Source organism: Medicago truncatula, chromosome 4 (assembly GCF_003473485.1).
Source record: "Medicago truncatula cultivar Jemalong A17 chromosome 4, MtrunA17r5.0-ANR, whole genome shotgun sequence".
Classification (NCBI taxonomy): Eukaryota; Viridiplantae; Streptophyta; class Magnoliopsida; order Fabales; family Fabaceae; genus Medicago; species Medicago truncatula.
In genome coordinates this window covers 63,194,928-63,337,714 of record NC_053045.1, presented here as the reverse complement: position 1 = coordinate 63,337,714, position 142,787 = coordinate 63,194,928, and the positions used below count along the sequence as shown (strand labels likewise).

Here is a 142,787-nt window from a genome sequence, read left to right as displayed (position 1 = left end):
GGTTCTTAATATTTAAGGTCCACCCATGGGTTTGAAAAAGGTGAAAGAAAAAGATGAGAAAATTAAAAGAGAGAAACAAAAATGAGTGTGGCCTGTTTTAGAGGAAAAGTATTTTCGGTGAAAATTAGACTTACTGATTATCCACATAACCCTATACCAACGGCAAAAAATTTGGTACATGTATGCTACCTATACCAACGGTTTTGTTGATAGTTACTACTAGTGTCCGTTGGTATAAGACAAACTTCTTGTAGTTGTATATTCAAACGTTTCCATAATTGATGGGTCAAGATCCTCTCCATTTATAATCTTTTCCATTTGTTGCAATTTGGAGAGAGATAGACACATAGAAAATAATGATGGTGGGATCCACTTAGTGATAGGACCCACCACTTATTTTTTTGTGTCTATCTCTTTCCAAATTGCAACAAATGGAAAAAGTTATAGGGTTATGTGGATAATCAGTAAGTCTAATTTTCACAGAGTTAAGTCTACATGGAAAATTAGACTTTCCCATGTATCCAATGATGCAGAGTTAAAGTGCGTTTTCACATTAGCCTTTAATGTACTCAATAATTCCAATGTGGTTCTAGCTAGCATAGGCAAGGTTTCTCTAACTTGTTAAATATTCATTCAACATCATCCTTAATACCAAAAATATTCGTAGTATCCCCATCAGGTGGCATTTAATTTGGGAAAGGAGACTTTTTCTCACCATGGGAAAGTCTTTTCTAATCATTGGATCATATAAAGAACACACTATTACAATAGTCTCTCAACACTAGATTTTTATCTTACTATCTTCCCCAACCACTTTCTCTCACATGCCTCTCTCACCCACTATTCATCTTCCATATCTTTACACATTTCAGTGAATTTTTCTTCTCGGCACCCATGACTCTTCTCTTGTTCTTTTTTCTTCTTCTTCTTTTATTTGTCAACTAAATTAATGAATTTATTTTGCTCAATTTTGCTAGTTATGATTATAAAGTTACACATATAAATCAAAGGATAACCATTAGTTTACAATCTTTTCTCATATGATTAAAACAAAATCTCACTATAAACATAAGATACTACAATCAAATGATTTAACATAACAATTACCCAATAAAATGCTTATCAAAATAAATCCTAACTCCCCAAATTTTGGTTTTTTGGTCTGACCCCAATTTATTTCTTTCAGAACCAAAATCAAATTAATTATCCTATACAATTTTGTTTCTCTTATCTTCTTGTTTGTTGTATTGGCCGATGCAAATTTCAGAAGATAAAATGAAGCTTGTTGTGGTGATTTTTCAGATCTGAATCTGTTGTTGTGATGTTCCAAATCTGAGTTTCAGATATGAACTTTTATGAAGATGAATTATTTGTTTGAAGAACCCATAAATGAAGATGAATAATTGGGTTATAGTCTTCTTGGTGAATGAATGAATGAAGATTAGATTCCATAGGTGACGATAATAAACTTAATTGTTAAGGTTAGAGATGATGTGAAGAAATTATAGTGTGGATAGACTATAATAATAATGGTGGTACTACTCAATCTAATGGTAAAAAAAAGACTTTCCCATGGTAGGAAAGAAGTCTCCTTTCCCAAATTAAATACCACCTCCTCATCAACATACATTGTTGGTATGATTTTTCTTTTCACAAAGTGTGTCTATTTAAATTGTAAATAACATAAATTATAGTCATCCTTGTAACTTAACATGGAAATAAATCATATTCTAAGCAATAACATCAAAATACAACTTCATATTAATATTAATCCAATGATTAGAAATTCACCTCTTAAGGGATGTTCGGGGTTCGAACTTCAACTCCTACATATATTATTATGCAATGTCTATACTAACTTAGCTAGGCTGACGCGGACTATCAACCTTCTAACTACTTTTTTTTACGGAACCTTCTAACTACTTATTAAGAACCAATTTTTTTTTTTTTTTTTTTGACAAATTAAGAGCCAGATATATCATGACCAGTATTAATCTCATGACATGGTCTTCATATTGTCAAGTATATCATGACCATTAACCTCCATTTTTAACATCAACAGTTTCAATATGTCAACATCAGCAATTTCAACATTAATATTATAGATGTTTCTCAAGGACTTAAAGCCACGATCTACCCTGATAATGTTGAAATTCTTACATATCTCGCCTCCATTTACTATGATCTTGTTCGGTGTTTTTATCAGTTTGTGCAAAGCAGGAAACAACTATCTTGTTTTCAAAATGAGAAGGAACCATCCAAAGGAATCAACTTGAATGAAATTCTCTCAAATGGGATTGAATATATTGAAATTCTCCCAAAAGGGATTGAATAAATTGAAATTATAGCGAAAGGGATCAAATATAATCAAAATTCTCTTGGGCCCCGCAAATGGGTGGTGGGATTGGTCCCCTCGGATTAGTCGATTTTTGGATCGGAAACCGAGTTTTTAAAAAAAAAAATCAAAATTCTCCCCAAAGGGATTGGATATATGTGAAACTCTCCCGAAAGGGATTAAGTATATGTGAAAGGCATAGCAAATACAAATGCAAATACAAATCGAGGATTCTCATACAAGTTCAAAATGAGTTAATGAAGTCGGATTAGGAAAATCTCATAAAAAAGACTCAAATTTGTTGAAGTTGTGGTGGCTCAAGTACAAAAATTCGTAAGAAAGATGGATTCATATATTTATTGTGATAACTTTCTTTACACTTCAAGTCTAATCATCTCAAAGGCGAGACACTTTGATAACTTTCTTTACACTTCAAGTCTAATAATTTGTCTTTCAATAAAGCTCAAATCAAGCTGAGCTAAGACTTTATAATGCTACTCGCACTACAGACCAAAATCACATCAGTACAACAATGAAAATGTCGAATCAAATCCAGAATCAGATAATGATATTATGAATAAAATTTCAGAATGGTGCATAAGTATCTCCAAGATGAAGAACCAAGCATTATTAGTAATAGAATTCATTTCGTGAGTGTTTCATTATGCTATAGTGTGTATTTATACAATGATATCGTCTTGGGCCTCAAGTATCTCTAACTTGGGCATCAAGTATCTTGGGCATCAAGTATATCTAACTTGTGCCTCAATTATCTATTACTAATATACAATATATTAACAATTTATACAATGAATATTTTATATTCTAATACGCCCCCGTAGTCGAAACAGGAGGTTGACGGATGTTGAGACTATCTCTGAAATCATCAAATAATTGCAGCGGAAGACCCTTGGTAAAAATGTCAGCTATTTGAAGCGAGATGAGACATGTAGAACACGTACTTGACCTTTAGCAACCTTTTCACGCACAAAATGGATATCCATTTCAATATGTTTTGTGCGTTGATGTTGGATAGGATTACCTGACAAGTAAACAACACTAACATTGTCACAGTAGACAAGAGTGACTTTGATGATCGGACACTAGAGTTCGAATAATAAGTTTCGAAGCCAACAAGATTCAGCAACAACATTAGCAACACCAAGATACTCTGCTTCAGCACTAGAGCGGGATAAAGTTGATTGTCGTTTTGCAGACCAAGAGATCAAATTATTCCCAAGGTAGACACAATATCCAGATGTAGATCTTCGCGTATTTGGGCACCCTCCCCAATCAACATCTGTATAAGTGATGAGGGTATAAATTGGTGAAGGAGAGAGGTGTAGTCCATGGTGAATGGTACCCTTAATGTACCTAATAATTCGCTTCAAGGCAGTCATATGTTGTGTGTGAGGATCATGCATAAATAGACACACTTGTTGGACGACATATGCGATATCAGGTCGTGTGAAAGTTAAATATTGCAATGCACCTGTAAGACTTCGATATTCAGATGGATTTTGATAGGGGTTACCTGAGAGGCCACTGAGTTTTGCTTTATATAGCGTCTACGGGGGTAGAGACTGGTTTGCAAGATGACATGGAAGCTCTCTCAATTATCTCTTCGGCATATTTATGTTGAGAGAGAAAGAGACCACTTGAATGTCTAGTAACGGAGATACCCAAAAAATAACTAATAGGGCCTAAATCTTTCATAGCAAATTCACAACTAAGGTGAGACATGATGTACTCACGAAGAGTATCAGATGATATTGTTAATAGTACGAATTTTTCTTTCGGCTTTTCCATTTTGAGGTGAGGTGTGAGGACAAGAAAACCAGAAGCTCATTCCATTTTGTTTACAGAAATTATAGAAAGAAGTATTGTCATATTCTTTTCCGTTATCACATTGAAAACATTTTATATCTCTTTCAAATTGTGTTTTAATGTGATTGCGAAAATGAAGAAAAATGGAATAAACTTGGAATTTGTGTGCAATAGGAAAAGTCCATAAAAAATTTGTGAAATCATCTAGAAATAAAATATAGTAACGATGACCACCAGAACTAAGAGTTGGTGATGTCCAAAGATCACTATGTACAATATCAAACGGTAATAAAGTGTGAGACAAAGATTCATAAAATGACATTTTTATTTGTTTTCCAAATTGACAAGACTGACAAACTGAATTGTGCTGAGACTTCTTACAAAAAATAAAATTATTTCTATAAAGAGAATTTAAAATAGATGCTTCTGGATGTCCTAAACGATTATGCCATAAATTATTGGATAAAGCAATGAAAGAAGAGGGTGTTGAGAGTTGAGTCGGTGGTCTGGTAGTAAGGGGATATAGGTCACCCGAGCTATCACATCTCATTAGGGGCATTCCTATCTGAAAATCCTTCACAAAAAAACCAAATGGATCAAATTCAACAGAAACATCATTGTCAATGGTAAATTTTCGCACAGAAATAAGGTTTTTGATTAACTTAGGTGCATGTAGGACATGATTCAAAGTTAAGGGAGTTTGGGAGTTAGGTAATAATGCATTGCCATGACCAATAACTTGAATATTATGACCACTACCAACAATAACATGATTACTTATATTGGAATAAGACGTAAGATTACCTCAGTTTGCCGTCATATGAGATGTGGCTCCTGTGTCCATGTACCACTGCTCGTTAGGAGGAGCCATATATAAAGTCTGCATTGCAGCTTGAATGTCTGTTGGTGTGTATGACGGTTGTGTTGAAGCCATGTGTGCCTGTTGTGGTCTCTGTCTAAGAATGCCTGGTTGGCGGTTTGGAGCGACTGATTGCTGCCAATTTCCAATGGTATGATAAGGGCAAGGAGGAGTGGCCCATGGCTGCCACTGTGAAACCCAAGGAGGATATGCCCACGACTGATTCCATGTCCTGTTTTGATGATAATGTGATCGTCCGCCTCGACCACGACCGCGAGTTCGTCCACCACGATAGTTGCTTGAGCTACTGCGTCCGCCGCGACTGCTAGTGGTGATTTGTTGGTTTCGGCTGGCTCGAGCAAGAGGAGAGTTGAGAGAATTTTTCTCCTGAGAAGAAATAAACGCAGAATTATCAATGTTGTTCTGCGTGCGTTTGGCCATGGCCGTTTCTTCCAAGACAACCATAGATCGAGCCTTGTAGAAAGGAGGCAGAATTTCAGAATGACGAATTTGAGAGCCAACTGTAGCATAAGCATCAGAGAGGCCATAAATGAGTTGAAGAACCATACGTTCGTTGGAAACAGGTGCACCAACATTAGACAATTGATCAGAAAGAGACTTAATGTGTTGGCAGTATGATGAGGCATCTGAGAATTGCTCCATGGTGACACGAGAATTCTTGCTCTAGATAGAGTGCACGAGAATTTTTGTTGTCAAAGAAGATGTTGAAGAGACGGTCCCATGCTGTTTGTGCGGTAGAGTCACGCTCAATAATGGTATGGAGAAGGTCAATGGATATGGTACCATAAATCCACTGCAGAACTATGGCATCAAGGCGTTTCCATAGGGCTGGGTCAGTTTCTTTGAGAGAGACAGAGGAAGAGGTAGGTTCGGTGGTGGGTGTAGGGATGATGTGGTCAAGAACCTCGTAAGCTTGAGCGTGGATTTTAAATAACTCAGACCATGTATTGTATTGACTCTTTTCAATATCTAGAGTAATTTTGATGAAATTTGTGATATTGTTGACGGTTAAGGTAGGATGAATGGAGTGATTGGTGGTGGTGATGGTGGTTTCGGGTGGTGTAACTTCAGACATGATGATTCAAAATTGTTTGGAGAGAGAAACAATAAGGGGATAATATATAAATAACAAGGGGAATTATGTTTCAATATTGTTTCAAAACAAGAAGGCAAGGGGATAATATATAAATAACAAGCCACAAGTGGACAAAGCAAGGCAAGGGAAGGAAGAAATCACAAGTTTAAGAAAAAGAATTGCAACCGCAAATCGTAAACAAAGAAAGAAATAGAAGGGTTATGAGAAAAGAGGTTTGATTGAGAAATTAGGATTATAGATCCGGAACAATTTTAACGTATGAAGCTTAGAATAGCAATTTCACCCGACACTAGTTTTGTTCTTTTAGTTAATTACAAAAAGATGGCCAATCCTTTCAAAACTTAATCATATTTTCTTTCATGTCATTAAAATCAACAAGGCACCAAGTTAATGTAGTTCATCATCAGTTCAAAGAAAACAGACGTATTGGTTGCTGAGTAATCACATCACAGTACAATTAAAGATTGATAGTATTCAATAAGTATATAAATTTTAATATATTCAAATATTATTAGTAGTGATCCAAATGGAGACCATAATATATCCATGTTAGATTCCTCCTATGATTATTCTTTCCTCTACCATAAATGAAAGTAAAAAAAACTCTGATATCATAAGTCAGCTTTTTAACATCAAAATTCAGGTACAAAGAAATGCATACCGATACTTCAATCAATATATTTTTAGTAGAATTAAAATAGCGGTCCCTGATGTGGCATTCCACTTCTCATCATTGCACAGAATTCATCATAGTTTATTTTCCCATCCTGTTAGTTTAAGAATCATCAGCGATAAAATTTATAACCTGTAATAGATTTTCCTGATTAATATAGGAGAGTAACTTACATTATCTGTATACACCTCAGTAACTATTTCCTTTATTTTTGCTTCGTCACTTATTCCATGCTTTGTCAAGGCAGTCTCCAATTCCTCTCTAGTAATATGCCTGTCCGTTAAATCAGAGAAGCAAATGGTCTTCCTCAGTCATAATTTAATAATTTTAACAAGTTAAGCCACTGTTTAACTCTGTAAATCATATGAGTGTCCCCCTGAGGTTAGACATTTATAAACTAAACTCTTTTATTATGGTGTATATGTAAAGTAAACTAATCCAGTTTAGTACATAAATGTTATTCATATCATATACTCTCCTTAGAGAAGGGAAAAGAAAATAAAAGAAAACAAAGAGGTTTTGTTATGGATTTGTCAAGATACAAATGGTTTGGATTTTTTTCCGACTATATAGTACCACTGATATCATATGTAGTACTATCTAGTAGTTCAAACACAAATGGTTTGGATCTTTTTCCGACAATACAGTACCAATCATGCAATACTCACCCACTACTGTCTTTATCAAAATACTGAAATGCCTTGTGAATATTTTCATCTCGCTCAAGCCTGTACCTATGCATTGTAGCCGATATGAATTCAAGATAGTCAATCGACCCTTTTCCATCAACGTCAGCCTGAGAAACATTATACATGATAACACAATTCCTGTTAAGTTTATGATAAGAGTCATGCATTCAACTAGTCATGCTTTTGTTATGGATTTATAACTACTTACGGCTTTCATAAGTCCAATTTGAGCCAATCCTGTCTTCAATTCTTCATAGGTGATGGTGCCACTACTATCAGTATCCATATTTTCAAACGTTTCCTTGAGACCTTTAACCTCTTCCGCTAGATTTTCAGCCATAACCTAGAGAAATTTCCACTAAGTTGGTAATGGAGAAAAATATCCAAAAAAGATAAGCCGGTATATGTAACTCATAAAATGTTCAGAGTATTCATGCACGTGATGGAAACCAAAACACTCTACTACCATCTAAGCATTCAATGTGTTACCATGTTTTATGCCATACCTTCAACCCAAGTTTCGTGAACGTATTTATTGCCCTGAACTGTTTCATTCTAGATAGAACTGAAATATCAATCGGTTTATCAGAGGCCTCCCCACCGTCTCTCATCCACGTGTGTTCTTGCCAAACAAATTATTAACCATAGTCAGGCCATGTGTAATAGAAAAGTTATTCGAGGATTGAGCCAAATTAGAAACAGTAATCTAGTACCAAGGACTTGTTTAGAAGTAATTCTCTTTTTTGGATCTGGTGTTAGCATCTTCTTGACTAGATCTTTAGCACTGTCTGATATTGATGGCCATGGCTCACTCAATAAGTCAAGTTCACCCTCCAATACGGCATTCAATAGTCCCTTATCAGTTCCTGCAAAGAAAAGTAACCCTATCATAAAAGTGTTAATTTTTCAATCAGAAACATAACTAGAAACTAAAATCATATACCACATTTTGAAATTACAAGTTGATCTCACCAGGTGAAAAAGGCGGTCCACCACTAAGTAGAATATACAATATGATGCCTGCACTCCAAATGTCTATTTCTTTTCCATAACTGCGAAGCAGTACCTCAGGAGCAACGTAGCAACCACTGCCTACCATATCATTATAAATCTTTCCTGAAAAATTTATAGAAAACACTGTGTATGAATGATCAACCTTGAAAGCATCCTCAATATATAAAATAAGAAAGTTTTGAGAACAATCAATTACCACATAATTGAATATTATTAGGAATAGTAAAAAAGATTAGTCGAAAACAAAACTAAATATATACTGATAAAATTGCACATATACAAATACAAGCAATGCAACCAAAACTGCACCTTCTTCAATGAAGACAGAGAATCTAAAATCAACAGCCTTGAGTGTTAGAGCTTTATCCTTAGTAGAGAACAAGAAATTCTCCGGATTTAAGTCGCGGTGCATAACACCCATGCAATGACAAGTGTGCACAACATTAACAATACACCTGCATAAGGATGCAACAACTCTCTCTGAATAACCGTGAGGATGAGCATTGATTGTATCAAATAGTTCCCCGTAAGCACAATGTTCTAGCACAAGGTGAATAGATAAGCTATCCTCATAAGCACCTTTGAATTTCACAATATTTGGTTGACCAGAAAAATGCTGCAGAATCTGAATCTCTCTTTTAATATCTTCTTTATCCGCTTTCGACACAAGCTTCCTCTTTAATATAGACCTACATGCATAATTTTGGCCAGTGGAATTCTCAGTGCAGAAATAAGTAATCCCAAATTTCCCTCTACTCAATTCTTTACCAAAAGTGTACAACTTCTTTATATCTTCGTAGGGTTTTTCTAATATGGTTTTTTGAGTTTTCTGGACAGTTTTCACATTTTGGGCTGTGGGAGAGGGTTTTGGATTTGGTGGTGCTGTCACTGGTGAAGCAAGTGAGTCCAGTTTTGGAGGTGTTGTAGTGATCTGAATCTGATTGGAATATGCTGAAACAGTAACGTACCGATAAGTAGTATCATCATCGGCAGTGATGGCGGCATATCCACGATGGGGAGCAAACTTGTCCACCTCTGGCTTGCTAGTGTAACAACCCATGTTTGTGATTATTATTACAAGATGGTAAAAAAAAAAAACAGGAATTGATATGAAGAACTATATATGGTGTGAATATTGAATTTGAGAGAATGCTGTTTGTGAAAACTGAAATGAGTTGAACGATATATGCTAAGAAAAGACGACAGAACAGGTTAAATAGAGGGTAATGCATAATTTCCATTACAAATCATTGCACTGATTATGTGGCGCAAGCATGTAAAAATAAATGTACCAATATTTATTTCAAAAATTAAAAATAATAATAGCACCACCAATATATAAGGACCCTTAAAAAAAGCACTGATATGATATATAAGGTGAACAAATTTTTGGAAGTTTTTTCACATAATCCTTTAATATTAATATTGGATCTATATTTGAATCTTAATTGCTTTCTATAGGATCCTTTAATATTGGATCGTATATTTGAATCTTAATTGGTTTCTATAAACGTGTTTAATTGGCTCAATTTTTTATTTTTTTTTGAGAAAATATGTGGCTCAATTTGGAAATATTTTGGAATGCAATCTCAAGTGAGCTACTCAGGCGGAATAAGAAGCCTCCTTAGCCATAAAGTCAGCACAAATGTTCTGCTCCCTCAAAATATGAACTAAATTTATAATGATGTAAGGCATCTGAGATTTCTAGTAACACAAATGCATACACATGCAAACTTGCATTTTTCATATTGTGAATAAGATTCACCGCTTCTAAACAATCACTCTCACAAATGATGCTTGTATATCCAAGATCATAACAAGTAGCAATCCCAAGTTGAATAGCGCAAAGTTCCGTCGTGAGTGCATCACCGCCATTTTCAAAGTAACTATGCTTAGCTATGATTATTTTCAAAGTAATATGTTAATTACTTGTTCTCAGAGTTTCACACAGTTGTGAATTTTCTCAATATATAGAGAGCACAATACATAGTTCATTCAACACACCGAAAAGTATTATGAAACTTTGAATCCTATTCTACTCTCTCCGTCTTTGACTTGTGTTGATGAGTTTATCTTCTCTTCATCTCCTTTTTTTGTCCCTTCGAAATTAAGAGTGTTCTTAATATCATAGTCCCTTTTTGGTATAATGTCCCTTCATGATTAAGAATGGACAATCTTAAGAGCATAGTCCCTCGATAATCTATGTCCCTTCGGAATAAAGAATATTTTTAAGATTATGGTCCCTTTTCAAAAATAATGTTCTTTCGGAATTAAGAATCATCTTAAAAGTATAGTCCCTTTTGATATATTTTTTTTCCATTGGACAAGTTATATTTTAGGATAGTGATAAGAGCATATTTGAGTAGTTGAAATACCATATTTGAAGATGTTAAACGTTACAATGGTGGTAACATATCATATTTGAGTAGTCACAATACCATAGTAGAATGGTCTCAGTACCATATTGAAGGTGTAATTCTCTATTGATTTTCTAGGGTGCTAGTGACCGTCTGCAACTACTTCTTATGCCTTTACTTGGGGGAGCACCCATCCAAAAAGCAATGTGGTTGATAGTATGCATTGAGAAACTTTGGGCAGTGGCACAAAACATTTTAAGAGAGTGAACTGGTCGTGACTCAACCTAGTGACAATTTCAATAGATGAAAAATCTTTTTCAATATAAACAGTTTGGAAATCCAAATGCAATAAAACAGAACAATTACAAAACCAACACCTACCAATATAGTAATGTGAGAAATCAAGCTCTACCATGTTAAAAATTACATGATCAAAGAAATGAAGATGAATCTCATATAAGAAATAAGTTTGAGAGGTTTGATATAAAAAAAATTCTTAAATTTCATATTAAATTAGACCGGAAAGGATGGTAAATGAGTACATATTCTCTATATATGTAGAATATCTCTGAGGATTAACAAACTAACTATAAGTAACCAACTCTATTTCTAATAATATATATAAGCTTGTGATAAAAATAAAAATAAAAACTCTTTGTTTGCCACCGCGCGTTCTTCAGCGATCATTCTCTCTTGCACGATTATCAGAGGCCTCTCCACCTTTTCTCATCCACGGGTGTTCTTACCAAACAAATCAATAACCATAGTAAGACCAAGTGAAATATAAAGTTAGACAACAAAGTGACAATGCAAATGAATGATGAGAATTTAGCAAACAGTTAAGTTCAGTTCGGTTCAGTTTTCATCCCAAACTGAAACATTTGAAACAAAAACTCAAAGGAGGGAAATTAAGGTGCTAAACTAATGCTGGCAAAATAAACAAATAAATAAATGTTTGATTAATCTTTAGGTCCCTAAACCATTTATTAAAAGAAGAACTACTGTGATTGAAGCTATTTGAGGAATGAGAAGAGACAAACTAGAAAGAGTAGTCTATTACCAAGAATTTGGGTAGAAGTAATCATCTTCTTTGGATCACGTGTTAGCATCTTTTTGTTGGACATGACAGTGTCCATCAAAAACATAATGTTAGTCTTAATGTTTCTGAAATAGAAACCAACTTATCTGATTTAAAATTTGCATAACAGTGTTCTGATGAATTATAACGAAAACTTGATGTTAGCCTTAAGGATTCACCACCAATGGAAATAAAGAGACATGAAAATGTAGTATCACAAAGGATAGCTCACTGCATCCCAATATCTAAAACTAGAAATTATCAGGGAAGGTAAACATTAGTGGCAAGCAAAATATACGAATACAAGCAAGGAAACAAAAGCCACTCCTTCTTCAATGAAAATGAATTAGAATCAACTTATTACTTATCTGATTTAAAATTTGCTCAAAACGAAACAATATAGAACCTTCATTATAGGAAGTTATAAGTATCACATTTTTCAATTGACAAATCAGATATCTACAACAAAAATCAATCTCGCAACAAGTTGCAAGCATAGAATTGTTTGCTCCATATCCAATAGTTTTTTTTTTAAGGTTCATATCCAATATTCATTGCAAGTTAGTATGGATAATAAAAACTAGCAAATCCCTGTGAAAACTTGGCCTAGTCTAATTAATAATGTGGCAATGAGTTATATCTCAAACTTAATGTCACCATCACCATTCTAAGGACTCACCACCTTATAGAAATAACCTAAAAAATATTCTTTTGATAAGTAACAAATAAAATTACCTAAACAGTATAATAACAAAATTTCTGCACAATTAAATTTTAATTGCTCACTGCAGCCTCAATATCTAAACTTAGAAATCGGAGGGGTGGCAGTCCAAGGCACCTTTTCTTTAGGGGCACCAAAATTATTATTTTTACTTAATAGTCACTACAACATAGATATATTTCTTTTTAATTTGTTTTGATTAATTCTATTTTTTTTAACAAGTCAAAATGCAATATATTATATCACCAAGAGTGTTTCATCTCGCACAAGGTGTGCAAAAGAGAAACACACAAAAAATTGTACAATATAATCACAAATATCTCATACTGGAGCTACTCGAAATTCCAAGTTTTGATTAATTTTATTGAAAATGTCTTTTTAGAGAACTTTGATTATAAATGAATCTTGTACAACAAAAAATAGAATATGAAAAATATTAGAATAATTAAAAGAGCACAATTTTTTTCTTTTGCCCCAGACACAATTTTTTATAGAACCGGTCCTAATTGTAAAGCAACCAAGAATCACATAATAGATCATTAGCAAGGAAACTAAACAACAATGACAACAAAATTCTGATATAATTGCAAAAATACAAGAAATGCAAAAAAAAGAGAAACTTTGAGCGAAATCACTTTATTTTAAATGATGTCTGCGAAAGGTGAATGGGCATGCTGCTCTTCGTAAGTCAATAGATTATAGACTCCTTTTGATGAATAATTATGTTCTAGATCATGTTTCGAAAGTCAAGTGTCCGCTACAACTAATTCTCCTTCCGTTCTTTTTTAAGTGTCTTTTTTGGAGAAATTTTTTGTTTTCATTTAACTGTCACTTTCAAAGTTCAATGCAACATTAAATGTTGTTTTACCAATATTATCCTTACTTATTTATTGCGGAGAGAGAAATATATGAAATGAGATGTTAAATGAATAAGGTCATTACAGTAAAAGTATAGCTTATTGCATCAAAAGTAATAACAATTATTAATTGTCTTGGTTTATGTAAAATGTAAAAAAAATGACAATTAAAAAAGAACGGAGGTAGTATACAACACTTAAGTACTAAATGATCCTTCTCCCAAGCAAAGGGTACCTTCTCCATCACCATCTGTGCACCTCTACCCCCAACTAATCTCCTCATCTCAGCCACTTCATAATAGACTATGTAATAAATAGACTAGTAATATATTTTTGGCTTAAATATACTTTTGACTCCCTTATTTTAAAAAATTTGAAGTTTTGGTCTCCCTGTTTTAAAAAACAGTTTTTTACTCCCCCCAATTTTTGTTTTTCTTGAATTTTAGTCCCCCACTCCATTTTGAAGTTAATTTTGTAGATGTAATCTTGTCATGGCAGCGCTTGTGTGGACAATTATAGCATACATGTCATTACCAATTTGTTTAATTAAATGATAGAATTTTTTAGACAAATAAGCTATTTGTAAAAACTCTTCATCCATTTCGTTTCGGTCTTGTCTAGATAAATTTTATTGCTTGAAATATTTTCTCTATAGTTGTTTTAGAGATTGAAAGTGCTAAAATAAAATGAATAATCGAGTGCTAATTTTTTTTACCTGTCTTTGTTTCTATTAATCTTTTACAAATAGATTTGTTTGGGGTAGCTAATCATATTAATTATTCGGGCACGTAGTAATCATTCAAATTAAATAACAATTTGATCAAGGTAGCCAATGTTATCCCATTCCTTCAAAAGGCTATGCCCCTGCGTCAAACACATATTAAAGAAGCAAAATTTTAAAATATAAACCGGACTGAGAATATGACTTTGAAAAGATTAGTGAGTTGCATCTTGCATTATGGATGGCGTAGTATGTGTTGACACTTCAACGCTCAAGTCAATACGAAATTATAGAGTTTTATGTTTTAGTTCTACTTATAGGTCAATGGTATAAGCTCTTTGAGGAGTGTTGTCTTTATGGAGGAGAACGTAACGGTTGAAAACAGAAAGTGTGTAATCACCTTTTTTTACTAACGTGTAATAAAAAATTTAAAAATTATGTTTTTAATGCATAAATTTTATTTTATACTTCTTTATTTATATTAATATGACATTTGTTAGCATGTCCATTTTTAAAATATAGAAACTAAAATAGCTCGGTAAACTAGTGGATCAAAATAACTCTTAGCTCACATCAACTAAAGGAGCAAAAATAGCTCATATTAACTAAAGCACCAAACCTTTCTACTTAACTATAAATTTAAAGAAAATGCTATAGAGTTCTTTTAGAGTTTGTTAAAGAAACCTATTTAGAATCTTTTCCTTAATAAAAGGCTAAATTTGATTATTTTCAAATGCAAAATTTTCATTTTTCTTTCTTTAACTAATGTCCTTAATACATTTGTTAATATGATCTAAGTAACCTGTACCAACTAATCACATGCATGGGTGGATGCAATAGGTCATTGTTTGGATGCATAATAAACCGTTGGTTGAAAGCAGGTCCCACTTCATAAAGAAAAAGAAGGCATTGAGTGCCAATCTTTTGTTCCATTCATCAAAACTTCTTGAGTGCTTATTGATTAGGATGACCCATGGTTGTGACATAGATTTTTATATTTGACACAAATTATATCTACCAATATCTGGCTTAAAGCAAAAAAAAATATTGTTTTTCCTTTTAGTTATCATTTGTGGTGACGATAATCTTTTGTTTGTTTGTGCATCGATTGACTCTCTTTTTTGTAAATATTTAGAATACTTGGTGTTTCTTGTTCTAACCTTCTAAACACATCTTGTGCTAGAAGGTAGAACCTTTTCTTCGTGGTAATATATCTCATTTTGCTTGTTAAAAAAAAAACTTTGGTGCAAATCTATGGTCATAAACACTCATGAATTGTGAGATAGTTACGTCATTTTCATGCATAAAAATAAAGGGGTTAACCATTGGCTTGTCAATTGTTATTCGTCCAGTCTCATAATAAGTCCTAATGCTGCTCATTGGACCTTACTGAACCTGTAGCAATCCCACGGCAACATCCATCACTTTTCCATTTAAAGCATTTGGTGTCCCATTTGGTGACTCTCAGAATATTTTTGTCCACAAATATATTTGTATTATGACATTAAAATATTTTGGATTCCATGTTTATGGGTACCTTCCTCGATTTGGCATGTTGTTAAATTTTTAATATTTACTATAAGATAAGATTATTATAGAAAGAGGTTTAGGCTTTATGCGGAGGGAAAACGATAATCTAAAAAGAATATCAAATATATGTTTTAAATCTTCACCCTTAACCAATTTATATTCTTTTAAACCCCTTCTATATAAACACATTTCATTTAAACTATTATATTTACAATTTAATATTTACTTTTTGTTCTAGTAAACCAAAAAAATTCACATTAAACACTTACCCTCTTCTATCTACCGAAATGCCTTTTACAAATGACACAATATTCACAAGGTTTTACACAAGACTTCAAAGTGGATAATACTTAAAAAAAAATGTGGTTTGAGATCGGAACAATACATTTGAAATTCAACAAAACTATATAACATTGAGTGACCCTTATTTTCATTTTTTTATTTATTTAATTTGCAGGTTAACTAATACCACTCACAACTTATTAATAATAACTTGGTAAAAAAGAGCTTATTAATAATAACAAATAACAAAAGGAAAATTTGTCAAAAAAATTAACAAAAGGAAAAATTAGGTCATTGTTTCAAAAAGGCAGTAATATAGGAATATATGTGATTCTCATTTATTTGCATAAGAGCCAACCAACTGAAGGACACTTTTGTTTCTCAAGTCAAACGATATTTCTTGCTTCACGGTTGTTTGGTTCCCATCCAGCTTCGAATATCATTTGAGAGTCATAAAACCACCAATTAAATCAAAGATACCTTTTGTCAAAAATTATATTCAAAGATACCTGACAAGTTACAGCACATGTATTGATCCAAATAGAGATAACTCAAATCCCTCAATATTGAATGCAATATATAATTTTGTAAAAACATGGGTACCCCTAAAAATTGAAGGGTACTTTACAATCTAACTGAAATACAAATTTATACAAATGTAGGTGTTGGGAGGTAGAATTTGAAATCGTGCTTCACATATGATTAAGGAACAATGTTAAAGAAAGTTAAAAAGTAATTCACATTTGAGCAGCAAGAGAGCCAGCCAAACAGTTAGGGATATCGGTAATGGTAAATTTTGATTTGAAATATAGGTCGATACTTCATAGTAACATCACAAGAGTATTCCTGAAGATGATATTTGAGATGAGTCTACACCTATGAATGGAAGTAATGGTCGACGTGTCATCAAGTAAACACATCAATATTATTAAAAATGAAGATAGTCGACATCAAATAAGTATAGCTGACTATTAAAACTCGATAATTAAATCGTGCAAGTAAAATCAACAAGCCAACACTAACAATTGCTAAAGTGTTACTAAATGAAGTGTCACGTAATCTTCCCTTTCATTCCTTTCATTTTGACTCTTTCTTTCTCTACAAACTCTGATACATTCTATGAAATATATGATGTTGATTTGTTTTTTGATATATAAATAAGATTATCACATAATTTATTGGACTCAAACGTATCACATGATAAAACATTTATTTATAATCTTTATAACAAAATTTAGTTTCGGATAATTTTGCTTTAACTCTTGATTCTTTCGTTTGCCAAAAAAATATAATCTTGATTCTTTCTTTCACATCATGTTCCACAACTCCAACACATATTATATCAAACCATATAACGTTGAATATGTTTGTCGATTCTTAATAAGATTACCACATAATTTGTAAAGCTTAATAGTGGACTGATTAAACATTCTTGTATAGTTAATTTGGAAACAGATTTTTCTAAAAACAGGATTACATTGTTCTTCCTCCAAGACAACTTGATCCAAATTCTAATTTCTAACTGAACTCTTGCAACCCGAGTCCACCCAAACCAATCATTGCTCCAAAAAACCCACCCATCCAATTTTAACAACTCAAAATATTGAATTAAAACTTTTTTCTTTTTCCTTTTTTCTCTCAAAATTTATAAATTTACAACCACTCTTAAATATAATTGACACTAGTTGATAGCAACAAGAATTAATACGGGTGAATTAAATTGAATTATATAGAAACCGGTCCACCTCAACCATCGAACCCGGTTTGGTTCCAAACAGCATCACGAACCCGTCTCAAATCACGGCCTTTTAAGGTCCGACCCACCCCTTCGAAAACTGAATTTGCCGCCATTTTCCGGCCACGCGCCAAATACTCATGCGGCGGAACCATCTCCGATTCGTTATCATCATCCATATCATGCAACGATTCCACTGATTCAACTCGGAGTATCTTACTCCAATCCGGCACGTTTACCGGCGCTGACGTAGCAACGTTCCGGTACTGGTGGTGCACGTTTCTTGACGACGTCGTCGCAACATTACTCACCGGATTCTCAAACGGCAGTGACAAACCGCCGTGGTTGAAACGCCGTGAAGGTGCGCGTGAATCCCAATCGCCGGGAGTGAAATTGACGTTGTGGTCACGATCTTCAACTATGGACCACACATCTTCTTCCCTGAAATCGGTTACTTCATGAGTGGTGTTGGAGCTTTGAATATAGTTTGTTCCTAACAACCGTTCGTTTCGGTTGGTGGTGAATTTGCGACCCTTCGCCATGGTACTTAGCGACGGTGGTAGCAAAGTGTATTAACTATAATAATAATAATAATAATAATAATAATAATAATAGGATTAAGTACAAATCCATAATAATATTGTGTTTTTGCACTTAACCTCTTAGAGGATAGAACCTGGATTGGGTTTGGCATAAGCTGTGTGTATGTTGCTAGATGTGTATTTATAGCCTTTTGTTTCAAGGGGTATGCTAATTTCATCTTCAATTTCATTTCAATTTGAGTTCCACTTCATTTTGTCTTCTTTATATTATATCTTGTTAAAATAATAACTACATTACAAAAAAGAAATACAAAAAACTACCACCATTCTTTACTATCTTCTTGAATATCAATTTTTTTATATTCAAAATATTTAGGTGAATTAAGTTCAGAAGATTATGCAAAGTTCAAAGCTTAACTAACATTTAGTAAAATATTTAAAAATTATCCTTCAAATATATTATTATATCAACAATAAGAGTTGAACTCACGATCTTACAAGAAAATAAACATTCTCTATTTTTTTATGTAAAGGTTTTATTTTTACTCAAAAAAATCTATTGATTTATTTGAAAAAAAAATAAAATAAAATAGCACAATTTTTATTAATTAAAAATTATTTTCTTGAAATAGCAACCGATCGACTTGATGGCGTGTGGGTCCACTTTTAACGAATTCCATTAGATGGACCATCATGGAGAAGGAGATAGAATAGACGGGAACGCAATAATACCAATTCTCTCTAACTCATATTTGCTTCTTTTCTATTCTCTTTTTCGTATTTACAATAAATAAATATTCTATTTTCTTTGTTGCTCTCTATAAGTGGCAAAAAGACAAAGGATAATTTATGCCTTATGGCTTGTGTGCATATATTAAGTTATTTAAAATTTAAACATTTATGCTGAAAGATTTTTTTTTTTTAAGATTATTCATATAATTATGAAGGACATATGGTGATAATTAGTTCATTAACTTAAACTTACGCCCTTCGGGTACATATCAGTATTTTCTTAGAGAAGATAAATTTATTTTCGACATATGGAAACTGTGATGCTTTTACTTATTTTTATTTTTACTTTAATGATATATACTAACACTAGTTAGGGATAGAAATAATTCAAACCGACTTATAGGGGTAATAGTCTAGTCTACATCAACCTTAGAGCATCTTTTTTCAAAAAACCTTAGAGCATCTCTAACAAGAGTTTTATCATAGAATTTTAAGTAATATTATATAGTCGTAGAGTTTTATCACCATATGAGTTGCTTAAACATACACAATTGAAGTATAACAAATCCATACATACATGCATACATACATCGTAGAGTAGAGAAAATACATCCATATTCAAGTCAGTTTTTCTTACTAAGCATGCAATTATAAAATAGGGATAGTGTCGTATATGTGACTATGTCATTCAAATGCATCTAATAGATATCCCACGGTCCACGTGCGTCAGTGGCATGCTAACACGTGTAAGATTCTTGTAAAACGTGGGCCTATTGATGTTCCAGTGCCACGTGAGCACACAATGACAGGTTGTAATTTTTTGCGAAAATAAGGTTGTATTGTAGTTGTAGATATATATGTGGGAAAATGGTTGAAAGATAATGAAGACAAAGACACTGAATTGAACTAACAATGTGGACATATAATTGATGGTTTTGGGAAGGTTTCAGTGATGATTATAGCTAAACTAATCCCACTTCATTTAGCAAAAAGCATCTTTAAAATCAAAATCCTCACATTAGAGAGAAGGGCACCTTGAGCGGTTCAGAATTACTTACGTTTAGGTCTGTGTGGGTGGGACCCACATAAGTGAGCACTGTCCTTTTTCTCAAATTAAAAAATATCAAAATATTACGATGAAAAAAAAATGCAAAATTACACAATTAATCCTTTAACTTTATTTTAAGTAATACTTTCGTCCTTTATTTATTTTTGTTACGGTTTAGTCCTTTATGCTATAAAATAACAACATAGTTATCCTTTTTTTTGAAAAAAAAAATCAAAAACTCCAAAAAAAAAAATCATCAAACTCATAGGCAAACGCAAATCTTCATTATACAAGCCTAGAAAATCAAATTTCTTTGAAAAAATCTCATAAAAAATGATAAGATATTGTCATTTTATAAAATAAAGGACTAAATCGTGACAAAAAAAGATAAAGGACGAAAGTGTTACCTAAAATAAAGTTAAGGGATTAATCGTGTAATTTTGCCAAAAAAGAATTATGACTATTTTTCATAAAGAAGAGTGGAAGACATTCGATAAAGGCTACTACAAATTAGCCAAAGATCGTTGCTTTTTTGCACTCACGAATATATAAAGAGTAAATTACACTCTCCTCCCCTCAAAATGTTTGAATTACACTCATATCTCCTCTTATGTTAAAATATGCACTGTCCTTCCTTGAAAAATAAAATTTATACTCTCCTACCTTATAAGATTCTTGAATTACAACTCCCTCCCTTAATAATTTAATATGCACTACACTTTAATCTATTTTAAGATAAATAAATATTTTTATGATATATATTAATTTTGAATCATCATTTAAGAAAAATTAATTCACTTCTTTATAATTGAAATGTCAATGATAATTAAATTTAAATATTTTTCTATTGATTTGATAATTTAGAGTATAAAATTAACTTTTAAATAATCATGATTTATTGTCTTTAGTAATTTTTCACATATTTTAATTTTATTTTGGGTTATAATAGGGTTAAAAAAGTACATGTTAATGAAATTGTGAATTAAAAATAGCGAAAAAAATGTATTCAATTTTTTATTATATTAAAATAGACATGCAATACTATTTTTTTCCGAAGTGTGTTAGACTATTATTATTTTTCTAGCTTATTAGAAATAAAAAGTAAATATCGAGGGAGTAAAGTGTAGATTTTAACATAAGGGGGAGGGGAATGTAATTCAAGCTTCTCTTAGGGGATGGGAGTGAAAAAATTTCTGATATATTTTGAATAAGAGGGAAATGGAGTGTATATTTTAACATAAGAGGAGAGAGGAGTGTAATTTACTCATATATAAATTATTTGGAAGATAACTTCTAAACAACATTTTATGTTTTGAGAAATGCAAATATAAGAGCACTTGTTAGAAAGATTATATAAAATAAACATATTTTACATAAAATTTATAAAAAAAATAAAATTTAATCTTTAACAAATGTGTTAAGGACACTTGGTTAAGTACCTTAAGGATATTTATTAGTATAGTCTTATGTTTTTAAATACTTGCAAATTTGTTTATTTCAATCTAGGTTTAACGCTTGCTAACCTACACTTCCGTGCTGCGTCAGTTATTTTTCAATATAAACAGCAATTAGGAAACCAAGAGATCAACATCTTACAGATTACCTAAATGACAAACTCTGCCTAATAGTTACGGTTCGAATTAGGGTATGTGTTGAGAGTTTGGTGTAATTGGATCATTTGGCATATGGAATGGTCCACTCTGGGAAAATAATCCCACATATTAGCTGATCATCCACATTGTTTAGCCAAACAACACACGACAAATTTTACAAGTGCAATGATTTAAACAAAAATATGACTCACTACTATGTCGACTTTTAAGAACAAATCAAACACAACCTAGAAACTGCCAAAATCCGTGTTTAGCCTAAATCATAAAACTTCTGTTATGAAAATTCATATTGCTATAATATTATATATAAGCTTAATTGCATATTTAGTTTAAAGTTGGTATCCTATATTTAAAAAAGTTTTAAATTGATCTCTTGTGTTATTAAAGTTACAATAAATTAGTCTTTTTAGTTAAAATTATGTTTAAAATGTCCGTGGCTCAGAGAAGCGTACACATGAATAATTTTGAGGATGTTATGCTGACATGAATGATGTAAAGGATCAAATCGAAACTTATTAAACCTAAGAGATCAAATGAAAATCTAAACTAAAAGTAAGGAACCAAATATATTTGCAATTAATTAAACCTGTTATGAAAATATAATATGATTGGGGGCATTTAACTAATTGAGTGTTATATTAGAATCAAACTCTCATCACAAATTGCATAAGCAGCCTCTTTAAAATTTGAGTTAACTTATACCTCTAGCCAAACTTGATTATTATTAATGAGGGAAGTAAAGAGTGTAATAATGTATGGAAACACATAAATTTGTGGATGGCTTAATCGAAACTAATCCTTGAGAAGAAAATACGTCATACTTCGTATGTTAATCCGAAGTGTATTTATATAAATTCTGAGTGTATTTGTAATATGGATAGTCAGTTTAAAGACTATATTAATCTTCCTAAATTTTATCTTTCTGTTTAAGGTTATTGTTTGTTGTTCTCAGTCAAAAATTCGGTTTTCGTGCTATTTGATCATATTGATCCGAAACTTTCCCAGAAGAATAAAAAAATCAAGGATTGAGACTCCGCCCCTTAAAATCCAAAATTTCGTCATTTAGACCAATTTTCCATTTTTTTTATTTTTCATATTCTCATAAAAATTGAATTAGCTTTATTTAATTTTTAGAATTTTTTGGTGGTACTTTTATATTTTATTTGACATGTTTTATCAGTTTTTACTTTGTTTTTAAAAGCAAAATTCGCAACTGTTGAAATAAGAGAGATTCAGGTTGTTTCTAATATATAAGCATATTTCAGATTATATAATTTGAAACCCGTAATCATGATATTTTTAGACTATTACTTTTTCAATTTTACCCCTGGTCCGGATTTCGTTTTCCGGATTGCATTGTTAGAATTTTGCAGATGTTTTCGGATTTGAAAATCCGGAATAATGTTTTACCAGAACTTTTGCAATTTTAATCTTCAAAATTCATAAAATAAAATGCAAATGAAATAAAAAACAGCAATAAAAAGACACAAACATAAAAACAACTCATTTTATTAATATATGAACAATACATTACAATAATTTTCAAGCTTACTACATAAAATCCTAAATCTATTTCTAATCTCCTATGAGCCTAATTCTAATCTCGTAAGAGCCTAACCACTGGTATGTGATGGGACATACCAATAGTTTGCCTATTGGAGGAAAACCGGAGGAGGATGGAAGAAGAGAACAATGCCCCTGAGGGAGGTGGGGGTGCACAAATTTACGCCCAGGCAGGCCAAGCTAAGAACCACACTGACCCACATGTCCCTCAGATGAACCGCGCTTCGTTGCAGCGCGGTTCCATCCTCATTGACCGTTCATACAAACCCTGAAAGTTTTCAATGAGGCCCTTATCTATGAAAGGCCAACGATGGAAAACCATGGTTGTAGAAGGAAGAAGAGGAGGAGAGGGTGGGAGAGGATGATGTGAGAAATGGTGCAGTTTGGAAAGCTATTTATAGGGAGGGGTGAGAACGGTTGGGAGGCCATAAATGCAGTCAAAAAACGCGTTTTACCAGTTTTTTGACTTGACCACCAACAAAAACGTGTGATGCAGACCACCGGCCATGACTGATGCATTCCGGAATATAAAATCTGAAATGCACATCTATTTCCGGAATATATTTTCCGGATTAATGTGATAATGGTGGTGAAAGAGGGAAAAGTTGACACTTCCTGCAGGGCTAAGGGCGTTCCGGAATGTAAAATTCGAAAAGATTCAAATCCATTAATGTGGGTTTGGACGGTTACAACAACCACTAACACGTTATCATTGATTGTATTAATGACCTATGACTTGTTTTAGGCTATAAATAGGCTTTCATCTTCAACAAATACCTTCATTCTTCACTTCACCTCTTTTCTTACATTTTCGTCAAATGTTTTTTAGTTTTTTAGGGGTGTCGATGGTGTCATGGTCATTATTGACCGTTCATAGGAACCCTGCAATTGCAATGCATTGCAGCTTGTGTGGGGCTATATAACAGTCAACAAAGACCCTTGACATCAAAGGAAGACACATCAAATTACATAACATTTTGTCCGGATTTCTGTTTCCGAAAATCACTAACAATCTGATCCGGATTATGTAATCCGAATCAGGGGTATTTTAGTAAATTTTGCAGGGTGCGAAAGGAGGCAGCAGGGTGGAAAAAGTAATAGTCATATTTTTATTCAGGGTGGGCCGTAGCCCACTTTGCCCCTAGTCCCTAGAGAAGCACAGCCTCTTTGGCCTATTTTATTAAATGTGTTTTTTATTTAAGAAAATGCGAGGAGGTGATAGGCATACTTCCCATTCATGTATGAGGATGTAAGTATATTGATGCTCAAAAATAAAATGTTAAGATCACCCAAAATGGTGGTACCTAAATCCATAATCATCGATATCTATTAGGTACCGTTATTAGTGAGGAAAATTTTGAGTCATTAATGTGTAGAGGGTCTCAAATAAGCATTCTCTTAACTCGCGGATTCAACATCTTTTTAATATTAATAACTCTATCACTAATCATCTATATCAATAACTCTATCCACTAAAAAACATAGTGATAGAGTTATTGATATACATGATTAACGGATCATATTTAAGAAATTTGTTTAAAGTGATGTGTTGAAGAGATTAAGTTTTTATTAGTTACTATTATTAAAAATTATAAATAAATAATGTGTACATAAGATTTATTTAAATATTAAAAATAAATTTCTCCCCTCTGGAGGCTCTAAGAGATTATTTTCAAGAATGTAGAAACTCCCGAGTCCCTTTTTCTCTGTTTGTATGATGAATGGACCTTAAGAAGCGTAGAATATCCTAAACCATACAAGCTCTAAAAACACCCTCTTCATATTGTGCAGAATTATATGGTTAATAGAAAAAGACAAATCTCTTTATGGACCAATACATATATGGGTGCATGCTATTGCTAAACGGCACCTTAAATCAAACTAAAAAAAAAAAAAAAAAGACAAATCTCAAAGATTTATATTAAAAACATGAGAAAAACGTGCTGAATTTGGTTATACTTTGATAAACTCTATTTTATATTCTTCATATTGTGTAATTGGACTAATTCTACCTAATATTGCGCTGATCATTGATGACCACTGCATGAAAGGAAAATAATACTATAAAAATGGAATAGAAATTTGGAAAATACTTCATCAAAGACGAATAATTATACCTATGTTTCGACAAACAAGCATAATCACAAAAAAAAAAAAAAAAAAAAAAAAAAAATCTACCGTTTCAATTTGGATAAGAAGATTGATAGAGGCACCTGGCGAATAGCGTTTTGACTAGAATGGTAAAGAAAAGAATGTATCTGGTCTCTGACTTTGGTTTGAGGCAGGGTTTACCTTTTCTTGTTTTAGATTTTCTCTGCATTTGACTACTATATATATACTTATTTGTCTTGTAGCAGATATATACTTGTCTTGTAGCAGACTTTGATATTAAAAAACTAAAATCATCGATGAAATTTAGTGATTTTATTTTATAATGACAAAGAAAATAAATCACTAATGTTTTGTTTGGGAGTTTGGTGAAAAGAGAGGGGAGAGTTTTGGAGGATGAGATTATAGGAAAAAATAGAAAAAAAAATCAAATTTTTTGAGAGTCTATTTTTCTATTGAATGGTAAAAGAATATACTTTTTTAATTTTGTGAGTAGTATTATAACAATACATATTGTATTTAAAATTTTTACCTTTTGTCAAATTTTTTTTACCTAAATCCTCCAAAACCATTCTTTAATACAATTTTTAAGCTTTCTCAATTAAAGGAATTTTGTATTACGAAAAAAATTAAACCCTCGAAACCATCATCACCCTTCCGGAGCTCCCCATTCTTTGCATTTCTCCTTTTTTTTTTTTTTTTTTCTTTTCAAGCTCTTCCTTTTTCTCTCCTCCAAACTCTCAAACAAAACCTAAAAAAAAAGTGCAAGCCTAAAACATAAAAGCTCAACACAGTCTTCAACTTCAATGGAGGAATTAGACAAAAGACTATTACCAGAGCCGTCCCTATGAAATATGAGGCTCGGCTCTCTATTTAAAATAGGTCCCCAATAAAATAAAAACACAATTTTTTTGTGTAGCTAAGCTTTATTAAAAAATCAGGATCAAAAGAGCTTCTAAACATGAAACGAAATACAAAAAAATTAAGTGAAAGAGAGGTAGAATTTACTAACAGTGTCATTTGGATTTATTACTTATCCGTTGCGGGAAAAGGGAAAACGAATGATTTATGTAAAAAAAGAAATGATTGTTGTGATTCTTTCTATGAAATAGCTTTTCAAATTGACTGATTAAGTCATTATACCAATTGGTAGTGGTTTGATAGTACCAAATTTATGTCCAGATAAGAGAACTAAAGTCTACAAAAAACTCAAACGTGTAAAGAAGTAATATATATATTTTTTATTTAAGTGGGGGTGGGTATTAGAGTAAATTTTTTCGAAGACACATAGCTTTTGAAGGCCCGGCTTGTTTGAGCACCTTGCACCCCCTCAAACTTGATTAAGCGTAAGCGTGTTTAAACTTGACTAAAACGGGACAATTCTTCTCTCTTTAAACCAAAAAAGATATATTATTGAGTTGAACAATATGAGAGTTTTTTAAACTACTTTTACCTTCCAAATCAAGCAGTGTAAGATTTTTTGTATGTATACCAGAGCAATTTACAAAAAAAAAAATACTCGTAACAAAATCATTCTATGAAGTACGTTAATGTATGCCACTGTGAATTCAAACTATACAGAAACTTTAATTTCATCACGATAATAATATAATTTACATATAAATCGACATGTTGCACCGACTTATATTCGAATAGAGCGCTAGCTGCTAATAACAGAACGCACCATATATTTATCAGTGTTGTACTAATTAACCTCACTCATCTTTATTTAGCTGTTGTCGTTGTCTTAACTTTTCCTTCTTCATTCATTTGCATTTGCATAAAATATGATCAATGACAAAGCAAAAGGCATTTCATCTTTTGTACTATTTTTTTCATGCATGGAATCACACGCGATTCACATTATTCACGTAAATCTATACGATATGTTAAGATCGTTAATTATTTAGTAATTTTATAGATTGCTAAAGATCTCATGGTACTTTATTGGTCAAAAAAGAAAAACTAAGTTTACATCTGTCGTAAACTTCACAGATACTATTCATTTGTTTTTATTTTTTAGCAGGATAGGTTGTTAGGGGTGACGCAAGGGTATGATTGTGCTTTGTTATAGGTATATGCCTGTGTCATCACTCGTTTTGGGTTGTTCCAATTGTTTAAGGATGGTTTTTAAAGGGTTTTTGTTCGAGCTGATGTTTGTGTGGCAATCAATTTCCCTTGTTTGTTTTCTTTTCATCCGAGTTTATTAGTGCTTCTTGCACGGGCTTGGTTAATAATATTTTGTCGTTTCAAAAAAAAATTGTAGCAGCACATCATTAAATATATATGTATAACTTTTGTATATTAATCATGTATACAAATGACACTCATAAAGAAAATATTAAAAAGAACAAAATATGATATATCTAACAAATTTTCAATAAAATCATATTAAAAGTAGTCATTGATAGTATAATTTAGTTGGTAGAGACAATATAGTATATAAGAGCGGAATCGAAATGTCAAATTTTCAACTTATTTTCTTATGGTGGTAATTCTTCACTTATTTAAATTAACGTACAAATCTCTAACTATTAAACTATTTAACAAAGAAAACAACATTCTCATGATTTTTTTTAGAGTAGTAATGGCATGCATGTCGAGGACCATGAAATCAAATGCAAGAAAACTATCATTAGTACTGTACACACATGAGGAGATTGACAAGCCAAAATCTCATGTACAATATTCTCCCGTGTCTGTTAATTAAAGGATAATAGTCATTTTGATCTCTGAATGTGTAAGGAGCAGTCAAAATAGTTTTTCAATGTATCAAAATTTTAAAATTGTTTTTGATTCGGCACTTTGTTAATCAAAACAATCTCTGACGTTAAAATAATCTCTCAATACTCATAATAATTCTTTTCATACAAGGACTGAAATCAAAATAAGTAAGTACTTTTATTAAATGACTAATATGACAATAAATAATTACATTAAAGGATTAATATGGCAATATTAACGAAGTATTTTAATGTAAATGACCATTTTGACTAACGAAGTGCATAATCAGCACTACAAGAAATCTGGTAGTTAGTCAGGGGCAGAAGCACTGACAAAATGCAAAAAGCTTTGTCAATTGGACGTTTGCCAGGAGCAAAATTCCCAGCAATTCAGGTCATCGCAAATAACCATGCCAGGGCTTTAGCTCCTGGCAAATTGCGTGGGGCACATTCCTTGTACAACCCCTGACAACTTTTTTGACGCGTTCAGACTGTCCTATTTGAGAGACTATTGTATAAACTCATTGTGACCAAAATAATTATATTACCCCCATTAATTATTACCATGAATATCATTACAGGACTATTCCCTTAAAAAAAAAAAACATTGGGACGACTTGGCAACCATAATAAATTAGCTAATAACTTTAAAAAATAATTTTTTTTATAAAAAAAACTTTCAAAAATAAATAAATAAATTAGCTTATACACCTTTAGATACTTTCAAAAAAAAAATCCCATTCAGGAAAACATATAAATTAGTTATAAGTTTATATGATTATCCCTAAAAAAATCATTAATTATTTTGTTATCATATAAAAATGTCAAATACTTCGATTTTAAATGTATTGATTACTCATATTTTTTTTTTAAAGTTATTATTAAAGGTCTTAAAAAGTGTCTCGTGAACACTCATTAGCTAGTTATTGTTTATTTTAGTAAATTAATTCAAATACTCCATCCGTTGTTAATTATAAGCAAATTTAACTTTTTAGGTTCATTCAATTAATTATGTATGTGCTCCATAATATAAACAACATACATCATTAATTGAATGAACCTAAAAAGTCAAATTTGTTTATAATTAAAAACAAAGGGAGTAGCTTATAGTTTAAAGTTTGTAGTTCATTAATTTCTCTCTCAATTTTATCCTTATTATCTTATTTGAAAAATATTAATGATGTCCAATTAGGGCCTATATGTGTGCATTCGCATTCACACTCACAAATTAGTAGCAGTACATTAGGCAACTGATTACCTCTCTGGTCTCTCTTGATTTCACACATTGCCTGGCAAGTGGCGACCAAGATTCATAGTACACAGCCAAGTAATATTACTAATTTATTTATTATATTATATGGTCAACAAATTACACACACTTTACGGCTGCCATGCACACGAATGAATGAACATCAGATGATATGAGATGAGACCCAATCTATTTGCCGTCACAAGAGAGCGAGGAATATTAATTTAATTAATTAACTAATCATTTATTAATTAATCCAATCGCTATTAATCAAACTCATGTCAAATTTTCCCTTCATATCCATTTCTCTCACATCACCCCCTATATATACATATATATCAAATTAAACATCCTCACAACTTTAACAAATTTTTTTATCATTCTTCATATCCAGTTCTAAGAGACATCATAGAAAAATAATCTACTGCTTAATTATTGTTGTGTGTAATCAAGAAAATGGGAAACTGTTGCAAACCATCATCTTCAATGGAGTGGGTTGGGGAGGACTGGGAATCTTTGAGGTCTAAACCTGAATCAAGGAAGACAAAGCCATATCCATCATCAAGCAAGGTGTTTGATGAAGCTAGTCTTGATCATCACCAGAAGGAGAATGATGTATTAGGAAAGCTTAGAGCTTCTTGTGATGCAAGTGGGAAGGTGACGTTGAAGATTTCAAAGAGCGAACTCGCTGAATTATTGGGAGCGATACAACAGAATAATATTAATAGTAGTAATCAACAGCCAAAGCAGCAGATGAAGAAGAAAAAGGAATTAGCTTCTGCAGAAGAAGTTCTATTTAGGCTAATGAAAGCCAAAGACCATGAGCATCACTGGAAACCAGTTCTAGAGACTATTCCTGAATGAATGTTAATTAACTTTTAAGGTTATATTATTAGTTTAGTTGTTAATTAAGTGTGTTTCTGGTGAGAATTAAAACGTACGACCATGCACATTTTGTTAATAGTTTCAAGTTGTACTTAGTATAATTTCAACTCAATGGATAAAATTATTCTTATCCGAGCTATATATGTGACCAAAAAAAAGTGGAACGTTAACCTACCTCCGCTAACCCTAAAGATAAAAAAATATGCGGTGAAATATGTGAAGGGTTTGAAAACACACGAGATGTTAATAATTTTAAGATCCTTACTTGGATCAATAATTATGTTAGGAATGCAACTTGAAAAATATAATAATATTACTAAATATGTTTGGGATAATTTGACACGTTTATACGTTCTTACTAATTTTGCAAAACACTATAAGATGCAGATTGATATTCCCTCTCCTAAGCATAATAATAATTATTTTCTATCATTGGCAACTATAATAATTAAATTTTATTCACCAAAAGCTTCGACGAAATAAAATTTAATTTTTACGAATTTTTATTACTCATAACAATGAATATTGATTATTTTGTATGACAAAATGTAAATTTTTTAATATGATCTTTATAAACAATGAAATCATGTTTTTTCTTATGAAATAATTTTTCTAAAATATAAATATGGACAAATAGCTTTTTATTTCATATAAATGATCATTAATTTATAAATTTTGTGGAACAAAAGTACCGGTACACTAAAATATGTGAGTGTATCGTAGAAGTTGTCTAATAATAATAATATGATCATTCAACAATTTTGTGGAAATCAACTGGCACTACTTAATCTGCTGAATTAGCAAGCCCTCAAATAGGTTTAAAAGTTTTTATGATTTTTCATAGACTTGGTTTACTTGACAAAAACTTTCAATTCAATTCAATTCGCTTCCTACAAAGAATTATAGAATGTGTAAATATGTTATGTTATATTTAACACCAATTGTGAATGGATTGAGACTCATCCGTGAACGTTATTTTATCCTTTTTATATTGTGTTATCGTACTGATTATACTAGTCTTGCGCTCATCATTGTCATTGATGACCAAACGCAAAGGGAACTAATATTGTATAAAAATTAGAAGCGAATATTTGGAAAATACTTGTAGTCACCACTCACCTAGGACAAATAGATACCTATCGTTTGACATTAAATATTACCAAGAAAAATAAAGAAACTACTTCAAAAGTATGCTTTTGATTGGTTAAGAAGATTGATGGAGGCACATTTATATATAATTGAATAGCGTTTTGTCTAGAGTGGTAGACAAAATGAAGAAGAATGTGTATACTCTGGTTTTACTGTGGAAGAGATGATAATGGATTTTTTTAAGTTTAATCAAAGATTATCATGAGTTCAAATTAAATTATGGAAATGCAACAATATTAAATTTCTTGAAAAATATATTTGTTATTAATTACGGTTTTATTCAACTTGAAATAATTAATCTATGCAATTATGCAAGTGAATATTTTATTTATATCAACAAAGACTTTGGTATTGTTGTAGATTTTGTGCATATAAATATTATAACTATATATGCATTATTTAAAGACAATTTCTACGATAAATTTGAAATTTTGAGAGTAGCAGTACTCAATCTTTCAATTAATAGTTAAGCGAGTTGTTATTTGAAGAAAAAAAAAATATTATTTGGTTTCATACATGTAGCTCCGTTGGTAGCTACCACCGCAACTGAGATTCGTACCTCAAATTTCTCACTTCTTCATATTTAAAATGTATGAATTTAGCAACAAAACTACTTGATCGAAAAAACACGATATTTGAACCAACAATGAATTAGTTTAATTGTTAAAAGACTCGAACAACTATTTATAGATATATAAAAGAAATTATTGTTGACAATATCACAAAAGAAAAAGGAAATAGAAAGGCTTTGAATAAAACAGGATGTAGGACGCAAGTGTAGAACGCTATTAAATTTTTGACTAATTAAGTAAGTGGTTCCTCTAGATATTTATAATTTTGTTTTTAGTCCCTATAAAATAAAAAAATATTTTTTAAGTCCTTGTGATATTTTTTTTAGCATTTTAGGGAGCAAAAATGTTGACAAATTATTTTTATAGGAACTAAAAGTGTTGAAGGAAAATTTTACAGGGACTAAAAATTTTGACGAAATTTTTTAAAGAAATTCAAAGGTGTGATTTTATTTTGTATGGACTAAAAATAAAATTCTAAATATTTAGGGACTATTTACGTAATTAACCCTTTATTTTTCTTTTAATACATAGGAAACCAAAATATATATTACATGGTTGTGATGCTTGGGATCGACTATGTGGGATAACAAAATGCAATATAGTTGGTAAGACGCACAAGTTGGTTCAAGAGATGGAAGGAGTACATAGAAAACACTGTTGATTCCTTTAAAAAAAAAACACTGTTGATCCCTTTATAAAATGAGGCAAAGAAAGAAGTATATGTTTCAATTTAATAAGATTTATTGCATCATCACATATTTGAGGAACATGAAGTTGTTTCAAACCGCCGTGAATTGTGTTCATCAAAAAATATTGTTCATACAAGAAATCAATACAGTACTGCGAATTAAACTATCCAGATACTTTAATTCCATTCATGAGCACGTAGATATTCATATTAATCCACGTTTTATACAAGGAAGGACTTAACTACAATTTGTTGCTTTGAGAAAAGAGAATCACATCATGTGGGAAACATCTTCATGGATCAATTCTTAAACAACAAAAAAGCGTTCAAAGAATGAAACTATGTTTCTTTAGTTGTTTGTCGTTATCTTAACTTTCCATTCTTCATTGCTTTGCTAATTTGCTTTTGCTCCGACAGAAACATAATTTATGACAGAAAAAGGTGGTTCGTCTTTGTCCTTTTTTCTTGGAAATCGCGTCTGATTTACATACATTATTAAACGATATGTGATGAACCTCAATTATTATTTTGTAATTCTTATAGAAAACTTGCTAAAGATTTTTTTGTTTTTATGTTCATACAAACGATCATTGATTAATATATACCATGTTAGTTGAGCTGGATAATGAGTCCTCGTTAGGAATCATGGCAAATCTCAATCAATACTCAGGGGCCAATGCGAAAATTAATCCAAATCCCACTCTTATATGGTTTGCTCTTATATGATTCTACTATCAACATGTGTACAATTAATCTTGTAATTAATTAGCTAATGACGTACTGCATGATACAATTTTTCAATATACAAGATTTAAAACGTCCTTATCAACTACTAATACTATATCATGTAATTCAAGAGAGAACAAGAAAAAGAACACCAATGTGATTAAAACTAAAATACACTTACAAATATTGTGTTGGTTTGGATGGAATTAAACTCGGATCCTATCAAAACAAGGTTTTGTTTCGAACTAACATAGTTGGAATAAACACCTCACCAAAAGTGATAAGTCAGGTTTTTCGATGGACATTAATCATCGTCGATAAAAACTTTGCACCAATATGGTTGTAAAGAAAGAAAGAAAGAAATTAACATTTGTAGAGGTGATAATTCTAAGGCAAAGGACAAGCCATGTACCCCCATTATAATATTCTTTTAATTAATTAATGAAAAATGTTAACTAGTGTCTCAGAGCAATGGTTAAGTATCTAAAATAAATAAGTTTTTATGAAAAAGTTGTGTAATCATTATTTTATCAAAAAGTAACATTTTATATTTTCAAAACAAAAAATTTATTTGTAGATTCCTTTAATCATTACCTTGAGGGTACTGGTTAGCAAGATCCTTAATTAATACTCCATCCGTTTTAAAATGAATGTCGTTTTAGCCAATTGCACATTGATTAAGGAATGAAATAAAGTAGTCAAATGTCATAGCAATTTTACTAAAATAACCTTACTTTATAAGAATAAGACAAACTTAAAGTTGCAAGGAAAATTGTGTAGGAGAGAAAAGTTAGAGTATTTTTTTAGGGTAGAGTTAGAAGAGAAAAATTAAAGTTGTATTGAAAATTTAAAATGACATTCATTTTAAAACGGAAAGAGAATATGATTGTGTGGCGTTCATATTCACATGAGTGTGGGGACTAGGACTTAGCAGCACTTGGTAGTATTAGACAGTCCTAAAGGTGGTACTAATCAGTAGTTACCCCTCTCTCTCTTGCTTCATTTCACACATTTATTACACGGCTAAGCTAATGTACTATATGGTCAACAAATTAATGTCACCCCACACACACACCCTTTACGGCTAAGCTAACCATATCTTAAATTTTCCCTTCATCTCTATAAATACATATATCGAATTAAATCTCCACCACTTCAAACTTTGATCATATATTCTAATAATACTACATAACATCTAAGACTAAGAGAGTACACTAAGTATTTTCAAACTAATTAATTCTTCAGTGTAATCAAGAAAATGGGAAACTGTTGCAGGGCAGCACCTTCAATGGAGTTTGGTGGAGAAGACTGGGGATCTTTGAAGTCGTCTAAGCCAAAGGCATGTCGTTCATCATCAAGTAAGGTGTTTGATGAAGCTCATCTTGATCATCCTCAGAAAGAGAATGATCTATTAGAAAGGCTTAGAGCTTCTGGAGATGCAAGTGGGAAGGTAACATTAAAGATTTCAAAGTCAGAGCTGGCTGAATTATTGGGAGCTATTCAAAATAGTAGTAATAATCAAGAACCACAGAAGCAGATGAAGAAGAAGACGACGAATGAATTAGGTTCTGCAGAACAAGTTCTTTATCGGTTAATAAAAGCCAGAGACCATGAAATTGCAAACAAGCATGATCACTGGAAACCGGTGTTAGAGACTATTCCTGAATGTTGTTAATTACTGAGTCAGAGGTTAAGTAGTTCTTTAGTTGATGAGAACATACTACACAGTACTGAAATGGTGCTAGCTAGCTGAGGGGTCGATTGAGCATTTGTTATTTTCTCATATATAATATATGGAGAGGTTGGTTGGTTAGGTGATCGTGTAATGTGTATGATATTTTTCGTTTGTAAAATCCATTGATTCGGTACGTAGTTTTAGTTAAGACCCAAACCAGATTAGATTGATGATCGAAAAAAAAAAGGACCAAAACAAAGGTGTTTCGTGTAGTACTCTACATCTATTCGTGAATCACGACCAAAAATATTTATATATATTTATATCATATAAATCATATCTTGAGTAGACAATGTTTTTTATTTTTATTTTTTCAGTTGCCACGTACATTCATTAGTGTGAAAGTGGTCATGAAGAATACGCAAGATTGAGAGGTAAGCTTGTATTAAAAACTGATTATATATATATATATTCTTTTCGTCTTAAATTCTCTAATACTAATTCAATTTTTCCTAGTATATATAGAGTCTGTTTAACAAGATTCATTTTTTAGTTTCTAGCTTATGTCTTAAAAACTTATTTGACTAAAACTTGATAACTGTTACTATCTTATGAGCATCAATATTAATTAAAAAAAAAGTAAATATTAATTAAATATATCATTTCATATTTATATCCTAGTTCAATCGTTAAATTTACCAGTCATTGCAGTCTATTCCTTTTAAAAAAAATGATGCATACCAGTCAACTTAATGATGCCATACCTTTAAAAAAAAATGTCTATTCCCATTCTAATTTCAGACTCACACCTTAGATAGGTCGAATCAGTCTTGCTCTATTGATTGCAACAAGATCAATCCGTAACAAACTAAACTTTCTTCATAAATCATAGCAACAGGCTTAATTTAAAACAGGGGATAATGTTGCCTAGTCACTTTCCGAACTTATGGCAAATTGTATTATCATCTCTTGACATTTGTAATTAACAAAATAAAAAACAGTATGCGCATTTTATTAATATTATATTATCTGTCTCAGGTAATAATTATACGGCATACATTTATAAAGCCATGTTATTTCAATTGACTACAAAACTAGTTTTTTTTGGACATGGATTTTATGCAGTCACTATAGTCGTCAAAATTGAAGTGATAGATAAAGATCGGATCAGATTCCAAGTCCGTAGTAAGGTTTAAATGGAAATTGTCCGATCTTCATCCAACGACTCTAAATTTTCAGGTGCCTGCTCCAATTTGGTTTTCAGAAGACAGTGTGCAACTATATCAGGTAAGATTTTACTCGCACCTTAGAAAGCTCGGATCGATCTTGATCTATAACAAGCAACAAACGAGATCAAGCAGCAACAAATTTTACTTGTAAATATATCAAGAGCTGTGTAACAGGCATAAATTAATACATGCAGATAGTGATGCCTAGTCTCTGTCCATCTGTCCAAACTTATGGCAGATTGTATTACAATATCTAATCTATTGACATTCATATTTGACAAAGTAATGAATAGCATGCACATTTGTATTAGTATATATATATTTTATATCTCAGTCAATAATTCAAATAGTATGTTTTCCCACCAATAGCAAGTATTCTGACATCATGGGTAACTGGGTAAGATGGATTACAGTCAGGGCCAACACAGATGAAAGCGACAACAATCAGGTAACATCAACAATATCGAATAATGACAATAATGTTGCTTAGTGCCAATAATAATTCAAAATATTCCTAATTGTATTTTTATCAAAAAAATATTCTTAGTTGCAGCAGTAACTCCCTCTACATATAACCTATGAAAGGAGTTAAATCGATTATGGTTAGATTTCGCCATGCAATGTGCAGAGAGATGTATATGCTAAGCATAATATGCTGAATAATAGTGTTTATCCTACTAATATTGAAGAGAAAACTCCTTTAATTCAATAACTCAAACGACAAAATGTAGAGCAAACTACCATGTTATTAAAAGAGAAAATTTAGAAAACCGGAAACTATAACTACTAATGTCAACTCAATTCTAATAACCATTCCAAAAAGAAAAATACTCAATTCCAATAACATGTCAAGTCTAACGACTACTAGACTACCAACATTAAATTCGTTTTGGTGGAACTGGACTCGGATCCTTTAAGCAAAATCTCATTTTCGAGACGTGGTGGTTGGAAGGGGAGACCTCACTTAAGGTGGACATCCAGGCCTTTCGGAGGAGATTAGTAATTTGCAAAGCAGGTGTATACTTTGCACCGATAATATGGTCACCAAACAAAAATACCCTCTATACTTGTTTATTTTGGAAATGGATTTGCTACAGTAAAATAAGTGCAGTCACTATAGTCTGTAAAATTGGAGCCAACATATAAAGTTCGGATCAGATTCCAACTCCGTGATGAGGTTGAAATGTAAATTGTTTGATCTTCATCCTACAACTCCAATTTGTTGCAATCAAAATTATAAGGTGCCTGCTCCAATCTGGTTGTCAGAAGGCCCAGCATCAACTAAAGATTCAGTCGGATGATTGAAATCCACCCTATTAACATCACCAAGAGAGCTACAGTTTTGAGGATCAATCTTGTCCATGAACTTGCATCCTTCAGATGAAAGCTTGTTACCATAAGGATCAGACTGACCAACCTGTTCAGATTGCATGGATTCAGGTTGTTTAGTCTCAACTGCTTGATTCGGTACCATTTCCAGAATATTAGCAATGCCAGTACTTGGATTTCCATTTGAGTTTGGGGTATTATAAACATTGCTCAAAGTATCAATAGAAACAAGAGTTGTATTTGAATCTTCTTGTACATTTGTTTCTGCTAAGTTCTGCTTCTCCACAAAGTTTTCAACAGGTTTACTAATCTGTTCAGATGGCATAGATTCAGGTTCAGCAGATACAATAACCAAGTTGAGTTCAATATTTGAATTATTTGGATCATCATGAACCAACTCATTCAGCTGATTCACAGAAGGAAATACTTGTTCATTTCTGAGCTGCTTATCAGTGTTTTCAATTGTTGGAAACAGGTTCATGGTTTCAGATGCAGGCCTTGACTCTTTTGCTGCACCAGATTCTTCTACCTGAGTGGAAGCATCGAGTTCGTGCAATTTATCACTTTGTTCAGCAGTTTTATCACAGTCCATCTTTGAATTGAGACAGGAAGACTGATTCACATGCTCAGCATCTGATATCCCTGGTGGAACTGAGATACTGGAGTGAACCTCTGTCGGTAGCACGTTCTCTCCAGGCAAAGGCACCGGTATTTGTGGCTTGATTGATTGTAATGGGGGAAGAGAACCATGTACCTCATTGGTTTGAAAGTTTGGCTTTGGAATTGCAAACATCTGCTTGATCATTTGGCTGAAATGGGGAACCACATCATTTTCTTCGGTATCTGGCATAACTTGTACCGCATTGGTTTGAGAGTTTGGCATTGGAATTGGAAACTCTTTCGTGTTGATCACTTGGTTGACATGGGGAGCCACATCATTTTCTGCAGTAACTGGCATAACTTGAACCACATGGGTTTGAGAGTTTGGCTTTGGAATTGCAAACATCTGCTTGATCATTTGGCTGACATGCGGAACCACAACATTTTCTTCAGTATCAGGCATAACTTGTACCTCATTTGTTTGAGAGTTTGGCATTGGAATCGGAAACTCTGTCCTGTTGATCATTTGGACATGGGGAGCCACATCATTTTCTGCAGTAACTGGCATAACTTGTCCGGGAAGAAACACGACGCCTCTCAAAAAAGAATCAGAATCTGTCGCCTTAACATTAACAAGGTATCCATCATTGAAAGTTGCTTCAATGACACCGGTGACCGTCTTCCCTAACATACCACTATCGGAATTATTAGTTGTTCCAGCGGTTTGATTGAAGTTCAATACATTCTCAGGTTTTTGCACTCCATGAACTACATTATCTTCTTTTCGTGGCCGGCCACGTTTTCTTTTCATTGGAACACTTGATTGAACGCCCAATCCTTGATTGTGTTGGTTCATTTTTCAAAAGATACCGGAAGGTCTCAAACAAATATATCTCTGAAAAAAATCACAACTAGAAATCATGGCATTTGTTTGAACAGAAAATGAAAGTAAAAAAAAAATAAAAATTAAAGGGTTGTGACAACACCTAGACTCAAAATGAGCAGCAAACTCAGGTGATAAAGTTCTAAACATGACATGCATTATAGTGTTCTCTGCTTTATTAGTTGACTGCAAACAGAATATCAATTGGTTCAAAACAACTGCTACATCATGTAAAAATGAAAACACAGTGGCAGCTATGGTGGTCCCAATAACAAAAGGGATTGATTATTGTATCCCTTTTACAGATAACCATTCATAATGATTAAAATTGGTAAGTCCTATCAAATATAAACAACTTATTTTCCTTAAATTCTCTTCTATGAACTCTGTTAAAATTGTTGGTTAAAGAGAAGGAAAATCCCTATCAAATAACAAGTACTAGAAAATTACTGAAATAATCTTTTTTCACAAACATTATCAAGAATTTTGAAATTCACAATTTACAAATTAATCTTTTTTCATTAATGAAAAATGATTTTGTATTATTCAATTATAATGTTACCGAAAAAGATCAATCTTAACAAGCTTTTTTTGTAATAGATAGATGCACAAACTAGTTTAAGAACAGAAAAAGGAAAATTGCATATATAGATAGATTGGTTACGTAAGCGAAGCGTAAATAAATGAAAACTCACAAATGGAATGCAGAAATTCAAAGACGTTGATGAAGACGAAATGTAGCGGTTCTGTTATGGTGAATAAATAAATCTAACACGATCAATTTTGTTTCCTTCGTTGCTATTTAATCGAAACCGATGAAACATTGTTAAATTTACTAATAACAACATTATGTTGGGCTTTTATTCAGAACAAAATTAATTAATTTTTTTTGAAAGAAAAACAAAATTAATGTTGGGCAATACTACAATTGATGAATCAGTCGGTCTCTTCAGATTTCAAAGTCGATAAAACTAAAAAATTATCAATCTTTGAACAAACTCGTAAGATTTAAATTTATAGCAAAAAACGGCAACATGTCTACAAATATGACTAAATAAAAATGTTCTTAATACACATGTTTTCGAATATGTGACGTTAAAGATGTCAAAATTATTGATTAAATTTGTATAGACACCAAACAAAAGAATTATGTTAATCTAAACCGAATAAATGTTGCAACAAGACGGAAAAAATCAAACAACAAACTGAACAACATTGTCACACTTAGAAATTAAATCTTTAATTTTCGAGCATAGCCTAATATTTGATTAAATCTTTCCACCATTGTTCTCCAAAACTCAACTCTCGAGTATAGCCTAAAACTTTATTTTACAAAGTCAATTTTCGAGCTTATAGCACTAATTTATTTGACTGACACAAATAACTTTGTGGTGATAATTTTTCTTACAAGCATATAAATTTTTTGGGAAATGTTAAAGAATGTTCTTAAGGTATTGGTTAAGATGATAAAAATTAAAATATTGTATTGAAAAATAGTGAAAAATGAAGAATTTGACTTTTTAAAAGTCAAAACATTGTTGAATTCAACATAAATATACTATTTTGATTTTCTTAACCATTGCTCTGAGGGCACTGGTCAGCAAGACCCAAATTTTTTAACCGTTAATTTTACCACACATTATAAATTTCATTCGTCAGCTTAAATACTAACACTTGACATCTATCTTATTCCCAAAAAAACACACCATAAAAAGTATAAGATTTCTCTATATTTTTCTCTCAATCCCTCCTATCCAAACTTCAACCAAACATACGGTGTCTGGCATGTGGCCTGTGACTCAAAAAAATTTGCTTACATGGATGACTTCTTCTTCAAAATTATTAGGGTTTATTCTAGATAAAATAAATAACGAAGAAAATATATTTTAGTAAAAAAAAATGCTAATAAAGAGTTTAGATGGTTTTTTTTTTTTTTTACAAAAGTCTAGGTGGATTGACCTCTTTGGACTCATCAATGTTAGGGCAAACATCAAGGTAAAGTGAACGTCTAATATATATTTACAAATCATCCATAAAAAGGTCCTAACGCAAGCAACGAGAATTGAATCAACGGCTTGATAAGTCAACTCTTTATCAACCAAGCAATTGAGTTGAAGTGGTTAATGAGTTTCACCAAGGATGAATTATTCGGAGGAACCCAGGGTTCGATTTGGATGGTATAATTTTTGTTCAGATTATCCTTACCTCACAGCCAAACTCCGGATTGTTATGCCCTTTTCCCCTAATATGGGAGGATTAACACCAAAAAGATCGACTCTTTGCCAAATAATCAAACTTATTGGCTATTTTAATCAATTTTATAAACTGAGTTGTGTGAGCCATCAATTAAACTTTATATATAACTCAAAGATATCGTTCTATAGCAATATAATACTAACACGATAAATAAGAATAGTTTATGCTAATCGTAAATTTGATAAAGAAATTCAGTAATCTTAGAGTAGAAAATTAAGTAAAGGTCTAACAAACCAGAAGAGACACACAAGTCAACCCAAATAATCCGAAAGATAAAGAAAACAAAAAAACAAATAGCCTTATATCTTCTTAACACAAAACAAAAAAAACATCAAAGAAACAAAAAGAATAAGAAACACAAACAATGTGTCTCTCCTACGAGCTTCCACTATAGCCGGACAAGTAAGATCCAGCAATTCTTTGATGTTCAAGTAAATTGCAGCTAGAAGGAGATCGTTAAGGGTATCCTGATCAACCTGCTTCATGAATTCAGCGTCCCAAGCCTTGAGATCATCGACACGCTTCTTAACCTTACGATCAACCTTAACGAATTCAGCTTCCCAACGAGCCTCCACATGCTTCCTCCACATGCTTCTTACAGTATTCAATAACCTTCGTCAAGATCTTGCCCTTAACGTTCAGAATAACGATTTCATTGTCGCTGCCACTATTCTTCTTGATCATGTGCTTGATTGTCTGTGATTCCAGTGCCACATCCTCATAAACCTCAAAAGTTTTGCCGTCTGAACTTTTCAGAGTGATCTTATTGGTTGAAGACATGGTGTGAAATCGTTGGCCCTAACAAAAAATATATTGCTGCATAAAAAACTGTGAGATTGATTGCACGTTTCTCATATTTATAAGCTATTTTGTATACATATTTTTTAACGAAATATATCTTAGATTCGCTCAGAAAATACAAGATATAACATACTCAACCCGAACAAAAAAAAAATTGCTGCATAAAATTTAGATTTAAAATTAGAGTGAAAAATAGAATAGATTTAAGATATATATATATATATTTCCGATATAAAAATTTCATTGATTTCAAATATATTTAAAAATAACGATGTGGTACAATTTATGATTAGATGAATGGGTAATCTTATTTCTTTTGGTACTAGTGAGACACATGTTGCTTAAAATCTATTTAAAAACAACTAATAATGTAATATAATATAAATTTTCTTAATAAATATAATAAAAATATGAATAAATATATACTACATATAAAAAAAACAGCTCTTTTCAGCTCTTTTACGATGACTTTTTCTCTTTCTAAAAATACATTCAATTTTCAATATTAATAATACATGTAACAAATAGATAAAAATAAATTTAAATATTAAAAAATGTAACAAACACGATATGAATATATATATATTTTAATTATCCCAAATATACTCTTAAACAACTTATTCTAAAATAAAGATTGTTGTTGGTACGTCATTAAAAAAATATTATATTATATTTTTTTGTTATGTTGTTGTTGTCATTGAAATAGATAATCATAATTAGCTCGGTTTGTTATAACTTCAAAGCAACAAATATTTATATTTTTAGTTTTAATCAAAATCAAAATTTCATTAAAAAAAAAACATCATTCATAATTTTCAAATATTTGCACAATAAAAAAAGCGAAAAAACGGACACGTGAGTGTCCATCTGTTCGCTAGTATAATATAATTGTTAGTTGATTGTTTCCTCCGAATAATTTCATACATTTTGATGGATTTGGTATGTTTTGGCATGCTTTGATGGAAGTAGTATTGATTATTATTATTGAAGCTGGACAGGAATGATGATTCCTTGGGATCGGATAAATTGTTGTTTGAGTGCAATTGCTCTACAATAAGTAATTTATGTAACGGGACTTAAGTATTAGATTATTAGTTTCCTTAATTATCACTTCCTTTCTAACTCTTTCTAGGACTTCTAACAAAAAAACTTATTAGTTTCCTTTAAACAAAGTCATGTACCTCGTTTCAGAATCAATCAACATTTCAGCAATCTTCTCTCTAAAACATTCATTCTCCCGGTGCACTACTATACTATTCAAAATCATTAGAATTCCGACTCCACAACTTTTCGATTTGGCGCGCTCATGAAGGCTGCTGCTAAACACATTCCCAACTTTTTCGGAAAGGTGTCAAGCGCTCATTCTTAATGTTAAAGATCTTACAAATCTCCTCTAGTGTAAAAATCTTTGAATTATCAAAAGATTTCCAAAGTGATCAAAACTAAATAAAGTGCCTTCCTTCAATAGCAGCAATAACCTAAATAAAGTGCCTTCCTTCTATAGCAATAACATTGAGTCACTTGGCTTTTTCCTATATAGACAGAGTCAGTAAAATTGTACATGAAGATGGAAATCAAAGAGGATGTGGAGGATGGTTTACATCACCACATTCAATTCTCTGAAGAATTTTGCATTTTGCGACAGTTGTGATGAGCCCTTTTTATCCTTTAAAAGGTCGAATAGTTTGTTCATCTGTAGGTGTGAGGTAAGGGATGCACATGTCTTCATCATATCAAGTGAAGTGAAGCCCTTGTTAATTTATCTATTTGTAATAAATCATCAGAATTTGCCAAAACTGCCAAAATTAAGCTATCTGCTCCAAGTCTTTGTACTTTTACTTATACCAGTAATCATGAGGTCTTTATTTTGTTGCTATAGCCACTCTTCCGGTTTCTTGTCATGTTTTCACGCATTAATTTCCCTTTCTTCTTAAGATTCTTTATTTTATTCCTAAATCCTGTTTAAAATCAATTGACTTGCATAGTTGATCCTATTCACCCTCATTCCTCATTGTGTAGATCTGTCATCACTTCCTGTTTTATTAGAGGTTAAGTGTCCTTCTTTGTGTAATTTGAAGGTTATCAAAGCAGGTTATCAACCACCTTCCATACCTAACATGATTGTGTATTTCTTGCTTCAAAACTAACACTCTAAAAAAGTTGATATCACAGCAATTTATTAGTGCTCGTTGAAGAGTCTATCAAATGGTTTATTTGTTTTTGAGGGCCAAGCCTATTAAGTGATTGAAATTGATGAAGAAGAGTAATGATATATTTGGATTTGCATTTTTCTTCTAGTGCCGCACTTTTAAGAGTCATTTACCGTGAAAGTAAAGAGGTTGCTTTTTGGATTAATTTTTGTAGCTTCTATGTAGGCGCACATTTACTTTGTCTCCACCACCAAAACATTAGACACAAAGATAGGTCATAGTCGAAGAGAAAGTTTTTAATGTTAATGTTGAATGCATTAAATTAGTTTATACTCTCGTTATTTGTATTCGTTGTTGTCATATCAGGAAATGTTTTTGTTATGTATGAAATTCCTAATCAATTTATTAACTTTTCATGCACGAGAAGATGAGATAGAAAAGGGTGCATTAGAATACTTGTACACCAGCATCCAACCATTTGATATCTTCGAGGCCGAGATAATCTCTTCCATTGACAAAGATAAGAAGTCACACCGTAGAAACATTTCTCCAAGTTTGGGGAGTCAGGTTCAGGTGTCCATCAAGTAAGAAGTATGTTTGCTTTGCTAAGTATACCTAGCGAAGGAACAACTTACAGTAACATTATTTGGATTCTTAGAAGTTAGAACTATAAATCAATTTTAAGGTTTAAAAGACTTGCTCTCCTGTTTAGGACAACTTATGAGTTTAGTAGACTTACTCTCCTGTTTGTGAATAAAACAGGAAATAAAAGCATATCCCTTTCGGGCTCGTTACTTTAAAAATCCAATTACAAATAAATTAAACACAGGATATTGAAAATGCGGCAATTCATAAAATATAGATAGCAAGCAAATATTTTAAGGATACATAAGGTCCGCATAGAATATAAATGTTTTTAGCGAACACAGGAGACAAGTTAAATAAACAACGGAGCAAAATGGGTTTCAAGTTCCCCTCAAAATAAAGTTTCACAAGACACAAAAAGAAAGGCAACCAAAATTAAGTCTCAGAAGTACAGAATAGAAAATGTGGGGCTGAACTTTTTAACTATATCCTAATTGCTGTTGCTGCTGAGGAGGTTGGTAACTTGCATACCCCGCCGGATAACTGCCATACATATTTGGGTCTTGTCCAGCAGGAGGGGCATAAGCATAATTTTCATAACCTTGGGCATAACCGCCGAAGTAACTGCTACTACCATTCCACTGGTTTGGATCTTGTTGAGTCTGAAAATCAGAAGGAAATCCGTTACAGTTTATCAAAATAAGTCAAAAGTTTGCATCAAATGCAGTTTATAACAATCTCAAAACTATTACCTGCTTGTTTGCCGGGCTTCGGCCCCATGAAAGCCGGACATTTTGACCACCTAGAAGTGTACCATTTAAAACCCGTAGTGCCTCCTCAGCAGAACTCCTGATATATGAAATATAGTGGCACAATCAGAGTACTGAATAGAATGGGAAGTAATACTGTCATAAGGTAAATATCAAATATCTAAATGATTAATTTACCTGTCTGCAAATTGGACAAACCCACATCTCTTGCCTGATGGAATCTTAACATGAACCAGTTCACCATACTGGGTAAAAACTTGTTTCAAATGTTCATCTGTGACATTAGGATCCAAATTGCCAACAAAAATCTGCAATGAAGAGAAATCAGGTAGGTTACAAACAAGTATAAAAGAGAACAATTTCTATGTTATAAAGAAATACGCACGGTTGTATTATTTGGATCATTCTCGTTCTGTGCCCCTCCTTGTGGATTCTGATAAGAAGCTGCATTTTCAAAGTAAAATAAAATAAAAAGATAAATGACATATGACATGGAAGGAAGCAGTTCATAGAAAAAAGACAGAAAATAAACCAATACCATATATATAATAAAATGCACAGCTTGTATTTCTGTGACATAATTTTCAAGCAAAATTTGTTCATATTTTCAGTCAAAACAGCTATTCAGATGCTTCGAATATTCATTTACAGATGAAGATAATTCATTCCGAAAGCAAGTACACGAGGGATTTCAAAAGCAACAAATAACTATAAACATTCAACAAATAGAAATGAAGTCAGTATAAAATAAACACATTCATTTTACTTAACATGTGCAATGAAAGGATGCACCCAAGGTTGAGGAGCAATAAAAAGGTCGGTGCCTTACACACACCATCCATGTTGAAATAAGAGAGAAGATAACTATTCATCTATACAATAAATCATGGACAAAAATGAACCAAGGATTCAGACAATTACGTGAATATTCAATAAAAATAGTTTAAGTGTTGAGCAATGCAAGGACTGCGCCTGTGTGTGTGTGTGTGTGTAAATTTATTTACATATGCATCAAAGCATATAGAAATGGCATCGATCTTCCTTGTGTCCTATATTATAATCAAAGTTAACATAGAGATTGAAATAAAGAACAGCGCAAGAAACTGTCAAATGCTTGTGCAGAAAAAACTTCACAATGCATCAACTTCTAAAAGATTACACTACCCATTAGACTGAGTAATATATGATAAATTATAACTTTAGTATGCCAAACAGTGCAGAAACTAACAAAGAAAGAGAAAGGGCCATAACATCGTGAAAATAAAAAGTAAAGAACGTGACAACGAACAACCAATCTTCATAGTACAGATTTTACACAACGAAAGCACTAAAGACCAAGACTGAATAGTACAGATTCTACAAAACGAAAGCACTAAAGACCAGGACTCCACGTTTTACCCATGTGGATTTGAGATTGGTAACTTAAATCATTAAAGCATCAGACAGATGAACCAAAAATTATTAAAAGTAAACAAGATTTGCTGTAGCAGAACAAGATAAATCTTGCAAATAAAATTGAAAGATGTAGTTCTAATGCAAGAACTAAGATTATTTGGATATAATTTAAAATACCAAATGAAGTAAAGCTCGAAAGAATAAAAATTAAGAGCTGAAACAAAGAAAGGTGGGCTGAAAAAAATTAAAAACTATGAATAGCTGCGGTATGTAATTTGGCTTAAAAGAAAGCGAACAAAACGAATGGAAAAGAGAAGTAAACAGAATAGGTGCGGAATAAAGGCGGGAAAGAAAATGCCACCAAAAAATTAATGGGCGAGACATAAACGGATTACTGACCTACGGAAGGCCATGCACTAAAATGGTAACCATTTCAGCTGAAATCAGTTCCAGGCTCGAGATGACAGAGCCTCTTGAAACCCTGCTTTGAGACAACACGAGTTCTATAAGATTTTATTATTCTACATGATTTACTTAGCCCAAATTTTGAAACGAAATTACGAACAAGCATTGAGTTTAGACAGCATATCTTCAAGAGCCTGACTGAAACTTATCATATACTAAAGGATAACATTTAGGGATTCACACAATAAATATAACAGGGAGACATCAAACATTATATCCAAACAGTATCATTATTCATCAATAGGTTAAACACTGGCATCTGAAGGAAAACAGCTCAAGTTTATCTTTATGTTGGCCAACGTATATCAACCATTAAAAAAACAAACCTTTTGAAGTCTGTGTGCCAAGGTTTTTGTTAGAGGCTGGTCCAATACGCATGGGTCTTGTGGAACAAAGAACCCCTTGCATTTCAGTCATAGCCCTCATTTGTTCACTCTCATCAGCAAACCTAACAAAACCATAACCTTTTGTCCTACCAGTGGTCCTGTCGATTACAACTTTGGCACCCTTAACTGAATTATACCGAGTTCTAAACACTTCCGTCAAATGATGATCAGAAACATCAGCAGCCAAGTCACCAACAAATATGGTGTAGTCCGGAGAATCATCATGACGCTTCTCACCAGAACTAAAAGTTGCCCAGTTCAATCTGAAATTCTGGCCACCATTTGGCATAATGGTGCCATTAAATGTTTGAAGTACTCTCTCAGCACCAGCACGGCTAATAAACTCAAGAAACCCATAACCTTCAGATTGATTAGTCTGCTTATTACGAATAACTTTAACAGATCCAACCTACAAAGGAACAGCACAATTCCTTAAATAATAAACAAAAAGCCTTCAAAGTTGACTTATTAGTTATGAACATAGTAAAAATCATACTATAACAATCACCTTGAACAATAAACAGTTCAAGCAAAGAGAATAAATAATAAATAAAGCTGACATATTAGTTTCACCATAGTGCCAAATATATAGCTTGGTTTCTAAAATATCTACATAAATATCTATTGTCGTGATTTGTTAGTCGTGATTTGTTAGGATGCATATGTAAAAAAGCTGTACACTGTCTGTGTATGCAAATTAAATCCAATAAATAAACCATATATACACAAGATTACCCAATTTCACCAAACAAAATACATTGATTACATAACAAACTGGTCTTTTCTAAAAGAACCACATATCATGATTTGATAGGATGCATGCATACAAAAGTTTTACACCGTCAATGTAAACAAATTAAATACAATGAATAAACCATACACAAACAAGATTATCCAATTTCTCAAAACAGAAAACAACGTTTTCATAACAAACTGATCTTTTGAAAAGAACCTCGTATTCAAATTAAAAATAAACATAACAAATTTGTTTTTGTTCAGATAAACATAAACTTCATGCTTCAACTAACCCTAACAATTTTCTAAAAAAAAAAAAAAAAAAAATAGTTTAACCCTAACAAGAGAGATTTAAAATCTATAGATCTAAAAACATATAATAATAAAAGCGGTTATTATACCTCGCCGGTGTGAGAGAAACAGTTATAAAGATAATTCTCGTCCATCCAATATTGCAAATCACCGATCCAGAGAGTTTTGACTTCATCGGCGCTGGAAGGAGGAGGAACCGCCGATTGTTGAGGAGGCTGGGCGTTAGGGGCCCACATCTGAGGAGGTTGAGTTTGTGGTTGAGGTTGAGGCTGAGGAGGATGCATCATCATGTAGGGTGGTTGTTGTTGATGTTGCTGTTGTACTTGTTGATGAAATTGTTGAGCCAAGTTGGGTGGTGGCATACCTGGTCCTCCTGGTTGCATCATCTTCTTCGATTGATTGAATTGAATCGCACAAATTCTAGAGAGAGAAAGAGAGAAAACGAATGAAGGAAGTGGTGTGTGTGTGCGCTTTTAAAGAGTGGTTCTGACTCTAACCCTAACCCGATTACGTGTCACTCTTTTCTTTCCATCTCGCTTGATTTTTTATTTTTATCTTTTTGTTACAAAGATTTGTTTTATTTTTTTGGTCACACAAGAGTTTTTTCTTTTCTAAAGGAGATTTATTCTATTTTTATTTTTCATGGAAAGATTTTAGAGTTAAATAACTTTTTTCTTGTAAATATCTTAAAACTTATATGTAACCAAAAAAAAATATATCTTAAAACTTATTATTAATTCTTTCAAAACAAATTAGTAGTCTATCACTTCTAACATAACTGATAAAAATATCAAATTTATTGATTTGAGTGTTGTGATCGAGGTTTAAGGGAAGTCATTTGAATGGTTACTTGAGAAGTTACCTCATTTCTTTTAAACAAGGTCTTCTTAACTTTGAAATCGCGTTTGACATGTTTGGTAATGTTTTTACATGTCCACTCACGTGATGTATAGTAGTCTTAAATTGTGTCTTCCTTTGCGTATTTTTACCTCGTGCAATATGATAATAATTTTGAATTTTATGTGTTAGTTCAAAGTGTATCAATATCACAATATTTAGAAAAATACTTGAAAAGAAATTGGTTCAATTGAAGTTGGAGAAGGAAATTAGAGACAGAAAAAGGAGACATAAACCATCGTACGTGTCTGTTAGATATTAAAGATGGAAATTAGAGATGGGAAATGGAGACGGAAATTGTTAGGCTTTCTTATCTAATATTTCTTTGCAATACAATGTGGAGGTCGATGTATGGATTTGGGACATTAATCTAGATGGTATAATTTCATACAAAGAAGCTTATGCGTTGATCTCTAATTTTGAAGCAGTAGTAGATTCTTCTTTGTATAACGTCACTTAAAACAAGCAGGTTCCATCGAAGTAATCGTTCATTTGGAGATTATTAAATGAACAACTTTTAACTAAACTTAATTTCATTTAAAGAGGGATACATTTTAGCATCATCTTTGTGTGTGAAAGGATATGATTCAAAGTTAATTTAATTTGTACACTCTCAAATATAAAATAATGCAGTTTTTTCAAATTCATTCAATAATTAATGAATCGGGATATCTAGTTTATAATATAAACCAAATAGATTTGTTATTCGACGACTTAAAAAAAATGATCTACAAAGTACTACTGTATAGTAAACTAGTGTGTATGCATGTTCGTTTTCTTTTTCTTTTTCGCTGAGGTGTGTAACTTATGAATAGTATTTTTTATGTGATTTTAATTAAAATTATAGGCATTCAAATTATAATAAATCACGTTTATATTTTTATAGGTATAGATTTTTGACACTTTTAAATTATAACAAATCATGTTTTTCTTTTTTAATGACATCAATAATATAATAAATATAATATAAATTCTTATTATTTTTAGTAACACCAACAAAATAACATTCTTATAATCAAATTTATTTAAGAGTATAATTAAAAGTGAAAAAGTTTTTTTTAAAGAACCCAAAATGAAATATTATAACCACCAAGAGCAACTCAACTCGCACAAGGCGTGCAAAGAGAGATGCTCCTCAAAATAATACAAAGTCTAGGAATTTGTTGTCAAACAATACAAACAAAAAGATGAAAAAAAGAACCATTACTCCATAACACCCATGCAAATTAAAGAACGCCGCCACTAGTCATTATAACTGAAAGCAGAAGTTTTGCTTTTAGCCTTTAACCAAGAAAAAGACACAAACTTTACTTTATCAGATAATTGATCCAAGTCTTCTATTTTGTCTTTGAAGATCCTGTTGTTTCTTTCCTTTCAAACGATCCAAACGCAAGCATGCCAGATCACTTTGAAAAAAGAATGGGTAAAACGCGGTAACCCCGCCATGTGACCAAACTGATGAAGATGATCACGGATGGAGTCTCGAGAGATGAATGAAATACCTAGCCACTGATAAATCATGTGCCATACACTGCAAAAAATGTCGCAGCGAAATAGGAGGTGACATGATGTCTTCGGGGAGCCACAACCACCTATGCAATAAATGTCATCATGATGAATAGATCTCCTACGAAAAGATTCTCTTTGGTGGAAAGACTATTGCGAAGAAGCCGAAAAAGTGAAAAAGTTACTTCAATAATATATCACATTATATGTGGTATAGTACTTTTTTTTTTATCTTCTTAAAACACGTACAAGCTCATATCTTCCATTGCGATGATGTCTTCAAACCAATTCAACAATCTAATAGTGGCAGCAACCAAAAGACTATCTGCAATTCAAACAATGACAACTAGATATCTGAGTCCCCACTCTTCCACTCAATGATGGTATAGTAACCGTACTTAACCTTGTTTTATCTTTTTATTTTTATTTTTATTTTTTAAGGAAACCTTGTTTTATCTAAGTAGGTTCAAAAGGATGAAGTAGGTCATATTAACTTGAAAAATATTCGACTGAGGAGGTTTAGAGCTCCATCTTTAATATTGAAACAATTTCGTTATAGGAGCCAATTATTCCTCCATATGTTGATAGAATCCCCATTGATCCAAAAGGCTCAAAGCATGCTCCTCTATGAATAGCTCGACATTGACCATTGTTTAGCATAAAGAAAGCACCTAGGGGAGTATTTTTTTTTTTTGGTGCCCGGGGTCCGAACCTCGGGCCTTGCATATATTACCAACTGAGTTAAGCTCAAGAGGATAGTTAGGGTAGTATTTAGAAGGAAAAGTGTTTGGAATTCAAAATTATTAGAACGATATTGTTTACATGCCTGTGGAATATTTAAAAGGTTAGAAACGCAACAAAAAAAAAAGACAAAGTGGTATCTAATATGAAGCATAAACCGCGACACGGACATCTGACATAACACAGACACGTCAACATTGTTCGTTTAAAAGACATAGGACATTGACATTGAGAAATGTATTTCATTTTAAAAAAATTATAAAACAAGATACAATAGTAATTGACTTTTTATTTGTTCATATACTATCAAAAAGCTGAAAATATCAAGCTTAATGCCTTTGACCCCTGATTGAACAGTATTTTTAGACACATTTTAATTCTTGTAGACTTGTTTGAGACATGTTTAAGAAGCCTCAAAGCAACGGAAAAAAAATCATTTTTTTGGGACACTTGTCAGAGTTGTCTGATCTTGTCGTATAAGTGCCATGTGAGTGTCTAACGAAGATCTATGAAATGATGAAGCAAATAAAATAGAAAAATGGACACTTGTATGAGGTTTCTGCTAGTATTGAACAAGTGACATACGAGTGTCGGACACCAACACCCGTCAGATACCGCGACACATCTACTCCTAGATGTGTCCCTGCTTCATAGGTTATCTTTTAAACTGGGTGTCTTTATAATCAACAAGGTTTAAATATTCAATTTTACAGTGGTCGATTAATCGGATGGCTTGTCTAGGTGTAAGTAGTCTTACAATCAACAATGTTATGTATTTTTTTAAAGTCAATGTTAATTGTTAATATGTTCTCGTGAGGTGGTATTTTTTGTGGGGTTGGAATTTGTTTCGAGTCAGTGTTGCTAATGCGGATGCGGTGTCTCAGGAATTCAAGATAGTGCTCATGTGAGTGGGGTGTAACACTTCAGTTTGGATCAACTTTCAATAAAAAAAGGAGAAAACTTAGGTACAATTCCTTAGGTGCTTTTTGTATGGTTCTTTACTAAATTTACCATGATTTCCTCAAATGCATAATTTTCTCAAAGTTTGTTATATCCAAATAATATGTATTTTTAGTTAAGAACCATATGAAAAGCACATAAGGAATTGTACCTAAGTTTTCTCCATAAAAAAATATGTTCAAACTAACTGATGATATATTCATTAGTTTAGTACGGTTTTAAATGCTTTTTAAAAATGAAACCGAACCAAACTAATCAGTTTGCTTCGGTTGATCGGTTTATTCAAAAACACAATTAAAAAAAAATCGATATTCATATGGAGATACATGAGTTAATCGATATTCAGTTTATTTTTTTGAAACACACAAATGATCAAATTTTTTTCTTCAATACACATAATACATACAATCTTAATACAAGTGAGAATAGTTAAAGTTTGAGAAGACTATTAGAAAAATGTTTCAATTGATCAACGTTGAAGGATTTCCCCACACAATTTGAAATTAAATAATATTTTTCATAGAATATAAACGACAAATATGAGGATGTTTTTTTATGATAGATGACAAACACAAACTGAACCAAACTAAAACAATATTTTTCAAGGCAGGAAACGAACATTAAATTAATGCATGCAACGATTATAAATCAAGGCATAATACCGTATCTTTCTTTAAAGTTTCAAGGCATAACATGAAAAAATTAACCAAGAGATATAGACAATCTCAACAACAGTGAGAAACAATGGGTTGGGGGTAGGCGGCTATGGTTTCTCTTTTTTTAGTAGAAATGATACTAAGGAGTGATGAGATGATGATGGAAGAAAGTAAATGTACTTCATGTTAATCATAAAATTACTTCAGTGAGAAGGGATCATATTAGTAAAATGAAGAATGAGGTAAGCATGAGTTCGGTTCATTGATTTTTTAGATATCAAAGATAAAAAAACCAAACTAAATTAGATAAGTTTAGGTTGGTTCGATTCGGTTTTAAACCAAACCTAACAAAATCAGATACTTTTTTAGTTTGTTTCGGTTTGAATTTTTGGTTTTATCTGTTTTGTTCAAACCGCTAACACCCCTACTTGTGAGTGTGTTATTTGTTTAGAGTTATTACATTTGTGTAGGGGTGAGTAGTTCTTGGTAGCTGCATATTTGGAGTTAGTGATAAGGTGAAGCATCGTCTGAAGTGATTACTCTGACAATGCTCAATGAAGGGGCGATTTTGGAGCTACTGGAAAAATTGTTTTGGTTGTTCAAATGTGATCAACTCTGTGCATGTATGGTATATATGTGTATTTTTTTTTTCTTCTTTTGACTGGCTATATAGTATATTCTTGTGCAGGTGCCAATTTGCTTGTATGTGTATTCTTGTGCTTTTCCTTTTCACGCAACATGTTTTTCTAACGAAATTCACATTTTTAAAAAATTTGATTAGGTAAAGAATGATAAAAGTTTCAATAAAAGAGTTTAAATAAATAAAAAAAACCATGAGCAAAAGCTAGAAAAATTCACCAAAGAGTTCTCCTGGCCACTACTATTAAAATGAAAAATATACTTAAACTTAGAAATAAAATATATCAAATAAAGATAACATGAACTATTATGATAGATAAAAACTATATCATGGATCATATAGCTTCTTGTTACAAGTGCATTTCCATGCCTGTGGATAAGGCTCTGGAAGCTCTTCATACTCTTGCTTTCGAGAACAAGGATGGGTGTGCAAGGGGTACATTTCTTGCACTTTGTTCTAAAAAATGGTGGATGTGATCCAGGGCCAACAAGCATCCTTCTTGTAATTAATGGAAGGACTTCTGATTTTTCTTGGGTCACCATCCCTTGTTCAATTGCATCTGTAGAACTCTGAAAGAAAGATGGAAAAAAAGAGCAATAAAGAAAGATGGATCATATGATTGAGCTATATCATAGAATTATAGTCTCAGGCAATTTCGTACTATCGACAAATTAAAAAGAATTGTACTAAAAAAGTATAATTAGAAAACATGTAATGGACAAGATAGGATCTATACCTGAAAATCTTCATGACTTAAAGGCACACGACATCCAACATCTGGGATGAAAAAGTTTAGAAGATGTTATTATTATGAAAATGAAGCAATCAATATATTTTTCAAATTGGAAGTCGAATAAAACATTAATCTTTCCTTTGAACAATTTTTTTGATTAAAACATAACATTTGTATTAAATCATCCGTTAATATTTTTCATATATAGAATTCTTATGCAATCACTTTACTCTTATACTTTAGTTATTAGAATATATCTTTAGGGTAAAACTCACCTCATATATATAATACTTTATAAATCTTTCAAAAAAAATATATATAATACTTTATAATATTTTTCTAGTAATAAGCTGATCAAGCTACCTATAATAATATGCATAAATTCAATTATCGGTTTTGGCAAAGTGGATGATTACTATTAAGTATTCTCATTCATTTAACACTCTCTCTCAACCATTGGTCCACATCATCAATCTTGTAAAACCAATTTACCTCAGCTGTGTATGAAAGGTGACTCAATTTCAATCAAAATCTCCGAGAATAAATACACCGAGGGAGTTGAAGAATGCAAAGTATCCTCTATGGGAGGTTGATTTTGAAGAAAGGAAAGAAAGCTCCAACAACAAAACAACTTCATGAAACCTTCGTTCCTCTCTGGAAAATCAATAATTGGAAGATTGCTCCCATGGGCAAAGGTTTCTTCGAATTCAAATTCTCAACTATTGAGGAAATGCGATCTATTTGGTGGACGGGTTCCTGAAATCTCAAATTTGGAATTCTTCGCTTGTCGCAATGGGTTCCTGACTTCTTCCCCGACGCTTAGAAACAAACTAATGCCCAGGTTTGGATTCGTTTCTCTGATCTCCCTCGTGAGTATTGGAGAGAGAAAACTTTAATTGAAATTGCTTGTGCGGTTGGTATGCCTATAATTTTAGATGAACCTACTAGACATAAAGTATTTGGTCACTATGCAAGGCTGCTTGTTGATGTTGATTTATCAAAACCTCTTCATAACAATATTTTAGTCGAGAGGGAAGGGTTTGCATTTCATGTTGGTGTTGTCTATGAAAAACATCATGAATTTTGTAACAACTGTCAGACTTTAGGTCATCACATATCTCAATGTAACAAGTAGAAGCATGGAAAAATGGTTGCAAGTAATAAGCAGGATAAACCTAAAGCACAAGAAGTTGTGATAACAAAAAAATTCACTAATCAGGGTGAGAAAAACCTTAAAATTGTTGCATCCCCTTTGCCTTCTTTAGTAGCAAATGCAGAAATTTTAGATGCAAACATCGATAGTCTTGCCACTAAAAATCATGATGTTGATCTCATTCCCATTGTGGAGTTAGATGACAACATTGTTCGACCAGATTCCCCATCAGATCAAAGCAAGATTGATAACATTCGTGAAGAAGCATCTGATGCAAATCTCTGTCGTGTAGAGTTAAACAAGGATGTGGTAACGATAGATAATGCTCAGGAAGATCTAGATAGGGCCATAGTGGCAACAGACTCTAACTTGTCACACTTTAGTGAAAATGTTATTCATGACATGCAAGTTTTAGGGCTGGTTCCTACTGTGGCTCAACAAACTATGGATTTTCTGAGTGATTCATGGGTCATAAGGAAGATTTTGTTAATTCAGACTCAAATCAACAATTTCAGTTGGTGGTTCCAAAGAAAAAGAAATTAAAGCAACACTTTGAGACTAGCAAAGGGTTTAAGGTTGGGGCTTCCAGTCGTTCGGCTCGCTAGCATTATGGTTTAATGTTGCTTCACTAGCTCCTGGTTGGTTTATCTGTTTTGCTTTGTTTTTTTTTCCTTTTTTTTTTTTTCCTTTCTTTTATCCTTGAGGGTTTTGGTTTTTGTCCCCCCTCTCTTTTGTACTTTTTTTCTATCTATATACTTCAAGGTGCTGCACTTGGAGATCCCTCTGCACCCTTTCTTTTGCTTAAAAAAAAATATTAAATGAAATTATCATCAAGAAATCCTTTCATATTAATCTATTAAAATTACCTAAAGTATTAGTGCAATATATATTTTTTGTCATGCAGAACAATACAAAAGTATTTTATCAAATTATTAAATGAAATACTACCAAGAAATTCGTTCATATTAATCTGTTCATATTACCTAAAGTATTAGTGCAATATTTTTTTTTGTCAAGCAGTTTAGTGATCGAGAATTCACCTTCATTAGATGAATAAGTGAGGTGTCTAGTGTTCAAATTTCAACTCCAACATATATTATGCAATTTCCCTACCAACTTAGCTTAAACTCATTTTAAGTTTTTTGGTACAGTCACTATTCATTATATTCATCAAAATAATAGCTCTTTAAATACAATATTTTATCATAAATATACATTCATAAAAAATAAGTGAAATAAGTCCCCTTAAAATAAAAAATTAAGTGAAATAAATATTGAATAAAATGAAATGCATCAATTTATTTCAAAGAAATTTTTCTATAGAATTAGAAGTGTTACATAATTTAAAATAGAGAAATGTTACATTTGCCCTCACTAACATATGTCTTTAGCTCACATGTTAAAAGATTACAAATAATCTGACCAGATAGTTTAGCATGACCCTTCAAAGAATCTCTTCCATTTCTATGAAGGGACATTTTGGAAAATTCAATGACCTGTGAGCAAGTGAAGGAGCCTACAAATTTAGTTTCTCTCATCTTATAAGTGACAAATTACAAACTCACCTACCAATGATGAGCACATAGTATAATTTCATATTAAATTGAACGATAAACTCACCTACAAATGTTTAATTACCAACTATGACAATAAGCAGTTATACAAACGTTTAATCACCAATGACAATAAGCAGTTCTACAAACTTTTAATCACCAACTATGACGAAGAGCTTCCACTAAGAACTTGGATTAGGGTGTTACTATACAGAAAATATGTAATACACATGGTTTAAACCCAGAATGTTAAGCAATTTCACTCCAAAATCCACGAGATGAGGAAAGGATGCATGCAATGATTTGCACATAGCATTACTTGACAGAAAAAACTTCAAGGGTGTGCTAGTAGCTTCAGAATCTCAGTAACCTCCTTCAATCTTCTATCTGTGTTTTCTCTAACAATAACAATTGAACTAGGAGTAGGACCCCGAACATTTCTGCATTTTGGCAAAGCAATTAATTGAAAACAACCGTTAGATTTCTCTCTTCATTCAATCAAATTTCATCTTAGAAAAAATAAACACGTTTTCCCAAGAGCCGAAGTGTGTGACCTTTTCTGGTAAGTGGCCTTCCTAGTAAGCTCCTCAACAAGACTGTGCAGTCTCTTTAGAAAGGCAGGAGATTTGAGTATGGTCTCAACGCCTTTTTGAGTTGAGCATATCTTCTTCAAAAGCTCAGAAGCAATGAAGAAGCCCTCCTCCTTATTCCTGAAACAAGTTTTAAAAGTTAAATATTATAAGAAAGTACAAGAATCCTATATCAACTTTCAATGGCTAACCACTACAAAATATTGAAACCTCAGTAACTCCAAGACGATTGTCTGTATAGAACCCTGTCTTTGTATCAGCACTTCTAGCAGATGAGGATAGCGAGCAAGATTTCGGAGAGTTGACAAAACATGCTTTAAAACCTCTTGATCAGGGATACTCCTGCTGATTAATCGAATAAGCCGCAGCAAGGTGTCAATGGCCCCAGCAGCCACAAGTTCTTCACAACATCTCTGAGAATGCCATGTTGCCAAATCTGCAAAAAAAGAACAATGTAGCTGGTCAGAATTTGTTGAATGTAAATAATATAGGATTTTTTATGTCTCGTGTCACCTAAATACATTCTAAATACCCACTTTTATATGCCTTGCAACATAGAATCCGAGCACAAATTTAAAGAAACTAAACTGCATGCTTCAGAAGCCATCTACTTAGTTAAAAAACTTAAAAGATATAGTTCTCACCCAACGTTGAACAAGTATGAAGAATGTCACTAAGACTCTTCATACTAAGCAGCTCTGAAAGCGCTGCCAGGAGTCTGTTAATGAGACGCTTGCTGTCATCTACATTTTTGGAAGACTCTTGAAGTCTTGAGCGCAAATCCATTAATTGTTTTGTTGACTGCTGACGTGCAACGTAACCTTTCCAGTGGGACTACAAAATTTATAATTTATAATAAAAAAAGATAAGGCAGATTAGCAAATAGGAAAAAACTGAACAGACTAAAATTCAGGCTCCAATAATAATCAGAACCAGCGGAATCATAATAAATATGCACTTGTAACTTGTAAGACACTTTAGGATAAACTAAAAATCAAGTGGAGGGAAAAAGAAGTGCAAACTTTTGACGTAGTTAGTTCAACCCCATTACCCAATTTTCATGTTACCCACACAAAAAGAGCAACCTGGTGCAATAAAACCAGTGGAAAAGTCTAGGAAAAGAAAATCAATCACATGACAATAACTCAAACCATTGCTACTTCGTTCACTTATTTAAGGGAGAAAGGGAACATCTGTTTTAGGGAAGCTATATAAAATTTCCGTGAAAGTACGATGTAAATCAATATAACTGATTCAGAAATCAGCAGTCAAACAAAATACACGAGAACCACAGTGGGGTATATGATGATAAGATGATAACTATTAATATACAATACCTGTATGACAACGATATGATGCCTATAAACAACCGCCTTTCGCCTAGCTGCCCACCCACGAATGTGGGACTGTATAATGATTGCAGACTTTGTCATCAATTTATGTAACAAGAGATGCTTCCACCATCGTTGCAATTTCACTACTTGAAACAAGAATAGTTCCAACTGAAAACTACAAAAGCCAGTTCGTTTTGAAATGCATCCAGCAGCAACTGCACGTAGCTTAGAAGCACTGCCTACATCATAAGACAAAACAAAAGTATACACTATGCTGAGTAAATTTGAAAAAAATAATTAAATCACCCAATTACAAGCTCAATGAAATAAAATATAAAACAATGAAAGTATGGAAACAGAATACCTAATATCAAATTTCGAGTTAAATGCCCCCTAATATAGCGCTGGAGCTCCAATGCGGCATACTCCTGGCAGTTACGAACCTTCATTATTAAATATGAACAAACAAATAAAAGGCAAATAAAACTCTAATCGAAAAGCAAATATACATCACAAATCATTTGGAGCTTTAAGGAAACCCTACCCAAATTGGTTGTAGCTCAAGTAACTAGATAGTTTGAAATAATTAGGCTGTGTTAGTTAGAGAGTTAGGATGTGAATCGTGATAAACCATTACAAATTTCGACCTCTAGACATCAATTTTCTCCCTATCACATTTAGTATTTCTTAGAATTTGTGGTTGGGCCTAACACAACTTCACAAAACCCTTGTACGGTGATGAGTGCTCTTCCTATCTATCCAATGTGGGACTTGTGGTTGGGCCAGCACTATTGGGCTTGGTGTGTGGATAGTTAGGTAGCCCGAATCGATAGGCTTTGACACCATGTTGAAATTTGGGCCTATTGGTCTTGTAAGGTGAGGAGTGCTCTTATCAAGAGTCATATCTATCTAATGTGGGACTTGGATTTTTCCCAATAGTGATAAACCATAGCATATCATATACAAAAGTCATATCTGCTCCAGTTATTACTACATCTATAAATCGTTACAAGTGTATTACCTCACTCAAAATTACCATGAGCTAATAAACAGACAAACAAAAGAACGGAAGAGAATTATATCATGATTTTTTTGGACAGAAAGTAGCATATAATGATAACAAATAGAATATCATACTTCCATGACATTAATATTCTGTGTCTCAACTATGGCCTTCCGTCTGGCTATCCACCCACGAGTACAAGATTGAATTATGATGGCCGATCTAGTCATTAATTTAAGCAACAAGAGACCCCTCCACCACCGTTGCAATTTCACTACTGCGAACATGAATGCTTCAAGTTGAAAACTACATAAGCCAGCTGGTCTTGAAATGCAACTACCAGTATCAGCTGAAAGTAACCTTAAAGCACTACCTATACCACAACATGAGATAATAATGTAGGCAAGATATTATGAAACCACAATTAAAGAGAAATTAGATTTGCAAATACTAAACTATCAAATAATAACCTAATAGCCGATTTCGGGTTAAATGTCCCCTGATGAAGCGCTGGATCTCCAGTGCAGCATCTTTCTGACAATTGAGTGTCTTCTGGCATTTCAAACTTCGACTGACACTCTGGATCTTTACTATAGCATCTCTTTGAAACAAGAAATTCCGTTTCACAAGCCAACCACGGCAATGCCTCTGGAATCATTCAAATTGCAAACAACATATTATTCTAAAAGTAAAACCTCAGAAAATGCAAGGCATTTCTCTAAAATTTTGAAAACCTGACTAGAATGATAACTGAATTAGTAATTTCACAGAATAAACATAAATGGGGAAAGTCCAACAAAGAGCTGATTTGGGACTCCGTGTTGACAAGTATTCATTCTAACATATGTATAACTAACATTCAGTGGCTAAAAATTCTAATAAATGTAACACCACAATAACTCATTAATATTTTCGTGCTTTACCAGAAAGTCGTACAAAGTATATGCAAAAAGAAACAAGATTATGAACAAAAGAACACAAGCAAATGTCTTACTTGAATCTCAACAATTTGATTCTTACGAGCACAAGCATTCTTCCGAGCAATCCATCCACGGAAAAAAGATTGAATGACAATAGCAGCCTTAGACATGGTTTTGAAGTTCTGAATAGCAATCACACATCTCCACATTCGAAAATATGATTGAATCTTTATGACAGCTTGAATCTGATTTATAAATCGTTTTCTCAATAACCACCTACGGAAATTACATTGAATTTTAGTTGCAAACAAGTGCTCCTTCCTAGTAGACTTGCAACGTATGTAGTTTTTCCAAGCAACCTGAATGCCAATGGCTGCCTTTGTTTTAAGATCAAAGATAAGTTTCTGTTCGGCTAAATGTAGAGTTTTCTCTTTTTGATCTAGCAGATAAATATATCTAGATCGTGCCATCCAACCACGAAGGAATTTCTGAATAGAAGTGGCAGCATTCACAGTGTCTGCAGTCAAGAGGTCAGGACTTCTACATCCTTGTCGAGCCCTCCAATAGAACCAACTCCTCACTGCTTGCTGGATAAGCTGCGCTGATCTTTTCAACCTCAAAAAAGAATGCCTTTGGTAGAAAAGCATGACATACTTCTCGTATACTTCGGATTTCTTCAATATTTCTGTGTGAAATAACACGTGCCAATAAGTAATGAAACATAATACCAATAAATTCATGAGGTTAAATAATAAACTACATACCACATGAGAAATCATAGATTGGACCGGTAGTGAATATAATGCAGACCGACTCCTGCCTCACTTTCAGCCAAGCTCTGAAAACGGTCTGCAAAAGGGTAACACTATTTACCATCTTGTGAAACTTGCGGTGTACAACCAGTCCTCGGATACGTGATTGTATTGTTCTTGCAGCATTTTCTGAAAAACAAATTTACCATTGTCAACAAGAAAACAAATTTTAATTACAAAAAAAGTATAGCTTGGAGTTACAATGGGTCAATAAGCTGTACCATAGTGAAAAACAATCATACTGGTGTTGTCAATCACAGATCAAGCAAAATAGTGGTTTGTTCAAAGTATGCTATGCTACAATGCTATAGCACCACTATTTGACACCAACTTTTGTACTAAATTGCAGAACAGTAGCAGTTTGCCTAAATTTTGTTATGCTATAAGTTTCTAGCGCCAATATTTGACAAAACAAAAATACCAACCGTTTTTATTAAGCAATGGTCAGGATAAAGAAAAATAAATGCAAGTATGCAAAAACCCATTCAGATCCATCATAAATAAATGCAAATTAGGAATTAATGAGAAAAAAAACTAGGGATGGTTTTATTTCAACTTGTTAGTAATTTCCGGCATACATATCTAGAATTTAAAAATCCACTATATATAGTATTTTTTCTTTTTTTTCTTTCCATTTCATTGCTGTGGTAAATGTTTGTATGGTGACATAGTAGCAAAACGAGCAAGAAAGCCACAATAGGTTTACCTCTTCTAACAGAAGTGTTGCATTCTGTGGTCATAGATGTCTGCAAAATAGAGATAGTTGGCTGCATAATACAGTTTCGATCAGCCATATCTTGCCACCAAGTCTGAATGGCCTTGAATTTTCTTGCCGTATCTATCTTAATAAATCACAAGACTTTGATTAAAAATATATACAAAATGAATCAAGAAAATCAAATACTTTTCTTGAATAAGATCGTAATGTTCTTATAATTAATTTAAGATGTTTTGCACTGGGACACAAACGCAGCCAATAAGAGAATATTGCCTAACACACAAAAATGAAGGACAGTACACTGTTGCCTATCACAAAATGCATGAAATGCAAGTAGTCTAGCAACAGTTCCAAGATAAAAATATATATAGAGATCAAATATTTCAAAGATAAAGCCCAATTTCAAGTTCAACCAGTCTGTTACTTTTTTAAAAAATAAACAGAAATAATTATTCTTTTTCACTTCTATTCTTGAGTCTAGTCATATAAATCCAACTGATACAACTACCATCACAATAAAGCCTTCATAAGTATTCAGAAGTTGGTGACAGTGGCAGAACCATTTAATAAAGGGATTTAGTTTCATAAATGCAAAATTTATTGCATGCGTCAAAATCATATTCATATATTTATAATACAAGAAATTCAAACAAATGACATGCATATGCATAATAAATAATTAAAGTTCACACCACCAAAGAGTCGACAACAAACCTTCATTGTCACCCACATCTGAATCATAAGGTTTTTGTGCTGATTCAGAACGGGAATGGCACTGTACAGTCCTCAAGTTCCTGCGATTTGTGTTTTGGCAGTCATAACCTAATAGCTTATGAAAATTTAAGTTGTCCTGGAACAAAGAAAGTGAAATTTTAACATAATTTCTAGAATATGACAGTATCATGACAATAATTTTGGTTCTGCTTACCACTTTTTCCTTGACAAATAACTGGCTTGCCAGGAAAACAACCAATATCACCACACTTCGATCGCTGCAAGCACCATTATATTGAAGTAGCTCACTAATCTGAAGTACCTATAGAATAATAGACCGAAATTCCATCATCCTACTAATAGTTGAGGACTGATAGTAACATAACTTCAAATTTACTGAACTTTTTTTTTCTTTTCAAGGGATTCAAATTTACTGCTTGCATTGTATTATTTTTGTAAGGTGCATTCTTGGTGAATTATGAACTTTCAAGTGTAAGGGGGGTGCAGTTTGGCACATAAAATAGGTTATAAGTTATATCAAATGACAAAGTACATACACAATTCTTCTTTACTATAGGTTATATACTACCATAGTGATTACATATTTTGATGCAATTTCAAAATGCCTGTCAATTTTATTTCACTAATCTAGTTCTATTTCAACCTTGAAAAGGATTCAACGCTGAATATATGTGATTCTCATGCATAAATAATAAATAAATAAATAAGTACAGAATGTTTTGGAGTTGTTTAGAATAGATTTAGAACTAGACATGACAAAAGTTGAATCTGCTTGGGCAGAAGTGGTTAGATCAAAACCATACATTATAGCTTATTTCAACATGCCTGGTGACCTAAGAATTCAAGCAAGCATTTGGTAAATGTTCCAAAAATAGCTTAGGACCAACGAGCTTATTTCAATAATCTTCTTAGATAACCTTATAGTTAATAATAAATTCAGGTTTTCACTATAAGATTGTGTGTGTTTAATAAACGCCTGATCTAATTGTATAAATCAGTCATCGGATGAATCAGTTGGGGCAACTTGAGAATCGTTTACTAGATTGTTGATTAACCTAGCTGGGACACTATTTATTTTATAGGCTATTATGGGGACCTTGTGAGAGTAACAAAAAAAAAAACTTATGCACATATCACAATTTATTTTCATAAACTCTTCCAAATATTTACGCAAATGCTCATGTCATAAGATACGCCCAAATAAACTCACCACATCCACTTAATTATGTTGGTAATCTCCCATCCCACAACCTACGACACAACTACGGAAATGACCACTCCTTAATCAGCCCAAAGTTTGATAATTCAAAACCAATACTTGTAGTCAGACTTTATTTTATTTATAGCAGATATTTTTTAAAACTTGTGATTTTGTCAAAGTTCAATCCCAAATCCCAATAAATGGTCTATACGAGTGTGTTAGATATAAAAAATTCAATTTGTATCCCTCGAGAACAGGGGCATTTTGTGGTTCTACCTTGATGGGTTTGAAACAGGACTAGTATTTAATACTAGATTACATCGGTTAGACACTACATCAATAACAACATGTTGCTATCAGTACTACCAATATATGAGATATGAATCATGCGATCATGTCTTGACAATAATTCCATCATATGCATGCAAGTTAGCACAAATTAGGGTATTTACCTCAGGAAAATTCCCCAGTAATGTGGTCAATTTCTGGGACAATATGAAATTGTACAGTGCATCTGAATACTCATTCACTGACATAATTGATGTCTTGCCACTTTTTTCATAAAATTCCTGTAAAAGAATTGAAAATTAAAGCTAACAAACAAGAAATAATTATCAGCACTGAGAAGGGATCTAAAGAATTTGAAGACCTTCAACGAACAAACATTGTGAAGTTCCTTCTGGAAGTAATGATCAAGTAAGCACCAGATTGCTTTGCCATCAACAAGGGAGTGAAAATTGTCAACTGGGCAGTTATAATGGTCACAAACAGCCTGCAAAAAATAAGCGGCTAATATTAATTGCAGAAAAGATCAAGAAATAATTTTTGCAACCAAAGTTAAAAGAAAGTGTACCACACTAATAAAAAAAGTAAATAAGTGGCTAACATTAATTGCAGAAAAGATCAAGAAATAATTTTTGCAACCAAAGTTGAAAGAAAGTGTAACACACTATTAAAAAAAGTGTCACAGAACAAAAGGAAGTCAGTAACAGTTTAGAACAAGAAAGACAATCTATGCAACCGTTAAGATAAAACTACAAGAAATATCATGTTCAAAAAAAATTATGGCATAAAGAATATTACTAATGATCCTCTTGTAAAAAACATCTAGTAAAATTACTATTACTATGCATTCTATAATCGCGCTTTACTAATTCTCATATCATACCATAAGCTGTCGGGCAGTAGAGTGAATTGTGTGTGGGTATTGGGAAGCTTAGAAAGCATACATTTATATAAATTGAATTAATGATTCACAGCATTGTCTATTTCTGAAGGAAATCTACAGGGTAGATGTAAAGTTACTTGGTTGTACCTGAATCCATTTCAAAAGCAATTCCAGAGAACTAGAATTTGCACCGGTCATGAGTTCCTGTAAGGTAGTAAAGAAAATCAAAACTCAAGTATTAAAAGAAGTTACGAGCTTTGAGAAAACAAGAAGAGCATAGATTCTGCTATAACAATTAAATCAAAACACAACATACCGTGCCAAGTCCGCGAATTTTTGAAATTTCCCCAACTAAACTTGTTTTATCAACCAACAAAGGTAGCTGCGATTCCGATGAAACGGGAAATTGTGTTACTAACCAGGTTACGAGTTAAAGATAATCAAGTCCAAAGGTAATTATATTACAGAAACTAAAAAATAAGGTAATATAGAGCTCAAACCTGCAAGTGAATGAACATATTCCAGAGTAAAGAAATTGTGAGTTCTCTGTCTCCATTAACAATATCATCTGCTACAATCATTGTGCCGTCTTCATCAAGTAGTGAGACCCCGGCTAGTCTAAGATATTGTAGGGCAACACCACTGTTTACCATATTTTTCTTACGGGTGTCAGAAGGAACTGCAATTTTCTGTCCATACAATGACACTGAATCAAAATTCTAAAATAATTGGACTATCCAGAAAAATATTAAAATTGGGGTTGGATATAATACCTTGAGTATAGAAGAATCATTTTGCAAGAGATGAATAGCTCTACACAATTTTAGCCCATCTTGGAGATCTATAAATAAATCCTTGACTCGGAAATCATACTCAACAAGAGGTCCCTACAAAGTCATAAAACAATCAGATTAAAATTTATGTACAACATATCTAGAACTTGATAAGATGCCCTTCTTCACAAACGACAGCATAAACATTAAAGTGGATCATCTACTATTGTCATAATAGACCAAGACCTCCTCAACAAAAGATGTTGCAGATGCTAGCTTATTTGTTCTCATACTAATATACAACCTAACACAAGTAAATGAGCACAACACATAGAAGATATACGAACCTGTTGGTGAGTTAGTTTGTAACCTAAAATAACCAGATGTGTTAGAAGATTGCCTTCTCCGCGCATTACATCAGATGACAGAAATTCTAATTTTGCAATCAAAAAGAGAGAAAGTCATCCTTAAACTGTAGAAACAGCTGTCACAAAAATATTAACCACACCTAAACCATTAACAAATACTTACCCTGGATCACTTGACTACTTGCTTTAACCCAAGATTCTGCTTTGAATAATAAAGGGGAACCACTGTCCAGTCCGTCAATACCATACTCAATCGGGAGGCAACTTTGACACTTAGCTTTATCAAGTATAAGCACAAGCAACAGTATTCTCTTCAAAATCACATTCCCCAAATTTTCATAGTAACCAGACCTATAAACTCCTTCAACCATCTTGTTATATGCATATGATTTTGCGAAACCTTCGTGTGTAAAAAACAGTTTATCAATGACCATTTTTAAAAATGTAACATCTTTGTCAGAATCACCATCCCCATTTGACACTAAAGAGTCCCCACCGAAAATTATATATAAACCAATTCGCAGCCAACTTGGATTATAACACATAAGGACTTTTATGGCCTTATCCTTCAACCCTAAATCCGTCACGATCGGGCAATGTGCCTTCATATTTAGCCTTCCTTCATCAATTGTCTGATAAACAAAACAACATAAATAAAAATGTGTGTCAGATTCAACAAGTACTCCATCTGTTTCAAAATAAGTGTCACTTCAACAAAAAAGTTGTTTCAAAATGAATGTCATTTTCGATTTTCAATGCAATACTAATTGTATTTCTTTCCAATTGTACCTTCCATCCATGTACACTATCTATAAGCATCACTTCTACTTGGCATTTATGATAGCAGAAAAGCCACCTATAATTAATAAGGATAATTTGGTAAAATAATCATTATCTATTTGTTCATCATTGCATTTCTTAATATGTCTCTAGAAACCTGAACAACATTCATTTTGAAACAGATAGAGTACACGATAATTCAAATTTCAAGCAAAGCATGTGGAAGAGAGAAAACAAACCTTAGTGACTTGATTCATGACATGGAAAATATCTTCACAAGTTCCGAGACTCAAATAAACACTCATCCGCTGCTTAAAATCATCGAAGCTACATACATCCTTCAAAGAATCCTTCAAACGCGAAAACGATGAATTCTGCATATCCACAGCAGACACATTCTCCTTACCAAAACGCGACGAAGAAGTTGTCATCGTCGTCTTCCTCTGTCGTTTCGGAGTTCTCCAAGTAGAATCAACTCCAAATGAATTTCCCGGAACATTATCACGTTTCCCCTTACTCGTCACCGGAGAAGCATCTGCGATCTGACTTCCACCGGCGATTGAAACATCGCAACCGCAAGAAGCAGGTGATTCGAGAAGGAAATTAAGCCAAACAGTGAGTGATTTGGCTAACGATTTAAGCGATTGTTGTTGTTTGATTTGTTCGATTCTGGAGGAGTGAGATTGTTCGAGTTGAAAAGCTTTGAGTTTCTTTGAAGCAGTTGAAATGGTATGATTTTCTTTGAGTCTCGGCCTCCTCGGGAGTGTTGTGGTGTGTTTGGATTTGGAAGCGGTGAAAAATTGAGTTTGAGGAGTATGTTGTTGAGAGAGAAAAGAAGAAGAAGAAGAAGCGCGTTTGGGGGTTTTGAAGTTAGAAATGTCTTTGAAAAGTGAAGAAGAGCGAAAAGGTGAAGGTGATGGACATGGAAGCTCGTTGTTGTTGTTACCTTCTTCCATTGATTTTTCGAATCTGGAAGAAGAAGAAGAAGAAGATTCAAGATTGGGTATTGTTCAGTTCAGAGGTGTTTTGAATTTCGAATTTCAAATGGTTGTGTGGAGGATAGCGGGTAGATGCAATACCAGCCCAAACCCCAACGTTAACATTTTCTTTTTCTTACAAAAAAAAAAAAAAAAAATATTTTTAAGTTTTACAATATATTACTTTCATCATATTTTTTAATTAATATATAAATACAAATGTTAGTATGTAAGATGTTGTTTGATTTGTCTCGATAAATATTTTCAAAATATCAATTTTTTTATAGATATTAATTATCAAAGTTGTGTATTGACATGTGTGTTGTGGTTAACTGTGACATGTATTTTAAAACCGAAGAAATATGTTTATATTAAGACTAATGCAAGTAACGTGCTTAGGTTACAATTTCCTTAAATTTTTGCACATGCTAATTCGCACCACATTTTTTCCGCGGCACATAACATTGCTCCTTTCTTATATGCAAAAAGTTAAAATAGGTTAGACTGACCTACAGTCTAACCTACGATAAGTCAGGTCAAACGCTTTTTTCTAAATAAAAAAAGCCTAATTTTTTTAATAGAAGTCTATTTAACTTAAAAAAAAAATCAAGTCACAAGCCATTAAAAAAGTCTTTTAGTCTAGTACGGAGATCTACTTAAGTAAATATGAGGGCATTGGTTAAGGAAACTATAAATGAAAAATTTGTCTTGAAAATATAAGTTTTGACTTTTGATTAAGTTATAATTACACAACTTTTTATAAAAAGTTACTTGTTTTAGTTGCTTAACCAATATCCTAAGACACTGTTTAACATTCTCCTATTTATTATTATAATATACTTCATCCGTTTCTAAATATATGCAAATTTCACTTTATACTTTGTATACAATCTTAAATTTGTTAAACTTTTTAGTAATTTAAGTTAATTCGTACACATTAGCTTTTTGCATACTTAAATGTCTCTATTATAAATTATAATTAAAACATGATATAATATATAATCAAGTTCTCTAAAAATTCATCGATATATTAGTATCATAAGAAATAGATTTTAATTTCATCAGTCTATTAGTATCATAAGAAATAGATTTTTAAACAGGTCAACAGACTATGACAGGCTTTTAGAAACCCATATTCGAGCCTAAAAAGTAAGCATATGACATGTCGTAGGTCAAAATTATGCCTTAAATTTTTTGACAATTAAGACTTAGACCTTTCAAATCCTAACTCATCCTATATTTCCACCTCTATTTATGTATGACTCATAAAAATTAAGCCATCTAACAGTTTGATGATAAACACAGATAAAATCAATTGAATTATTAGATGTAGTATGGTCATGTATCTGCTCATCGAAGTAATCGTGTAACGACTAGCCTCAGATAGATGATGGTAAATATAACTCAATGTCATCACCCAATGACCACTAATGAAGGGATATCACTTGGGTGACATAGAGTTGAGTGACATTGGTCAATCACAATGTCACAATGCTTGTGTCTCTCTCTCTTTCACAAGCATTGTGACATTGTGATTGACCAATGTCACTCAACTCTATGTCACCTAAATGCTACCCCTAATGAAGAGTGTCAAGATCCCGCAACGCCTCAAGAAATATCACATCAATTTGCTTTTTGTCATTGTCGGTGAATATTATACATCCAACCATATAGAGCAAGAATGCCTTCAAATCATATATATTTTATGTTTGTGTCTAATACTATTAATTACGATTTGTAAGTTATATCTTTGTGAGATGCCAACATCTATGTGAAATATTAACTGATAATGTATATGTCTATAGTAATTAAAAAGAGCTTAAATAATAATAATAATAATAATAATGGCAAACCGAATGAAATGGATGCATCACTGCAAGTCTGTACCTCAAACTAACATTCAGCCTGTATAAACAAATTTGTATTTTCCCTGAGATAAGGGTTAATGGAAAATTTGTATTTTCCCTGAGTAAAATTTGTATTTGAAATGGATGCCGTGAGTCCATATTGAGATGAGATGCTTTTTCTTTATCTGTTTCTCTAATTGAACTTCAAAGTATTGAACCAAGAACCATAAAAAACCATTACCAATCAGCAAATTAAGAACACGCAGCTAGTGAATAGCGTGATATTGTGCTGATATCCTCCTCGGAGGCAATTTGCGCAGGATGTAGAGCACTAAAGCTGAAGGCAGGACCTCAACCAGCTGTATTTTGAAACTTGAAAAGTCAATGCCAGATTCCAAGAAAGTGAGAAACTCAAAATTATAGTGACTATCAACAAAAAGGAATACTCGCAATTTACCATGTAGTAAACCAAGTCTAAAATAGGATGATCCAAAACATCAAGAGATGTGTCTGAATCAAATGCCGACAAAAAACCCTGCACGTACATCAAAAGTATGATTAAGAAAGAAAATATTTCGTTTGAATAATAATAATAGTAATAATACCGTACAAACTGTTATTCTGTTTTAACGGTAAAACTTTAGTTCATGTGTCGTGACAAAGGCTTAAAGCCTCTGCCTACCCATTTCCCTAAAAATCATTTATACAAAGTAGTACTTATTTTACATTTGATCACTCTTACCATGCTGACCACCTAAGTTCTTCTATTGTGCTCCCTCTAGCTACTTTTCAAACTAATTGCTTATAACCACATTTGACAGTGCTGCATTTCAAACCCATATTATATGATTTTCACATCTAAATTGTCACCTTTAGATTCATAGGGAACAAATATATTGATGCATTTACAGTCTTCTATAATGACTTAAATTGGATTAGTTTCTAACTTATCGGAGCTTCTCAATTAAAATAAGATATCGTTTTTTTTTACTTATACGTACCCCACTTAGTGGAAAAAGGATTGGTTGTTGTTGTTGTTATTTTTTACTTGTGACAAATTCCTTGTAGGCTTACAAGTAATTATAGCAAGGTTAAATGGGAGAGTTTCTGAAAAATTGGGATAAAGAAGCTAATTTTATGTTCTATCAGAAATTATTGTTTAAAAAAAGTTTATCCAAACTGGCTCTATTTGTACAAGTCAATTATTAGTGTCAAAAGAAAAAACTAATTTTTCATTAACCAGATAGCAAATTTTTTACAACTACTAAGAATATATGAAATCAATATTGCTGCAACCAGAGGGGAGAAGACCACCATGTTAATGGCATAACATAATAACAACAGGGTATGATATGTCTGTGACAAGCAGACAAGAATTATAGTTATACTCGGTGACATATTTACAGTTTACACATACAAGCTTAAGAAAATGTTTGATGAAATATTAAAAAGATAGTTATAATAACAAAGGCAATCTCTCAAAAAAAAAAGAAAATAACAAAGGCAAAGAAGTTACCATAACACATCGTATTAGAAAACAGGTGAAACAGATAGCTGTAATAGATCCGACCTGTAATACACATCCCGTGTTACATGAATACAAGTAATATTGAGATAGCAGTTCATTTTGTTATATGTTTGGAACAGAACAGAAGATAAAAAACAAAAAGGATAATTTAGATAATGGTCTTCTCAATCATGGCCAAAACAGACAGTTGACATCTAACCATTTACAGAACATTTAAATAGTACACCCTCCGGTCACTAATATAAGCAAAAATCTAATTTTTAGATACATTCAATTAATGATGTATGCGGTCTTTATTATATTAGTGACCGGAGGGTGTAGTTATCATTCATATTGAATTCACATGATGCCATTTTGGACTTATTGCAAATGCGAAAAATTCAATCCTTTCCTACTTTAAGAGCAATGATTAATCCAGAAAAATACTCTTCCACGCCATTTGCCAAAACTTATTTTGTGTGTGTTTTTGGAAGATCCATTTAGTAAAATAATAGAAATGAAGACATATGAAAAGTGAACAATCATTTTCGATTGAAACATTCATACATGCCAAATTGGAAACGTACGGAAAAGTGCTAAAATATCATGGGGAACAAAAATTTAATAAGAAAAGTACGTATTACAGAAGAAGGGGGTTGGGGGTAATAAAGTGAGACTCAAATGAGCTTCTCAGTATTGCAGCGGAACATGATTGCACGGTAGCATAATATCAAATAGGCACACTGAGAAGAAAGTGCTTATACCTCATGAAGTTTCTTCCTTCTCCCTTTAGATTCAATTGGGAAATGCCTCAGCATGCAAAATAATCTAGAAACATTTAATATGTAATAGGTGTTAATAAGAGAGACGGTCCATGTCAACCATGAATTAGTAGAGAATATATGAGACAGACACTGCAGAGATATTTCAATATTTCATAGACCATTGCAAGTGAGACAAGATGCAGAAGCCTCACCTTCCTCCATATAGTAAAAAGCCTAGTGCAGCCACAAATGACACACCTGAAGAAGGAAAAGAAAATTTCATTTTTAAAAAATCTATGCATACACAACAATGTATAATTTTAAGGTGGAAAACTTCGCACCTAAGCAGTAAGCTCTCAGGTGTATGAAATGTAAAACGTTAAACAGTGTTTGATTATAAAGCTAACCTCCGATAAATATCTTTCCAAAGAACTCCACAACGCTGTTGTCGTCTGTCCAGAGGTATATCCAAATACAAATCTAAACCCAAAACCACACTTTAGTATTATGAATTTATGATCATTGATATCAACTATCAAAGCAAGTGTTCCTTTTTGCTTTGAATCAATGAAAGGTCTATGCCTAGATTGATATGCATCTTGAAGAAATTGAGTATAAGTAAATTGAAATTACAGTGTAAAAGGGAAATTGAATTGCCTGCTTTTAAAACCAATAATTTTCAAATCAAATACGTCATGGTTGAACATTCAGTAGTCGTGACTAGATATGATACTTCTAGAGAAATTCAAATCAACATACACAAGTTTCTGAGAAATTCACAAGCCATGATACTTCTAGAGACCAGAAGATCTTGACTTGAAAGTTAAAACTGCCTTATTTTCATGTACATACTAGTCACGACTACTTATCCATTCCAGAAAAAGTGGTTGATGAGTGGAGACAGACACCCAGATGTTGATGATATGATAGGTTGTAAAATGAAAAGCTGCCACATGAAGCCATCTGGCAAATATCATGGGATATCAAAAACCAAATTAAGAGCAATTGTGCATGAAAAAAAAAGGAATGTGTAGGAAAATACAATACAATATTTCAAAGTTCAGAGAGATTTCGGGATGAACAGTTATGGTGCAAGTGGAACCATATTGCAGTTAGAGAGACATCATTATGTACTGTAGGAACACATTGGGATGAAAAATAAAACTAGGAAGTACAACATGCCAAAATAGTTTGTTGAGAAGTGATTCAAAAATGAACTTGTGTGAAAGTTCCAAATCGTGACACGATTTGTGAACCGTGACAAAATTTAGCAGGGCCATGAGCATGTTTCTTCTGAAGCCAAATCATGACACGATTTGGGAAAACGTGGCACGATTTTGGGCATGCTTGGCACGCTTTCAGGATAAAGGTTGGTCGTACGCATCAACCGTGTCACGATTTTGCCCGAATCTGAACTCTATAAAGCATTCTTTGACCCATTTGTTGGGTAAGCTTGGTGAATCTCAATGAAACCAAAGGAGGGAACTTTTAGGGTTTTAGATACTAAAGGTTGAGGGTCTTTGGGTGAGGTTAAAAGCTTTCAAGATGTAAATCTTGGAGAACCAAAAGAGGGGGCTCTTGGGGAAAGGGTTGGTGCCTTTTGGGGAAGATTCATGGGGTTGGGAAACACATGAGTGGAGAGTCATTTGTGAGCAACTTGTGTGAGTCTTGTGAAACCAAAAGAGAAGATCCTTAGTGAAATCAAAGGCTAAGGGTTGATTCTCCTTTGGGGGTTAGATTCTAGAGTTCGGAAACAATTGTAAACACCTTGGGTGAGTGAAAATCATTGACTGTCTTGTTCATTGGTGAGATTGGAAAATAGGTAGAAATTAAGGTTGTTCTTTGTGAGCTTGTTGAAGCTAATTTCTTGTAAACCATTTGTATCTCTTTGTATCTCTTGGTGTTGTTATCTTTTCTTTACTCTCTTTATCTTGTTTATTCCTTGGTTGGATTGTGGTTTTGCTATGCACTTGGTTTCTAAATTAGATCTAGATTGTTGTTATTGCTTGTAGTTAATTTGATTGTTGGTTGTCATTGATACTTGCTCCATGAATCTAAATTTCATTGATGTGAAGTTTGGAATTGACCAAATTCACAACATAGTCCATTAAAAAAAAAACACGCCAAAATAGCAGCTGGTGTATGTTTGGTTCCACTTTTGGAGGAGAAAAAAATTGATTCTAGAGGTATAGAATTGATTTTAACATGTTAGGGTGATGTCAACTAGAATTTACATTTGCTTCTAGAATTGATTCTAACTTTAAGTTGAGGTTTGTAATTTTTGACTACAAACATGATTTTTATATTCAATTTTTTGTTCAGGTCACTTTTATGGAGATGTATGCATCTGAAGTTATCCAAACATAAACCACTTTACTTTCAACTCACTTTAAGCAAAAACTAATTCTTTCAAAATCAGAACCAAAACTACAGTGTAATTGTGTGGCAGAAGAAAATGAGTTAGATACCTGGATAATATACAAGGCAGCATTTATTGAAATATAAATTATCTTGAGCATATCAGTTGGTAAACTCCTTGCCTGCTCAGTCATTCGAATAAAATTAAATAATTTTCTGATAAAAGAAGTCAAAAGAATCAAAGCCCAAAAAAAGAAAAAATCCATACAGTTAATGGTGTTTGGATAAACATCTCAATTTGTGACTTATAGGTTTAAAGCATAAGTGCTTAATTTGAAACTTATAGCATAAGTGATTATCATGATAAGCGCTTATGCATAAGCTATTTCTTTGACAGAAGATAAAAGCAAGTTAAATTGTTTTTGTTTAAGTTGTTTTCATGAGCTATCTTAGAGAGCTTATGAAAATAAGCTGAAACCAGCTTATGAACATGTATGTCATAAATAGTTTTTAGAAGTTTGACTTGCCTGATGATAAATTTCAGCCCAAAAAAGGACTAGAAGAGTATATGTTGAGAAAAAGAGTAGTCCTGGAAGATCTAATAGCACTAAAACGAAGACCTAATTGAAGAAACAAAGCAAAACATAGCAATGTCACCACAACATGATAATAGTCAAATTAAATTAATATGAGGGTGGGTTGCATAGCATGCAAAATGAATGAATTAACCTTAGGATGAAAAAGAAAAAGTAGGGTGTGCAATCCGAAAACCAGAGCACGCACTGAAAGCAAGCAATATTAAAATATGAAAATGAGAATGGTGAAACAAGCATATAATATAAATAAGGAGGATTGTAATTTGTATAGTATACCTCCGTTGAGAATGAAATTCATGAGATGAAAGATTTTCTGCGTAGTCCATCCATATTCAGGTACTCTAAGTTGAATTCTAACCAATTGAAACTGCAGGGCATGAGACAGAGTTAGAAAATGGAAAAAGAAAAGAGTGAAAGTAAAGTAGTTAGTTAGTTACGAGAGCAACAAAAGAGACGACGGCATAAGCGGAAGAGATGAAGTAGAAAATAGAGGATTGCCAAGAAGTAGTTGCAGCAATATCCTCCTCCATGCTGCTTAGTTGCACCAAGTTCCTCATTCTTGAGATTGATTTGACATTTGCGAGAGAGAGAGAGAGAGAGAGGGGAAGGTTGTAGACTTTACCAGACAGTTCACATAGACTGAGACACGACCCCCGGATTTCGCCCGCGCTCTTTGTCTCAAGTCTCAACTAATCTTCTTCCACTTCAATTCAATGACCCAATCAGAAAACACAAAGGATTCTCCTTTTGTATGTAGTACTATATTTGGCGACCGTTTGTTACATGAAATAATTTATTTTGAGTAAATAGTCAATTAATTGTAAGTTTCGTCACCTCTGAAATTAACAAAACTTTAATTACCCCCTGAAATTGCACAACGTTAATCAATTTACTTCCTACGTCAAATATTTATGTTAGTCAACATAACGTTTTGCAAATACTCCCCTGAAGTTTTGCACTTATGTGCAAAATGCCCCCTAAACTTGAAAATTTATATTTTGTTTTCTTATCCTTAAAAGTGATTGCATTATTACTAAATTGTAGAAGATATTAGCTAAGTTTTGACGATATACAACCATATATTGACAATATTGTAGAACAAATTAGCAATATTTGGTAAACCCTACAATAATGTTCAAAACTCAAGAATATTTACAAAACAAACATAAAAGTATTTCTTTGTTCCAACATCAGATGTTGTTTTTTCTTTTTCAAGTTGTCTTTAACCCCATTAGAGATCAAAAGGATGGTGGCTATTAAAAAAAACATAATGAAATATACATAATATAATATTATTACCTTTCCTTTGAATCCTAACGGGGGAAGAAGACCATGATTCCTTCAAGATCCTTTATAAAGTGAGAGAAGTAACAAGTTTATATATTTTTTCTTGAAAGTGAGAGAATTGTGTTGAAATTTCATTATAAAGGAAGTGGAAATTTTTGGTGTGGTTAAAATTAGCAATAGCAAAGCCATATACTTTGACATCTTGGTAATTCTTGGTTATGCCAATCATGTATTATTTATGTGCTTCATTATGTATGACATGTATTAGTTTTCTATCTGACAAGTATGGTTGTCCTTTACTATGTTGACTTTCATATCGTTAAACTCTAATACATAGTTAATGTTTGATCGTTTAAAGGAACATATATTGTTGTATACCGTCAAAATTTAGCTAATATGCTCCACAATTCAGTGATAATGCAGTCACTTTTAAGGATACGAAAAAAATATATAAATTTCCAAGTTCAGGTGGCATTTTGCACATAAGTACAAAACTTCAGGGGGGGTATTTGCAAAACGTCATGTTAACTAACATAAAAATTTGACGGAGGGGGTAAATTGATCAACGTTGTGCAATTTCAGAGGGTAATTGAAGTTTTGTTAATTTCAGGGGATAATTGACGAAACTTACAATTTCAAGAGGGTAATTGACTATTTACTCAATTCATTTTTTAAGAAACCAAAATCAGAAAAATACACTTTAAGGTCTTAAAACATTATCACACCAGCTCAAATAAATTTATTACATAAAATTAATTATAAAATTAATTTGTTATGTCATGTGAACACAATTCAATTGATGCAAAGATCGTAATTCAAATTTTAGATTCTTTACTTAACATTTTATCGTAATACGAAAAATGTCCTTGAGCATAAAAGATTTAAAAAAAATGTTTTTTCATCTCTAACTCTAAATCATCACCTCACACACAAACATCTATTGAAGGCGACCAAATTAGATGAAATATTAAGATAGAAGCAAAAGTTCTTCCATTAACAAACCATTGTATGTATAGCTGACATGCCATCTTACCATTTTCTACTTTTTAAAAATTATTTTCAACACATATGTAAACTTATACGTATATAATTTAGGTGGTAAATAAACTCAATTCAGCTAGGTGTATGTAAATTTAATGTATTTCTTTTATGATAGAGGGGTGGGAGAGGTAAATTTAATTTAGTGTAATGGTCGACAGTGTGATGAAATGGAACAAATAAATAACGGCAATTGATTATTGTTGGAACAATAGTCAAAATTAGTTAAAAATATTTTTCCTGTCATCGAAGAGATTATCAGGCTGAGTCGCGGATTAGGTCGCTCACGTTTTGTAGCACTGCTCAAAATTGTACAAGCAGACTATCAACCATGACGTCCTCAGGATAAAACAGCTCAGCTACAACTGTATCAGAGTCTTATTGTACTATAGGATCTGTTCTAGAAATACACCTTCCAATATGGTTCTAAGACCACTCCAATATGGTATTGATACCACTCTATTATGGTACTAAGACCACTCTTATATGGTACTAGGACTAGTCTTATATGATGTCTCCACCACTCTAACCTCTAACTCCTCCAAGGGCATAAAATATAAAAAGGATGAACTATATTCTTAAGATCATTCTTATTTTCCGAAGGGACACTTTATCTCGAAAGGGACTATGATCTTAAGAATACTCTTATTTCTGAAGGGACGAATTTTCCCGAAGGGACTATGTTCTTAAGACCATTCTTAATTCTGAAGAGACGTTATAAACCGAAGGGACTATGGCCTTAAGAACACTCTTTAAATTCGAAGGGACAGAAAAAGAGGGAGAGGAAAAGAATAGCTCGTCAACACAAGCTAAAGGAGGGAGAAGAGAGAAAAACTCTTTGACAACTCAAGAGAACTTTTAGTGTGAGTAGAAGTGAGGGAGAGGAGCTCAATTTATAGGTGAAGAGCCAAAGATAAGTTACAAATCCAATGGCTAGGATTAAATGACCGTTAGAAAATCAATGGCTTTATCTCACCTCATAAATGAGCACTAATTGAGAAAGTTGACATGATAATTTTTTTTAATTCACACCATAACATTTCATGCGTTCCAACAATTATTCTTTCAAATGTAAAATTGATACACGAGAAATCAATTAGAATTGGTGATCTTAGTACTAGAAGAAAGGGAAAGATACAAGAGATTACTCTATAAGAGAGTGCCAAAGGGAGAGAGGAGAGTCTTCATCCATATTCTTCATGCCCTTCATTGCCAATGATTGCTCCCTTTTATAGAAGACTAAGGGTGTGTTTGGATGGAGGGTTTAGGATGGGAGGACTTACTTTTCTTTTTTAAATTACGAACATTATAAAATAATTTTTAGAAAATTTAATTAACAACATGATAAATGATCATAAAATACTTCAAAAACACTTAACTTATTTTGAAAAAACATTTTACATTGTTCGTAATTTACAAAATAAAAATGAACCATCTCCTCTCTTCCTCTCCTAAACCCTCAATCCAAACACACCATAAAAGAATATTTTTTATTAGCATTATTCCCTTAGTCGTTGGATCAAGTGACACATGTCCTATCTCTCTAACAATTTTAGTGACCTCACTTTGATGACATGGCTTTCTTTCCATTTGGATCATAACATTTAGCTTAAACATAAATTATATTCATCTTTAACGTGAACTTGAATGACTTCACATGAACTAATTTAACATTTTAACCATCAAAACCCAATTCATGTGTACACGATTTTAGTTTATCATTACATACGTTTTCTTAGATCACATAGAGTTAACATTAGATTGAATTTACGAAATGTTCTTGTGAACATAGTTCGATTGATGGGAGGTCACATGTAACATGCACAAGTCGAGATTTGAACCTTAGATTAGTTTTTGACAAAAAAAAAAAAAATTAACGAAACTATATATTTTATTGATTAGAGAATGAAACATCAATGTTACAAGAATGAAACTATATAGTTAAAAAAAAACCCAAATTCATCTACGTACTATGTAATTGTCAATCTTTACTTTATTGTGATAATTAGAGAATGAAACATCAATTTTACTTTTGATAAGAATATTGATTTGTTACGGTGTAATTCATCATCTTCCGCTAAAATCAACTCGGTTGAATTTTACATTATCAAAAGATTAAAAAAAAAAGACATTAAAAATGTCCCATTTTAAGAATTTGTCTTAAGCCTACCTTGATGGGAGTTGGCAATTCGGTCAAAACTTGTTTGGGTTATTTTTTCGCTTCTTCGATATTATTATTAGGAGTTATGATACATAAACACCCTTAGGTGGCAATACACCTCTTGACACCCATACAAAAATCTGACATGTGGCCATATGGACCCCCACACAAGTACACTTTCTCTTTCTTCTTCTCTTCTCTCTTCCTAATACATGGTGTGTATGCAATTAAAAGGTGTCTATGTAACATTTTCCTATTAGTAGTGGTGGTCGAGGATTTTGGAAGTCGTGGAATGATGTTATTTTCTCCGAAAAAAATTCTGTTTGTGGAGAAAGTGGTGGATAGAAACACTAGTATAAATGGTTATCGACATCCTCTCACTGTTTGACTTTGAAGTAGTTTCCTTGATTGTCACGTCACATCACGTGTTCATCATTTTTGTCTCTTTTGTTTTCTGATGATCTTCTTTTGTTACTTATTGCCCTCTTGGTTCTTTTAGGTGTTGTGATATTGTTTGGTTTAGGTGTTTCGCTAACTCTTTTAGGTGTTGTGATATTGTTTGGTTTAGGTGTTTCGCTAACTTTTTTTGTTGTTCTTTGGCGGATCTTTTTTCTCAAGGTAGTTGGGTTTTCTATGCACTCGTTTTGTTTCTTTTGTTTTCTCTTGTTTTATTTATAAATTTATTTTTGTCGTTCAAAAAAGAATTAACAAAAAGACTTGTGCAGAAATTGATACGTAGCATGATAAAATTGAAAGAAAAGAATATCTTGGATGCACCAAAACTTTTAAGAAAAATACCAAACTCTTGTACTTCATCCTCGTAATAATCTGTCTAAACAAAAGGCTTTGTACGACCACACCAACCATTACAATTAAAATAAGATGGTTGCTAGTGCATGCCACAAAATGAGATTTAGTGGGACGTAATATGCCCAATACAAAACAAACTAAAATCAAAATGTTCAATGATTTTCCACAAAAAATTAAAAAATAAACATTTAAACTCTGATCATCAATGATGGCCACCAGAGGTGGCAATCGATGGCTTGGCAGTATCAACAGACTTTGGAGTAGGAAGAATAATTACCGCCAATACAGCGCTGATGACTGCGGCCACAGCATCGACCACAAACGCCGGCAAGTTGCCACCACCAAACAAAGCATCCCACGGTCCACTTAATGACGATACTATCATCTGAATGTGTGTACATATACCAAATAAATAAATAAAATTAGCACACATTATTCTTAAATTTATTTTAATATAAAATGATTTTCAGCATATGTACATGTAATCACTTTTTAAGTAATATTTATGTCTAAATTGATGAATGCAATTTGTGGATCAATTAATTTTAGTCATTTAAATATGATGCACATATTACATAGACCAATTCTACCATGCATGAACAATTTATTTAAGGGAACATAAAAAAAAAAATGTTAAAGGACGAGAATAAAAGAAGGATTAAAATGAAAAGGTAGAACATGTGTAAGTTTGTAAACAGGACAAAAGATTTATAAACAAAAGAAAGAGTGATATATTTATGACCAAAATATATCTACATCTATGAGAATATATTAAGATTAACCTGTGGAACGACGATTGCAATATTGAGGACTCCCAAAGATAAACCTGAAATTTTTGAAGCATAATTAGAAAGAAAAAAAAAGTTATATTTTTTTTTTTCAAAAAGAAAAAAGTTAAGTCTAGTACTTTTAAAAATGTGTGGAATATCTGAGTTGTTTTACCTTGCCCGGCCCCAGATGAGGTGGAGTAAATAGATGCTAAAGCAAACGGAACACTGAAATTAATCTGCATAGGTTATTAAAAAAATGTTAGTTTATGATTTGCAGTGATTAGTATACGTATGTAGCTATTTTTTATTTTTTTGTTGTTGTTGCAATGTCTCAAAAACTAGATAAAAAAAGTAGCTAATAAAAAAACAAAGTTGAAATTTACAGATTTGCTTTATCATTAAATGACATAATGGTGATCGGATAAAATTAGATGTTTGTATAAAAAAATCCATATAAAACTGATTTACATTTAAAAGTATATATACGCCTATTAAACTCAATTGAATACCTTTTGTTATAACAATTAAACTCAATTAAATACTTGAGTTGAATGTGATATGAGATGTAAATTATTTTTACATTAATTTTTATTTTAGTGCGTTTATTAACTTTTACATTAATTCGTTTCTAAGAATAACAATGTACATATACCAAGTACAGTAAGATAATATCTTATGCCAGAATTAAAAAAAAAAATCTCAATAAACCATGTTAATAAAAATATTCCAAATATTGTAAAAATCGAATCCTTTTCCGAAATATTAATATGAAAATACTTTAGGAAATAACAAACAAAATAATATAGAATCTCCCTAAAAAAAAAAATATAGAATCAAATAGTAAAATAAAAAATAAAAATTACCGCAAGGGGAATTCCAAGGACGCCGAAGAAACTGAATGCAGCAGCCTTAACATGGCCAGAAGGCAGTGTTGTTCCACCGGGGCTGACACGGCGTTCATGTTCCGCTGCCTTGGTGATAACAACCGTCATAGCAAGTGCAATAGCCAGAATAATATTCACAATCCCCCATAGCCTCTTAGCTCCGCCAATGAAACGCCCCAACGGTTCAACCCCCAACGACATTATAGCAAGCACAAATGCATTAATCATTAGTCCCAACGCTCCCGCGCGCACACCAGCGGCATAGGTATTATCTCCAACATTGCCACCATACACTTCACGACCCATCCAATCAGTATCGAACAAGAAAAATGGGAACCATGCTACCCAATTTATAGCGGTTACTATCATTAGCATCCACATTGGTTTCTTTAATCCACTAAAAGCACTTAACAACTCCCCGAAGCAGCCGACGTCATCCTATAAATTACAAACATTGACAATTGTAAAAAATAAAAAATAAAAAAAAATGGAGGGGACGCAAGTTAATTACCTTTGATTGTGATTGTGGTTTTGATTGGAGCGGAATGTCTTCAACGTAATATAGAGCAAAGGAAGAAACGAGAGCGAGAAGGAATATTGATAAGAAGAAACATGTTTTGAGATTAGCGCAAAAGACATCGCAAGCTTTAGTTTGGGTGAAAGGAAACATGTGATAGAGTTTGCTGAAAGAGCCGGCGGCATAACCAAGGATATTTCCCACGGCCATGAAGAAAGAGAACATGGCATTGCCCATTCTCATTCTACGGTGATCACCGGCAGCAAGGTCACCAAGGAAGGCACGACAGGGTCCTTGAAGCATATTGTTGGCGACATCTAGTACCCAAAAACCTAAGATAAATATGACAACAGCACGGGGACGTGTTTTCTTCGACAGGTCATCACCCATGGAGTAGCCAAGATCTGCAGCGTAGCCGATGAAGAAGACAGCTATGGCGACGGCTAGTGAACCAGAGAAGATGAAAGGGCGGCGGCGACCAAAACGAGAATGACTTCGGTCACTGTAGTATCCAACGATTGGCTGGACGATCATGCCTGATATGGGACCACATAGCCAGATGTTGGCAGCCCACTTGTGAGGTACACCTAGAAGCTGAATGTATGGTGTGAGAAGGGAGAGCTGTAGGGCCCACCCAAATTGTATGCCGGCGGCAATGGATGCCACAACAATCATCTTACGGAGAGGGCATGGCTTCTGATCTGCAGCCTCCTCCTCCTCAACTTGAAGGGATGAAATTCTGTTACATCCATTATTGGTGGAAAGATCAGTGTGCTCCATTGGAGAAGTTTATGTGCAAGAGTGAGTTTTTGGTGAATTTATAACGCGGGAATTATGGCTGGGATGTATGTATCTTATATGGATCTCAATGTTTATCCAATTTCGTTTTCAAGAGTGATTTCTAATGCTAATTAGGTATGTATGACTGTGTTACACGTATTTTGATCCAGACATTATATAATATTTTTGTATTTTAACACCTTTTAATTTTACGTTTTTCTTTTTATCGTATCTTTATTTTGAAGCATTTTGATATCATATCTCTTTCAAAAAAATATCGTATCTGTTATTAATTACTTTTCATTCTTATCAGTTAATTATTACTTTATATATTTACGATCTTTTAAAATTTAAATTACCAATTGAAATTATTTCCTTCACAAAATTGTCTCTCCCTTATTCAAACTGATGAATATATTTTACTACCGTATTTTACCATGTATATTTTTTGAATGAATATTTTACTAAATATACAAAAAATATTGTATCTGCATCTCACCCATTTTTTTTTTCTTTAGTAGGGTATTCCTCCGGTCCTAAATATACAAGAAAGATGGACGAACAAAAATTGATTTATCTTATTCAAATTTTAAATGGAATACATCAATTTTTGTTGATTCAATATTTCCTTATATTTTAAATCATAGGAAGTAGCTTTTATGAATTCATATTGAGTCGTGTGACTTTAAGGCTCTAAGATTCATAATTAGTTGAAATATTTTATTCTAATAGTATTAATGTGGTCACATGTAACCAATAGTATTTATGGTGGTCCGTTGTGTTTTGGCCTGCCGTGTGATTAGTCTATCTAATGTCCTGGCCGAGTTCAAACCCCCTACTTCGATTAATGTGGTGCCGCACACATTGTGGTAAGGCTTTAAGAAGGATGAACATAGTATACTACTCTGATCTTGATTTTAATTGTTTGAATTTGAACCGTTTATTGTTTATCATCACGAATGCGATTATCGAGAAATAACGAAAGAAAATTGGTGTGAATCTATGCAATTTCACAAAGCGGAAGCAAAGTGTGATGAACCCGCACTGATATCACCTGACCAGAGCATTCTCAGAATGCATTGTAACAAAATTTTCAATCTCAAACCGGCGATAATGTGAATGAATTGGAAAAATACAATGTCAAGCTTCATATACAAGAAGACTTGACTATCCTAGCCAACGCAATGATAACTAAGCAAAATGAAAGAACAAACTGAAAGGTAATGCAAATGGAAATGAATACTTTATACTTGCAAGGGAAGCTAAAAGCTAAGCTATGCTAACATCTCTTCTGATTCTGATAAAGACCACATATCCTAAAAGATTAAGCTATTAGGTGGAGGCCCTGAAATGTTTTTATATCTCATAAGACATATCTGGATGACACAAAAGTTTGTTCTGATTGAAACTTTGACAATATACGTACACAACCTATACCTTGTTCTACAATATAATTTAATTATGAAAAGATAGGTCAATGAGCAGACTCATGACTGGTTATAGAGGCATTTATATCTTGTTTCAAAAACATAAGCTAGAAAGTGGAGGCTCAATTGCTCAAAAAAAAAAAAAAAAAAAGTGGAGGCTCAATTGCTATTTTAATATCTATGTTGGAACATGCGTAAAAATTGAGTTAAAGACTAAACACAAATTTTTATATTTGGTAGAATTAGTGTTGTGTGAATTGAAAAAAGTGAAAGTCTCATTAAATAAATCACATATATTAGAAGTGTTTATATAGTGGAGGGTGGACCTCTAACATGTGCATAATTATGGAAACGGAGTAAGCTCTAGCGGAAATATATATATATATAAATTTTTTTTAAAAGAATTTATATATTTTATTTGGAAATGTTAAATTATGAAAATGTTAAATTAAATAGTTATTTTAATGTGTTTTCGTTGAATTAAATAATTAATTTAATCACTATATTAGAAAGTGTTTTCTTTGTCCCCGCGTTTTGTTAAAATATTTTGGAATGCGATATGAAATATTTTAGAACGTAATCTGAATTATTCAGGTGCACAATCTAAATATTTTGATATACAATCTAATATATTTTGGTACTTGATATGAAATATATTTTTGTATGCAATATAATATATTTTGGTGCTTGATCTGAAATATAATTTTGTATGCAATCTAATATATTTTCGTACATAATATAGTATAATTTTATACTCAATATATGAAATATTTTGGTACTCAATTTGAGATGTTTTTTTAAACTAGATCTAATATGTTAATTGATTATTCCCAAACTAATATGTGAATTGCTTGTTTCTAAAGTTTCACATATATTAGTTGTGAATTTTCTCTATAAATAGAGATCTCACGTAGTTCATTATACACACCGAAAAATAATCTAAAACTTTAATCATTTTCTTCTCTCTCCCTATTCGAAATTAAGAATGATATTAAGAGCATAATCCCTCAATAATTTATGTCCCTTAGGATTAAAGAATATTTTTAAGATCATAGTCCCATTTTAAGAATAATGTCATTCAAAATTAAGTATAGTCCTTTTTATATTTTATTCCCTTGGAGAAGTTATATGTTAGAATGGTGGTAGCACCATATTTGAGAGGTTGAAATACCACATTTATATTTGGAGATGCTAAAATTTAGAATGGTGGCAACACCATATTGGCATGACTACAATACCATAGTTGATTGGTTTCGGTATTAAAGTATGAGTGGTCTTAATACTATATTGGATGTGTAATTCTCGAACGGTTTTCTACGGTACATAAGTTAATCGAACAATTATAGTATATTGGATGTGTAATTCTCGAACGGTTTTCTACAGTGCATAAATTAATCGAACAATTATAGTAAAACTTGTTTTTATCTTAAAGGCGGTGTGGTTGGTAGTATGTCTTACACAATTTTTAGGCACTATCACAAAGAAAACCACTAATCCACAACCCAAATATTCACCTTCAACTACGTAACTTTTTTATCTTCGAATGACTGATTTTGTTGGTCATCTTTTGGTCTATAAAAATAATCAATAAAAAAAGAAAAATCATTAAATGTATAGTAATTTTTTAATTGAATTTCTACACTACTTTAATTTCGTATGAAAATTTCAAGATTTAGATGTAAGTAAATAGTTAATACTAGTTGATTTCAAAGAAGATTAAGACGCTAGGTTGAACTAAAAAAAATAAAAATAAATAAATGTTAACTATATTATGCATTGTGCAGCATCGGTTGAACTTTTGTACGGCAATCATGTTCATCTAAACTCTAAACAGGATCATAGAGTAAAAGTAAAAAGAAGTTTGCATGTTGTAAAATCTAAAGACTCTACTCGTGGTTCTCTTCTAATGACTTGAAGTTTGAGTCTTCTTGAGCGGCATAGAACTGGACGAGTTCCTCTGGTGTCTTGTCTTTTATCAAGTCAAATTTTTTATAGGTTAAAATATGGTTTTAGTCCCTGCAAATATGCCTCGTTTTGGTTTTAATCCCTGTAAAAAGAAAATTTTGTTATTTTTTGTTTTTGAAAATAGTCCCTCCTTTGCAGGGACCGTTTTTAAAAACAAAATATTTTGCAAGGACCAAAAACTATAAAATTGGTTCAGTTATAATGTGCCACGTATGCAAATCATCGCAAAAGTGGTGTCAGGGACTATTTTTAAAAACAAAAATTTTTGAAGGGACCAAAAACAAAATTTTCTTTTTACAGGGACTAAAACCAAAACGAAGCATATTTGCAGGGACTAAAACCATATTTTAGCCTTCTTTATAAAATGCAAGGTTCCCTAGTCTCTCGATTTTCAAGTACCTTGCATGTGTTTCAAGATCATCCAGAGTTTTAGGGTCAACATCAACAAATTGAGCATCCCAGATCTTGATATCAACATACTTCTGTCTTTTGTCGTGCTTCTTGCAGTATTCAACGACCATGCTCAACATTTTGCTATTCACTTCATCAACAGAAATGGTATCAACATCACCAATCGGAATGGTCTCAATATCGATAATGTCCTCAAATCTTTTTGACATAAGTGCCAAACCCAAATCAACTTCAAACACAACCCCGTCCGAGCTTACCAAGTTGACTTTCTTTGATAAAACATCTGGACTGCGATCCATTTTCTCTTCCTGCAATTACCACTAAATATCTTAGTCTAGTTTTTTTTAAATTGGAATCATTGCTTAATAATTGGGATACAAAAAATAATAAAATTCCTGAAATAGTCATATATAAATCTTTTACAGCCATCTATTTTCGTCCCAAAAGGACAAATTTTGAGCCAAAGAATCCAAATATTTCTTTATAGTGGTATGTTTCCTTCTCAAGATTTAAAACTTCAAAACACGAAGATAACTAATTGACTATTTCTTTATAAGACTCTAGTTTGGTTTTAAACTGTTTTCAGATTTGACCTCAATACAATTTTCCTAAAGACGCACAAGGCCGACCAAAACACGTTTCAAAAGAATTCCATGCTAGATATGGCAATTTTAAATTTATCTACAAATAAGAACTAAGTTTTACTGAAATCACCTTTGCCTTGTGTATTTTTGAACAATCGTTTAACTCCAAGTATAAATCCAATGCTTTAATTGCAAGTGTTTGATCAATCTTTTTTTCTGCCCGTTTCGGATCAATCTGGATACCAACAAATGAAGACAAAAACTACAGGCAAATATCAAATGAAAATAACAAAGATTAAAACACAAGGCCTAATTTGGATTAAATATAGCAGCATCAGAAAGATAGTTAAATTACCACCATTCAACTGCACAATTCATACATAATTAGGTCAAGACACGTATGGCATCATTAAAGAAATTCACATATATAGAAACATTTTTTTCAAATGCAAGTGTAACACCATTAGATAGTTGTCGAATGAATTCAAGCATCTCTTGGTTTGTCAATCCAAATAAGTTCCCACTGTATAAGTTCCAATTATATAAAGGGTACGGGTATTTTTACCATCTTTACCACTGCAACATTTCTAAAGAATCTCATCACTAACCAGGTGGTAAAAGGATATGAAGCCGGTTTCTTCAAGAGAAGGAAGTTTATATCTTGGAATGTCGCGTCGTTCAAGATACCAAAAAACTTTTGAGAGGCGCCTGGTCATAACTATGTAATCTGACTATCTTCTAAGCAGTTCTCTCAACAAAAGGTCATCCTTCTTTTCTCCCAAAGATGGCAGAACCTATTAATAAGAAAGATGTACTAGTTTTAACCTATTGATGCATGTGAGTAAGGAAACAACTATGGTTTAGTATTAGAAATTAGACTTAATGAGGAATTAATATATTCTTCAGATTTAATCAAAGCTTCATTGCTTGTTACAAGTTTACAAAGCTTACAAGGCTATGGAGAATGAAAATAAAGTCTGTCATTGAATTAAATATAAGGCTATATATAGATTGTCATCCCAAAATAATAGTATGTGATACATAATTTCAAGTTTAGGTAAACACTTAAGAGTATGATTCATGAGTAGGATAGCCAAATGAGAGTGTTACTCACTTTTGATACAATGTACTCACATGTTTCCTTGGACTTGTCGTATAATGCTAGGCCATAGTCATGAGGAGGCCTTTGGGTGGACATATTGTACACAGTCCTGCATTACAATTTAAGTGGGAAAATAATTAATTTTTAGAAAAGGCAAAATGAATTAACACAAGGAGTGCCGAGATTGAGCAAATACAAAGTCAAGAGACCACCCTTAAACTAGTTGAATCCGCCTTTTATCTATGTCCTATGTGGAACTTGGGTTTGGGGTAAGATAGTATCAGAGCCTCCTCAAGATCCATCGGCCATATGTCCAACTACGATTTCTAAGAGTACACTTTCCCACGCCCAACACTATTGAGTTTGGTGGATATTGGGTCTAACACATCCTTACAAAACCGGCGTAAAGATTGATAGTCTTTATAAACTCTTTCAGGCCTTATCTTTATCCAAACAAAAACTCAAAACTAACCCTAAATACTTAAAATAATGAAAATTAACATAAAATCCACAGCAACTAATCCCAGATACACTACAAACTTAATATTAATATAGTTTCTAAGCAGAAAAGAATATCATGTCATATGCAAAGTAAAAGAGAAAAAGATATGATATATTCTTACGTATATAGGTTAATGTGTTCCTCAGGAGTGAAATTAGGTTCGGGTAAACCTTCAAGAATGTTGAGGAGTTTGGTGATACCTTTCTGAATAGTCTCCAATCCTTCTTCTAAGTTGATAAATTCTCTCATCGTCATGCTTATTGATGAATGAACCTTGACAGAAGAACCCTAATTTGGAACTAACGGGTTTGTACTTTTATAGTTTCTTTTTCTACTCTGTTGTGAGTTTTTCTTGAGAGAAGAATACTCTGTTGTGAGTTGTGATCCTCTTCCTTCAAAAACCAAAAGATTTAATTTGAATATATAAATTTTTTTACATATTCAATCAAATCATATTATTTAAATAATTTGTTTAGATATTTTAGGAACTTTCAAACAGAGCAATAGTATATAATTTGATTTGATTCAACAAAAGTACATATTTTAATGAGTAAATTACACTCCCCTTCCCTCTAAGATGTTTGAATTATATTTCTCTCTCCTCTTATGTTAAAATATACAATTCCCTCCCCTCTTATTCAAAACATATTAGAAAACTTTACACGCCCCTCCCCTAAGAGAAGCTTGAATTACATTCCCCTCCCCTCTTATGTTAAAATCTACACTTTACTCCCTCAATTTTTTTTTTTATTTCTAACAATTTAGCAAAAATAATAATAATCTAACACACTTTGGAAAAAAATTGTATTACAGGTCTATTTTAATATAATAAAAAATTGAATACATATTTTTCGCTATTTTTTATTCACAATTTCATTAACATGTAATTTTAAACCCTATTATAAAATATGAAACAACCCAAAATAAAATTAAAATATGTAAGAAATTACTAAAGACAATAAAATAGGGTTATTTGAAAGTTAATTTTATACTCTAAATTATAAAATCAATAGCAAAATATTTAAATTTAATTATTATTGACATTTAAATTATAAAGAAATGAATTATTTTTTTCTTAAAAGGTGGTTCAAAATTAAAATATATCATAAAAATATTTATTTATGTTAAATAGATTAAAGTGTAGATCATATTTAATTATTAAGGGAGGGAGTTGTAATTCAAGCATCTTATAAGGGATGAGAGTATAAATTTTACTTTACAAGGGAGGGGAGTGTATATTTTAACATAAGAGGGGAGGGGAGTGTAATTCAAGCATCTTTGAGAGGAGGGGAGTGTAATTTACTCTATTTTAAAATCAAATCTTAATTTTTTTTTTAGTAAAGAACCGTAAGGCCTCTAACTCATAAAAATTATGGTCTAAATGTAGGATTTGAAAGATGATGGTTCTTTGCATCCATCTATAAAAAGTTGATGCTCAAGGTTGCCCTACATTTTTCTAAACTTCTGAAGAATTAAACTTTCAAGACGACCATATTCAAAGTTAGAACTTAACAAAACTTAACACATTAGCAAAATAAATATTAAACTATATTTAGTGGTTTCTTTCCTTCTCAAGAAGTGAAAACTATAAAACATATGGAGATAACTATATGATTATTTCTGAGACTCTCATGTTACTGTAATGGACATATTTTAGAGTTAGACCATTTAGACACACAAGGCTGGCCAAAATACGTTTCAAAAGAAACTCATGCTATATAATGCAATTTTAAAGTTATATCCAACAAGAATTAATTTTACTGAAATCACCTTTACCTTGTTTTTTCTTGTGCACCCGTCAAACTCTAAGTAGAAATCCAATGTGTTAATAACAAATGCTAAATCAATCTTCTCTCATGTAAGTATCCGATCAATCTAGATACCAACAAATGAAGACAAAAGAGCTATTATTATAGGCAAAAAAATCAAATAAAATCACTCCATTGAAGGTCTCTTTGTATACTTGGCGTTTTCTAAATACCAGGTTACCAAAAAAGGAGAATTTACACAGGTGTGGTATTTCTTTAGATGATAATTCTCATTATTGTGTGAATGGTTGTGAAATAACAGAGTTGCTTTGTCATTTATTTTTTGAGTGTCTCTCATTCAGAAATACTTGGTTAGGAGTCTATTGTGCTTTTTACCAAATGAGGCAGTATCTCATTCTCATCAATTTGGTGGTTTGTTTTTGTGCGGTCATGTCATCTGGAAAAAGATTGTACACTATTATTTGGTTAGCAACTATTTGGGCTATTTGGAAAAGGTGGAATAATGTGATTTTTCTAAAGCTTTTGTTTTGGGATTGGTAATCAAAGGGTGTACTCACCCTCACATGTGTTTGAGACTTTCGGATCTTGGTTAATTTTTTCTTGTTTGTGTGATTTTAGGATTTTTCTAAATCTTTATGTTATTTATACGCTAAAATTAGGTTGGAGTATCCCTTGCACTCTGTTTCTAACATAATCATACAGGTTAAAAAATTGAACAAAGAAAAAGATTGTTTGTTTATAAATTTATAAGAAACAGACATATAGAAATGGAAAATAGAGAATACCACAACAAAAATTGCATCTTATTTCTTTATTCATCTCTTGATATACCTAAGGTAAACCCTGAGTTAAAAAAGAGGGAAAAGCAAAACAAAAAATATCAGAAAAACAGCAGTGCTAAATGGTGCGATGATTTTTTCGCACACGAAAAAGCAGCTTAACGTGCAAACTCATTACTTAGGGCTATATTTTATTAAAAATAAAATAAAAATGCTCAAAATATAATATTTCCATTATTGAATCGGTAGATAACCGCCTCTTTGCATGGCTGCTAGATTGCCACCACTTGTAGCCTTTCTGCAACCTGTTTGTTTCGTTTCCGCCATCGGGAACGGTTGCCACCGTTGATAGTCCTCATTGCTTTCTCCGAAGGGCCTTATGGTAGATTGTCCTCATTGCAAAATCTTCCGTCTATAAATTGCAGCTATTTGTCACCGTAACAACTGCAGTGCAGAGACGATCAATACCTCTGATATGTTTATTTTCGTCTCTGCAGACTGCAGCACTGTTTTCAAATAGTGGAGAGGCAAAATTTGCTTTTTGAATAGTGAGGCGGTGGCAACAAGAACACAGTATAGCGGCTACGTGTGTTTAAGGATTAGTTTTGTCATTTTGGCTGAAATAATGTATGAGAAAGAGGATATCCGACGGTCATTGATGATACAGCTCATTCGCGTGGGTTGTGCGAAAATAATTTTCGCGCACTTAAGTATTATCCTTAGAAAAAATATTATTGCAACTTTTTTAAGGAATCTCATCACCAACCAGGTGGTAAAAGCATAAGAATCTGGTTTCTTCAAGAGAAGGAAAGCCAAATTTTAGCTCAATGTGTCTGTCGATAGGACTAAAAAAACTTGAGAGGCGTTTGGTCGTAATTTTGTAATTTGACCATCTTCTGAACAGTTCTCTCAACAAAGGTTCATCTTGCTTTTCTTGCAGAGATGGAAGACCTATTAATAAGAAAAACATATAATGAATCATGTCAATGTAGTACCTATACCATTGATACATGACTACATGTGACTAAGAAAACAACTACAGTTTAGTATGTTGGACACACAGACACAGTAGCTTTGAATTTTCTTTACTTGTTGTACACGATTCATAAACAAATGGCTATCCTGACAATTAATCACTAGCATTTGATGAATATGATATGATTAGCGAAACAAATGAGAGAGTTAGGACTTTTGATGTGACACAGTCTTCACATGTTTCATTATACTTGTTATATATTTCTCTTGGTCATAGCAAGGAATAGCATTTGGGGAGCACAAATTGAACACTGTCGACCTGCATTATGATAAAATCAAAATTGAACATATAATATACAAAATTTCAATGACCTAAAACGATAAAAAAAAATCATGACCAAACGCCTAGCATGATGTGGTGTGTTCCTCAGGAGTGAAGTTAGGCTCCGATCCTTGTAGAATGTTGTGGAGCTTCGTGATTCCCTTGTGCAATGTCTCCAGTTCTTCCTCAAAGCTGATGTTCTTCTTCTTCTTTCCATATAAAATGGAGCTGATAAACTAGGACACACTCATTAACGTGTTGAAAGTTCAGTCACATGTAGTCATGGTTGTTGTGATTAGGGATGATCCTGGTGCTATTTTGATGGGCGAAAATTCATCATCTAAAGATATAATTATATTCGGGTTTGATTCGGTTTTGGGTGACTCATTTAAAAAATCCAATCCGATCCAATTTAATGTGTTTTATTTTGGATCAATTTTTGGATATCCAAATTATAAATTGTAATTTTTTTATTAATATTATAAAGATATGGTAAAATAATAACGAGGAGATAACCGGCTACAAGTCCGACCAGCAGCCAATGGGAATGGTTCCAAATTTTCGGAGTTAACAAATAATGATAATGATGAGAATCCTAATATTAATGGGGAGAGATATGTGGAGGAAGAATTGCAAAATAATAGGGATTCGAGTGCTAATTTTAATTCAAATGAGGAAGAATTAATAACTTCCCCTCTATGGTATTTGGCCTTTGTTCTTTGATCAAATAGAGATGCTAGTAATTCAAGAATTTGGTGCGTTTGGTTTGCAAAACAGCAAGTACTGGACATAACAGTATAAGATAAAATAGTACAACACAAGGCAGAACAGCACAGGACAAATTTTTATGGCATTGAGTAATTTTTTGTTTTATACGATTTTTGAAGGACAAAATGCTATTTTGATATTTTAGACAACTTGTACGTGGGACAAAAAGTTGTGTTGTGGTTTGGTGAGGGACAAAAATATGAGTTTTTGTCCTGTCCCTTGCCCTCCAGTTTGTCTTGTACCTGAAACAGTTTTACAAATCAAACACTGAATAACTAGAGTTGTTCTGTCATGTCCTTATTTTTTAGCAAATTAAACGCACCTACTGCTGAAAAAGTTGTTATGAAGGGGGGAATGTTGGGTATGATGTGGAGTTAGTCATGTCAAATGCACAAATTAAAAAAAGAGGTGAATCTTGCTGGGATTCAACTAATATGAACAATCCTTGGATTGCTTTGGGTGAATTTAACTCTTACAATTTACCCATGTCTGAAAGAGTAACAATACCTTCCTAAAATTTATACTCCAATAGTACCAGTCTATCAAATAAGCATACAATTTAGTACATCAAAGCACAAAGCGGGACTGCGATACTGTTTGGGAGAACTTTTGAAAACAACTTATGACATTTTTCAATAGCTTTTTTCATCTTATTTTCATAAGTTCTCCAAGATAACATTTATGAAAACAGCATATAGCATACACAAAAACAATTTAACTTCATTATATCATTTGCAACAAAATTGTATGCTTATTTGTTCAAATTCCGCTACACTATAGCCGCTATATATGATGGAGACTACATATGTATTGATGGTTAATGAACTTCAATTAATACCAAGATTAGAAGTTGGAGCTAAAGATTGAACACTTAAGTAAGAAAAAACAAGAATCCTGATGAGAAGCATCTTTAATGCAAAATAGTAATTCACGTGTACAAAGAGGAAGATGGAACTAAAAAGAAGAATTTTTCTTTATGAAATACTAGATATTTAAGAGGAACTTGTTATCTCCTATAAATGAAAATAACAATGTAAATGTCTCATAACTCTACTCCCCTTTTTCTAGTTTCCCAATCTGTCTGTCTGTCTCGGAGTCGTCATTACTTCTTGGAGAAGATGAAAATTATCTCGAGCTTTGTATTGGATGAACTTGTGGATCATAATTTTGGGAAACAATGTAATCTAGAGCTGTGACCACATCTGCTATAACAGGCCGCATATTAGGCTGCTCTTGAACACACCTAGAGGCAATTTCAAAAGCTTGGTATAGACCTCTTTCTGGATATTGACCTTCAAGCAATGGATCCACCATCTTTGAGAATCTTTTTTGCTTTTTGAATGACCGAATTGCCTGCAAAACGAATAAAGATGCAAAAGGAAAGGATTTTAGCATAAAAAGAAAAAACTTTCTCAAACACATAGCAATGTGACAATGTATCAGCAACCTTTATCATCATCAAACTATTCAATGAAACATTTGTTCAGTGCTAAATAGGATATATGGGAAGCTTAATGGATAACCACTTATATTCTAGCTTAACAACTTCAATATTTTATACAACATGCAAGGCTTAGGTATAAACAACATATATGATTTCCAACTAGAGTTTGGTAAAAGATAATTGACATACCCATTCGACTACTTTTTGTTCTTTAACAGGTCTTCTATGGTCAAAGGCCTTTCTGCCTGTGATGAGTTCCAAAAGAGCCACTCCAAAGCTATAAATGTCCGACTTGAATGTCAATTGACCTGTCATTGCATAATCTGGAGCACAGTACCCAAATGTTCCCATTACTCTTGTTGAGACATGGGTCTTATCACCCGTTGGACCTACTTTGGCCAAGCCGAAATCAGATAACTTGGGATGATAATCATCGCCTAACAAAATGTTGGAGCATTTGAGGTCACGATATATGACCGGAGGCTTCATTTTATCATGCAAATACTCCAAACCTTTAGCTGCACCAGCAGCTATTTTCATTCTCGTATTCCAATCCAGTGGTTTTTCCCCGGGAGAAAGATCTAATAGAACGAAGAAGATGAAAAACATAAGCAACAAAAACAAAGAATACTTATGCCAATTTATTCTCTGCATGTTTGGATTGACCCTGAGATTAATTGGCAGAATCACGGTATGACATTATGAAATTAGCAAAAGTTACATTTTGGAGTGTTAACAAAATCACAGTGCTACATTGGTTTCACTAAATTCACCGCTACATTGGTTTCACTAAATTCACCGTCAATCAAAACATGCACTCTACATTATACTAAGAAAAATGAGAATTTAGGGTAACAGTATAGCATACCATGCAAATGATTCTCCAAAGATCCCAAAGGCATGTACTCGTAAACCAAAAGCCTCTGCTCTCCCTCAGCACAAAATCCTAATAACTTGACAAGATTTGGGTGTTCTGCCAAACCAAGTGTTAACACTTCAACAACAAATTCTCTGGTTCCTTGAAGTCCAGTAGGGTCAAGTTGCTTTATTGCAACAACCTACACCAACAGTAAAATGCTTCAAATTAACATGAAAACCACTTGGCAAACAACATGAATGTGTAAGGCATTGCAAAAGTTCTATGATTTCATTTCTTTTAAGAGAATATTTTTTAACGAACCTGATTAATTTTCTCGATGTAACCCTTATAAACCTTGCCAAACCCTCCTTCACCAACAAAGTAACCCGCCCTAAAATTCCCTGTTGCAGCTGCAAGCTCATCTAAAGTAAATGTCTTTGCAACTTTTCCATTTGCTGAAACCTCATCTTTTAAATTCAAATTCTTCATGCCCAAGGAATGTTGATAGTGTTTAGAATCATCTTCCCTTTTCTCACTCACATTCAAATCAACTTTGACCTTATCTACAAAAAACAATCCATGCAAAACAAAGAACACATGAGGAATAGAAATCAAACAAAATGACACATGTATCAAACAAATAAAGGAGACGAAAATAAAAAAATGAAAATAATCAGAATTCAAATGTTTATAAAACCGCAAAATAACAAACTCTATTTTTTTTATTTTTTTTTTTATAAAAAAAAAAGTGAGGCTTGTCATTTTGTACTTTTATCAACTTTTGATTTATTGATATAGCCATTCTAAGACACACCCACATTAATTAGAATTTCATTTATTTTCTTAAAGGGTAAAGATTTTACAGGAAAATATTAATCCATTGATATAAAATAAAATAAAATAAAATAAAATAAAAAAAAACAGCCGAACTGATATTACCGTGCTTCTCTCTATGGCCAGGATCCTTGATTTCAGTCTTCTTCACGCCCAGGAAAAGTTGATCATGTTTAGAATCATCTTCACTTTCATCATCTACAAAAAAAAAAACACATACAACACAAAGAAAAAAAAAACCATAAAAAACAAACAACGCATGAGGGATAGATATCAAACTAAATTGCACATGCACTGAAAACCGATAAAAGCGCAAAATTACAGCCCCGCTATGATTTATTGATCGAACCATGCCAATCATGAAAGCAGCAAAAAGAAGAAGAAGAAAAAAACAGATATAGAAAAATAAATATAAACAATTAGATCTGAGCTTAAAATATTCCATCAATACTCAAAACTCATCAGGGTGAGAAAATCTACTACATGGAAACGTTTCTCTGAGCAATAAAATTTATTTCCATCTAAAACATCAGTCACAAACTCTAAACCCTAAATCATAAAAATATTGGAATATAAAACATTTACAGATGCCAAAAAAGAAACAGAAGCATTCAACAGTTCATCATGAAGAACAAACCCCCCTCTAAAAAAACAACCATTGATACAACAGGAATAATAACAAACCCTAAACATTAAACAATAACCCTAAACCATTAAGAAAATGCAAAATAAATCAGGAGACAATTTGCAAAAAAAAAAAAAAAAAGAAGCATTAACAATTTGCATGATGAAGATCAAACAAGCCCATCAATACAAAAAACAACCTTTGTTCGATCTATGACACATGCACATCAAGAATTTCATTTTGGTAAATTAAGAGAAAAGAAACAAAATGAACAAAAAAAAAAAGTGAAGGAATACAAGGAATTATATAGGAGCAATAATTGTTTGTTTATAAACTAGGAAACAATTGTGCAGACATTTAATGTGAACGCAAATTTCAGCATAATTGATGCAATCACTATTATTACTATGAATGAAAAAATTATTAATGAAAAAATTTCCAAAATAAATAATTACTATGAATGAAAAAAAGGAAAATATAAGGCTGTCTGTGGCATTTAAACATGGTATACATGTTGAGTAAGGGATTGGTGCGCAAGCTTGTAATCCTTATGGCGGATGTAGAGACCTACAGACGATGCCATTGCAGCCCTGGTGAATGCAGAACGACGCCATTGATCCTTTAACGTTAATGCAACTCAATCTTTTTTTTTTTGTTTGGTGGTGGTCGGAATTTGAACCCCCGACCTTGCATATATTATGCATTGTCCGTACCAACTAAGCTAAGCACACGAGGACAATGCAACTCAATCTTTGAATAGACCAATATGATAGTTTATTTTCATAGCTTAATAATTGCATGAAATTGCATAATTTAAGAGAACAAATTGGTCAGTTTTAAGGTTAAGGATCAAATTAATTAATTTTAAAGTTAAAAGATACCGAACAAATTTGTTAGTTAAAGAATTTTAATTTAAGTTCCAGCATAACTGACAAAATTGCTAGGCCGAAGCTATGACAGGGTTCGAATTCCGACTTCGTGTGTGTGAGTTTTGAATAGTATGTGCCATGCTTTCGTCTAGAAAGGGTTTCTCCATCATCTGAATTATTTAAAATAATTCTTCAATTAAAAACTCAAAATATTTGGAGTCAAAGTGAATTAACAACTAAGAAATAAATTAAAAGGCAATTTTTAAGGTACACTCGAAAATTTGAAGATATCGATACACCTATACTAATAGTTAAATGACTTTTTTTTTATATAAAAAAAAAACTTATTTTCTATCATTTACAATTATAATAACAAAATTTTACTCATCAAAAGTGTCGTCGAAGAAAAATTTAATTTTTTTTTTAATTTTTATTACTCGAATAATGATTTTTTAGCGATAAAATAAAAACTTTAGTATGATTCTTGTATATAGTAAAATTATATTTTTTTTTTATGAAATGATATTTTCTAAAATATAAAAGTCGACAGATAGCTCTATATTACATAAAAATGATTGTTAATTTATTGATTTATGAAATAGGTATGCCGATACACCTTAATTTAAGGGTGTACAGTAGAAAGTCCTAATTAAAAACTTACATCCACTTGCTTTTTACTATAAAACCTATTTGTCAGTATTCAAACTAACTTTAAATAGAATGGTAATTTTGTAACTTAATTAAGGACAAAATTGTTTTCTAGTTTCTGGACTGAGTTTCATATTTTAGAAAATAACAACATTTCATTGCATCTAGACACGCTCCACTCTAATGGACCGCATGCTAGTAAGGAAACATGCAATATCAATCCAAATCAAAAGGGATTTGATTTATTAATGCATGCATTAATAACCATAATCATCGTATTGCATGCAACATATGTGTATAGCATATTACAGCTGCTCACATTTAGGCATCTATATCAAGTCATTTAATTCTATTTATCACTCCTTTGATATGTATACATGTATACGATCAATTATAATGCAATACAAACATTTATTCAATAAGATACTTTATACACTTTCTATTCAGTCTGATTCAACTGTGATAGTTGCTCTGGTTGAAAAGGGTTGTTTTTCCTCCTAGTCACCTTTTGCTTCTATTGTCAATATCACCAAAGAGGCATCAAAGTTGAAATGGTAAAATAAACATTAATAAAATAAGTTATAATTTAACCAAGTTGTTTGAGCTCCCGTGGCAAAGAACTCCTTGTAAGGACATATCCGCTTGTTACTCATTGATGTGTTCACAAGTTTTCGGTTGAACTGGTGCGGAATCGGAGAAAGAGATAACTCTAACTAGGAATAGTTTGTATTGAAGGATGAAATGAAACTACTTCACTCACTGCATCTTAACTCAACTACTAACAGGTTTACTAACTTTATATATAGGAGTTAGTTATGATATATAGTGATAGAAGTTAGTTGTGACGGTTAGGAGGGGCTCATTAGTTAGTTACAAAGGCTAACTTGTTGAACAAGTTACTCAAAATTCTCTTAAATTAGTAAAAATCAATCATGATTCTTCTCTTAAATTCTCTCAATTTTTTGATTCAGAATAGTTTGTAAAGGGTAGAAGAGAAACTAATAAATCAAACTTATATAGGCGTTAGTTATGATAGTTATAGAAGTTAGTTGTTTAGTTTAGAAGGTGTTCAATAGTTAGTTACAACCGTAACTTGTTGAACAAGTTATTCAGTTCTCTTAGATTAGTATAATTACTTGATGTGTACTTTGAGATCATGTTATGATCATTCCGGTCAATAATTAATTTCTCTTCAATTCTCTCAATTTCTGAATTCATAATAGTTTATAAAGGTAGAAGAGAAACCTATATTTGATTAAATCTTATATAATCCTTGAATTAATTTTAATAAATCAAATCTAAACTAATTTTAATTATATATATATATATATATATATATATATATATATATATTATAGTAGATATTTTTTCCTCTATTTTTTCCCGTCATTTAAATTATATCTTTTTTACTCTATCAAATAATTGAATATTTTCAACATATATTTGTATATAAATTGGATAACAAATTTTGTATAATATCTTTTTCTTCTAATTTTACCATTAACTTAAATTATGTCAGGTACATATCGAAAAATATATGTTGGAGAGATCAACCTCTTAATGGAAATCTTAAGTTTTGTTTGAGAGTTTGGAGGGGAAGGGAAGAGGTGACTTTGGAGGATGAAAAATATGAAGGAAAATGGAGAAATATTTCACAATTTTTGAAAGAACAATTTTTTTAAGTGAAAGATAGATTAATCCTTATGATTACCATAATTTTAATTTAATTTTTTTTATAACAATATGAAAGTTTTAGTAATATTATAAAGATAAAAAGGTAAATTAGTTTTAAAATTGTTTCCCTTTCATTTGAAAACAAAATATATATGTAATTAAAACCTACATCACCCACTTTTCCCCTCTTTTGAATCAAAACATGAGTTATTAGAACCATCCGATACTCTTCGATTAGAACCAATGTACTAATTGGTTCAATCATAACTTCTAATATCAAAACTACGAACTCGAGACATCGAATTGTTAACGTGAAAGCTGAATTTTGGACACTTCAAATCAAAATTGATTTTTTTTTAAAAAAAAAAAATCAAAATCGATTTAATTATATCAAATTTGGTCTAAGTATAAAAGAAAGTTAGTTTTCCATTATTTAAGTTTTTGTTTTTATTTTATGATTGCACATAAATATCGAGTTAAGGAAGGAGTAAGCATATTCTGGTAAAAAAAAGGGGGAAGGAGTAAGTAAAATATATTAATCATATTTTTCATTATGAGTGTTCATATCTTTATCTTTATCTTTATTATATATATTTGTGCTTTTTTTTTTTAAAAGTACACTTGTCACTCAATCTTGCTTAACCTCATTAATTGCTCTTACACAAATACACAATTGTTTTCACAATTGATCATGATTGGTTTCTACCACATTTACATTAATCCACATCAGCACATTGATTGTTGTTAAAAGCAAATCATGCATATCATTTCTCATATAAAGAACAATCAACTCATTCTTCTTATTTGAGCAACAATCGTGGTTAGGTTACTCCTCCTCTTTTGAATTCTTTCAATATTTTTCTTTTAAATCAAAATAAAATAGAAGAGTTTTCTATTCATTCCAAATATGTGTCTCCCTCATCTCTCTAATCCGCTCATTTTCTCCTTTTTGACTCACTCTCTTACTTTCTCATTTTTTTCTCCTCTTCAATCTCTCATTCTCTCACTTTTATTTTATTAACCTCCCGTACTCAAACCATTATGGGGGCCAAATTTTTTGATAAAATCTATGACCACACACGATATTTTTTTACGAGGAAATGAATATTTTGTAATTTTATTTTTGTATTAAATTTGTTGTATTCTATAAATCGTCTTATTTCGTTGTCTGTGTTTCCATTTTAACCTAATTTTTATTTTCTGATGATTCAAGATTATTGAGTTTGGTTTTATGTTCACATTTTTTTCTAAAGCATCGATCTTAATATGGAAGATGTTTTCTTTTTTCTTTTTTTTTGTTTAACATGATGCTTTTTAATTATTTTTTTAGAGGAATTTGGGAGTCCATCGTAAATATTCAAGTTATAATATGTATAATCATTTTGTTGCTGAGTTCTTCGCGAAATTGTGTTGCTGATGTTAGTAAATATGTTGGAATGGTAAACAAATGATAAATAAAAAGTAGTCCATGCTGAGTGTATGAATCATGATGAAAAATTTAGTAATAAACTGCAAATATTTTGAATTATACATTTACATGAACAAAATGCAATTATAAGAAAACACATTTATACTAAAAAAATATAGTTATAATTAATTTCAAGCTCTTTTTTGATATTTTTTTATGAAGAAAAAAAATTATATCATATCAATGTGAAAAATTGTGTTTTTATCGTGTAGGAAGATTGATTTTATTCTGAATCATACTCATTTACAATAAAACAATCAATAGTTAGCATTTCATTTAACCAATTATTTTTTAAATGACTATTTTTTTAGAAAAAAGATCCCTACTCTATCATATTTTTCAAGAATATTTTTAAAAAATAAAAAAAGTGTTCAATATGAAAAAATAATAATGTTTTAATAGTGGTATAATTTTTTATATTTTATACACATTTTAAATTTTAAAAATAGATGTTCTTTCTTTAAATAAAAAGTTACATATTAAATAATAAATGACAATTTAATTTGTACAATAAGAGATTGATTTTTTTTTTTTAGGCATTAATGATGATTGATTAAGACTTTGATGATATTTGATGGCATAAAAACTGATTTCAATTTTTATGATCACGCTTTTCATGTTCTTGTTGAATATCAATTTAATCAATCCTTATCACATTATTCTATTGGTTTTTTCTAGATTACCTTTGAAGAATGGTGGGTAATTTATCCACCAACCAATGAAAATGAGCAATTTGTTGGTGGGGTCAAGATAGTTCATGGATACAACTTAAAAATGTGCTTATGTGACTAATGTGTATTGGTTGGGGTAAATTACCCACCATTCTTTCATGGGTACCCTTGTTGTCACCTATTCTATTTCGTTTTTACTATTCAATCATTAAACAATGACATTGTTCTTTTTTTGGGAGATTGCTTTCTAATTTTTTTTCAAAAATATTCAAATATAAAAATAATGTTATTCCAAAATGATTGACACTCTTTTTCGACATGGTCATGTTGATGAAGTTTGGTAAAACTTTGGGCTTAGAAATTTGTCATCCAAACTTCATTGTTATTTTTTATTTTTTTGTCAAGTAGCGTAGTGGTTGGAGCTCACACAATTAAATGTGGAGAAGTGGCGTGTCCGGGGTTCGAACCTCGGCCCCTGCATAAAATATGCATTGTCCCTACCAACTGAGCTAAGCTCACGGGGACTCATTGTTATAATCTTCAGTTAGTAAGTGAATTGACTGACTCAAACCAAACATAATAATGAATACTCAATTGGTTTTTTTTTTTATACGTTTCTAGGAAAATGATCTTAATTGATTTGATTTGATCTTTATAGCAGTATATTATTGATGAAGTTATTTTGGAATAAAGATATAAATTAAATCAACAATTCAAATTCTATTTTTATGCACATGTTCCATTTCTGTCGTTTCTAAGTATGAATCAACCATTAATGTAAAAAAATTAATCAATCAACGTGTTTGACTTCTCTTGCTTGGAATGAAAATCTTATATCATCAAATAAAATGTATAATTAAATTTGTACCAAAAAAAAATGTATAATTAAATTAAAGGAAGGATTAAATGACAATAAAAATTCATAAATGAATTTATATGAAAAATAACCGTCCAAATAAGACTTAACAAAAAGATCCAAATAATAATATGTACATTTTTCAAATCCTTTTAGTTAGTAATTTAATCTCAACAAGAGTGCACCAAAGATCCTATGCAAATCTTCTCCCATTTTCATTTTCACTAAAGAAAAAAAAATGATGTTAGCCCTTTAATTATTTCTTGCATTGTTACCATTTTTTAATGATCATTAATTTCTCAAGGATGTATGTATCATGTATGCATATGTTTTTATTTTGTACATCAAGAAAACATGTTTTTTTTTTTTTCTTTCAAAAAGTTCTATTTTTTTTGTCAAATAAAAAACCCACTGTATAGTCTACAAGTTTTAACTCAACTGACAAAATGTTAAAATTGTTAGGTGATAATGTGACATGGTTTAAACTCTGACTCCTCCAAATACATGTTTGAGTTTCTAATGACCATTGTCATCACATCTATCTAAAAAAACATGTTGTATTCTTTAAACGAGATTATTCGATAATTATAGGCCTTCATTTTATTAGGAACGTTTCTGTCAAAAAATTTGGTCTATTTTATTCTTGGAGGAAAAAAAAGGAAGAGTTTATTTTTTATTTATTTTTTTGGTGTAAGGAAGAGTTTATTATTTAATTTGTCTGTTTCATTGCTACTTTGAATTTTATATTGAATATATTTATTTATCTATTTAATCTATTTAAAATTTACTCACATGCATTAAATGGTACATGTAACGGAGATAGTATTTGTATTAGTAAAATGAAATGAGCCTTCAAAAAATAACATAAGCCTTAAAAAAAGAATCATTACTTGCTCGATAAAGTAGATTTTAAGTGTTAACGGTCCATGATTTTTGCCCCCATCTCATGTTAATTTGTTGGTCAAAGACATTTATTTCCAATCATTGTAATTGATAAAAAAACTTCAATTAACAAACAATCAAATATGATGATCAATAATTTTAATGAGTCTTTCAATTTTAAAATCTCAACATTTATTTCTTTTATTGCATTCTGAAATATTTCTATGCTGCATAACAAAATTTGTGCAAATATTTTTTTAATATATATGCAACTCATTTACTATCATCCATCAATTATTCCTCTAATTTGTTAATCAAATGATTAAAATGTAGTGGTGCAATGTACATTAGCAATATTGGTTTGTAATTTTCCACTATAAATAGTGTAACTTTTGGCTTTACGGTCTGATGAGTACGTTACAGAGAATCACGAGATATAACTACATTGTAACCATGAATTTGTTTTACAAATGTTATTGACTTGCACATTAGCTGTGAGTTGAGCCTTTTTAATTTTTCATCAAATTCGTATTAGTCAACCATGGAGTTATAAATTATTAATTTGGTATAATATAATTTTTTCAATTATAAATGGGATCAACCAAAAAACGGTCGTATTTAAACTGCATGAAAGTGAATCTTTTCAGATTTTCTTAAATGAATCATCTTAACCGAATCGAACTGTCAGTATTTCAAATTTTAGATCAAATAAGTGTTTTCCTTATAACCGAACGATATCACAAAACCCATAGATATAAGTAAACTTCTCATCGATATAAATGTATGATCAATGTAATAATTTACCTGCTGAACATTGATTTTGGAAGAAACTTCGCTGATGAACTTAAAATAATAACAACAAAAATGCATTTAACAAATTTTGCAAGGCAAAATTTAAAGGGAGCACTTAACTAACACTTTTAACGCCACTTAGTTAAATTAACAATATATGTGAAAGATTCAACTATGAAAATTGATTCAATGACTATATTATCTCTATTAGATTTTGTAAGACACATTAAATCAGTCTTTTTATTTGGGTATGACTAATTTGATCCCTACACATTTTTGTCAGGGACCAAAATAGATCTTCATTTTTACCATTTAATCTAATGCAATTACACTATTAAATTAAGGGTAATTGATTTGACTACTTGCTTCTTTTTGTTATAAATATTGTTTTTAGTCTCAATATTTTCATGCCATTTTGGAATTTATATGAAAACTTCGAAATTCTTCTTAAAATTTGTCTTCTGTTTTATTGAAACAATTTTATTATTCACTTTTTTTCCCATTTTCTAATTCACTGTTTTTTTTATCACCATTATATGTTGCCCAAATTCACAAATTTACTTTTTGATACTCTTCAGATCTAATGGCTTAACGTAGGAATGATGAAGATATAATTAAGGAGCTTAATTTGATACTCTCAAAACTTCCACACCACTTTCAATTCAACGTTCTTATTTTCAAAAGTTTCGTTAAACCTATATTTTCTCTATTTGTTACATTTTTCATGCTTGCTATTGCAACAACTAATTTGATCTCTTTAAATTTCTAAAAATATTTTGATCTACTTAATTAATCATGTACGATAATCATGGAGATTGGTAGTTCATATTGTTATACTCTGATATGTTTATAATCTCAAAAGTGACGTCCTCCCATTTTCACTTGACGTGGTCTTGGTTGATAGATGAAATCCAATAACTAAAATTTAAGATGAAAAATTTAAACAAATGATATCAACAAACTAACAAAATAGTTTAGACTATTACTTTTCCCACCCAGTGGGTTTCCTCGCGCGCCCTTTTTTTTTTCTTCCAAAAATGCCCTTGAGTTTCCGGATTTCATAATCCGGAATGGTGTTTTCCTTTGTTATAGGGTGAAAAATGGAGTTACGGGTTTTTCCGGATTATGTAATCCGGAAACTTCAAAAAATAGGGCGTGTTAGATGATGTTTCCGGATTATATAATCCGGAAACCCCCTAAACACCCTTTTTCAAGGTAAAACAGTTCGAATTATATAATCCGAACTTTATCAGCACAAATTCTAAACATGTTTGTAACATGGATAGTCATTTTAGGGACAATGTTAATCTTCCTAACTATCATCCTTCCATTTTTTGGTCATTGTTACCTGTTCTTAGTCAAAAATCGAATTTTCGGGCTACTTGATTGGATTGCTCCGAAACTTCCCTAGAAAATCAGAAATCCAAAATTCAATCGTCTAGACCCATTTTTCATATTCTTAGAAAAATCCAAAAAAAATTGCATTAGTTTTATTTGATTTTTAGAATTTTTTGGTGCTATTTTTATATTTTTATGATTTTATTTGACAGGTTTTAAGCATTTTTTACTTAGTTTTTTTGTTGTTTTTAAAAAGCAAAACTCAAAACTGTTAAAATGTGAGAGAGTCTGATGACTGATTATACATAAGAATTATCCGGATTATAAAATCCAAAATAGTAAACATGAATCCGGATTTTAAAATCCGGAATGCACAAGGGCATTTTTGGAAAAATTACAGGGCGCGGGAGAAGGTCATAGGGTGGGAAAAATAATAGTCAATAGTTTATCATAATGTTGGGATAATTCTAGGACTCCTGAGTGGGCCTAGATTGAGCTGGATAAGCATATATTAGGCCAATATCAACTATACAAGTGAGATTGACACCGCATCTTTAGATAAAACCTTAAGGCATTAGACATATGAGTCATCTCACTTATATGTTTTTTCAAAATATACTCATCCATCCAATGTAGAGTGCTAACTCACACTTGACAACTCTTAATCAAGTGTGTGACTATTTGTGTCTGTAATTATGTGATATAGTCAAATCAGGTTAAATAGAATCACAACATGTTAAATAGGTTAGTTTAAGTGGTTTCATGAATGGAGATTTAAGTTCATTTCTTTGATGGGAAGAGAGAAATGAAAATAGAAGAAAAAGAATGAATATGAAAAAGAAATTTGAACATGAGAGAAACGATAAGGGAAATATATGTAGCGTGTTTTGACCATGAGAGTAAATGGAATAGGATGGGTTGTCGGTAATTATATGAGTTTGTTGAAGGATTTGAAGATTTTTGGGTAACTACATTACCAAAAATTTAGACTTAATTATAAAAATATCACATCACTTTAAATGTATAATAAACATGTATTTTGTCAACTTAGCATAACACATTTTCAAATAATAAAGATTGAATAAAAAAAACAGCATGAAAGAGAATGAGATCCAAAAACTAAATTTCAATATAAAAAATAAAATAAAATGACATTCAAACATTAATAAAATTATTCTTTATATTGTTGGGACCACAGAGGATGTTTACACTAAGTTGAATCATCATATTAGGTTAAGAGTAATCACACAAGTGAGAGCGACACTACATATTAACTTAAAATGTGTAATGGACATGTATTTTGTCAATTCAACATAGCAAATCTACAATTTTCCATTGTCAGATCCCACCAAAGATCAAAAGTTAAGTAATTTAAAATAATAGATGTTGAATAAAAAAAATAGCATCAAAACAAATGACATCCAAAAAATAAATAAATAAAAGATATCCAAAACTAACAAAACCACCCATCATAATGTTTAGACTCCTGGGGGAGTTGAAACAGGGTTGTATAATCACAATAGGGTAAAGTCAACCATAAAAGTGAGATTCACACCATATTTTTATTCAAAATCTAAAGACATTAGGTATATGGGTCATTTCACTTATATTTTTCTCATCATCTACTTTTTTTATCCAATGTGAAGCTTTAATTACATATGAGACATTAATATGGGTCACCTCACTTATATGTTGTTTAAAATTGACCATATATCCCATCCTAACATAGAACTTTGACTCACACGAGACACACTAATATTTTTTAACCAAGTGACCAACTATTCGTGTTCGTAATCACGTTACATAGTAAAATAAGGTCAAGCGGAGGAACACCATGTTCCAGAAGGTTGGTTGGTGATTGTTTCATGAAGAGTTTTATATTCTTTTCTTTATGTGAAGACAAAAAAGAAATTAGAAGGAAAAATAACGGATTTGAAAAAGGAATTTGAGCATGAGAGAAGATAAGGGAAAAAATAATTATTGTGCGTTATGTTCGTGAAAGTATAGAGAGTAGTGTGAGTTATCGGTGATTTTATGAGTTTGTTAAAGGAGTTGGAGATTTTTGGGTAATTACTTTACTAAAAAAATTAATTCAATTAAGAAATATCACATGATTTTAAATGTCTAATAAACATGTATTTTCTGAACTCAGCATAACACATCTGCAATTTTCCATTGCCACTTGCCGCCAAAGTCTAAAAGTTGATGAATTTAAATTAATAGAGGTTGAATAAAAAAATTCAGATGAAAAACAATGACATTTAAAAACTAAATTTTAAGATAAAAAATACAAACAAACGACATCAAAAAATTAAAAGACAATTTATTTGTGACTTTCGGGAGATTCTGCATCGAGTTTGATAATCGCATTAAACAAAGAGAACAATACACGTGAGTTTGACAACACATCTTCACCCCAAACCTTATGAAATTAGGTATATGGATCATAACACTTATATGTTACTCAACATCTACTCTTACATCCAATGTGACTTTAACTCGCACTTGACACATTAACATTTCTCCCTCAAGTACGAGACTCTCTGCATATGAGATCTACCACCGTAAACCAATTCTGCTTCTCCACAGAGTCAATCTAAGCTATGATACCATTGTTGGGCCTTACGAGGGAGCCAACACTGGCATGGATTGACCCATTGCACAGAGAACAACCAGACAAATGAGAATGATATCAAATCTTTACTTAATATTTTAAATATCATGAAATTCTAGCCCATACTTGACACGAGTTTGCATACTAGTTCAAACCAATTCAAATTCACAGTGCAAAAGTTTTTTAAAAGATTAAAAACTGTATAAAATAATACTTTATTTTATTGTTTATTTATAGTATTAATATTAATGAAAAAATTACGATTGTAATTTGGATATTAAAAAATCAATCAATACCAATTAAATCACATTAAATTGGATTGAATCAAATCAAAATATATTAAATGAATTACTCAAACTGAACCTTGTATGATTCTACTTTGGATTAGATTTTTTTTTTTTTTTTTTTTACCTCAAATCTAATGCAAAGCGCACTATAAGGATAATTTTTGGATATAACAAACTTTGAAAAAATTATGGGTTTGAGGAAATCATAGTGAATTTAGTTAAGAACTATACGAAAAGCACCTAAGGAATTGTACATAAGTTTTCTCCAAATACAATATCACCGTGAACATAGCTCAGCTGGTAAGGATATCGCATTTTATATGCAGGGGGTTGGGTTCGAACTATGGACACCCCACTTCTCCACGATTAAAATTATGCGAGCTTTGTCCACTAGATTACTTGATAAAATAAAAAATAAAAAAATACAATTAATCTTGCTTAATGATCCAAATACAATTCATTCAATTCAAATTCATTCAAAAGGAGTATTGTCCTACAAGCGTTGCAGCGTTAGTGAATTTTCGTCGTATAGCTTTCGTACTATATAGCAGCTCTCTTTTAAAATAGGTTTGTTATATCATGCGAAGTTATCCCGAAAGAGAAATTTATTTGGTGACAAACAAAAAAAAACTTCCACTAAAACATTCAGGCAGTTAGAAAAAAATTAGGAAGCAACAAAAATACATGGGTCGTGAAATTTAGCGAATTTAGTTTCGCTATAAACAACATTTTCGTTTTAAAATTGTTCACTCTATAATAAAAATAAACATGAAGACTCAATAATCGAAAACTTCATAAATAATCAAACACAAACGTTCTATAAAATATAGGATACTCATAAATATTAGAACACTTTCAAAATAGTCCAGTACAATATAAAAATATATAAAAAAAACATTTAATAGCAATTTTTTATTTTAATAATTCATTAATATGTGTTCAAATATATATATTAGAACAAAAAAAAAAAAAAAAAGTAGAAAACGCATATATTATATTAAAAAACACATAAATTAAAAATAAAAATAAAAGGCCTTACCAGTTCGGTGAAAAATAAATAAAAGCTTTCATCGGCTATTTTTTTTATCCAATAACTAAATTCGTTCTTGTCAAAGCAAAAAAAACTAAATTCGTTGCATATGTTTGTTGTAGAATTATATATATATGTATGACCAAAATGTATCACGACAGGATCCGTGGCGCAATGGTAGCGCGTCTGACTCCAGATCAGAAGGTTGCGTGTTCGATTCACGTCGGGTTCAATTCCATCCTTTTTTATTTTTTTTTCCACTTCAATATCCATATTTCTATTCCAGATTTTGAAGCAAACGGACATGAAGTATTCATAGACAGACAAGTGCTTGATCCTTTTGTTTGATCATATAATTACCCAAATGAATAAACAAAAATAACATGAACATGCAGCAATATAACTCCACATAGAGTCAGTTTATGTCATGATCCTGTAGCTGTATCCAGGAACTCTATTGAAATCATTGTTTTCTGTAACTCTACTGCGTTAGTTTGGTCTTTGGGGGTTTGTGTGTTGTCGTAGGTGTTTATTCTTGGTGTTTTTTTTTCCTCTCTTTTGGGATTTTTTGTTGCTTTCTCCCCTCTAGAGTAGCGGTCGCCGCATATTTACGGTGCCTATTGTATTTTTTTTCCGCCAACTTGCACGGCCGGTGCTAGTGTGATTTTATTATATATGTCGTTTAAAAAAAAAGGAGTTAGTGAAATATGATCATACTTTTAATTATGAGTGTTGTATTTAATTAGGATTTTAAAAGACTTTTTTACGATGAAAAAAGTTTGAGGTATTGAGTCAACAAGACTCTTTGTAACATAAAAAAAGTCTTGTGATATTTAACTAAGACTCTTTGTAACTTAAACAAAAAAGTAATGTTGTATTAAAAAATATTATATAATTACGAGGGATTGTTTACTAAATTGAATTTTGATAGATTCGTTGAGATTTTTAATAAATTTTTACAATGAAAAAGTCTTTCATGAAAACATGATATTTCTATGAATGTTTCTCTTTTAAAATTTTAACCCCCTCTCTCCCTCTCTTCTCTCTGTCCCTCTCCCCCCCTCTTTATATATCTCTCTCATAAATAAAACAAATAAAAGGATGTGTGTGAATAATATTGTGAAAGAGAGTGTGTTATAATCATTTCTCTTCAATGATTCTTTAAGAAAACTGTGAAAGGAATGCACAAAATCATAGCATATGTTATCTATATATATGTATATGATCAAAACATAACACAACAGGATCATAGCATATGTTATCCAGATCAAAAGATTGCGTGTCGTCGGGTTCAAATCCTTGTGATCCTTTCGAAGAAATATTAATAAACAAAACAACATCAATTTAAAGCGCATGATCATAGAATTACAAAGAAATCAAAGATCTTAATATATACACATTAAGAACTTTAAATCAACATGAACATATGCAGCAACATAACTCCACATAGATTCAGTTAATGTCATGATCCTTAAGGATCCTGTACCTGCAACCAGGAACTCTATTGAAATAATTGCTTTCTGTTACTGAACATGTTTTTGGTAGAAATTCATTTGGACCTCTTTGCTTCTTCCTCTTTAACAACATCAAAAAACTAGACTTGGCTTTGCTAGAAACCATGTTCACATTGCTGTTTGGCTGAGGCTTTTGTGAATTTCCAAATTTGTCTAACTCAACTTTAGTGAAGTATTCAATTTCCTTTCTGACTAGAGATCCTATTGTGCCTCTTGTGCCTATAGCAACTGGAGCAAGAGCACCCATTCTCATTCTATTTTGGAATTTTTGTTTTGAAAGCTGACAGTGGCAGTTGCACTGATTTTATAGCTCCTTTTGAACTGGATCCATGAAGGAGACATGTAAATAAATATAGTTGAGGTCATTATCCTATGTTTGATTTTCAATTTGGAGCATCTTCTAAATTGGAATGCTTTATGAAAAGCATGATAATTGAAACTTTAAAAGTTATATAGGACAGTATGACACCATACTCTCTCCCTTCTACATATAACTTGCTATTATCTAATCCCTACATCATAAATTTAAGTTGAATGTTATTACTAAAATACTTTAATATATGTTTTTAATCAACATCTTACCATTAAAGGACATTTTTGTTTATTTGTAAATTTCAATGACCAAAATTACCAATCATTACAATATTAGATATCAATTTAGCGATTTATAGTTAATGTAAAAATCACTTTTGAGAACGTTTAAATCATTTTACAGATTAAGTCTATGGTGCACAAGTAAAATAGTGTTGTATCATGCACAAGTTTATATTTCACAACCGAATTAATAAATTTTATAATATCTCGCTTGACCCAACGATAAAACTTATTAATCAGCATGGGAAACAAACTTGTTTATGAATTATGATACTGCATTTATATCACTTGTGTATTATAGAACTAGCATATTTACCTGAACTCAAGAAAATTAATTGTAGTCAACCAAAGAGTGTGTATACTAGTTAGTCACCACCATGCACCCTTTATCCTATCTTTCTTTTTCAAACTACTTGACAAATTTAAATATCTAAGGGCGCTCAACTAGAGTTCAATGGTTTTTTTTCTTTCTCTCTTTAGTTTTTGTTATCCCTGTTGATTTAAAGTTAATCTCCGCCTTTCATGCATTGGCCATAGAAAAGAGGCTGATCTTTCATTGTCTTGGTTGTGTGCTTTTTGGGTAGGGGGTCCTATTGATTTGCTGGCTTACTGATAATTCCTCTATTGGAAGATTCTCTTTGACTTTAAGTTTATCTAGTTGATTATTAATTATTATTTTTGGAAAAGTATACATAGACACACCAAATGTCACACACCCCTTCATACCACCAATGACATGGCTAAAATACTTTAAAAAATTGATCTTTGATGACATGGTAAATAATTCTTAAAACAAATAAGAAATAGATCTAGAAAATTAAAAAAGAAAAAAAATCAGTGTCTCACCTCTCTCTCTCTACGAGAGTGAATCCTGCTTTCTCCATCCCTCTCTCCGCCATTTCCTCTGAGGCCTCCATCTCTCCCTCAACCGCGACAGCTTAATTAGCTCTCTCCCCAACAAATACGATCAAAAGCAACTGCGATCTCCTTCTGCGATTCAACGGTTGGCGTTTTGTCAAAGTTTCCGTCGCCGAATCTCTCCGTTGAAGGTTATGTTTTCTCGAATCTTGTATTTGATGAAGGTTAAAATTTATTTTGAAATCATTTGGGTATGATGAAGAAATTAATCATATTAGGATATGATACTGATTTAGTGATAATTTTGGGTTAAACAAAGCTTGATAGTATTTAGATGTTTAGTTCATAATTAAGTTAAAATCTCTGTTATTTGCTACTGTTTGATTGTTGCATTATGGGTTGTTGTCAATTAAGATGTTGCGTTGTTGCTACTATTTGATTTGTTGGTAATTGCAAATGGGTCTGGAATGAAAATTTATGTTGCTTAAGTTAAGTCATTCTTTAGTTGGGTTGTGCCAAACATGTCCTATATTGTTAGTAAAAAATCTTAAGCTTTCCCCAATTTTTTTAGTTTGATTGTGGTTGTTCCTCTAAATGTTATCACATAGAGTTAGTGTCAAATTTTTAATCAAAAGAATTGTGGTCACACTTGTGTTAAAAAATGGTCAAAGTGTTGGAAATTTGAAAGAAAAAAAATGTGGTTACGTCTATGTTAAAATACGGTTAAGTGCAGATAAATTTTTGTCGGTATGTCTATGATAGAAATTGGACATTTGTGTGTGTTTTAATTGTTGTTGATAGAAATTGTTTTTGTATACAACAGATAAGGTCAACATCATGAACGAAAACAAACGAAAAAGGGATGGTGGTGTTGGTGTAAGTACAATTTAATTAATGAGACGTTTAATGTGTATGTAACTGTTTATGTTTTATGCCATTAATGAATGAATAATGTTCATTTTTCAGCCACAGATAAAGACTCAAATGCCCCGTACCAATAAGTTGGTAGATATTAACCGAAAATTATCTGATGCGCAAAGGAGTAGAATTATGAAAACTCCATTCCGATATCTGGTGGAAATGAAGACCTATATAGGAATGAATGGTACTTTATTGAAGGAATTATTGCATAGGTGGGATGCAAGTAGCTTAGGATTTAGAGTAGGCGTTAGGACTGTGGCCTTTAAACATCTAGACCTTTATTAGTTGTTGATTAATTAATAATATGTAAATATCGATATATATCGAAATAAAAGCATTTACTTATCTACAGGAGGATATCCTTCGGATTCGCAGTGACATTGTTTGTCGTTTGGTGCTTCATGAAGAAAATAAGCAGAGAAGTTTTGTATTGGATAATGCTATGTTACCCGCGGACTTATTGATCGGTTAAACATACATTTTCTAACTTAATTGTGGTTGATTGATATTGATGTACATTTGACGAAGACATACTTTTTTTGGTTATCGATGGTCATCTATAAAAGATTATACTTGTTCAGAAGACTGATAAATTAATTCGTATTGAATTTATGTACATAACTATTCTCCCTATCATAATTTCCAGGAAAAAAAATCTGGTCACATTTCAGTTTTAATAACATGTTCTAGGATAGTTAGCCAAAAATATGCTCTGTGTGACAACATTTTTTTATTTACGTGACCACTATTTTTCCAGATATGAGAATTCGTCAGTCTTTAGGCGTGAAATACATGAAGCTTATAAAAGAAGTTGTTTATTGTTTGACATGTTTTTAGTGCAATAATAAAATATTGTATGACATGCTTTTAGTGCAGTGATTAAATGTGATTACAATGTTCCGGGTTTATATTTATAGCCGGTAAAGTAAAGTTAGCCAAAAATATGCTATGTCTGACCACATTTTTTCATTTATATGACCACTATTTTTCCAAATATTTGAATTTGTTCGTCGTTAGGTGTAAAATAATTGTAACGCGTAAAAAGAAGTTGTTGTTTATTGTTTGAGATGCTTTTAATGCAGTGATAAAATGTGATTACAATGTTCCGGATAATATGCTATGTTTGACCACATTTTTTTCATAATCTCATTTGAACACTGCACTAAAAGTCTTTCCAACCAGAAATAATTAGTTTTACAATATGCGCGTTTATCACGCCTAAGGACGACAAGTTCTAATTTATGAAAAAATAGTGGTCACACATTTGTAAAATTATGGTCATACATGCCATATATTTGGCTAGTTTATCATTCTCAGTTGTAACTAATCCTGTTTTACGATAATCGAACACATAATCTCATTTGAACACTGCACTAAAAGCCTTTCCAACCAGAAATAATTAATTTTACAATATGCGTGTTTTTCACGCCTAAGGACGGATAAGTTCTAATTTATGAAAAAAATAGTGGTCACACATTTGTAAACTTATGGTCATACATGCCATATATTTGGCTAGTTTATCATTCCCAGCTGTAACTAATCATGTTTTACGAGAATCGAACACATAATCTCATTTGAACACTGCGCTAAAAGTCTTTCCAACCAGAAATAATTAATTTTACAATATGCGCGTTTATCACGCCTAAGGACGGACAAGTTCTAAAGTATGAAAAAATAGTGGTCACACATTTGTAAAATTATGGTCATACATGGCATATATTTGGCTAGTATATCATTCTCAGCTGTAACTAATCCAATTTTACGAGAATCGAACACATAATCTCATTTGAACACTGCACTAAAAGCCTTTCCAACCAGAAATGATTATTTTTACCATATGCGCATTTATTACGCCTAAGGACGGACAAGTTCTAAAGTATGAAAAAATAGTGGTCACACATATGTAAAATTATGGTCATACATTGCATATATTTGGCTAGTTTATCACTCTCAGCTGTAACTAATCCTGTTTTACGAGAATCGAACACATGATCTCATTTGAACAATGCACTAAAAGCCTTTTCAAACTTAAGTTTGGTAACATTTCACCAAATCTTGTCAAAGATGGGTATTAGTCGCCCTTTGACTCATGCAAAATATATACATGCCAAGATTTTATCTGTCAATAAAGACACAAACATTTTTTATATCAAAGAATAAAACATAACAACAAACCTCCCAATAAAATTTATTACATAACAGGCACAGTGACTCATTAAACTGTAGGATAGTTCAACAATGTTAATAACTAACAACATACGGTGTTTCCATTAATATTATAGGTGCGACATTGTCCTACTAAATAAAAAATAGCATAAAAAAACATCTACATTGCAATCATATCAAAACACTACACTAATTTAAATCTTCTTCTTTATGCGTCCATCCTTCACCCATAGGGAAAGCAGAACCCCACTTTTTACACGGTTTCTTGGCTTGTCCTTAATTATAGTTAAGAGATTTGATGCATGATGTGCTACATCATATGATACATTTGCCACCTCCCTTTCAATAACTCTTTCAATCTCATCCATGGAGACGTCCTCGTGGACACCTTCATCATTGAAGACACCTTCGTCCACATAACTGGATTGTGCACTACCGTATAACTTCTTCATCTCTCTAGTTTCCAATTCAAGAAGAGATATCCTTGCGGAAAGTCCTTTGTTTGCTTCCCCCAACAGGCGATTGTTAACAATTAACTGACTGATAATAGGATCTGGTCTCCATTTAATATATCCACTTGGCGCTCGATCTAACGCCTCCCTCACAACTTCATTTGCAACCTCTTCTTTAGTTGCACTTAACTCTTCAATAACCTGTCAAGGTTGATACAATATAAATATTAATGAACTATTGACACCGCTTAAACCCTATATACAAAATTTATATAGATAAATATAAATAATAATATTTATTCAACCTTACCAAATAATTATCAAGCAAGTGTGATATATTTTTGCCAACCAAACTAACACCACGTGCCTTCATAAATCATGGAAACGTCAATGGAGAATCATGATAACTTCGTTCGTATCCTAGTACATGCTCTAGAGCCCATACCTATATATACATATATAATACGACTATTATAATTTAATAAAAATAAATAAATTAAATTAAATTGTTGCCATAAAATGGCATGAAGACAAAGAGTGGCCTACAAAACAAACATTATTTCATCTCCTATAAAACTTCATCCTATGTCATATAGAGTTATAAGTTGATATGCTCAAATTCAACGACAATCATCTGTATTTAAAAGTGCTTACAAATTATTACTACATTTTAATCTGAGTTACACTTGTTTCAGTCACAGTTACTAACAAGCTCTAAATATCAATGAATAAAAGATCAATTATAATCATGTCATAATATGACATGAAGACAGAAACTAAACATCAAATTAAAGTTAAACTTCACAATTTTTTATGTAACCCAACATAACTTGAAATCAATACTCAAGAAGTAAATAAAGTCGGCAAACATTTTTAGGCACCTAATGGAGTTCAAGTCCCAATTGTATCTCCCAATGAAGTTCAAGTCGTCTAACATTTTTAGGCACCAACCACCAACCTTAACACTTGAATTTGGAAAGTAGAACTCGGCAAAACCAAGAAGTAAATAAAGTCGGCAAAACTTCTCAACATCTTCGTCTCGTTCCATATTAATAATTTTAGCATAAATTGTTTTTACATTGATGACTTCATTATCGAACATTGCTTTCGTAGTGGATGTAGGGTCATTTTTGAAGTTCATCTTTTCACCTATTATACGAAGTCCTAATGCAAAACATACATCTAAAGGTGTAAACCGTATTATCCGACCTTGTATAGCAAACCCCCCACTCCTATCATCCCATCTTTCCACCAATTCTTCAAGCAAATTTTCGGATATTTTTAATTTCTTAGGCAAACTCAATAACCATTTAAAAGGTGTTTTCTGAATTTCAGACCTTTGAAGTTCGGTAAGCTTCTCGTTGACTTTAGTAATATACTTCGACTTACATTCATGCCTGAGACGTAACTGTAATAAATAAGAATTCCAAAGGCGACATATAAGGAAAGGCATTAATAAAAACACAAAACACTAATGAAATCAAACAAACTAATTGACATTCATCACATACACATACCATTTTGTTGGCTAGACAATGGTTGAATTACCACGGGAACAGATGTAATTGTTATTAGTGGTTGAGAAGACTACAACAGATGCAATTGTTATCGTTAATCAAGTGAATTGTTACTGTAAAAATAAAAAATTATAATATATATATATATATAAAGGCGTGTCATCTTCACAACTTAGATAATTTACTTTACCATCAAATGCAACTGTCAAATGTAATCTTGAATAATTTAGTTCACATCCACTACTATTATGTCTAGCTTTTATCCACTAATATTTTTGTCTATCAATATTAAGAATTGACTTATGAATATCAATGAATGACTTGCTTCAAATGTCTATGAAAATTGAATTGCTGAATTTTAGATTCATATTTTTTTAAATTGGATTCAACTAGTTCGATATTTACTTAGTTTAGACATAATAGTAATTTGCCTAAGTATTATAATTTAGAACCTAGTAATTCACCTGTGATCTTGGTTCACTCTGTGAAAACGGTATCGGTGGCTGCCGTGACCGTTTTCTAACGGCGAAATCGCACTAAGGACCGTTTTTTAAAATCTTTTTTGTTAATAACTATGTCTGCTATAGGTTTATTATCTTTGAATAATTGAAATCGCACACAGTTTTCTTTAATAATTGAAATCTACGAATTTACCAAGAGACTAAACCAAGCTTCAAAGACTGTCAACAAACTTTATCACTCAATAAAACATTGAAAGAAATGCTTAAATTGTTTCAAAGAAATGCTTACATAAATTAGATCTTAGCCAGGACCAAAGAACATTAGATCACCCAAGATCTCAGTCAAGACCTTACATAAATCACAAAATCTAACAGCCAAGAGGAAGAGGAATATGAAAGAAAATACCTTAGTTGAAAAAGGAACACTGTGAAACAGATCGTCGGAGATGGAGCAGGTGACGGCGGCGCGCGCTAGGGTTGAATGGAAGATGGAGCAGGAGACGGCGGCGCGGCTAGGGTGTAATGGAAGATGGAGCATAAGACGGCGGCGCGGCTAGGGTTGAATGGAAGATGGATCAGGAGACGGCGGCTAGGGTTGAAGGAATGAATGGTGGTGAAGAAAGAGAAATTTTCCAACAAAATGAATTGAAATGAGAGAGGGTAGTAGGGTACGGCACAAATTTTAATTAGTTTTTTCATCTTTGATTTTTCTTTTTTGACATGGAATTGATTTAATTTTTTTATTATTATTTGTGGTGCCACATAAGGGTGGTATAAGGTGTAGTGCCACCTATGGTGGTACACCTATCACTGCTCTTATTTTTTTATAAGCAGTTGATTTATGGAATTAAATAAATAAAAAAGAAAATAGAAAAAAGAGAAGAAAAAAAACATCATCGATTTCCCCCTCTCCATTCTCTTCTCCTTCCCTGTACAAAATAATTTTGAGTAAATATTCATCAACACACATTTTCCCCTACCACCCATATACACACACCTAAATGGCATTTGTTATTATTTTTTTATTTTATTAATGTAAGAAAAACCCAGCAACAGTGGCATTTATTATTATTTATTATTTATTTTATCAATTCAAGAAAAACAAACACGAGTCTTTCCCTTCGCTCTCTTCTCTCTCATTTCTCCATCTCCACAGATCACTAACACCACCACCACCACCGCCACTCCATCTCCAACCCTCTGTCATCTTCTCACCCTTCTCCGACCCTAACACCACCAGAATCGCCACCTCTTCTCTTCAAAGTTGCAACCACACCGCCGCCTCTTCTTCCTCATAACCACCGCCGCCTGTTTTCAAGCTGTTCAGATCCAGAAATGTCACATCGCCGGCGATCTTCTTTTCTCCCGCACTGTATCATTTTTTTTGGTTCTGACATTTTCTAGTGAGACGGTAATTCCGGCGGCCATAAGGCGGAGGGAGGCAGTGGGTTGCTCGGAGAAGAGACAGATCATATGTTCATCAATATACAAACAGTTGCAACTACATGATCCATTACTTCCTTGTATAGTCTCAAATTTCTTTTTGGTTTTTGAATTTGGTATTGTTTGTTTTAATGGTATAAGTGGATTACAAAGAAAGCTAATAAACCTCATTAATGGTCAATTGTAGTAACTTAAAACAATTAAGAGAGAGAGGGGTTTGAGAAGAGAAGAGGTCTGAAATTAAAAAAAAATAAAAAATAAAATGCCACATAAGGGTGGTAGAGGAGTGGTATTTACATATCATCACTCAATATTTTTTTTGTATCTATAAACAAATATGTGGCAATTTTAATTTTTTTTTTAATTCAAAAATTACACACGTGACATCCTACTCACTTAAATGAGGTGCCACATGTGCGTTGAATGGGTCAAAATTGACTTGAGGGGCCAAAATTGCAAATGGGACAATATTTAAAGGGCTGAGTTGTAATTTATTTTGTTCAGGGACTAAAATCGCAAGATCGTGATACTTAGGGGGTCAAAACTGTTATTAAGCCACAAATGTATTAGTCACATAGGCACAAGGGAAGAAATAAACTAACAAAGGGATATGGTAACAAATGACAATGTACATGTTTAAAAGCCTCAAAATTGGTCATCAACTCTATAATTTTATCTATATACTATCACACAGAGACTCATTCTTTGTTTTTCGTTATTTTAATTTATTTTGAGATTGAGAACAAATTATTGTACGCCAGGGAGATGGCACACATACCCCACTCTTCGATAAGTGGCAAGGGCATGTTGCAAGGCAACATTAACACCAGCACCCTCCCTAAATAATGATTCATACAACTGACAAATAAATTGTGACAGTTCCTCTTCATCATCATCCCAAAAAGAAGTGCAGTCCGCATTTTTCTCAGCATCACTATCTTCCCAGTCGCTTACCGGACTGGCAGGTATGTTTTCGTCGTCAGCTTCATCCTCTCCTATTTCAAACTTCCCATTTTCCATCACATTCAACTCATTGGTACCATCCAAGGTCGTCAACTGAGGCTCAGGGGGTTCATTTGAAGGACATATAACAGCCTTGGCACCGGAGTCCAGAAAGGCCTTGAGTAGAGCAAGAGTAGGTCCATACGTTCCTGTGCATATAATTATCCTGTCTCTCCAAGCTCCAACCTAGATTACACATTATATCAATAAAAGGATAAAACAGAAATGAGTTAGAGCATTTTCACATATATGACAGAGGATCCAAAGCTCCAAATGACTAGCAATTTCTCTCCCTTTTACTTCCTACACCGGCAAAAATGCTGTTGTACTGAAGAACAGAGACAGCATACAACACAAACTCCGGTACATCATAAATTGAAAGCATAAAAAAGGAAAACATGGTTCTCAACGATATTAAGAAGCTATGCAAAGCAATTATTGTGATATGGCCATTCTTCTTCAAAACAAAGATTGTTCCAAGAAAAGTATGTGATAAGAAAACGATTTGACTAAAAAAAACAGACTATAATCGCCAAAATAATGGCAGTAGATCATCCTTACAGGCCTACAATACCCACACAGTCCAGATGCTTTAAAAATCAGCCAATGCTATTGTCAAAGAAATTATAATCCATAGAGTAGGATTGCTCAAAATTTTATGGAAAAAAAAAGGACTGTGTTAGGTTCCCAATATATTCACCCATAGAAGGCCAGGGATAATCAAGGGACTAACATTCAATACCATAAACCTCAAGATCAGAATGATGAAATAGAACGATGTATAATATCCAATAAGAGTGCCCTAATAGTTTAAGTGAAGCTCCATCAAAATGTACATCCAGAGGGACTATTAGAAAATTAAAAGTGGGAGCAGAGCACATACCATCCATCGTACATCATCAGCTGATAACTGCATAGAAGGGACAGTCCTACGAAACATATACGAACCAATTTCTTGATTATCTTCCATTACCTACATAAGAGATATCCACCTCAAGCTTCTAAAATAATTTCAAAACCTTATAAGAAGCACAAAGGACATAAATATACCAGGGTTTGACGGCCTAGATATCGGTGAACAATGCCTCCAATTTGGAAATAAGGTTTAAAGGCAACTAAATCAGAAATAGTAGAAATATTGGCCAGGAGAGATGCACCCTTTATGCGATGGCTCCTCATTGTTGACAGCAAACTGAATTTTACATTTTGTAGAAACTTCTCAGCAAGCTCTCCAGGTTCAGCCACCACAAATACATCATTGTGCCAACTAAATAAAAGGGCAGCATTATCAGCTTTCCATCCGTACGTCGAAAAATAACTGTTTACCACAAACGGGGATTCATAAAACATAGTAACAAGTACCTAATAATTAAGCCATCTGAGTCAGCTTGAAGAGCCAAATGGATAACACCCACTTGTGGGGAATTCAGCAATTTCTCATGCAATGTTTTGACAGGCAAAGAGAGCTGTCTAAGTCCTCGAGGAGACAATGGAGGTGATGCAACTGCTTTTCCCTGTTGACCATCTAAACTTAAAGGAGGGACCAGGTCAATTCGTCCAATTCTATGACCAATATCAGGACTGTTGAAAAGTGGACTTGAAGGGAAGCTTCCTGTAAACAGAGGTGACGCAAATGGAGTTGGGAATGTAGATGATGGCACTGTCTTTACAGTCCCAGACAAACCTTGCATGAGGGATAGTCGTATGCCATTACGAGCACAAAATGACTCAAGTGCCCGGGCATGGTGGATCGATCTTCCAGAATCTGGATTATGTGAAGCTTCAACAAGTAGAACATTACGCCTCCACCCTAAAGTGGGCCCATTTGCACCTGATAAACAGGATAAAAAAATCTTAATATTTAAGGGGGGGGATTAATGAAAGTGAAATTTTACATCATAGAAAATATATGATCCAGAATACCCTCAATTGACTCCTTTGTCTTGGGCAACTTAGTTTTCAGATTCTCGGACCACCTCTCCTCATGTTGGAAAGGAAGAAGCAATCTCTCGCAGGCATTTTCAAATGCCAGATGATTCTGTTGTATATATTCTTCAACTGCAGATTCCAGCTTTAGCCAGATAGTTGGATCTGTCTCATCAAGTTCCATATCGCAGTGTTCATCAACTGTGAGGCAAAACCCAAAGAAAATGTACTGAGAATAAAGTTCTTCCGAAGAGTAGCAACTGTTTCATGACACTTCTTCATTAAACAGAGAAAAAAAATGAAGTTGAAATTGAAAGAGAATAATAAATTTCTGAAAATTGATTCAAATGAATTGGATGAAGGCAAATGAAGGTTATTCCATTCAAAACGCAAGCAGGATACCTGGATTGAAACGAAAATAGTGCATCTCAGGAAGCATAGGTAGTAATGTACTTAAAGCTTCCTCCACCCTATCAACAGAGCATGCACTCTCAACCAACACTTGTCCAGTATCCATATACCGCCAACCACCTTTCCGTATCTACAGCAGTATAAATGTACAATAATAAATGTATCAATGACAAGTTTCTTAGAATAAAATTTAATAATCAAATTCTTTCTAACTGTCATGTTTAAGGAAGTGTAGAAGAAAATGGGACACTGGAATAACTACAAAAGTCCTCGATCTTCTTTTTTCTTATTACAGATTTAAAACAAAGATTAGATACCTTAGTTGGAACAGAACCACATCCTATGGAAACCAGACAATCAATTTTTGTGTCAGGCCACAGAAGTTGTGCTTCTCTTATCGCAAAAATCGTAGGATTGTTTGCCACAATTGCTCCATCTTGCCAGCGGTTGACATCTTAAGGCCATTGCAAGGATGAAGAGATGCATGTCAAAAACAACACAGAAGAGGAAATAACAAATCTTAAAAACAGGCAACTTCATGCAAACAACAGCAGAGCCATTAGTACCATCAGAAAAATCATCAAGATAATATGGAGCAGCAGACGATGCTCTGATAGCCTGCCACACTTGATGCTTACAACTTCCAATGAATGCACTGCGCTTATAGCCAACTTGTGCATTCATAGGTGATGTTAACACGGCGATCCCTGCACTATCTGATGCTGTAAGAGCCACCTCTGGTGTTCCAGCAGGGTACTGCAATTGTTGATTGTAAAAGCAGAAAGGGTGAGCGGGCAAGAGAATTAAAGATTGTAAAGTGAGCGGGCAAGAGAATTAAAGATTGTAAATAAACAATATATCAGCAACCATGGACAAGTGTAATTGAGAAGTCAGTATAAACATCAACAAAAAATATTAGATTCACACCTGATAGTTGCGAAATATGAAAGGTTGCGCTGGCATCATGCTCACTAAGGTTGATACAACAAAAACTTTGGGCACATTTTTTACAGCAGAATCTATTAATAGATCCCCATCCTCATCAGTACACATTTCCTTCAATAGCCTCTCAAACTGATCTGCACTGTGCTGCAAGACAATAAGTCAAAATACTCCTTTTAGGGCATAGAAATACATAGATAAATAGATAATAGATATAGCTGTCCAAATAGCTAATAGCTGCAGATAAAAAGATACATTATGCACTTTTTTAATACCTATCTAGCTTGTGTAGCAGCTTCTAGTTGCATTTATGTCATAGTTGAAATTTGTTATTAGTCACTTAGTTCCAACAAACTGACAAAACTATCAGTTAGTTCAAACACACTGACAAAACTATCAGTTAGTTTAGGGTTTTTTAATGACAAGTATCAGATGTTATATTATTAGTGAAGGGAGTTGAACCTATGACCTCCAAATCACTCCAACGCTTATGTCCCTCCCCCAAACCAAACCACCAAGTCACCTTATCACTCCTAGTTAGTTAGTTCATTTTAACTAATTCAAACTGACTAGTCCTCTATAAGTAGAACTTTTGTAACTCGTTGACATACATACAATTTAGACACGGCTTCAGATTCAGAAAATAATTTTTTTCACTTTCCACTAATTTCTTCATTTTCTCTTCTGCTTAACTTATAATATGGTATTGAAGCTTCCTTTTAATCAACCACCAGCGACTCCCTCCAGCAATCCAATTGCTTCCTTAAAAAAATCAAATTACCAACTCTGACCCACAGCATTTTCAAGCCAAATCGCTATCAAACTTGATGAGAAAAAATTTCTCACATGGAAGAAAGAGATGAAGGTGTCACCAGAGGTCCATACTTAAGAAGTATGTAGTGAGTCATTCAATTCCTCCACTATTCTTGACTGAAGCAGACTGCAATCTTGGAAGAATCAATCCTGAATATTCTGAAAGGAAACAGGACTCAATGCTCTTCACATGGCTTCTTTGCTATCAGAATCCATGCTCCCACCAGTGGTTCATTGTATCCATTCATAGAAAGTTTGTGAACAAATCCACAATTTCTTTCTTGTGTAGACAACATTAAAGGCTTGCCTGTTGTGAAATGGATAAAAAAATATCACAAAAGTTTATCATACCTTGTGCTAATATCTTGAGTAGATCATAGCTCACATCGACGCTCTCGGGTTTGTTGAACATACTCATCTAGAAACTATACTTCAAGGTCTTCCCTGTCAGTTATTGCCTTCTCTGAACTGACACATATTGAGAATGAGATCCTTATGACTGCAAGACCACATCTGGATCATGTATCCATCTTAGATTTTATTTCGAAATCACCATTTCTGCAGTGGTACTGAGGTAGTACTGCACAGTGAGCACGAAGCTACTCCTAGGAGAGGTGAGCCGTTGCAGTGAGAGGTGAATGGTCGTGATTAGACCAAACTGAAGATCTTAGTGGTCTAAAAAGCAAACAATGGTAACTGGATCCACTAGAGGCAAAATACAGCAACATTGTCAGCACTGCTTGCAGAAATTTTGTGGGTGCCATCCTTGATTACTGAGTTTAAAAGTGAATTTCCAAACTCCTATCACTTATTGTGACAACTTAAGTTATTGTATCCCTATTACATAATACAGTGCTTCATAAGTAGTCAATTAGGAATCTCATAGTACATCATTTCCACGCTGCTGATCAAAATGTAGACATTCTCACTAAGCCCATCTCCCCACTACAGTTTACTAATCTGAGACAGACTCATGGTGTTTGATAAGTTTGCACTTGATCGACCACCTTGAGTTTGAGGTGGAATTACAGTGTAATTTGTGTACTGTAGCAGATCTATCATGCTCATGCAGCAATTTCTAGCTGCTTCTATATTATAATCTTTTGAATTCTGCTAGACTTATAGCCAGTTAGTTCTTAAAAATAAAAGTGTCACAATTATCAGTTAGTCAAATTTAACTAACTCCAACTGATTATTGTATAACTTGTAACTCTTTCATTCAGAGACAGTTCAGAGAATTCTCTCAAACTATCGGTGCTTAACTTCTAATACACTGTTATAGACTCTTTTGAATTCTTTTATAGACTTATAGCCAGTTAGTTCTAAAAAAAAAAGTGACACAATTATCGGTTAGTCGAATTTATAACTAATTCCAACTAATTTTTGTAACTTGTAACTCATTCATTCAGAGAATTCTCTCTCAAACTATAGGTGCTTAACTTCTAACACACCGCCTTCAATATAACATAAACTACTCGACATAAAACAGAGGAGCTAATTGTATGAGAGAGAGAGAGAGAGAGAGAGAGAGAGAGAGATGATAAAAAAACTGACGGTGCAAAAAACAAAGAAAAAAGTGCATACTTTTGATCCATGAACAACAACTCTAAAACTTTGTGATGAACTCTTATAAAGTTGATCTAACTTGTCTCTCCAAGTTGCAGCTTCATTGTCCTTAGGAACAGGCTCAGCAAAAACATGTTTCCCTGATTAAAAATTGAATCAGCTTATCAAAAAAGGAAGGCCATATAATAGATCCATAAAATTTAAAAATAAAATGTGACATTTTAAAGCAACATGCTCACCAAGATTCTTGTATATGTCTTCACATTCTTCTAAAGTCATTAACTTCATCCCAAGGGAAACAGCTAGCATGCCACCCGTTGATGTACCACATATTAAATCAAACAACTCATGTATTCGTTTTCCAGTTCCCTTTTCAATTTCCTTTAACATTTGCACGGTTGCTAGACCTTTCATCCCACCTCCATCCATTGAGAGTATGCGAAGCCCTTGCTTTGCCATTTGTCTCCCTCTTACTGCACGCCTCAGGTTTTCATTTTCTCCTACAACAAATGCAAGAATGAATTAACCCATTCAATAATCAGAATAAAACATCCTGAAAAACATAGATAAACTTATATCCAGAGGCAAACCAAGAATTGCCAAAGCACGTGCTGCAGCTTTATAAACACGTGGTTCAGTTGCAACAGCCATGCGTAAGAGAAGTTCTCGCAAGCTTTCAGAAGTAACAAGGATGCGACGATTCTCCAGACAAAAGGCCAAATTCCCAACAGCTAACAGAGCTAGCCTTTGCACCTATGGAGTAAAGTTTTAAATTAAAAGATCGTACAATAAAGGATTTGTTTGATTTCAGATTGTTTAGTGTTTTAATTTTGTTCACTTTTAATTACAAAACAACCACTCTGTTCTTGCTTCGTCACTTGTTGTCAAAGATTTGTACATGAAACAGTTAAAAACGAACTGAAAATATGGCAGTTCTCTAATTAAAAGTGAAGACAAAAAATGTTATATTAAACTTGTATGGAATCAATTAAATCATTATAACAAAAAGAAACTAACTTGCCTCTGGATCTTTATATGCACATAAGATTTTCAATGATTTCAAAACATCCTTGGTCAACATCTTCACAGCAACAATATCAGATGTGAAAGCCAACTGAACCACAACTTGCAATACAGATATAACCTCTTCCCGGCCTGCAGATTTCAGAACTATTCCAATTGGTTGCATGATGTCTGCCTTCATCAGCTGCAGTGCAACAGAATCATCAGAGGCAAGAGCCGAAAGAGCAGAGCAAGCTTGTTCGACCTGTAAAATATTAAGAATAATCATTATGATCAAATATAACAACAGAATAAAAAATTTAAAACTTGGTGACCTATACACCCATTAAAACATACCACGTGACAGTTGTCACTGCTTATCATGCTTATGAGCTGCCTCACTGCATTCTCATCTTTACCTACAAATTCTCTATTTCCTTGGTCTTGCATAATCTTTCCGAGAGCAGATGCTAATAAAGGGTGATGACAAGAAGAAAAACGGAATATAAGAGAGAAGGCAGCACTAAGTTTATGCCTAGATGCACCAAAATAAGAATTGTTTTCAACCTGCCATGACAGAAAAATTATGTTTAATTGAATATGTAATATGTTTTAATGTCATAAAATAGTCCAGTTAGTTTACAAAATGCTACCTCTATTTGCACGTTTACTGATCTCAAATTTTCATCTGCAACAATCCTAATATTTGCAAGAGAAAGGTGACGAAGTTTGTGCAGGGGCAAAATTTCCGGAAGAAACTCAAGAGGATTTCCAAATAGCCTAAGAACACGTAGTTCAGCCATAGCCCTATCATACATGGCAACAGTAAGACCAGAAGAATACATGAAGTCCAAACAAATTCGCAAAAACCATATAACCCAAAAACCTGAAGTCAAGAAGAGGCCGAACAAGCTTGTTGTGTTCCAATGACAACTCCACCAATTCCACACACTGTCTAAGTTCCACTGCTCAAGAAGCAAAAATTATCAGATAAAAGCAAGAAACACTATTCTTAAAACCTCAAAATACTTTAGGAAATATCTCAAAGTAAATACTACAGGGCCGGACATTGTATGTGGGCCTGGAATCAACAAGGTCATTTTTAATGCATTGCTGCATTAAGTAGGGCCCAGAACTTCCCTTACTCAATGCAACCAATGTTTGTTTTCAGTTGGTAGCTTCATGTAACCTAACATTGCTCATTACTTTCAGGTCCTGCTGTTGGAGGATGTGAAAATCTTTCTAAACCTAACATTGCTCAGTTCACTTAGGGTAGGTTTGCGAGTTGGTTTTTGGAGGGTTTTGGAGGACTAAGTCTATATTTTAATATACATTTGATATTTAAAAAAAATTAAAAGAACAACATGATATGATATTCTATTGTATTATATTGTTTTTTCAATTTTTTTAAAATATCAAATATATTAAAATATAAGCTTAACCCTCCAAAATACAACTTGCAAACACACACTTATTAGAGAATGCGAAACTCTTTCTACTTCTACAAAGCACATATGAAAACAACTGATTTACTACTATCTTTGCATGGTAGAAATCCTGACGAGAAGCCTACCAGGTACAGAGACAAGCATGTTGTTGTCAACTCTAAGCACTCTTAAGCTTCTTAGCTCACCAAGCTCGGGTGGTAAAACGGCCAGCTTGTTGTTATTTAGATAAAGTTTTTCAATGTGCGGCAATTGTGTAAGCTCTACTGGAAATACCTGTACACAAATATAGTGTTTAAAACATCCCTGGTCCAACTCAATCGTATTTGACATCCGCGCATAAATTATAAAATTCAATGCACTTCAAAAGCACCAAGGAGGAGATAACAGGCAAGCAAACATAAGAATAAACCACAAATATTTCATGTTACTTAGCAATAAACCAGAGAATAAACAAAACAAGACTGACTAATTCCTTAAATTTTGGAAATTATGCATATCAATCAACAGCCATCAAACAACAACAACAACCAAGCATCTACATTAATCAAATGACGCCATAATGTTCTATCATATAACATATTTCTATCTAGCTCATTAATCTCTAGATCATTCTTAACATAACAGTTTCTCTTATAGTTTTTCTAACTCTTCCTATGCCTCTAGTGATTTGACTACCATGCATCTTATCTACTCTTCTTACTACAGAATCCATAGTCTTCTCTCTACATGCCGTATCAATCAACAACCATCAGATTTACAAAATTATACACATGAGTTGCAAAGGTAAAATCTATTGTGGTCGTTCGTAAACTACATGCTAATAAAATTAAAAACACACAGATTGCATAAAATCATATCATAAGAAACTGCACCAACCAAAGCAACAATAAAATGCACATCAAAACTTGAACTTGAACTAGCATTGAATAACGAGAAAATAAAGCTCACCGACAAGCCACAGCCACAAATACTAAGCACAGCAAGACTCGTCCAATGATGACCACCACCACTACCGGGAACTCCAGCATCAACAACTTCCGGCGCCGTTGAAACCAAATCAGAACGCAACAATCGTGTCAAAACACCAGTGCCATCAGTCTGTTGACCAGAATTAACAGCCTTAGCCATGGTAATAGCTCTAAGCGGATCTCTTCTCTTAACAACCTTCATAACCAAATCCACCGCATCTTCATCCTCTTCACGAGGCGTCAGCTCAATTACAACAGTATCCTGCGGCATCGGTAACGCCACCATGAGTTGCGATTGAAGCTTAAGAGCAACCTGATCTTCATCCTCCGATGATGACCAATCCAACTCGATGCGAAAACCGAGGTCCTGATCTTGAGATACAATTGAGGAAGCTGAAGAGGATGAGGATGAAGATGAGGCTGATGAAGAACGGGAAGAGGTTGATGTTCGAGCGAGAGACTCTGGTGGATCATCGTTGCCATAGCTGAGAGTGAGGTGGAAGATTTCCGAAGGTCTCTTCCAACCTAATCCCCAAGACATTGTCAATTTCCGATCGAATCAGTTACGCTGCCATCGAGTGGATGAAAGTGAAGTTGATTTTAGATTGATCGGTGAGTTTTCGGATTTTGTGTTGAATTTGATTGTTGATGAATGGCAATTAGTGATTGATGATTGAATGAAGGTCGATGAATCTGCGAATGAATGAAGATTTGAGGGAGTGAGGAGCATGCAGAGAATGGTAACGTGCTCTCTCTCTCCAGTTTGGAACGCACAGGAAAATGAGAGAACGAACCAAAGAAGCAATGTTGGTGAGATGTTTACAAGTTAATTAATACTTCCTAATCAAAATTAAGAAAACTAGCTAATGTAATAAATTTATCTAAAATAAATATCTTAAATTATAGGTCGTTTCAAGGATTAATGTTACTTTTTTTATATCATTGATTATTTATCGTTCTCTCCTCTCTTCACTTTTTCACTTATTTTTTAAATATTATTTAGGTTTAAACACACTTTTCGTCCCTTAAATTTATAAAGGTTGCAATTTTGATCTTCTAAAAGTGACCTCTCATATCTATCCCTTTTGTAAAACGTCAATGTTGACTTGGTCGCCTACATGGCATACCAAATGTGTTTTTTTTTTTAATAAAATTTAAATAAATATGCCATATATATAAATGAAATTAAATAAGTCAAAAAGAAAAAAAATATGGAAGGGCACGTGAATTAAAAACTTTATCTTCATCTTATGAAAAAAGAAAGCAAAACATCTTCATCAATACCTTCAATCCACTCAGAAAAATAAAATTCAATATGTGCAAAAAAAAAAAGAAAAAAGATAGCAAAACATATTCATCTTCAACCTATCTTCATAATTTTCATAATCTCTCAAACAACAACAACAACCCCTTTTTTCTTTCTTTCTCAGTGATAACAACAACAACCCTTTTTACAACAACAATTTTCCTTCTTTCTGAGTAATAACAACGACACTATTTTCTCCCACTATAACTTCAATCCAATTGTCTATCCAAACAACCAGAATCTATGTTCAAATCCAAACCCGAAAATAGATTTAGCTTGTTCATCTATGTTCAAATCCTTGTACAAAAAATCAAACCCTAAAAAAAACATTGTTGTGGATCAGAAAATAAGTAGATTTTACGGCATCCCTTCATCAAATATAAAATCGAATCCATAACTTTTACATAAAAAACATAAAAAATTATTTTAAGTCTATATACACCTAAAAACATAAATAATTTTAAAACCCCATATTTAATTGATTGTAATTTTTTTTTTTAAATTGATTGTAATTTGTTAATAGTGTATATGAATTAAACTCATCTAATAAATTTTTATAGTAGAAGTCATTGATTAAGATAAGTTTTCTTATGAAAAAAAAAATTAAAATCAGATTTGTACCAAAAAAAAATTAAACACAGATTGATTCTTATGCTCATTATACGCTAATAATATATAATATACATATATTTGCATATACATTTTTAATTAATAAATGTCATTTTGTTGGCTGATGTTTCCACTTAATTCCAACTTACCAGAAGCACCCATGTAACCAATTTTTTTATGTACTTTTAAAAGATTAATCGATGGCCGACTGGATTTTATATTGGATTTGATAAGTTTAACTTTTCCTTAATTAAACTTTTTCTATTTGATTTTATTTGAGATCTTTTGCATTCTAAAGTAAGGAATCTTTAATGACTATCTTTTGGATGCTCTTTGAGAACTTTAAACGCTAAGTTTGCATTGAAAATCAAAATACTTTATTTTTTAATAATAATTTTTTATTTGTAATCTTTAAAGAGTGTTAGTGAGACCATAAAATTAAACTCAAGACTTGTTAAAGGATTTTAACCACATTGAATTGTGTACTCTAATATTTTGTTGTACTCTATTTATCTTTACATATTTTCATGGCAAATTCATATACGGATAGCAAATAGACTATTCCTAAGATAGTAAGATGTGGTGATTAAAGACCAAGAACTTTACATATCTGTCAAAAAAGAAAACAACTTAACAGACATGGAAATTCTGTACCTAGGCATCCATGCTTTGGCCTACTTAATTCCAACCTTCCAGCCCCAGGAAAAAAAGTCTTTTGCTGTATTTTTTGAATAAGGTCTTTTGCCGTATTGCATGGGCATAATAATATTATTAATATGGACTAATTCATAGCCCCCCATCTCAAGTGGTCAAATATAAAATTGGCTAATAGCATAAGCAGCCACTTTATCAACGCATATCTAATGCCTAATGACTTGACTTGACCATTCCAATTTCACTAGCCACTGAATTAACCTCCTAGAACAATCACTTAAATGCCTGATTTATAAAAGATAATTTTCAATCAATAACCAATTTCAATCTATTCTTTAGTACCACCAGCCCCAAACAACCTTGTTAACTCATTGTCTACTAACATACCAGCAGTTAGTTGTGTCCCTTACTGTATGCCCAGTAAGCATCATAACATCGAATGACCTAAATACACATCCACACAATCCTCATGTATGGCATTCTACCTACAGCTACAGATTCTTTGCTGCTAAACTAAAAATATTTCTTAAATCCTCCTTTACCATATTATCTGCAAATATGAATTCAACAGCATTCTTTGATAGCTCAAACATCTCCTTCCTTCCAAGGCCTATATATCACAATCAACAAGTAGTCAGCAAAGTTTATTATACATTAGTTTAAAGTCTATTGAATGCAAGAGTGAAGTCAAACTTACCAAATGAAGAAGCAGCAATTTTGTATTCGTTGGAGAGACTGGTGGAGAACACACCAGAGTCATCAGTACACAGGACTACATGATGTTTTGCATTATACAAATCCACTGCATCAACAAAAGCATGATATTAAGAAACGATGATTGAACATTATTCCTTGATCAAAGTCTAATCTACAACTGAGTAGAATGATATCAGAATGGGGTTTAACTTCGCTCGATGAGAAAATGTACTTTTCTGGTTCTCTGAGGCTCTTTAGAGGAAATTTAGCTTGAAGAGGGTAAACAGAAAAGGTTAAAACGGGTATTTTGTACACAAATTCTCTCATATATTAACAAAAAGAAAACATTTTTTCTTCAAAGTACAGAACCATTTCTACTCTAAAATCTCGAATGAAGTTGACAATACAACGAGGTTCTTTTATTAATTTTATATTTGTGATTTTCAATTTAACAAATATAAACTAAAGAACCTACCAAAATGATGAGCATCTATTGATGGAACGGACAATGTCCTAATGTTTGATGTCAAACAAAGTTCAACCTGAAAATTGTGAAAATGATATAGAATATATGTAACTTGGCATTTAATAAATTGGAAAGAAACAATATCATATGAAGCATTCAAACTTAGCCACCGGATGATCAGTAGAAATGAGACATCATTGAGTTTCACTTCCACTTTTCCAGATCAAATAAAACTTCAAAATTGACAAAATAAAGTTTGGAATGTGCAGAACCGTTTAATTGTTTGATTATTTACAGGGAAAATTTCTTCTTGTTGCCAGACAAATCACAATACATCACTACTATTTTGATTTATCATTTATGTAACTAAAGGTATTGCAAGTCTAACCGGAATTTTAGACGATTTCAGCTTTCTCCAGTGTTCCTCCTCAAAGAAACATGCATGTCCAATCCTTTCAGGAAGAAAGTCAAGCATATCATGTATCTCCCTCGAGTTAGGCACCTAAAAACATTTAAGTTATAAAAACAAACCAGCCAGGGAAACAACAATAGTAACAGGTACAGGAAAATACTAAAACACCTCTCCACAGTGAAGAGTTACATAAAGACCTTGTTCTCGAGCAAATTTTAGTGCTGGCAAATATGTAACCCTGCAAATGATAACCAGGAATTTTGAGCTCAAGCATTGACTTCTAATATTTGAAGTAAATGCTATAGTGGAATCTAGGTCAAAATGATATACCATTCACCAACAGCTGGATTCCCAGAGAGGTCAATTCCAACAACCCCAAAATGCCTCATTTCCAGCGCAAGCATGACCTGCAGCAAAGAAGCAAATTATTCAAAGGAAGTAATAAACAGCCTTAAGTTTGCCCAAATTATTTGTGTATTACACTCACAGTTTCCATTGCTGCTTCCGTTGTCTCCCTCCGGTCAATGCTTAAGAGAAGCCTAACAAAGACTTTTTTCCTAGTATTTTCATTACTTCTATCATCTGTAGCTGAGGCTGAGAGTATAGGGTTTGAATGGTTTTTAATCTCCTCGCTGAGAGGAATAAAACCCAGATGAACCGAACTGACAGCTCTTAGACCTTCAAGTACAGCTTCAATATAAGAGCGTTTGCTCATTCCTTTGGACTCATTTTTCTGCATGAAATTAAGAAAATATTTTCTTCACAAATTCATGGAGACAAGCACACAAAAAATATTAACGACTGAGATCCTTTATTTACCTTTGGAGTAGTTCTCAACTCCACATACACAACATTCTCTGATGCAAAATCTTCAACAACCTGCATATAGAAGTTGCTACCATAATGCAAATGCAATAAATTTGGATCAATAGAATACTGACAATAGGCACTAATCAAGCAAACATACTTCTTTCGTAATTCTTGTAACGGTCGCATGATCAGTTGTAAGAATGTGGATTACGTCAAACAGCTTGAATACCTCAGATAATGAACGATCATCTGTATTTACAAACCCATAATAAGCCTTAACAAAAGCAATCGAGTATTTTTCCATCAGTTGCAATCAGCAACTTGGATGAGTCAACACCTTAACTACATGGGCTATCTAATTTCTCTCTAATCAATGCTGGAAAAAACAGGCCATTTAATTTGGAGTAAACAGAGATGTTGGTCCCTAATTGTGTGAAGTGGTGTTACTCCCCTAAATGTATCGAAAATGCAAAAACATGGTTGAATGTGTCTTTTGTTAGTAAGCTCATATAGACCAAACTAACCAACAAAACACACATTCATGTACGACGTTGTAGTTTTGATACATTCATAGACTATAACAACAACTATTCACAAATTCAAAATTCAAAATGACTACTTACTCTTTAATTTAAGAGTGAATTAATTAAGGAAACAAATGAACAGCAAGAGAGGATTAAGGTCTTTCAAAATCCAGAAAGTGTGTATTAAGAGCGGAAAAGAATCATGTCCAACAAATTCAACACCTTCGAATAAAGTTAAAGAAACGGTAAAAGAGTTGTGATGGAAAGGAAATACATACTTTTGAGGATAACATGCTCGACTAGGGAGAAATCAATGAGACCCTTGTCACCCAAACCTTTAGCAAGTTCGCTGGGAAAAAGAAAAAGAAAAAAGTAAAATTGAGAGTGTTGGAAAACAGGGTCGAAAAAGCAAAAGAGTTGAAACATACAGAAGTGTGGAGTCTCTGATGGATCCATTGAGGTGAGCATGCAATTCTACCTTTGGAATTGACATACACCACTCCATCTCACTCTTTCTTGCGTCTTGTATCTTGGTCATCACTCATCATCAACCACACAAGGTCATGAAAGTTAAAATAGTTTTTAATTTTTACAAAGTTGAACATGCAACTTTTTCTATGCTTCTAAATACAATAATTTTATCAAAGCTTAATTATCTTTTTGTCCTCTAACTATTTAATTGGTATCGGATTAATCCTCTAATTAAAAATTGATTTATTTCGATCCTCTAACGTTTATTTTAATAAAACTAACAGAAAGGATAAATGTAGTAACAGTGAGAAACTTAGAGGATCGAAATAAATCAATTTTTAGTTAGAGGATCAATCTGATACCAATTAAATAGTTAGAGGACCAAAAAGGTAATTTAGCCTTTTATCAAGGATGGAAAAAAAACCAAAAAATTTGAAACTGAACTAAAACAGTTCGGTTTGGTTCAATTTAATTTGAAACAGGTTCAAAACAATTCAGTTCGGTTTTAAAAATTCTAAAATTCTATTTTTTCTTTTTTTTTAACGGTATCAATAATAAAAAATTTGTACAGTTTAGAATAGTTCAATTCGGTTTAAAAGGCAAACAATTCAATTTTGATTCGATTATTTTGAGTTTAGCAAACAGATGTTCGGTTTAGTTCGGATGACCATTATTTATAAACAATTGATTCATTAACTGGTGTCCATCAGTTTGGATTTGTGATCCTCAAGGAGTTTCCCTTCATTTTTTATTCCTATATATAATATTTATTGCTATTAATAATAACTTTTTCAACCCCATTCCCTAAAAAAAAAAAACTTTTTCGACCCCATTATTATATCGATTTATCATTTATGAATTCTCTCAATTTTTTCTTTCATATTTCTCACGTGTTATCAATCTCACAATTGAACTATTTTATTCTTATTTTTATATTAAAAATGCATCTCAAATTTTTTCTATTTAACGATGAGATTGATCGTTAAAAAAAATGAGATTTTTTTTGGTCAAGTAGTCTAGTGGCTAGAGCTCACACAATTTAATTGTGGAGAAGTGAAGTGTCCGGGGTTCGAACCCCGACCCCTGCATATAATATGCAATATTCCTACCAACTGAGCTAACCTCGTGGAGATTAAAAAATTCACTCATGTTAGAAAGCAATCTCTTAGCAATTTTATAAATTTTGTGCACTCTATTAACCTTTTTTGTTTGGTGTAAAATTGATATCATCTGCACGCAACTGCGGAGACTAATCTTTCAAATTTTGTAAGACTCAAATAAAAAATTAACTCTCTCCATAAGTTTTAATGTTCTTACATATCCAAAATTGATTTCGAAATAGAATCTTAGTTAATATATAAAAGTCTTGTGTCATCTAATTAAAATGTGTCATCTAATCAAAATGTTTTTGAATAAATTAACTTACTTTAGATAAAGGGACATCCAAAATTACACATAAAATATATTTTTTTTGGTAGTGTCTTTTAAGTCAAATCAATAGGTCGTAAGAACTAGGGCAACACATCCTTTATCATATTCTATTTAAAGAGGTAATAACATATTTATTTTGCTTTTCTTTCTTTTATTTTTATAATATAAAATGGAGATTTTTCGCTTTTATTTCTTTTCTTTTTCCTTGTACCAAATAAACATATAAAAAATTCCATTTTTCGCACTTGCTCTCCCCCGTTTTACATTGTATTACTCTTTCTCTTTCTAATAATCAAAAACACCCTAAAGTGTTTAATATAACTGCAAATTCGAACAACTTTTTTAAAAGATTTCATGATATTGAGCTTTATACATACATGCAATGAATTGAGGTGTAAGTAACGAACGTGCCCCGGTTATCTCCTCCTATTGGAAACAACAAACAAGAAGGAGGCAACATGAAAATAATAGAGCTCCAAAATAACAAGCGGGCCACTTTTATTTACTTCTAACTTTTAACAATAACTCTGTGGGACAGGTGGGAATTGAGGGATTGGTTGAAACTGCAGGTTGTAATCAATAAAACAATTTATGGACATCATCATCACGACTGCTTTTCAATGCAGGGCTTTGGTCAAAGTAGGTTCAGAAATGGTTTTTTATGAGTATTTATTTATGGATTTGTCTAAGATAACTAAAAATGATAAAAAAATAAAAATAAAAAAAAGGTTCAAGAAAATGATATATTTTTTTTAAATAACAATAATTTATTACAAAATTATGTTTTTAATATAAAATGTATAAATTTTAAGATAAAGTTACTTATTTTATTATGCATGTTTGGATAATAGACTATCCTTTATTTAGTTTGGGTATAAGAATAAAATGAATAACCTGATAAATTTGAAGATTTTAAATTAAGTGGGTTAGTGATTTATATCTTGGTCTAAATCGAGTTGAACTAAGGTTTAAAGTTTGAATATTGATTTCATGTATTTTTTAAAAGGATATCTTTTACGTGCAACTGCAACGATCGATCCTTCAAGCTAAATAGAATTGCAATAGATGATAAAATCATCTTTCAAATGATTTGGCACAATTGAATTCCTAGACTTATATAACCTTTTATTAAATTGGAAGAGATTTTTAACATTTAATCTAAGTGATCTTGTGTATTGATTATCCTTTTGCACCTATATTATCTCAGAAGCTAGCCAAACAATTATATTATTATAATATTTATATTACTTCACAATATGTTACTATTGCAATCATTTATTTTTTAATCATTATATATTATTTTTCTCATTGCAACTTATGGATTTTTTTTCAAGTAATTTAATTATCATCTGATAAAATGAATAAGTAGAGTACATATATTATGTAATGTCTCTATTGAGTTAAACATATATGATACTTATGTACTTATTCTAATAGTATAATAAATATATTGTGTTTAAAAAAAAAGTTAACTTTTTACATAATTCTATTGAAGTTTTAAATATACCAATTCAATCGAAACCAAAATAACTTTTTTTTTATCAATTTGGACTGGCTCATGTTTCATGAGATAAGATTGCTATTATGATTAACAATTTTACCCAAAATAAACTATTTTTTTATTTGAAATTTTTGTTCCAAAGTCGAATCAAACCGACTAGGAACCCTTTAATCTGTATGAGTTTCTTTTATCATGTACCATTTTGCACAATAACAATAATTAATTCTCTACTCGTAACAATACCTTCTACTCGTCGCGTAAAAATGCCTATAAAAAACTAAATTAAATTTACTACTATCTTCTTCTTTGCTGTTGATTGATTAACCATTTATTTAGGCTTAAATATGTAAATGGTCCTTGTAATTTCGCGCATTTTTTGTTTTCTTCCCTGTAAGTTTTTTTGTTCTAAAACAAACCCTGTATTTTGATAACCTTTTAGAAAAGGTCCTTGCCGTCAACTTCCGTCAACAAAAACACCATGGTGGCTTACGGAGCACACGTGTTGGCAAAGTTGATGAGATGGAATGAGAGATGATAAGTTGTTAAAATACAGGGACTAAAATCAAAAACGTAAATTGACACAGGGATGAAATTAAAAAAAAAAAAAACGTTATGTCTTCATCCTTTCAAATTTCAGTCTTCTTCTTCCGCTCAAACTTTCCCCAATCTATCCCATTTCTTGCGCCTTTGAACCAAAACCCATATCCTTCAACAATGTCATCTAATTCCATTACTCAATCATATGTGTGTTTTGATTTGTAATGTTAAGTTGAAACATTGTATGCTACTTAAGTTTGATTAATTTAGTGATGTTTGTTGCAATTGATTGCAAAGCCATTCATAAAGTTTGTAGATAATAAAGGCAAGAATACATCTTTTTTATCTCTCTTTTTTTCCACAATTCCCTCTTATTCCTCCAGATCGCTACCAATTACTATACATAAATAGTCAGATCCCCTTTCATCTTTTCTCACTCACATTCAAATTCAAACCTTAATTTCTCAAATTTTCATATGTTGAAAACGCCAGGTTGTGGAAAGGGGCATTTCAACATACAAATACTTGAAAATCCAAAAGAAGTGGTACATGGGTTTCTTCCATTTTAGCAGCAAGAGACAAACAAGCAACAACAGTAAGCTGAGTGATCCATGGCTTATCCTTTTGAAATATCAAACTAATAACGAATCTATCACATAATCATTTTTTGGGTGCAATCGTGTATAATCACTCCTATTAATCGTGAAATCGTAGAATCCATGATCTTTGAATCGATTTCTCAATTCTGGTCACAGTGGAAAAGATGCGGCGTTTTCAATCACGGGTAAGAGAAAGGAAGGAGATTGAGCTTGTTGTTGTTGTTGTTGTTGTTGTTGGGTTTGAGACTTCTTCTATGGAGAAGATGAAGAGAAAAGGTTGTTTCATTGTGACAAAGGGAGAGAAAGCAGAGCCATTTTCAACTTTATAATTTGAACATGTGTTTGAATTGTGTAATTTTGTGTTTTTTATGTAATTGATGAAGAGAGTTTGTGATGTTTTAATGTGTTGATGAAAAGTGTGGGTCTTGTTGTTGTTGATTGATGATTATGAGTTTTGTTTTAAAAAAATCTGTTTGTTTTTTTCTTTCTTTTCCTGGGTTTGGTGTTAATGATTTATGAATATGGTGATGAAGATGAAGAAGACAATGAGGGAAGAAGAAGAAGAATATCTTGATTTTAAATTTGAAATTTTGATATTTACGTATTTTCAATTTCGTCCCTATGAACATTTGCGTTTTTGGTTTTAATCCCTCAAATTACTCATTTATCATTCTGTCTTTCCACGTAAGCCACAAACACCATATCAGCCTTTGCCACGTCGGCGTCCGTTTGCCAGCACATCATTTTTTTAACAGACGTTAGGGACCAAA

The 142,787-nt window shown here is 32.4% G+C and overlaps 16 protein-coding genes, 1 long non-coding RNA gene, 1 other non-coding gene and 1 pseudogene across 29 annotated transcripts; 4 read left to right on the top strand and 15 right to left on the bottom strand.

Annotated features, from left to right (window-relative positions):
• Window positions 1–2,995: 2,995 nt before the first annotated feature.
• On the bottom strand, window positions 2,996–6,369 carry LOC112420985 (uncharacterized). The gene is made up of 2 exons (XM_039833070.1): window positions 4,967–6,369; window positions 2,996–4,736 (listed from the first exon to the last, which is right to left on the bottom strand). Exon 1 carries the CDS (start codon window positions 5,682–5,684, stop codon window positions 4,968–4,970), a length of 717 nt encoding a protein of 238 aa, XP_039689004.1. The 5' UTR covers window positions 5,685–6,369; the 3' UTR covers window positions 2,996–4,736; window position 4,967.
• Window positions 6,370–6,717: 348 nt separating this feature from the next.
• Window positions 6,718–9,659, bottom strand: LOC11437886 (calcium-dependent protein kinase 2). Its single transcript, XM_039833759.1, is given in 8 exon segments — window positions 6,718–6,905; window positions 6,985–7,084; window positions 7,480–7,637; window positions 7,640–7,843; window positions 8,007–8,122; window positions 8,214–8,366; window positions 8,473–8,616; window positions 8,824–9,659. Coding segments are annotated over 8 exon segments (1,701 nt in total). The 5' UTR covers window positions 9,575–9,659; the 3' UTR covers window positions 6,718–6,830.
• A 7,798-nt stretch (window positions 9,660–17,457) lies between these two features.
• On the bottom strand, window positions 17,458–18,505 carry LOC11437577 (uncharacterized). The gene has a single exon (XM_003610375.4). The coding sequence runs from the start codon at window positions 18,335–18,337 to the stop codon at window positions 17,807–17,809; it is 531 nt and encodes a 176-aa protein (XP_003610423.1). The 5' UTR covers window positions 18,338–18,505; the 3' UTR covers window positions 17,458–17,806.
• An 11,232-nt stretch (window positions 18,506–29,737) lies between these two features.
• On the top strand, window positions 29,738–30,515 carry LOC11427121 (uncharacterized). The gene has a single exon (XM_039833850.1). The coding sequence runs from the start codon at window positions 29,831–29,833 to the stop codon at window positions 30,236–30,238; it is 408 nt and encodes a 135-aa protein (XP_039689784.1). The 5' UTR covers window positions 29,738–29,830; the 3' UTR covers window positions 30,239–30,515.
• Window positions 30,516–34,361: 3,846 nt separating this feature from the next.
• LOC11444718 (uncharacterized) lies at window positions 34,362–35,417 on the top strand. The gene has a single exon (XM_003610373.4). It carries the CDS (start codon window positions 34,653–34,655, stop codon window positions 35,067–35,069), a length of 417 nt encoding a protein of 138 aa, XP_003610421.1. The 5' UTR covers window positions 34,362–34,652; the 3' UTR covers window positions 35,070–35,417.
• Window positions 35,418–36,981: 1,564 nt separating this feature from the next.
• On the bottom strand, window positions 36,982–39,946 carry LOC11444180 (uncharacterized). Its single transcript, XM_003610372.4, has 2 exons — window positions 39,806–39,946; window positions 36,982–39,122 (listed from the first exon to the last, which is right to left on the bottom strand). The coding sequence occupies exon 2, from the start codon at window positions 39,081–39,083 to the stop codon at window positions 37,533–37,535; it is 1,551 nt and encodes a 516-aa protein (XP_003610420.1). The 5' UTR covers window positions 39,084–39,122; window positions 39,806–39,946; the 3' UTR covers window positions 36,982–37,532.
• Window positions 39,947–41,665: 1,719 nt separating this feature from the next.
• On the bottom strand, window positions 41,666–42,146 carry LOC11440099 (SKP1-like protein 1B; annotated as a pseudogene).
• A 3,004-nt stretch (window positions 42,147–45,150) lies between these two features.
• On the bottom strand, window positions 45,151–49,425 carry LOC11439565 (polyadenylate-binding protein RBP45). Its single transcript, XM_003610369.4, has 6 exons — window positions 49,055–49,425; window positions 47,859–48,327; window positions 46,058–46,116; window positions 45,850–45,980; window positions 45,655–45,751; window positions 45,151–45,564 (listed from the first exon to the last, which is right to left on the bottom strand). Exons 1-6 carry the CDS (start codon window positions 49,349–49,351, stop codon window positions 45,382–45,384), a joined length of 1,236 nt encoding a protein of 411 aa, XP_003610417.1. The 5' UTR covers window positions 49,352–49,425; the 3' UTR covers window positions 45,151–45,381.
• Window positions 49,426–57,681: 8,256 nt separating this feature from the next.
• Window positions 57,682–69,280, bottom strand: LOC11443135 (abnormal spindle-like microcephaly-associated protein homolog). 2 transcript variants are annotated; one of them, XM_024782542.2, is made up of 22 exons: window positions 68,446–69,280; window positions 67,590–68,058; window positions 67,406–67,491; window positions 67,059–67,172; window positions 66,786–66,974; window positions 66,602–66,667; window positions 66,433–66,489; window positions 65,767–65,889; window positions 65,570–65,686; window positions 64,110–64,217; window positions 63,896–64,031; window positions 63,170–63,301; window positions 62,416–62,592; window positions 61,726–62,336; window positions 61,202–61,379; window positions 60,866–61,104; window positions 60,093–60,171; window positions 59,732–59,967; window positions 59,039–59,228; window positions 58,605–58,830; window positions 58,359–58,514; window positions 57,682–58,244 (listed from the first exon to the last, which is right to left on the bottom strand). In XM_024782542.2, the coding sequence occupies exons 1-22, from the start codon at window positions 69,160–69,162 to the stop codon at window positions 58,139–58,141; spliced, it is 4,512 nt and encodes a 1,503-aa protein (XP_024638310.1). In that variant the 5' UTR covers window positions 69,163–69,280; the 3' UTR covers window positions 57,682–58,138. The 2 variants fall into 2 exon arrangements, with proteins under 2 accessions (XP_024638310.1, XP_003610414.2); XM_003610366.4 differs by having other exon boundaries at window positions 60,093–60,156.
• Window positions 69,281–70,932: 1,652 nt separating this feature from the next.
• LOC11442697 (tobamovirus multiplication protein 1) lies at window positions 70,933–77,049 on the bottom strand. Of its 4 annotated transcripts, none has more exons than XM_003610365.4 (11): window positions 76,693–77,049; window positions 76,532–76,622; window positions 76,389–76,441; window positions 76,187–76,279; window positions 75,770–75,841; window positions 73,709–73,781; window positions 73,514–73,559; window positions 73,302–73,365; window positions 72,547–72,600; window positions 71,488–71,565; window positions 70,933–71,389 (listed from the first exon to the last, which is right to left on the bottom strand). In XM_003610365.4, exons 1-11 carry the CDS (start codon window positions 76,810–76,812, stop codon window positions 71,297–71,299), a joined length of 837 nt encoding a protein of 278 aa, XP_003610413.1. In that variant the 5' UTR covers window positions 76,813–77,049; the 3' UTR covers window positions 70,933–71,296. The 4 variants fall into 4 exon arrangements, with proteins under 4 accessions (XP_003610413.1, XP_039689935.1, XP_013458608.1 ...); XM_039834001.1 differs by having other exon boundaries at window positions 76,711–77,049; XM_013603154.3 differs by having other exon boundaries at window positions 76,878–77,049.
• Window positions 77,050–81,524: 4,475 nt separating this feature from the next.
• Window positions 81,525–84,543, bottom strand: LOC11443134 (sucrose transport protein SUC8). Its single transcript, XM_003610364.4, has 5 exons — window positions 83,717–84,543; window positions 83,185–83,643; window positions 82,494–82,557; window positions 82,334–82,377; window positions 81,525–81,936 (listed from the first exon to the last, which is right to left on the bottom strand). The coding sequence occupies exons 1-5, from the start codon at window positions 84,500–84,502 to the stop codon at window positions 81,754–81,756; spliced, it is 1,536 nt and encodes a 511-aa protein (XP_003610412.1). The 5' UTR covers window positions 84,503–84,543; the 3' UTR covers window positions 81,525–81,753.
• A 3,130-nt stretch (window positions 84,544–87,673) lies between these two features.
• LOC11443133 (cullin-1) lies at window positions 87,674–90,904 on the bottom strand. 6 transcript variants are annotated; one of them, XM_024781590.2, is made up of 6 exons: window positions 90,615–90,903; window positions 90,004–90,100; window positions 89,498–89,683; window positions 89,020–89,151; window positions 88,294–88,613; window positions 87,674–87,976 (listed from the first exon to the last, which is right to left on the bottom strand). In XM_024781590.2, exons 3-6 carry the CDS (start codon window positions 89,603–89,605, stop codon window positions 87,970–87,972), a joined length of 567 nt encoding a protein of 188 aa, XP_024637358.1. In that variant the 5' UTR covers window positions 89,606–89,683; window positions 90,004–90,100; window positions 90,615–90,903; the 3' UTR covers window positions 87,674–87,969. The 6 variants fall into 6 exon arrangements, with proteins under 6 accessions (XP_024637358.1, XP_039688865.1, XP_024637355.1 ...); XM_039832931.1 differs by lacking the exon at window positions 87,674–87,976 and having other exon boundaries at window positions 88,127–88,435; window positions 88,563–88,613; window positions 90,615–90,904; XM_024781587.2 differs by lacking the exon at window positions 87,674–87,976 and having other exon boundaries at window positions 88,127–88,613.
• Window positions 90,905–96,231: 5,327 nt separating this feature from the next.
• LOC11441081 (probable serine/threonine-protein kinase PBL7) lies at window positions 96,232–99,482 on the bottom strand. Its single transcript, XM_024780851.1, has 6 exons — window positions 99,440–99,482; window positions 98,349–98,441; window positions 97,731–97,972; window positions 97,419–97,608; window positions 96,740–97,131; window positions 96,232–96,459 (listed from the first exon to the last, which is right to left on the bottom strand). Exons 1-6 carry the CDS (start codon window positions 99,480–99,482, stop codon window positions 96,232–96,234), a joined length of 1,188 nt encoding a protein of 395 aa, XP_024636619.1.
• Window positions 99,483–112,157: 12,675 nt separating this feature from the next.
• TRNAW-CCA (transfer RNA tryptophan (anticodon CCA)) lies at window positions 112,158–112,229 on the top strand. Its single transcript has one exon. It is a non-coding gene; the product is annotated as a tRNA-Trp (tRNA).
• A 1,220-nt stretch (window positions 112,230–113,449) lies between these two features.
• LOC11437884 (uncharacterized) lies at window positions 113,450–113,758 on the bottom strand. Its single transcript, XM_024780850.1, has one exon. The coding sequence runs from the start codon at window positions 113,756–113,758 to the stop codon at window positions 113,450–113,452; it is 309 nt and encodes a 102-aa protein (XP_024636618.1).
• Window positions 113,759–114,924: 1,166 nt separating this feature from the next.
• On the top strand, window positions 114,925–116,427 carry LOC11440096 (uncharacterized). Its single transcript, XR_003010827.2, has 3 exons — window positions 114,925–115,154; window positions 115,787–115,839; window positions 115,930–116,427. It is a non-coding gene; the product is annotated as an uncharacterized lncRNA (long non-coding RNA).
• Window positions 116,428–118,048: 1,621 nt separating this feature from the next.
• On the bottom strand, window positions 118,049–121,289 carry LOC11444717 (uncharacterized). Of its 2 annotated transcripts, XR_003011293.2 has the most exons (4): window positions 120,887–121,289; window positions 119,384–119,910; window positions 118,813–118,947; window positions 118,049–118,703 (listed from the first exon to the last, which is right to left on the bottom strand). XR_003011293.2 is itself a non-coding variant. In XM_024781740.2 (3 exons), the coding sequence occupies exons 2-3, from the start codon at window positions 118,873–118,875 to the stop codon at window positions 118,245–118,247; spliced, it is 522 nt and encodes a 173-aa protein (XP_024637508.1). In that variant the 5' UTR covers window positions 118,876–118,947; window positions 120,887–121,194; the 3' UTR covers window positions 118,049–118,244. The 2 variants fall into 2 exon arrangements, 1 of the variants encoding a protein (XP_024637508.1); XM_024781740.2 differs by lacking the exon at window positions 119,384–119,910 and having other exon boundaries at window positions 120,887–121,194.
• Window positions 121,290–122,502: 1,213 nt separating this feature from the next.
• LOC11444716 (phospholipase A I) lies at window positions 122,503–132,812 on the bottom strand. The gene is made up of 18 exons (XM_024780332.2): window positions 131,982–132,812; window positions 131,159–131,306; window positions 130,472–130,550; window positions 130,239–130,392; window positions 129,943–130,152; window positions 129,605–129,850; window positions 129,174–129,336; window positions 128,823–129,083; window positions 128,602–128,723; window positions 126,190–126,351; window positions 125,829–126,018; window positions 125,580–125,716; window positions 125,254–125,392; window positions 124,849–125,052; window positions 124,288–124,756; window positions 123,976–124,192; window positions 123,809–123,898; window positions 122,503–123,111 (listed from the first exon to the last, which is right to left on the bottom strand). Exons 1-18 carry the CDS (start codon window positions 132,540–132,542, stop codon window positions 122,671–122,673), a joined length of 3,993 nt encoding a protein of 1,330 aa, XP_024636100.2. The 5' UTR covers window positions 132,543–132,812; the 3' UTR covers window positions 122,503–122,670.
• Window positions 132,813–134,841: 2,029 nt separating this feature from the next.
• LOC11444715 (N6-mAMP deaminase) lies at window positions 134,842–138,066 on the bottom strand. Of its 2 annotated transcripts, XM_003610355.4 has the most exons (11): window positions 137,907–138,066; window positions 137,757–137,827; window positions 137,112–137,203; window positions 136,964–137,023; window positions 136,632–136,877; window positions 136,475–136,551; window positions 136,313–136,382; window positions 136,121–136,234; window positions 135,742–135,808; window positions 135,268–135,372; window positions 134,842–135,180 (listed from the first exon to the last, which is right to left on the bottom strand). In XM_003610355.4, the coding sequence occupies exons 1-11, from the start codon at window positions 138,014–138,016 to the stop codon at window positions 135,062–135,064; spliced, it is 1,131 nt and encodes a 376-aa protein (XP_003610403.1). In that variant the 5' UTR covers window positions 138,017–138,066; the 3' UTR covers window positions 134,842–135,061. The 2 variants fall into 2 exon arrangements, with proteins under 2 accessions (XP_003610403.1, XP_003610404.2); XM_003610356.4 differs by having other exon boundaries at window positions 137,757–138,039.
• Window positions 138,067–142,787: the final 4,721 nt, after the last annotated feature.

Coding starts and splice junctions, on each gene's coding strand:
- LOC112420985 (XM_039833070.1), bottom strand. CDS start 5,684: ATGGAGCAATTCTCAGATGCCTCATCATACTGCCAACACATTAAGTCT.
- LOC11437577 (XM_003610375.4), bottom strand. CDS start 18,337: ATGGCGAAGGGTCGCAAATTCACCACCAACCGAAACGAACGGTTGTTA.
- LOC11427121 (XM_039833850.1), top strand. CDS start 29,831: ATGGGAAACTGTTGCAAACCATCATCTTCAATGGAGTGGGTTGGGGAG.
- LOC11444718 (XM_003610373.4), top strand. CDS start 34,653: ATGGGAAACTGTTGCAGGGCAGCACCTTCAATGGAGTTTGGTGGAGAA.
- LOC11444180 (XM_003610372.4), bottom strand. CDS start 39,083: ATGAACCAACACAATCAAGGATTGGGCGTTCAATCAAGTGTTCCAATG.
- LOC11439565 (XM_003610369.4), bottom strand. CDS start 49,351: ATGATGCAACCAGGAGGACCAGGTATGCCACCACCCAACTTGGCTCAA. Junction 45,752..45,849: donor TTTGTCCAATTTGCAGACAG/GTAAATTAATCA, acceptor TTCATATATCAG/GAGTTCTGCTGAGGAGGCAC. Junction 45,565..45,654: donor GAAGCCCGGCAAACAAGCAG/GTAATAGTTTTG, acceptor TCTGATTTTCAG/ACTCAACAAGATCCAAACCA.
- LOC11443135 (XM_024782542.2), bottom strand. CDS start 69,162: ATGGAAGAAGGTAACAACAACAACGAGCTTCCATGTCCATCACCTTCA. Junction 67,492..67,589: donor AAGTAGTCAAGTGATCCAGG/GTAAGTATTTGT, acceptor TTGCAAAATTAG/AATTTCTGTCATCTGATGTA. Junction 65,687..65,766: donor ACAATGTTTGTTCGTTGAAG/GTCTTCAAATTC, acceptor ATTCTTTTACAG/GAATTTTATGAAAAAAGTGG.
- LOC11442697 (XM_003610365.4), bottom strand. CDS start 76,812: ATGAGGAACTTGGTGCAACTAAGCAGCATGGAGGAGGATATTGCTGCA. Junction 76,280..76,388: donor TTTTTCTTTTTCATCCTAAG/GTTAATTCATTC, acceptor TTCTTCAATTAG/GTCTTCGTTTTAGTGCTATT. Junction 73,782..75,769: donor CTGCCTTGTATATTATCCAG/GTATCTAACTCA, acceptor TTTTGGGTTTAG/ATTTGTATTTGGATATACCT.
- LOC11443134 (XM_003610364.4), bottom strand. CDS start 84,502: ATGGAGCACACTGATCTTTCCACCAATAATGGATGTAACAGAATTTCA. Junction 83,644..83,716: donor AACCACAATCACAATCAAAG/GTAATTAACTTG, acceptor TGTAATTTATAG/GATGACGTCGGCTGCTTCGG. Junction 82,558..83,184: donor TCCTTGGAATTCCCCTTGCG/GTAATTTTTATT, acceptor TAACCTATGCAG/ATTAATTTCAGTGTTCCGTT.
- LOC11443133 (XM_024781587.2), bottom strand. CDS start 89,605: ATGACCAGGCGCCTCTCAAAAGTTTTTTGGTATCTTGAACGACGCGAC. Junction 89,152..89,497: donor TCATATCCTTTTACCACCTG/GTTAGTGATGAG, acceptor ATTTGCCTGTAG/TTTTTGTCTTCATTTGTTGG. Junction 88,614..89,019: donor CAAAAATACACAAGGCAAAG/GTGATTTCAGTA, acceptor TGGTAATTGCAG/GAAGAGAAAATGGATCGCAG.
- LOC11441081 (XM_024780851.1), bottom strand. CDS start 99,482: ATGGCGTCGTTCTGCATTCACCAGGGCTGCAATGGCATCGTCT. Junction 97,973..98,348: donor TGGCCATAGAGAGAAGCACG/GTAATATCAGTT, acceptor TGTTTTTTGTAG/ATAAGGTCAAAGTTGATTTG. Junction 97,132..97,418: donor TTTGGAGAATCATTTGCATG/GTATGCTATACT, acceptor TCGTTCTATTAG/ATCTTTCTCCCGGGGAAAAA.
- LOC11437884 (XM_024780850.1), bottom strand. CDS start 113,758: ATGGGTGCTCTTGCTCCAGTTGCTATAGGCACAAGAGGCACAATAGGA.
- LOC11444717 (XM_024781740.2), bottom strand. CDS start 118,875: ATGAAGGCACGTGGTGTTAGTTTGGTTGGCAAAAATATATCACACTTG. Junction 118,704..118,812: donor ACTTGCTTGATAATTATTTG/GTAAGGTTGAAT, acceptor CAACCTTGACAG/GTTATTGAAGAGTTAAGTGC.
- LOC11444716 (XM_024780332.2), bottom strand. CDS start 132,542: ATGTCTTGGGGATTAGGTTGGAAGAGACCTTCGGAAATCTTCCACCTC. Junction 129,084..129,173: donor ACGTGCTTTGGCAATTCTTG/GTTTGCCTCTGG, acceptor CATTTGTTGTAG/GAGAAAATGAAAACCTGAGG. Junction 124,193..124,287: donor TCAGATGGCTTAATTATTAG/GTACTTGTTACT, acceptor CCTTTTATTTAG/TTGGCACAATGATGTATTTG.
- LOC11444715 (XM_003610356.4), bottom strand. CDS start 137,946: ATGCTCACCTCAATGGATCCATCAGAGACTCCACACTTCTGTATGTTT. Junction 137,204..137,756: donor CGAGCATGTTATCCTCAAAA/GTATGTATTTCC, acceptor TTGTAAATACAG/ATGATCGTTCATTATCTGAG. Junction 136,878..136,963: donor AGTTGAGAACTACTCCAAAG/GTAAATAAAGGA, acceptor AATTTCATGCAG/AAAAATGAGTCCAAAGGAAT.